This window comes from Pavona decussata, unplaced genomic scaffold (assembly GCF_977016875.1).
Source record: "Pavona decussata unplaced genomic scaffold, jaPavDecu1.1 SCAFFOLD_115, whole genome shotgun sequence".
Classification (NCBI taxonomy): Eukaryota; Metazoa; Cnidaria; class Anthozoa; order Scleractinia; family Agariciidae; genus Pavona; species Pavona decussata.
In genome coordinates, this window is record NW_028145529.1 from 532,041 (window position 1) to 676,219 (window position 144,179).

At 37.4% G+C, this 144,179-nt stretch overlaps 8 protein-coding genes and 2 pseudogenes across 8 annotated transcripts; 1 reads left to right on the forward strand and 9 right to left on the reverse strand.

Moving 5' to 3' along the window:
• Positions 1–25,161: 25,161 nt before the first annotated feature.
• Positions 25,162–26,249, reverse strand: LOC146469884 (uncharacterized; annotated as a pseudogene).
• Positions 26,250–28,150: 1,901 nt separating this feature from the next.
• Positions 28,151–62,809, forward strand: LOC146469885 (uncharacterized). The gene is made up of 21 exons (XM_085122729.1): positions 28,151–28,234; positions 30,699–30,800; positions 31,132–31,460; positions 32,303–32,441; positions 33,012–33,146; positions 34,451–34,599; positions 44,913–45,102; positions 45,502–45,614; positions 46,497–46,674; positions 47,871–47,990; positions 48,796–48,933; positions 49,775–50,005; positions 50,196–50,389; positions 51,541–51,648; positions 53,243–53,617; positions 54,917–55,163; positions 57,398–57,732; positions 58,008–58,097; positions 58,598–58,820; positions 59,628–59,833; positions 61,105–62,809. Exons 2-21 carry the CDS (start codon positions 30,701–30,703, stop codon positions 61,246–61,248), a joined length of 3,744 nt encoding a protein of 1,247 aa, XP_084978855.1. The 5' UTR covers positions 28,151–28,234; positions 30,699–30,700; the 3' UTR covers positions 61,249–62,809.
• LOC146469886 (uncharacterized) lies at positions 36,662–40,856 on the reverse strand. The gene is made up of 2 exons (XM_085122735.1): positions 39,881–40,856; positions 36,662–37,136 (listed from the first exon to the last, which is right to left on the reverse strand). Exons 1-2 carry the CDS (start codon positions 40,791–40,793, stop codon positions 36,811–36,813), a joined length of 1,239 nt encoding a protein of 412 aa, XP_084978861.1. The 5' UTR covers positions 40,794–40,856; the 3' UTR covers positions 36,662–36,810.
• A 2,152-nt stretch (positions 62,810–64,961) lies between the features above and the next one.
• On the reverse strand, positions 64,962–82,931 carry LOC146469887 (uncharacterized; annotated as a pseudogene).
• A 34,884-nt stretch (positions 82,932–117,815) lies between these two features.
• LOC146469888 (uncharacterized) lies at positions 117,816–123,590 on the reverse strand. Its single transcript, XM_085122657.1, has 2 exons — positions 123,076–123,590; positions 117,816–118,569 (listed from the first exon to the last, which is right to left on the reverse strand). Exon 2 carries the CDS (start codon positions 118,464–118,466, stop codon positions 117,816–117,818), a length of 651 nt encoding a protein of 216 aa, XP_084978783.1. The 5' UTR covers positions 118,467–118,569; positions 123,076–123,590.
• LOC146469889 (uncharacterized) lies at positions 122,330–123,084 on the reverse strand. Its single transcript, XM_085122658.1, has one exon. It carries the CDS (start codon positions 122,978–122,980, stop codon positions 122,330–122,332), a length of 651 nt encoding a protein of 216 aa, XP_084978784.1. The 5' UTR covers positions 122,981–123,084.
• Positions 123,591–126,864: 3,274 nt separating the features above from the next.
• Positions 126,865–127,975, reverse strand: LOC146469890 (uncharacterized). Its single transcript, XM_085122659.1, has one exon. It carries the CDS (start codon positions 127,513–127,515, stop codon positions 126,865–126,867), a length of 651 nt encoding a protein of 216 aa, XP_084978785.1. The 5' UTR covers positions 127,516–127,975.
• Positions 127,976–131,378: 3,403 nt separating this feature from the next.
• On the reverse strand, positions 131,379–132,639 carry LOC146469891 (uncharacterized). Its single transcript, XM_085122660.1, has one exon. The coding sequence runs from the start codon at positions 132,027–132,029 to the stop codon at positions 131,379–131,381; it is 651 nt and encodes a 216-aa protein (XP_084978786.1). The 5' UTR covers positions 132,030–132,639.
• A 3,274-nt stretch (positions 132,640–135,913) lies between these two features.
• On the reverse strand, positions 135,914–137,174 carry LOC146469892 (uncharacterized). Its single transcript, XM_085122661.1, has one exon. It carries the CDS (start codon positions 136,562–136,564, stop codon positions 135,914–135,916), a length of 651 nt encoding a protein of 216 aa, XP_084978787.1. The 5' UTR covers positions 136,565–137,174.
• A 3,256-nt stretch (positions 137,175–140,430) lies between these two features.
• LOC146469893 (uncharacterized) lies at positions 140,431–141,691 on the reverse strand. The gene has a single exon (XM_085122662.1). It carries the CDS (start codon positions 141,079–141,081, stop codon positions 140,431–140,433), a length of 651 nt encoding a protein of 216 aa, XP_084978788.1. The 5' UTR covers positions 141,082–141,691.
• Positions 141,692–144,179: the final 2,488 nt, after the last annotated feature.

The window sequence follows — 144,179 nt, forward strand, 5'->3', positions numbered from 1 at the left end:
CTCCGCCTAATACAGAATATATTTTCTTCCAACTAGCCGTCAATATAAAGTCGTAATGCCGTCTCAAAATCGAATTTAGTTTATATTATTATTTTTTTTTATGTATTCCCCTCGCAGGTACCTTTCCTGTAGACGCTCTTTTGGTTCGTCACGTGATGTTTCCTCAATAACGAAGGAAAAAAAGGGTTTCAGTTCAATATCAAGCATACGAATAAATACGGTCGTATAATTTTCGACAACTCCTGTTCGTGTAGGCAGACCAAAATATCGAGTAGTTCCACCACAGATCTTCCTCTGCAGAAAACCTACACGAAATGTGTTCCTTTTGACCTTTTCTTATTTTTTTGTTTACAAGTTGAAAACAGATTTCTTTTCGCGATAGATTTTTTCAGTCAGTGACACAGGAACACTCGGAGAAAGGAAATTCGAGTTCTCCGAACAGGCGTCGAACCTATGCATGACTTTCCGACTCGACTTGATCGTAAACGTAACGTTCCGTTTTATAAGCGTTGTGAATAAATGACAGATGTACTTTTTCAGTGAGTGGCACATACAAACTCGAAACGTTACATTTATTTCACATATACCACTCATCGACATTCAAATCTTTTGGTATGCAAAATGATTGTCTAATGGCCGTAGCACTCACGAGTCTCCTTAATGGCTCAGTGGTAGAGTATCTAAACTAGTTATCAGAATGACGTTGGTTCGACTCCAGCTGGGTAACTAGGATTTACTTTTCTTGTGTTACTAACTGAAAAAAAAACCAATGATTTATTTACAAGGCTTAAAACACGTCACGTTTATTTCCCAGACGTATTTCTCAACCTATTTCCTTTCGTACGCACGATTCTTTATATCGGAATGACATTCTATGTTGGAATAAGCTGGGAGTTACCTCTCTTGAAATCTTACACATCGGCCGGCACTCGATTAGCCTATCACTCTGCACTAAAAATCATACACCGCGGCTCGACAGACATACACCGGACATCATAAGTACTGACGGAGCAAAATATATATTTTGGCAATGCCTTTTATTTCCCATAATGAACATACTTTCATTTTAACACTTTTCCACTTATGGTGCGTTCGATTGACCCTATTCTGGAATACGAATACATACAGTGATAACAAGAAATGTCTCATACAGGCCCTTTGAGTTACTGGAGTACAAAATGGCTCTAAAATTATCGTGCGTCAGCGAAAGTTTTTGAAGAAGTGTCGTTCCAAAGTTACAGTAACTTAAAAGGAGAAATCTAACAGCTATTTTTCTTATTCTTATTCCTGAATACGGTCAATAGAAAGCGCACTTTATTAATGTACCCAATCCCACTGTAATATCTGATTATATAAACTGCAACCCTTTCATAGTTAAACTGTAATCCAGCCTTTCCACAGCCACCAACCTCATCTGTTCCAGTAGTCATTTAACATAATTTTTTCTAGAGTTTTTGGAGATATTACGCGGATATTACGAAACATAATAAGTTACAGTTAAACTAAAACTGGATTCAAATAAAACAGGATGTAAAAAGCCACCGAAAACACATCTTCCTGGTTTGGCCAAAACAACCAGTCCTCGTACTTGCAGACATAACTAGGTTGAGGATGAAACTCTTTTTTTTCTACTGTATCGATGACTCGATCTGCTTGCGCAGGCTATCCCTGCAGCAGTTAAGGAGTCGTTACAATTATGACCTTAAGAACCATCTCTTTCTTAACTTCAACTACATAGGGTGCAAACAGTTCAGCAATTAAAGCTGTCCTTAGCACGAGATCTAAAGGAATTCTATTCGATTGTACAAGTCGCATCTCTCCTGTTAATCCAAACATTTTACTTTGCACAAAAAAGGTTGCCAAAATGAAATCCTTCTGAATTGTAACGTTTTTCTGCTTCCATACCCTCTTATACCCCTCGGTCTTGTCTCACTGGTACGGCTTTGGCTACAGTTTTTTTACATGTTTGAATTAAACTCAACGAATTTTCATATCGTACCATAGTGTGTAATTAAACATGGCGGAAACCATACCCGTTGCTGTACGAAAGAGACAAGAGGTACCGAGGGATATAGAAGGATCATGAAGCAGAAAATGGTCCCAATTCACTGACGGAAGGATTTTATTTTGGAAACCTTTATTGTACAAAGTAAAGATGTTTTAGAATTAACAAGGCGAGTTGTGTCTTGTTCAATTGAATATAGAATTCCAATGGATCCTGTGTCTTTAGTTGCCACGTCACTCTACCGGTAATTTGGCGAAACGTCTTGACCAAACCAGTTCATAGTTTATTAACGAATTATCGCAGTATCAGATAATCTAAAATCAAACATTAGGCCCAGATATTGGAGGATTGGTTTTCAAAGGCTGGATAACAGTTTAGTTCATACAAGCTTCGTGGTCTTCTGTTAGTTATATTGATCCATCGTCTTTAACCTTTGAAAAAGAGAGAGAAAAAGGAAGACATGGTGATCTATTGAATGAAATTAATGAAATTAATTTACCATATTTTGAATTAAAAGGAGTCTGTCTTTTGGTCGAGAATCCACGGGAATAAACGCAAAAAACTAAGGGAGCACGATACTCGGGGAGAAGAGTCGAGCGCGTCAGCGGAGCGCGGGGCCACTTGCGCGCACATCTTACTCTTAAGAACGAAACTGCGATGATCACTCCTTTATCTATTGTTATTTATTCTGTACAGTTTAAAAGAAGAATAGAATTGTTTTGCCTTTAAAAAATCAATACAAAGGCCTCACTCTCAAGCAAGATATGTGTTTTTGTTGGTCATGAAAGACAGATCCTCGGAGAGAAATGATCTGTTAGGTATGAAAAGTGAGACAATTTAAAACTATTGGCTTCTAAATTGCTAATTAAGTCAGGAGAAAGTGAAACTCTCTCTCTTCCACTCTTTCTTCTTCTCTTCCTCTCCGTCCGTCCCTCCTTAACTCACTAACCAACTCGCTTAGTCATATACTTATTCACTCATTCAACCACAAACATGCTTAGTTTGTATATGAAACATGCTTAGAGGGAAGAAAAAATTTCTTGCCGGGTTATCAGCGACACGCTTATTTAAGGACGGTGCCTACTTTTGTTACTGAGCATACGTTCTGCGCATCTCGAGATACCCGGTTTCCTATGGGTGGTGCCTACTAATACAGGGATATTTTTGCGCGGTTTAAAACTACGCGGAAAAGCAGAACTTAGCAAGTGCTCTTGATATCCAAAGAGAAAATTTTGGGTAACCATGCATTTTTCAGAGACAATAAAGCTTCAATTTGGAAAAAACGCCATACATTCCTTTATACTTTACAGCTTTTTAGATTTATTGTTGCTTAATTATCTCTAAACAAATGCGTGGCTCCCCAATTTTCTTTTTGGATGTCAGTAACCCTTGCTGAGATCTGCTTTCCCCACATAATCATAAACCGCGCAAAACTACTTCGGTATAAGTAGGCACCGTCCTTAAGAGAAGAACTGTTTGCGCCCATTGTACACCCTAATGATTGCGTCATGATTCTAAATGGTCAGAAATCTTAATAAGTTTTAGATTATGAGGAGTTCTGTGCACTTCAGATGTTGGAAAAAGGAAACATATTCTTAGCTACAAGATTGTGTAGTTGAAAGTAGACAAAAATTAGTACCTCCCTTTGAACTTTAAGGACAGTGGAGATACATGTATACGGTTATTCATTAACTTACTCACCATAGACTGGATTAATACAATGTTGCAATCCTTGCACTTCTTCTTTAAAGGCCTCAGTATTTTTTTTTTGTCACGGAAATCATTGCAACTGAAAGAAGCTAACAACAAAATAATAAGCAATTAAAATGAAAAAATTTTCTTAGTCATTGACACAGACATACTCGGAGAAAGGAAATCCAAGTTCTCTTAACAGGAATCAAACCTAAGACCTTCCGATTACTAGTTCGGATGCACTACCACTGAGCTACAGGAGACCCGTGGGAGCTAAAGCCATTAAACTAGGTTCATGGGACAAAAAGCTTGCATACTGCAAAGAGTAAATGGCATGGGCGCATCAAAAGAAATGCAAGTGATGTTATGTTTGAAGCCTGGGTCGTGGTATTTTTTATTCGGTTTTCCCTTTTTTCGAGTATGCGGCCCATGCCTCCGACTCAAAGTTTCTTATTTTCGATTGTTGTGGGTAATTTCCTAATCGTCATATCTTGGAAATCATATCTTCCACAGGGAAGTTGTTTGGAGAATCTAGGTTTCGAGCTTTTTGAGTCACAACCAAATTTGGAAAGTCACGTCAAACAGCGTAAACATGCGAAAATTGAGAGCAGTGCCGATAATTAAAGATTGCTAAGGTGCCAAACGTGATGTTTCATTTTTTTAATTTTAATTTTTCTAGAAGTTTTATGACATCATAAACAAGTATATTTACTCATTTTCTTCAGTAACAGTTTTATTATTTACAAATGAAAACAAACGTACGTCAAGTTAAGAGGACAAGTAATGTTTCGAATATCTTCGACTCATAAAAATAAAAATAGTCTTTCTCCAAGATTTAAGAGATTTTTCTCTCTTAAACGTAGTTGGTACTGGAACTAGTTACATGCGTGTAATGACGATTTTTAAAATCCGCCTGTTCACCAATCAAGCGCCACAAAACACTGCAAAACACTATATGACATAACAGCATCCTAATCTTAATCTGGAGAGAAGTGAGAGAAGTACTCAACCTACGCAATTTGTACACAAACTTAGAAATACAATTTACAAAATCGAATGTTGGTGATGGAATCAAGAATCAGGTTTGCTTATTCTCGCACGTAACGTGAATATCTGAAGAGAAATAAATCGTAGCACGTTATCCTTTTTGTCTGATTCTACCTTACAAGTGGATGACCATATAAAATGTGGAGAAAGCAATGACTCTGTTTTCCCTGGAAGTGCTTCCTGTTGTTCTGCTGAAACAGAATCTGTGTCTCGACTGCAGACCCTACTCCTGCCCCGCCACTCAGTAGATCCAGTAGAAAAGTTAGAGCTCCAGGGAGACTGAACTTATGAGCATGCAATGTGTATCATATTCTAGGCATTTGACAGCCTTGAACTGTTGAGCATCTATTTGTTACAGTTTGTCTTTTCTTTATTTTTCCTCGGAAAGGGGGATGTCGTGATATCGCTTAGTTTCCAGTTCCGGCCTGCGGTGATCATATAAGTAGTGCCCATGCCACTGAATTGCAAGTAGGTATAAAAGTTTATTGCTCACATGTACATTTTACTTCACTTCACTTCACTTCACTTCACTTTACCTTCCTTCGCTTCGCCTTTTGCTGCTATATTAAACGTGTATGTTACAATCTACGTCTCCGGTTCTTGATCGAGAACTACATTACATACCTTTGTTACCCAGGGACACCCTATCGGATGTACAGTCTTCCAATGCTGAAAAAAGAAAAAAACAGTTTTAAATTTCTGATTACAGACGAGTGTTTGAAACGATTTACATGCAAAGATTCATGCATGAACTAAACATTTTGATTGCTATCGTGTCGCGGCATTGGCTGATGGGTCGGTCTGGTTCAGAGTAACGCCCCATCAGGCCTTAGGCTCGTCTTGTTGTAGTCTGCTACTTGTGCATGCAGTCAATGTAACGAAGCTGTGTTTTATTCTGACTGTTGAGAGTCACCCGATACAGTCGGAAGAGTTCTTGCAACGATGCAACGAGAACGATCAGATGAATGAAGCCGGAGTTATACAAAGAAAATAGAAGAATTTTCCGTGAAAAGACATGGAAGAAAAAATATAGCCTTCATCCGGACCACCACTTCTTGTTAAAAATTTACTCTTGCCTCAACTTTTAGCCAAAACTTTGCCCATCACAAGGAACGGTAAAAAGCGAAAAAAAAAAGTGAATTCGAAAGCAAAGGGACTGAGTAAGAAACATCGAAAAGTTCTTCCGAATGCTGTTTTTTTCGTTGGAAACCTAAAAAGTTTTAGACGATTTGGTTTCTGTGTACTTTTATAAGTGATCAGCAGAAAGATATTTCCAGAACTGCTGGGAGTGAATTGTTAATCGATTGGTTGACAAAAGAGTAAGCTATTCTTTTGCCCAACGGACCTTTTTCCAGGTAGAATGCATCTCCTTGAACATATAACACACTGCTCTATTTTTTCAGGGCTAGGGTGCTTTGTTTTTATTGCTTGTTCATTGCTCCACTATTGTTTTGTTTTTTCAGCCAATCATGTGAGTGATCCTTAGAGCTACTCGGTGGCCTCTTTTTCAACAACGAAATCAAAACTACATGCATTTGCATACATGTTGCCTTATGAAACAGTTCATACATACTGGTCGTATCTGAAACAACCACCCTTTACTCACGGAGAAATAAAATGTGTTAAAAACATTTTCAGGAAAACTGACTTGCTTGTGTGGAACTAGCGTCAGGATAGTAGATTATTAAGTAATTTAAAAATTGTCTTCAATTCACTTCTCGTGGTTCTTTATCTTATGGACAGAATAGTTGAGTAGGTAGAAATTAGGGGTTAAGGAACGGGAGGATGACGTCACAATAGCCTAGAGGATGACGTCATCAAAACGATGACATCATAAGCTAAAAAAAGAAACAAGGGTGCATGCGTCGGGGTGCAAGGGGCGTAATTTCCTCCCCTCCCGTAAGATTAAGTAATGAGCTAAAAATAGAATCTGGGTGTTAATGACGCAATTCCTCTCCTTAACTTATGGCAGTCATGGGCGGTATCATTGGTTTGACAGGTTTTTGAATTTTATTTTTGGATACATGATGTCATAGTCTATAGCCATTGTCCTTAAGTGTATAAGTGCGCAATAGCTGCCAAGATAATTTTTGATAGATTTTTCATTATAAAAGAGGAGCAAATGTAAGTGTTAGTCTTTCTTGAAAAGTAGCAGAAGGAGACGTTTGTTTCCTGTCTACAGAGTTGAAAATCATGTGTAACGGATATCAAAGTGAAAATTTGCTAGCTGATGAAATTGATTTACAATTAAGCACAACTAATGAAGAACAAAATAGCAGACATTATATAGGGTGTATTTGCGAGAGAAATGAATCGCCTTGTCTATAATGAAGCAAGGAAAAATTGTGAAGGATGTGAGATGAATGACCTTAGTCAATTACACCACGAATGCTTGATGACGAATGAAGGAGAACTGTGGATTTTATATTATGACGCGGCGAAAAACAATTAAATCTCAATAAACTGTGGACTACAATTGAAGAACAAATACTATATACACAAGAAACTGGTTTGTTCTGTAGTAGTTGTGCTTAAGGTCTTTCCTCTAAAATAGAACCTACACTCAGATTTTTTCCAAACTTTGCCCATGTGTGGTTCACTATATGTAAACTGCATAAATGAAATAAAAAGAGGGGGTCACCATGCTTGTTCTTCAGCAACGAAGCATTGAAATATGGTAATTTCTGCATGTTTGGACAAAAAGGACTCGGGCATTTGCCAAAAACAGGAATTATTTTATGAAGGGAACAGTAAACGGCTCATTTCATAGATTTTTTTCCCTGTTCATAAATCATTTTCAATGTGAAATCTGTTTGAAAACTATCCCTAACCAGTACTACTGAGATATTCAACAAAATAATCTAATTCGTTACCTCTGAAGGTAGGCCAAAATGTCCCTTGGCTAGATATTAGGCGCAAAATTTGATATTTCTAACTCTAGGATTTTCCTTAAATTTTCACGGTAGTTGGCAAACGATATTGTGGTTAGAAATCTGAAAAGAGAAAATAGGTTCACCGGGTTGGTTTTGCAGATATTTCACAAAGCAGTGGTAAATCGAGCTTCAAAACTGGTTTCTCTGCGAAGGGCCTGGGGCGAGTCTTATGAAAACACCGTTATTTCTGCGCAAAATGCAAGTTAAGAATTTTGTTGTTAGATGCAAGTAAGATTGAGTGATACTCAGTAGTTAGCTAGAAATGAGCGCAAGTTTTTTATTTTGCCATTGTGCGCAGTAGAGTTGCGCACTGCAAAACAGGGGAATGACCTTAATTGTAAATCAATTTCATTGTGACGTCATCCTCCGTTCCTCAACCTCTAATTTCTACCTACTTATTTGTTTTACTGAAGGGGTTATTGGATATGAGGGAATACTGATGTGGTTCAGTGAATTATTATATATAGCGAAACGTGCCAAATGCTAACAGTAAAAGCCAAGATCAGTCTAGGAGCTTAAGACCGGGTGGGGATGGTGGGGTGTTTGTGATTCTGAGGACCACATTTTCAGCGAAATGCATATATTTTTCTCTTCGATGATGGGAGCTGGGTGTGAGTATAATGTACCCAATTTACGTTTACCTTATCATAGGAAATTAACGATGCATGTTATTAACGCAAATTTTTCAAATTCGCTTTAATTTTACAAAACTTAATTTACGTCATTGTTTATTAGAATCACACTATTTTACGGCACCGTTATTTTAAGACACCTTTATTTGCAACAATGTTACATGTAATCTACCTCTCCATCTGAGTCAGTCGACACGTCATTCAATACTGATTCTAAAATGTCTTTAGATTCGCCAATGTAACGATCGTTATCTCCAAGGGGTTAGCTCGCTTCTTCTAATTGCTTGTGCAGGATGTCCATCGCCCTTCTGTCTTCCCATTTTACAGTCACCTCAATAGGAATTTGCAGACCGCCTTGAATAAACAGAGGTGGCTTGTATCTTATTAAGAGAGGACTTCATCCTCTCTTGATCTAATGGATTTTACCTCATAACCTCTTATCTCAGCAGCATCTCTCTTTCCTCTCTGCAGTGCATACCAGATTTATCGGCTCAGTTCTACTGGAATATGTCCGACAGTAGAATGGAATAAGGTTCCTGGCAATATTCTTTGCCCAGCGACTGCGAACCTTCCTTTTTATTGACTTTCTCTTGCTTAAACGCAAGCTGTTGCTTTCATAATGGTTTTCCAGCTTATGCAATACACGTGATAATCTTTTTAACCAGTGATGAATTTCATAGTGGGGAGAGATTCATCCGTACTTGTACCACTCATCATTTCATTGGTCCACATTAATCTACCTTTACACCTCTTGAAATGAAGAACCAAGCTCTTCGATATGGTTTGCCGGTAGTAAACCTCGAGTTCCGTTGTTGGACGTTGTTGTTTTGTCTTGTTGAAAGCGCGGGTTGCTATAGAAATTAATTTTGTAACGCGTAGATTTTGTTTGCGTTGTTAAAATGCTTCGTTATATTCCTATAATAAGGTAGTTAAATATATTGTTACATTAATCCATCGGCAATCTATTCATTGCAATTCTTACTTGTGACGCAGCATTCGCGTTCCTTGTACGTGGTTGTGAACTGTTTGATCACCTTCCATGATGAAGTAATTTTGATAAAATCTAGTAAGAAAATTTAACATCGGTTATACAGACCTTATGATCACAAGCACGTTAAGATACCCTATTGTAACCCAAGGTGGAGGTTGGAAGAATATAAAACTTTTTGCGCGTGACTCCCAGACTTCATTTGCCGATCACCGTTTTCAGTCTCTCTCATTTAGCGTGTATATCAGTCGAAGCCCAGCGTTGACACTTGAAATCAATAAGCATTCTCCCGTTTAACTCACTACTGATTGACTGTTCAAAATCCTAGGCAAACAATCCATTGGGCCACAGATTTCTGGTTGCTGCTCTTGACTATCCCGGCAACTTATTTATATAACCTTATAATAATATAGCAATAGTAAACTTATTTAACCATGGAGCGCATCTTCTTCGTTTGCTGAATAAAAATTAGTTGGTTCCTCATTTTAACTGCTATATCACTAAAATACTCGATTTCTAATAGAGGATGAAAGTAAATTACTATTTAAACCTTGTAGTGGGTACAACTCTGTCAGTTAAGAATGTTAATTGGATGAAATCTCGATTACCTTGCTTAAAGGGGAAGTATCATGAGGTTTTTGACCTCTTGTGTTAAAAATGGTGAAATAAAACCTTCACTTTGCTACAAAATAATTCTAGAACAACGAGAGGAGAGAAATCATCCCAATTCTTGACTGGAACAACTCGTACTTTGTTTTAGCGCATTTTTGAAACAAAAATGCGAAAACTTGAAAAACATTAGCCTAATATTTTTCAAGTTTTAATCCATTCCCACTTACTATTTCTCTGGCCAGGGGCACTAATCGACAGTGTTATTACACTGGGGTGATAATTTATAACAAAACTAGACAATTATTTTTTATTCATGTTGTCAGACAAACATTTTTGGGCTTTGAAACGACATAAAATTTTCGTGATACTTCCCCTTTAAATTAGCACTCTCATTCACAGACAATAATTTAAAGCTAGTATTTAAACCATTTAGTAATGGGTTTCCCTACCCTCTGCATCTGAATGGTGTACCATCACTAATGCAAGCCACAGACTGAGCCGAGGACCAAAATTGACTTCATCGTCATCATCAAAGTTGAACTCTTCAGTCAGCTCTGCGTAAAACAAACATTTACTACACCTACACTTAGACATTTGTCGTTCTTCGTTGGGATTGCTGCTCTTAGTTGTGATACGTTTCATATCTAGAAAACATTGGGCTATCAACACCCAGTTTAGTCGTGTCATCGTTTCAGTTAATTGCGTTCGAGGAAGGAGAATAGAGGTCCTGTGATTTCATGGGTACCCTGTGAAACCAAGTGGGGTCTTAAAAGGAATTTTTCAATATTATTTCGGCGTCATTTTCAATTGATCATTTGGTCATGCATGCATTTGTAGCGATTTTGAAAGACACAAAAAACTCAATGGGGAAGGGTTTGACTGGAGCTTAAATATTCTTAACACTAATAGCATTCTTTATTTCCTTGTAGGCAGTCGAGATTGACGAGGACCACTAAAGAAATGACAGAAGCTTATTAATTTAGGCTTCCTCATCATTCAGCACATGTTTTCTAGTTAAAGTATGGATTTAGTGGTCGACTTCAGTTTAATATTCAGCTGGTTGAACGATAAGATGTTGAAGACTATCAGGAGGATGTTGATAATGGTAGTTTCATTCTCGCTCGTGAAAAACAGATCGCTGACAATTTGTGACAACTTAGAGTATTACAAATCACGCCAACTTGCTATGACAATTTGCGATGGCTACGTTATTACAAAGTACCACAAACTTTATTTTAATTTAATATATTTGGGACAAGGTGTAGTTAATTTCCCGCAACTACCATTGGTTAAAAAGCGTTTTAAAGGCCATTCATTTAAGGCTTCACCCCAGCAAAATTAAGGATAATGAAATTTAAATCCCGGTTTGGTGAATATGCCCCTCATCAAACAACACAACAGCTGACCGGTACAACAACGGACCGTTAAAGGAATTAACGTCGCCTAAACCAGGATCGAAATCCTCCAATCATTTACAACTTCGTCAAAGATCGAAGTGCACCAATCACCAAGAGCCACTGAAACACGAGCCAGGTAATGAAGAACAATGAAGATCAGCAGTAAGCAGACGAAAAGTCGCGTTTCTTATCAAAATGGCTCAATCGTGAGAGGAACGATTAGCAAAGCTTTAATTTTAAACCATGATGAAAAACATTTTTATTTCAAACTAGATTATCAGTGAACACACTAGATTTTTGTTTTAGAGTCTTCCATATAATTAGAAGAAAAACAGTCGAGGCAGTTGATTTGCAAAGTGAATAATCGTAAAATAAGCTTCCAATATAGCGTGAATCAAAAGACTATTGCAACTTGTAATGAAAGCGGACGGGCTTGGTGGTCCACGTTAGCCACTAGCCTATTTTTTTGGTGCTTATCATTATTAGTTCGGCATTTTCTGCTTATCCTTTTTCAAAGTCAAAAACGATAATGGTTTGGGATTTGCGCTTTAAGAGAACAGGATGTAAATCCGTAGGACTATTTTTACATGGCAATGTTTTTAAAAAATTTATTTTTGATGAGCCTTTTTGTTATTTCAGGAAATATATTAATATTTTTAGTCAATCAACTCCAAAATCCACGATCGATCCAGATCGTACAAAATTTGCCTCAAGCCTTCGGTTTGCCAACTCAGTCTATTTAAGGTCGTCTATACTATTATCAGGGGTATCTAACGAGAGCACTTGAATAAAATACATAAAATGCGATCTCCTCTGTTCCCAGATCGTTTGTGCCCTTTTTAAGGCTTATTTGTGTAATCTAATACAAATTTACCTATTCGGATGCTTCAGCTGCAAATTTGAGTTCCAGAAGGTTTTAGAAAATGAAATCTTATTTTCCGAATTTAGGAGCTGTTACTGGCTCTTAGAAAATACTAGCTGACCTTATTTCGCGTTTTCATCGAGATGTTTGCCCCTCCGAAAACATTTTTGCAAAAGAAACTTTAAAAAAAGTTTTTCAGTCACTTGCTCAAAAAACTATCACGACGCTTTAAGAAAAAAAAAATCGCCCTCTTGATGCAGCACTTATCTAAGAGCATTGCTTTCTTTAAGTAAATTTTGAAGTCAACACGGATCCTTTTTTTCCTAACAACGAACCGGAAGGTTTATCCATGATTTTACTTTCGCCTGCGTCGTTATAAAGGAGTGTAGCGCTCATTCCACGTGCGGCATCTAATTCCTGGAAGCGACTTCTAGAGAAAATACGGAACCACAGGGAAATGTAAAAATCCAAAAAGCTTTTTAGGGCTGTCCGTTGTTAGAACATCTAACCGTAAAATTTAAAAATATAATTGTCATTAAAACGTTTTCAAAGAAAATAAGGAAACTTTAAGTGGGAAAGTTGATTTGAGTATGGAAAGAAATAGTAAAAATAAAATGCAAATGAATAAGATATAATAAAGCTTACCGATTCGAATGAGTTGCTGGCGTATTTTAAAATTAATTAGGGAGCTCAATCATTGACGATGGCGACGAAAACGGCAACGCCGCAAAACAATAGGCTTAACGAGAAACAAAAATTGCTCTTCACGTAGGTTTTAAATGTGATACAATTTTTGCCGTCATTCAAAAAATACTGTGAAATAACCTAATCCAAGGTTTTGTGGAGAACGTGAGCACACGACGGTGAATTTTTTATTCTCTTTCTTTACTTGAACTCCACTCCTACCAATTTGGTTCCTAGGTAGTTCGCCGTTTGTGTAAAAGTTAAAATTATCGTGAACAAGCACAAACGAAACGAAGTTATATTTTCGTTACGCTTTTGTTGGCGTTGCCGTTGCTTAAGCTCTCTAGCTCGTCAGGGGAACCCAGTAGTTCGGTTCGGTCAATATCCCTTTGGAAGGACATTACCTGCCACAGAAATTTAAATTAAATTGTGAGAAAAACTGTGGTAAAACTTTCCAGCGCAGAAAACTAACAAAAATTGTGAAAAACGCTAACCAGCACTTTCGAAAAGCCAACAATTGCTCATAAATTCAGGGAATAAAATTTCCGGTAACTTTAATCTTCAGCTAAAAAAAACCGATCGGAACCGATTAAACTGTGTTAGCTTACGAAAATTTGCCCATAAAAAAGGACATAAAATGTTGTCAAAATGCAGGAAACAACATGTTAACTATTTTTCTCTAATTTTTTGTTGGGTGTCCTTGACTCGTACAAAGTTCTACGACGTTTAAGGCCAGGAAGTCCATCACTAACATTACTGAGTCCAAATCGATTTAATTCCGCTTTCTCGTTTAATATTTCCCTGCGCTTAATTCAACTGACTTTGGCACGGCATTATCATTCCAGGCCATAGTTTCAACTAACTTTAAGAAGTCTTCTCTTGAAAATCTTGTTTGAACATTTTTGTTACTGGTTACCGCTTTGAAATGACGTTTATTCGATGTACTTTCAACAAAGAAGAGAATGAGCCGAAGAAGAAAAATGCTTCCCTTTGAACTGACGAGGACCATTTGTAGCAGTTGCAACGATATGCGAACGAAGTTACAATAAATCGCAAAGAAAATATATTGATATATCCTAATATTAAACTAGAAAAAGGAATTTTAATGCTTAACTGTTTTTTTTTTAAAAAAATAGGTTTAAATACTCACATCTGTTGTTACTCCTTTGGGGTACACTGCTAGGCTTCACACAAGACGGCGAAGTACTAGAATACGTCAAGGAAGCAAATATTATCTAATTTAGTTGATGGCGGTAGCGTATTTGAACTTTAGCTCTGGTGTCAATATCAACCATGTCCCTCAGATTGAATTAGATTGTTTAGGGTATGAAAAAAGAAAAAGAACTGGTATTCTTACTTTCATCTGACGCTTATTATGAAAATTGAAAAAAATAAATACGAGTCTTTAGACCTCTTGTGTAACACAAACAAAGACAGAAAAATCATTCATTTGACGTTTTGCATTGCTGTTTATCGATATACATTTCTTTGTGTTTAACGTTTTTGTCATATTAGTTTAGTTAAGTTTCAATGTGTTCCATTTGCTGTGTATTGTACCAGATTCTTTGCTTCTTTTCACATATACCAGAAAGATGCAGCTGTATTTAAAAGGGGCCAATATTCTTATTGTCGCCCCAAATACTAATTATCAAAAATAACCCTTAGCCTTAACGAACCTGGTTTAATGCGAAAACATAGCCTGAAATGTGTTATTTGCTATTTTGTACCAGCAGTTTCTTTACTTACTTTCTTTGCGTTTTACTGTTTTCTTTTAGATTGGTTTAGGGTTATGTTTCTGTGTGAATTCGTATCATTTGCTGCGTACTGTACCATTAGTTTGGTTGTCACACCTTAGCAGAAACGTACAGTCATATCTGTCCAGGGATTAAAAGCCATATTCTAACGCCATCTAGTTTATTCAATGGTGTGGAAAACCAGAGGAAATTTCTTCAAGTAGTACAAAATAACTTAAAATGGTACAAAATTGATAATCATGTGTCCAAAACGATAAGTTGGAAGAAATTTTTGTTTTTGAAACAATTGAGATATTGTTATGGTTTCCTTATTGGCGCCAACCGGTTCATTTCGGCGGATGTCTGTTCAAAAGGCCTTTTCAATCACCTAAGAAATTCTGGTTTAGTCGGCAAAATGTCAACCCAAAATTTCGTAGCAGCAGCAGGTACTGTATTATTCTGTTTGTTTCAATTGACTTTGGCACAGAAACATCAATACGGGCCATAGTTTCAACGAACTCCAAGAGTTTTCACTTGGAACTGCTAGTTTGAACATTTTTATTAGTGGTTACCGCTTGGAAATAACGTTTCTTCGATGTACTTTGAGAAAACTGAAAGGAAAAGGGCCGCTGAAGAAAAATGGTTCCCTTTGAAGTGATTGGGACCACTTGTAGCAGTTGCAACGATATGCGACCAAAGTTGCAATAAATCGTAAAGAAAATATATTTATATATCCTAATACGAAATTGGAATATTACATACAAAACTGTTTTTTTTTTTTTTTTTTTTAAAAAAAAAGGTTTAAATACTCACATCGGTTTTTCTTTCTTTAAGACGCACCGCTCGGCTTCACACAAGAAGGCAAACTGAATGCATAAAGGAAGCAAATATTATCTAATTGAGTTGACGAGGTTTTAAAACATTTTTTAATTCATCTCTGGTAACCATACCAGCAATGTGCCTCAGATTGAATTTGATTGTATAGGGTGTCAAAAAAAGAATTAATATTCTTACTTTCAGCTTACGCTGATTATCAAAATTACATTGAATACGGGTCTTACTTCCTCTTGTTTAACGCAACCGTTTTGTATTGCCATTTCTCGATTTCCGTTTCTTTCCGTTTAGCGTTTTAGCCATATTGGTGTAGTTTATTTTCAACGTGTTTCATTTACTGTGTATTGTACCAGATTCTTTGCTTCTTTTCACATCTACCAGAAAGGTGCAGCTGTATTTAAAAGGGGGCAATATTTTTATTATCGCCTTAAACACTGAGCATCAGAAGTAACACTCAGCTGGTCTTAACGAACCTCGTGTAACTTAAAAGCAAAAACCTGAAATGTACTATTTGCCATTTTGTACCAGCAATTTCTCTACTTACTTTCTTTGTGTTTTAGTGTTTTCTGTTAGGTTGGTTTAGTTTCTATTTTTGTATGAATTCGTTTCATTCGCCGCGTACTGTACTATTCTTTTGTTTGGTGTTCACACCTTAGTAGAAACGTATAGTCTTATCTGTCCAGTGAATAAAAGCCATATTCTAACGCCGTCTAGTTTGTTCAATCGTGCAAAAATCCAGAGGAAATCTCTTTAAGTACTAAAAAGCACTTAACACGATGATACAAAATTTATATTCATGTGTATGTCTTCCAAACGGTATAAATAGCAAGGAATTTCGTTTTTGAAACAATTGATATCTTGGTTCTGTTCATGATGATTGTCAGCCACCGGTTCATATCAGTAGATCTATTGGTAGATGATAAAAATTGTCAGTGATGAAAAATATTTACATCGCAATTATTTTGGGTTAAAATAGTTAAAGGAATTTTATTTGGTGTTGGAACTTATTACAAATTATATTTCGATTTGGTAAATATCACAGACTCATTTCCTTCGTTACGCAGCTCTCTAGAGATAATATTAAATCAATTTCTAGTCTCATCTTGTAGTCCGACTTAGCTGCTGGTAATATGTGATTAACGTATAAATTCTCTAGTCATGCATTCGGTATGAGCGGCCGTTCGTTTCCGCAGAAACATTTTCAACCACAAAGATATATTGAATTTAGTTTTTCCTTCAAATGACAACACGTTTATCCAGTCACTTTCATGAGTTTTTACCCAACTTGACCTTTCACCAACCTCTCCAGGAAATAAGTATTGCTCTTAGTTTTAATCATTTTTAGTTGATTTTCTTGGGTTCTTTTACCGCATTCATGGCAGTTGATGTTCATTTTAAAGATGAAGAAATACAAATAACAATATCTGTACTTTTACGGTGTTTTAAAAGTAAATATTATGATCTTAGTGTGATTATGAAGGTAAATAACCATTGTTATAATTCTGCTATAGGCCTCATATTGAATATATAATTTGAACTCTAGATTTTTTGATGACCAAGTACTCGCTTAATTTATGGAAAAGTTTAGCCAATCGTGTTTGATGAAGAAGGCTAACACCTTCAACCAATCGACTACTTGTACAATTTTTAAACAACAACTTTTAGTGTTTTTCAGGTTATTTTTTGAAACTTTACTGTAAAAGTCTGAACTTTGTAACTTTTATATTGGTCTCCCTGTGTTGTAATAACTGAACAACCCAAGTATCATGGTGAAATTTCACTAGAAAAATGTTTTCACCTCAGCTAACAAATCAAAGGCATGGATGCAAATAAGCTCCCTGTAGCCAATCACAGAAGGCTTACGTGAGTTTTAGTTTGTGTTGAGCAGGTGGTTGTCTAGCCAGTGTAACGTTTTCGAGATTTTATGATTTTGTCTCCATTTATAAGCCGCTTTAAATGCAGACGTTACTTAGATTCAAGGGTACAATATAAACTTGGTACCAATTATTCGACATGCAGCACCTGTTTCCGGGAAGCTACCTCTCAAAGAAAATATACTAAACTACAGCAATGCGAAAAATTCCAAAATATTTTAGGCCTGGACATCTAACAGTGAAATTTAAAACACAATCGTTATTAAAACGTTTTCAAAGAAAAAAAGAAAACTTTAAGTGGAAGGATTGATTTGAGTTTGTAAAGAAATAGAACGAAAAAATAAAATACTATTGAATAAGATGTATTATTAAAAAATGGATCATTGTATAATGCAATTCCAGGGATTTAATTGGCTTAGCGGCCATGGTATATGAGCTATTATACCATGCCCAAGGATAGGGATCATTAAAATGATCTTCTGGTTGTTTTTGCTAAGCGAAGCCAGCCACAACTTACAATATTTCTTGATTGTTTTTAATAAAACAATTATTCCACTCGCGCTTGTTGGATATGAGATGATTATAGCCAACTCAGCGCTTCGCGCCTCGTTGGCTATCTATCATCTCATATCCAACGCGCGCTCGTGGAATAATTGTCAAATAATGATTGCCGATTCGACTGAGCTGCTGGCGTATCAATTAATTGAAGCAACGACGAAGGCGACGGCAACGGCAGCCGCAAAACAATAAGTTTAACGAGGAAAAACAATCGCTCTGAACGTAAGTTTAAAATTTGGTACAATTTTTTGCCGTCCTGTGAAGTATAACAACGTGAAATGACCAAATTCAAGGTTTTGCGACGAACATGAACACACAACAGTGAATTAGATTGTCTTTCTTAACTTGAACGTCACTCCTACCAGTTTGGTTTCTGAGTAGTTCGCTGTTTGTGTGAAAAGTTCAAGGAGCTGAAATAATCGTAAAGTAGCACAAATTAGATAAAGTTTTATTTTCTTGTCGCTTGCGTCGGCGCTGCTGAAGCTCCCTGTCTGTCTTGAAGTACCGTAAAGTTCCGATAGTAGCGACCCTCGTTACTTTCGGAATTAGCAGCGTTTGGGGCTCGTTACTTTCGGGGGTTCGTTATTTTCGGGGAACAAAAACCATGAAACGAGCTAGCGCTACTGGCTCTTTTCTTTGAAATGAAAATTTGTATTATTCTTGCAGAGCTAAAAAAAACCAGACAGAATCAGATTAGAGGAATAAAGATAAACTCAGTGCTTTTAGTCCATGACACACCAATGCGTTTTATACTGCAGTATATATAGAGTTTTCAATTTTAATGTGAAGAAACGTTCCTGTTGTTAATTAAAACGAAATTGTACCAGTTTAGTTTTCACATTACGCCATCAGTGAACTGATGTCAAGGACGAATGATGGCTTAAGGCTTTCCGTTGTTGTAAAGTGCCTCATCGTGATCAATTTGTCCGTGCACGAAGATATTAGTATTGTACATTAAAAGTTTGACTATGGATTGGAAAATAATAAAGACATTCGGTATTTGTATAAAGTAATAAAAAAAACCTGCATGGTCTCGCTACTTTTTGGGGGACTCGCTACTTTCGGGGGCTCGCTATTTTCGGGATTTATTAGAAGCCACAAAGTTTTGACGTTACTTTCGGGGGGTCGTTACTTTCGAAGGGTCGTTACTATCCGAACTTTATTGTAATATATCAAACACGTGGAAGAGTGTTTCCTCCGATTTCCAAACACCGAGAAGTAGGTTGGAAAAACGAGGCGCAGCCAAGTTTTTTTCAACCAACTTCGAGGTGTTTGGAAATAGGAGGAAACACTCTTTCGAGTTTTTGATATAGCTTCTCAAACTATTGATAATTCTTGGAGAAGTTCGAAGCAAAAGTTCACCAAATTTTATGATAATTGAGATCACATTTCCAAACCTCCGATAGTGATTTCCTTTCTTTTTTTTTATGAATTATTAAATAAATGAGTTTGAGAAACCAAGATCTCAATTGTTTCAAAGAACAAAATTTTCTTGCTATTTTACATTGTTTTAGACAGATGAATATAAATTTTGTACTATCGCATTAAGCGCTTTTAGTACTTAAAGAAATTTTCCTCTGAATTTTTACACGATTGAACAAACTAGACGGCATTAGAATATGATTTTTAATCCGTAAACAGGCGGATATGATTGTACACTTCTAGGTGTAATAGCGAAACAAAAGAATGGTACAGTACGCAGCCGAATGAAACAAATTCACACAAAAACAGAAACTAGAGCAATCTAACAGAAAACAGTGAAATTTAAAACAGTAAAATGCAAATAAAGTAAGTAGAGAAATTGCTGGTAAAAAAATGGCAAACAGCCTATTTCAGATTACGTTTTCGCGTTACGACTGAGGGTTACTTTCGATGATCAGTGTTTAAGGCGACAATAAGAATATTGGCCCCTTTTATGTGCAACCGCACGCCTCTGCTTTCTTTGAAAAGAGGCAAACAAGACTAATATGATTAAAACGTTAAACTCAAAGAAATGTATATCGACAAATCATGAGCAATACAAAGCAAGAAATGAATGTTTTTTTTTTGCCTTTGTGTTACACAAGAGGAGTTAAGACTCATATCAGCGACGGCGACGGCAACGATAGGTTCTTAAAATGACCAAAAACAATTTGCTCTGCACTTGTATTTTAAATTTGATTCAATTCTTTGCCTTCCTGTGAAAAATAACAGGGCGAAATGTAAGGTTTTGTGAAGAACGTGAACACACGACGGTGAGTTCTTTTTCTTAACTTGAACTCTACTCCTACCGGTAGACCCTTATCACTCGGCCGCCATGTTGACTCTCGGGGGAATAAAAAGCTTTGTTTTCGCACGGCCAGCCTCGGCCAGACTCGAATTCAGTGCGAGGCTTGCCGTGCAAAGAAATTTAACATGGCCACCGTGTGATAAAGGTCTATTTGGTTCTTTAGGTAGTTTGCCGTTTGCGTAGGAACAATAGAACAAATGAAATAAATGAGAATGATGTATTGTTTAGTAAGTTACACAGGCATATTCAGAAAAAAATCCGAGTGCTCCTATCAGGAGTCAAACCTGAGACCTTCCGATTACTAGTTCAGATGCTCTACCACCGTCTGACTACAAGAGACTAGTGGAAGCTAAGGCCATTAAACTAGGTTCATTGGACAAACATCCTGCATACTGCTAAGATTGGAATGTCATGTGTGGCATATGCGCGATAGAATAAAAATATTCCACCACATTTATTCCAAATGAAATAAAGTTATATTTTCGTGATGCTTTTATCCGTTTGGAAGGACAGTACCAGCCACCGAAATTCAATTTATATTGTGAGGAAAAACTAGCGTAAAACTTTCGCAACGCCAGGAAGAGATGAGTTAAGATTTAAACCAGAAGTTTCACGGTGCTAAGAATTCCATTACACTCTTGAATGAACATTTAGCGAAAAAATGCCACGTTTTATGCTCACGTTCTCCACAAAACCATAAATTTAGTAATTTCGAGTTGTGCTTTTGCCGAGAACGGTAAAGAAACGTACCAAAATTTAAAGTGCACGTGCAGGGTATTGTTTTGCACAATAATCCTATTGTTTCATGACGTTCTCGTTGCCTTTAAAATTTACACTGGTAAATCAGAAAAGTTAAAATGTTAGCGAACCAAAAGTTAGCGAACCTGTTAGTACAAAAATAAAACAATGAAAGTAAAATTTGAGTGGTGCTTAGACCGCATTTCAATCGGCATGTGTCTCTTGACATGAAGCAGAAGATTTCTGAGTTTTCTTTTCATAAAGTATAAGGCCCGTTTCAACATTTGCCCAACTTTCGTTCAACAAAAGTTGAACCGATGTTGCGCAAATGTTGGATGAAAGAAGTGTTCAAACGGTTTCAACACCATTCAACATTTTCAAGAAAAAGGAACATAACTTAACATGGAACGAGCATGTCAATCATATTGTAAAGAAAGGGAGTAAGCGGCTATATGCAATACGCGCCCTTAGGAAATGCGGTCTAACTGATAGGCAACTTGTTCTTGTCTATTGTAGTATCATCAGGTCTGTTTTAGAGTATGCGAGTCCCGCTTGGGCTGGCCTCACGCAATACTTAAGTGATCAAATTGAGTCAATACAAAAGAGGGCGCTAAAAATTATCTTTCCTTCTCTGTGCTATGAGGACGTGCTTAAGAAGCCAGGCTTAATCTTGCTGTGCCAGAGGAGGGAGGATGCGTGAATAACATTTCTCAAGCGAAGTTACTCCTCCTCCGACCTGTTACGAAGCTTAGTGCCGAGAGTTGCGAACACAAGACCGTATGCCCTTAGAACAGGAGAATCTGTTTTTGTGGCTGCCTCCGCAAGAACTAACAGATTTGGAAACTTTTGCACCATAAAATACCAGAATCTTGGTTAAAATAGCGAAATGTGATATGTATTGACATTAACAGTTATATTTATGTGTCCGATATATTTGTACGTAATTAATGACCCGCCTTGTAATTCAGTTTATACTGCAAAAAGGTTGAATAAACGATCATTATTATTATTATTATTATTATTATTATTATTATTATTATCATTATTATTATTATTATTATTATTATTATTATTATTATTATCAATATCGAATGAAAGTTTAAATTTGATTCAACACGCTCTTTCGTCATTTTTTACGCTATCAACAAAGTTGAACGACCTGTTCAAACGCACCCGACATTTGGTTGAACAACTGTGTTGAACGTATGGCTAATAACGATCAGTGGAGCGTTTATAGTAAATAATGAGGATAAGCAAACAGGAGAATCAGTTCAGTGTTGTTAAAATGATGGAAGGTATACTTTTGTGACAAACTTAAAATGATGTTTTCTATTTCAAGTGCTTGATAACTCCTCAGACAAAAAAGCCAAACTGTTAAAAGACCGTTACAACATACGCTGCCCTAGCAGCAAATGTCAATAACTGTCGAGGCTGCAACCTATGCCGAGAATGACTAGGGTTTACATGATTTTTTTGCGATGGATGTATGAAATTTTATTAATATGGTTTACGATGTAAATTTTAATTCATGTTTTAAAATTTTCTAGAATTTAGTTAGGTGTCCACTATAAGTAGAGGGGACTTCTCCCCTCAGCTACATTTCTTGACACGTTTATAAAGTTATTATTATTATTATTATTATACAACCGTCAGTTTTAAAACCGGTTACACCCCCTATCGCACCACTGTCGCGTCGTTTTATCCTGTGTCTTACTAGTAGATGAAGAGACTCTAGAAACAAGGCTGGAGTAAGCAGGTACTGAACCTTGCACCAAAGGTTTCTACACTGCTCGGCTGGCGAAATTAAATGAGCCAAAAAAACCGAACCTAGCTGTACACTAATAAACATGGCAAGGACAGGCTTACAGAACATCGTGCTTAAAAGTTTGGTCAATGAATACTTGTTTGACATGAAAGAAGGCTCATGATCTTATAAGAGAATGCAAATCGCCCTTTGTAATTGGGTGGCCTGCCAACGCAGACGTATTTCCAGTAGTCTGCGTTCGCAGGCTATTTGTTGGGTAATCCGGGTTCCGGAATCCAGGAAAGTTTTGTGTCTGAAATCTGGAATTCAAAACTAAGAATCCGGAATGCAACCAATGGAATTCATCCAATCCAGTTTGCAGAATTAAAACTGATCGCCATTTCAAAGATATGAGGTGACATCGAAGCCCAATAGCCGGTTAAAAAAAGTGTGAGGCATGGTTCCTCATAAACTTGATCAGAACACCTTTTTAGGCTGGGTTTCACTAGGACATAAGTATTAGCATAAGCAGAAGTTCAAACGCCGCTTAAACAAGTGAGAACACTTGCGGCACAAGGATAGGATAGGATAGGATAGGATAGGATAGGATAGGATAGGATAGGATAGGATAGGATAGGATAGGATAAGATAGGATAACTTTATTTATACACGGTTTTTCCATCAGCTACTTAGATTGTCATTATCAACTAACTATCTAGGCATAAGCATAAGCACAATAAGAACGAACGTGTTTGTTTTCTTTTTATGCTTTTGCTTAAGCTTATATCATGTTATGTCGCCGTTTTCACCAGAAAGAACAGTGACGACATAAGCACAAGCACAAGGCAGTCAACCGTTTCGTCAGCCATCTTGCTTAACATTGAGGGGAGCTGGTATCGAGAATTCCGTCAAGAAATGGTTTTCTGCGCGTGCGTCTGTCCTTATGTGTATGTAGCTATTGTTCTCACTTGCTTATCTTTATGCTTATGCTTATGTCCTAGTGAAAATCAATCTTTAAGGGCTAAAAGTCTTAAAAGCGTTACTCTAAAGACTAACTGCCACTTAAGGTGGCTCTATACCATTTCTGAAATTTTCGCAGGTAGTGATATCTATTTTGCTTGATGTACTTGTTCTTTCAGCCCTGTCAATATATCTGGGTTTAAAACATAGTTTCGAGTACCTAAGTCCTTATGCTTTGCTTAAAACACCGTTACCACTGGTATTTTCCATGGCAACCAGTGGATAACACATCTGTTAATTCTTACACTCCAAGCTAATTTCAAAACGGGTTTGTCCGAATGTCGTGCGGTAAAATTTCGCTTTTTCTCTTAGTAAAGTCAAAACAAATTCTGTACATACATTTGGCCAATTTCTGCAATTTTCGTTTTTGCCATTTATTGCAGTTGTCCATATATAATTTCCCCTAAGTATTTTTTGGAGTAAAAATATCAGGTAAATCCTAACATTGAGCCAATTTTCAGAAAAATTTACCGCGGAAAACTCGTTAAAATAGCCTTACTTTTCAGCCTAAATTTGGCCTTGTTTCGCGCGACAGCATGATGAATATTCCCGTATCAGTTAGAAAACTGCGCGCGCTCGCGCCATTTTAGTACCCAGTCGCCAAGCGCCAAATAACTGTATGGAGTCATCTTAAATGATAACATTATTTATAAGTTGAAGGAACAAAGCATATTCTCGCTAATTGCAGTACATCTCTCATTTTAAGGAGAGATTTTTGTCCAAGCCTGATTTCGGGCGTTGCGTGCTAAACTCTTGATAATACATGGCTAATTGTCGACACAGCTTGCCAGTAAAGTTAGCAAACAAGAGTTTGGAAATCGAGCATTCAACCACGTTCTATTGCCAAGAACTTATTTCTGAATTCGATCTGTTTTGAACTCAACCTAACTCGATCCATGGAACATGGCGTATTTAGAGGTTTCTCGCGTCTATGCGATGTAGCGCGTCCGGTTTAAACTGTAGATACCTAAACCTATAAATCAAATTAAAGCTTAACGAGCTGGCTACAAACTAAACCAAGAATTTTGAAATAAAATGAATTATCAAATTTTTACAACCTCCAAATGGGAGCGTCCGAATCACCTTTTGAAAGCTACAAGTCAAAGCGAATTTTGTTTTTCGCTAATTTAATTTGCTCCTCAGATTCCGGACCCAAAGCGCTAAAAAATGTGTCTGCGTTTTGCCATATTCAATTGCAGTGAAAAGTCACAGAACATTTTTGAAAAAGGATTTAAAAAATGCGAAGTGATCGTACAAAAATCGCTCTCGGAGAAAAAAATATCTCGAAAGAAAAAATTCGCAGACACGTTTTTGTTGTTAATATGTTTTTGTTGTTACTAACTACTGTCCAAATTTGAGGGCAGACGAAGAAATTTCCTTTGAGTTTTAGCTTTTTTTTAAGTGTCCCTTTCAAGTGAAAAAATGATTCGAGAAAACAGCGCTAAAAATCCGACAATTCATTGGGGGTTTAGGTATCTACAGTTTAAACCGATCACTTTCTTTTAAATTTTATTTTATTTATTAACTTCGCCAGAGGAGAAAAAAACAACAAGAAGAAACCTCTGACAGGAGAGAACTCACAGAACGATAAGTTCCAATAACGAGACTCCTTGCATAGATGAAATTACATCATAATAATTAAGTATTCACAACTATTTAACAACACATTTTAACTAACAATACAGGTAATGATCTGCTTTGATGACATTTTATGCAGACACTTTTGAAAGTTTGAGGTACTGCGGGATCGTACACATTTAAAGTCAAATCTAGGTAGTATGCCCTCAAATTAGTTTTAAATACATCTATAGATTTTGTATTGTCCCTCAAGAAGTCTGGAAGTGTGTTAAATGCTCTTGAGGCTCTTGAGTAAAAACTGTTCTGGAACGTGACAGCCTTAGCTTTAGGTATATCTAGTAATATACTCTTAGTTGGAGCAGAACGTCTTGTAACTCTAATAGGTTGAGATATCTTAAAATTGGTGTCAGTGTAGACTAGATCCAAGTATTCATGCCAATAGCACAAAGGGATAAGGCCTGTGAGTGTTAGTCTGTTTTTATACGAGATACCAGTCCTGTAGGGTAGTGAGAGTATATATTTAGTTGCACGTCGTTGTATTCTCTCGATAATTTCGATCAGTTTGACTGACTGCGGGGCCCACACTTGTGAACTCTATGAGAGGTTGCTCATCACTAAGGCTGTATACAGTGTTTTGCGAGCAGATTGATTTTTGACCTCAAGTGTCGACCTACGAATAAAACCCAGCATCCTATTAGCGTTAGAGGCAGCCGCTAGTACTTGACCGTTCCATTTCAAGTCCTTACATACTAACATCCCGAGATCGTTTTGAGCATCAGTACGTTTGACTGGTGTATTTTGAAGTAAGTAAGGTGTTACCACTAGATTGACATTTCTCGTTGTAGACATCAGTGTACATTTAGACAGGTTGAGATCCATACTCCAATCATGACACCATAAAGTGATTCGATCGAGGTCTTCCTGGAGTAGTCGTCCATCATCAGTGTTCGTGATGGGATGGTAGCACTTGGTGTCATCCGCGAATAGTGCTACGGAACTATTGACAGTGACTATGGCCAGATCGTTGACATATATTAGAAACATGAATGGCCCTAAGATGGACACTTAAGGCACTCCAGAGGGAAGAGGGAGAATGTTTGATGTTTACCGAGAACAGTTACTTTCTGAAATCTAAAATGTAAATAATCGGAGAACCAGCAGAGGAGACTGCCATTGATGCCAAATAGATGTAGCTTTTTTCAGGAGAAGCTGGTGGTCAACTCTGTCAAAAGCTTTCGCAAAGTCTAAATAGATGGTATCAACTTGCACTCGTTTATCAAGCAGCTCACCACTTTCATTTAAGACTTGAAGAAGCTGCGAGGTGGTTGATTTAGATTGTGAAGCTGGCTAGAAATATGCTCAATAAGATGATTGTATACGCAACGTTCCAAGACCTTTGAAACAAGAGGTAATAAAGAGATGGGTCTGTAGTTGGATACTTCACCAGGAGAGCCATTTTTGTGGATCGGAATAATATTTGCCACTTTCCATGCAGCCGGAAGTTTACCAAGCTGTAAGCATTTGTTGAAGATTGTACACAATGAGTTAGAAATGTATGGTGCACAGTTTTTCAAAAGTTTTGCCGGGATCTTATCGGGACCAGTTGCTTTGTTCACATCTAAAACACTAGGGGCGTTGAGAACCTCGGCAGGAGACAAGGAAAGCTGAGAAATTTGTAACGAGCTATGTGGTTCGAGTAAGTTGGATGCTTGAAAGTCCTCATGCTCACTGGTTGAGCAGGGTGGATTGAAAACTGAGTAGAAATAGCTGTTAAATAAGGGGATTTAATTGAGAGTGTTTGACACCATTATAACGTACAGTATATATATTTATTAAAAACTGGATCATTGTATAATGCAATTCGAGCGATTTGATTGGCTTAGCGGCCATGGTATATGAGCCATTATACCATGCCCGAGAAATTGAGACCATTAAATTGTCTTCTAATTGTTCTTGCAAAGCGAAATCAGCAAAATCTTGCAATACTTCTTCCACTCACGCTTGTTGGATATGAGATGATTATAGCCAACGATGCGCGCTATCTGTCATCTCTTATCCAACGCACGCTCGTGGAATAATTGTTAAGTATCTTTAACGGGTATATCACGAACTCACAATATGACCAGCTCCCAGTTGGGTTGATAACTCGGTTGGTAGAGCACTGCACCGGCGTCGCAGCGGTCTTGGGTTCGAATCCCATTCAAGCCTGAATTTTGTTTTTAGATTTTCCTTTCGCAACTGCTTAAGTTGCGTACTAACTGCGAGGATCTTTCCTCTATCTGAACAAAAAGGTATGGATGGTCAATCTTAGCGATAACCGTCTCTTATCATTCTAACATTCACAGCCTATAGTGCCCGCGTACGTCAGATGATTTTCGGAATCATCGCCTTACCGGCGTCATAAAAAAAGAAGGAACAATTTAGTTCTGTGGATAAAACATATCTCGTTTTAATGGGAGAAGAAAATATCTGCTTAATTTGGCCTCGCTGGAAGACATTCATCCAAAATTGACAAAGAGATGGAAGCCTCCCTTTTAACAAAGGATAATACAAGTAATATTTTCTGTTAAAGAGAATTGGTTGAACGTTTTCACATTTGACAAATGATGATCATCTCGATGTACCAAAACAAGAAATGTTCGACAGCGAACGCCAAAGCCAAGGCAGGCTGGACGTTTGATTTCACTACATACTGAAACGTGCCTCTCATTTTATCTGATAAATGTTCACCAACGAAAGATTTAATACAGATAACATGAAAAAATTTTCGTTTTTGCAAATATATTATCTTTGTTCATGTTAGTGCCTGGTAAAAAAATGCGAAACTTTGGACCGTGAAGAGACCCCGTGTTTTTGTAACTGGTGGCGTAATGTCTCTTATGTGTACCCACCCTGATCGCTTGTCAGGCTGTCGAGTGGATTTGTGGTACTGTCTTTGCTATATTACATCATAAGAATTAACAATTGTTCAGTTTGTCTTCAAGCCTCTCCATCAACGTCGACTTCAAGAGCTTCACAGCCTTTTTACTTCAAGGTATTTGGCTCATTTTACTTTTTATAACTTTCGATTCTTTAATTATTAGTGTTATATGCTTGGACATTTATTGATCGATTAGACAGTGATTTATGACAAGTTACAGTGATAAGATGACGACAATTTTTTGTTACAAGATACACCTGGTACTTAAATTTCTCTTCGTATGTGACGGTTTTGGCTCTTTCTCTTTTTCCTTTTAAATAAAAGCATTTCGGCGAGCTGCGCTCATCCAGTTTAAGTCTCTAGAGCTAAGTGTATTTGGGCAATGAGTTGAAAACAATTAACATGTATATAAAGCTGTTAAATTAAAATCAAAACTGGGCAAACATCAAGATCCCGAACCTTTTACTTGTTACTTTTTGACGGATGCTTATAGCCAATAATTTAGAAATTGTAAAATTGTCATTGCAGCAGTTCTTTTTGCGTCAATTGTCTTTTTGTCGTCATTGTTAAACCAGGTTTGCCAATGGCCACAGGCACATAAAACTACGTTTCTATAGAATATGCGATGAACATAAAACATACACTAAAATACTGAAACGTATTTTTTTTTAAATTTCTACCTGGATTTTATAAAAGTCCTGACCCTCTACTGACGGGAGATTGAGTTCGTGCGACTCTGCGGGATACCTTCGCCTCCCTCTCGCCTTTCTTTTTCAAATTGAAGCAAAGATTTTCAAAGCTACATCTTATTTAATTCCTTGTTTTTTGTAGTTTGGTCTCCAAACTTTGTTAGTCACAATAAAGTTCATTTCTTTGTTGCAGTAAGTCAAGTAGTTATTAATAGCACATTTGCAAGTGTATATTTAGAAAATGGTGAATTGGTGCTATGAAATCACTTAAAATAATAGGAACACCAGAAGCACAATTTAACAAACGCCAAGCGCTTCCGACTTAATTACTAGATATTTATTTTTGCAAAATAAAAACGTCAACATCATGTTTTTCTTTCTGTCGTTGTCTTTTCGGCTCTTATTACAGTACGATATATATCTTTTAAACGTGATATTTTCCCTTTTTTCTGAGTAAGAAAAAATAATACAATTTTAAATACATCATTGTTTATCCACGAACTTTACGCACCAGTGAGCTCAGCTTGCAGCTGGTGTTGGAAATTTGGGCTCATCATTTAATGTCTAAACTGTCAACTTTCTTGACAGTTTGTGGAGTACCGTCAAACTACTTCCACAAATATTTTATACCTTATGGTAGAGGTTTCAGTTTTTGTTGTTATTCATCCAAAGTTCAAAAAAATTATTACTTGAAGGCGTAATTTGTCATGCCCTAGGTTTTCAGGAACCTCGCTCCGGAGGTCTTCATCTTCCTCTCTCGAGAGAAAAAAAACCTGTTTTCGCTGGTCAAATGACTACCCGATTTTTTATTAGTTCATTGTTTTTCAGTGTCATTTCAGTATCCGATGTTATTACTTTAATTTAAATTGAAATAAGATAATTTTTTTTAATTTGAGGAGGCTCAATTATACAAAGACTTCATAGTTTCCTCCTCGTCTCCTACTATCATGATTTTTTCTTTTGCTTCGTTTTTGTATATTTAATGTGTATGTCATGAAATAAAAATACCCGAAAATTGAACAGAAATTTTCGAACAAATTTAACCGGGCACTAAACTAAGAGAAATGCCTTTAATCTGACGCATTTTTTAGAATATATAGGTAGCTCTTCGACAAATAGGTTCTAGCCACCTGAACTACAAAGAATTAAACACAGACTGACCACCTGATTACTCTGTTTACTCTAGGCTGGTACTCCATTCAATGAGACATTGTTTTCGCTAAATTTTTAACCGTTTGTGCTTGTTAGTTGCAGTTTAAAGAAATGGTTTTTTTTGTTCCATTTTAGTTAAAGTAGAAACATCTTTCGAATCGTTTTTTAGTTGACATAGAAATGTTAAACCATTTTTGCCCTCAAAGGGGTTTTGGCGCAGAGCCCAAAATCCGAGGAGGCGACCTTGGAGTCTCAGCGAAATAGTTATTACAGTTAACTGTAGGATGCTTACAGTTAAAATATTTGGTTCGTATACCAGAAACAATCTCGATATTGCCTCAACAGGGCGGACACGGAATAAATGGGTAATGATGACATAGCACTCTTGGGGAAGGGCCGCGGGGAGGGATAGACAAATACACATAGTGGGGTCCTAGATATATTAAAGACTGCACATTATTACCCGGTCGTGAAGCGGGCATCAATTATCCTTGTCATTTTAAATCCCAAACAAATTCGAGAGAAATGGCCGAACGTTAAGGCAGACTATGTGAAAATATAGTTTGCCGGCAAGGACATGATTCATAGATCGCTTCCTGTCTATTTTGTTCACTACTTTTACGAGAAATTTTACGTCCCATTGTTCACTGCGAGCTAATCCTCTATCACAAACAATGTAATACATCATCCTCATCCCCCTTATCATCTTTATTATTTCGTTTGTTTTTTTCCCCAAGGCATGGTGCTCTTTAATCAAATCTGTGCTGTGTGGATATTTTCTGTGGTACTTCAGTCGGTCCAAGGCAAGAACACGAAAAGCGACGCAAGCAACGATGAAGGTCAGGACTTTGAATTCACGACAATGTTTCTGATTCTTTATACAAAAATAACTACAAATTAACATTACAAAAAGTCGATTAAAGTGAGCATGATTTTGACCTTATTTGCTTTTCCATTCTATTATTTTTTCCAAACAGGTCATTAATTAAGGATTCTACTTCCCTTGATTGCATCGCACAAATTCACAGTTACATAACTACTTTAAAGAAAGAATTATGTACAATCCACATTGATTACGGATACTACAAGTCATTTTTGCTAGTTCAAGTCGATTTTCTCTGTGAATGAACCTTAGTTGAAAGTTTTAATAATAATTTATAAAACTTTTAGGATGTCAAGGCGCTCTTGGTATGGAAAGCGGTGCCATTACAGACGGACAAATAGCTGCATCTTCAGAATGGAGTGTCGATCATGGCCCGAACCGTGCCAGACTAAACATGATAAAAACAGGCAATAAAAAAGGATCTTGGTCTGCTCGTACAAATGATGCAAACCAATGGATCCGTATTGAGCTAGGTAGTGAGTATACTAAAGTTACGCGAGTAGCAACTCAAGGAAGAAGTGATTACGGTCAGTGGATAAAAACATACAAACTGCAGTTCAGTGAAGACGGTGTAAACTTCCAATACTACAGGGAGCAGGGAGAGTCAACAGACAAGGTACGATGCGGCAAAATCAAAAACACTCTCCTTAGAATTCACATTCACACATTGCATCCAAGATAAAGTCAATAAAAAGTGAGAAAAAGACAAAAAAAATATATTAAATAAATAAGAGTACTTGCCCAAGGACAAGTTCGAATTTACGATGTTTCGTACGCGCGTGACGGGAACACGGCACGCGAGGACGTAAAATATCTGGTCACCCACCCCCGTTCAATTAGCAGTTATTAGTATATTTTGTAAGATTTGACCCAAGACTCTTTGGTCTTGATTGTAGGTAATTAGTAAGCACAAGAGAATTAACCGAGTTGGACAAAATGTTTCTTGCTTTGTTTTCGGGAGGAACACGTAGAACAGCTGATGTTAATTTTAACTGATTAGCATTTTGAAAAGTCATAAACAAAGGCCTATACCTGTAAGATGATGACATGTTAAAATGTTAAATGGAGAAATCGTGAGACTAGCGTTCCTATATTGACGTCACAACCCTATTATCCCCAGTCTACCGTCTTGCGCTTTATTGCACCCAACCGGAAGTGAAATTTGACACCCTACGTCCCCTACGCCTCATACACGGGTAGGAAAATTTATAAGGAATTTTCTTTCGATTTCATACGAGAAAAACATGAAGATTTGATTAAAAAAATAAAAAAACTGTCATATACACTTAAATCATGAAATTTTTAACATTAGTGTTGTCAGTATTTTAACACTCTTATTGATTTTAACGACCTTTTTGGTCGTATTTATCGGCATTGTGTAAACTATCCAATAAGGGTAGTGGGGTTGAGATTGGGTTGCCGAAATGTCAAATAACAGCTATTTTTTTATTGTTTTAGGTTTTCTCTGGCAACACAGATCAAAACACTGTTGTTGCTCATGAACTTAATCCACCAATCATGGCGCCTTACATTCGCTTTCAACCTGTTACTTGGCATAACCATATATCAATGAGGGTGGAACTCTACGGTTGTACAGGTACTGAGGGAAGTTCATTAACTCTTAACGATATCTAGTAATAATATTCACTAATTCGGCACAAGCAGGACACTTAATTATCAAGTCATGAAACTAGAAACATGTTGAATATTGGATGTATTTGGGATTTTAACATGCGGGAAAACATCTCTGTCGCCCAACTTTAAAAGTAAATCTAAACATTTGTAACATATACAAATACATTTTAGAAATGTATTTTGTCAGGCATTTTGTGGTAATAATATGTTAAGTCATCATGCAGAATTAACCGTATTGTTTTCATGAAAATTGTGAGGAAATTTAAAATTCGTTTTGAGAATAAAGTATGTATTTCTATTTGAACATGCGCTTCATTAGTTGGAAATTTTGGATAAATATATAATGTGTCGATTTATTTCTGAATTATATCCACCTTGCAGACCCTAATAATAAGTATAAACGTCATACGAGAGTTTGAATCAATTTTGAAATTGTTGGAATAAATAAACGGTAACGTTACCCGTTGAATGTATTGAATCCCCTTTCTTTTCATCGGATACGTTCTGAAACAAAAATTCGTAATTTTTTTAGTCGCGCCAGACAGCAACCCGTACAGATGGAAACAGTGTGCAAGTGGTCGATGGACAAGTCAAACGACTTCGCCCAGTCCAAGTATCCCGACATTAACATGGCTCCAAACGCCAGCAATAGTGGAAATCAGCACAGGTAACTTCCACGTTTCTTCAGGCCAATCGGCGTAGTATTTTCCCTAAGGATTCAAAAATACCGTTTGGTTACCTAGTCACTGTAAGGGACTATTTTTATTTCGGGCTAAAAAGATTTGGAATAGTTTGCCATATGTTTTAAGGAAATGTGAATAAAGTATTGTATTGTATATGAGTTGAACAATCATCAAGTATTCACTTAAATCTTTCAAGCGTGCCGTTTGGGAAAATTTTTTTGAGGAACAATCATCGCTAGATCATTTTTATCCATAATTTTAAGAAATGTGGAACACTTTCTGAAGTTTAAAATATTTGAAACTTTTAACGTTTATAAGTATTTCTGATAAATGTAATGTTTAAGTCAGTGACACAGACATACTAGGAAAAAGAAAATATATGAACCGAAAACCTATGACCTTGCGATTTATAGTTCAGGGCCCAGTTGTTTCCAAGCTGATTAAGGTAATCCTGGATTATTATGAACTTTGACTCGAGTTTAATTATTAATCAATACTGATCCTTCCAAAAGATTTTTGTCCCTCAGTTCGGACTTAGACTTTTCTTTACCTTTAGGCCTGAAACTTCAGGAGTTTTCTGAAAATTTGTCTGGGAACAATTTGATGTCGTTGGTTACTGTTTTTTGCCATGGCAACCAATTTTGACTGGTCGTTTTATCAGAAAATGGAAAATCCCTTTTTAAAATGAACAACAAAATTACTGTTCTTTCTATAACTTTTAAGTTTTTAGCTCATATTAGTGTTCCTTTATTGGTTCTGATTACTATTCGTTCAATTTCGGCGCTTTCCTGAAGTTTTAGGGAAATCCAGATTTCTAACATGGCGGATACAAGATGGACTCCATTTGACAATCATAATGTCATAACAACGTCATATGACCCCATCACTTCTCGTTTCAGACCTCAAAGGAAACATCTTGTGACGTTTTATGTCTCCTCCAAGTCTCATTGCCATAGCTCTTATACTTGCGAAGTTATGGAGGGGGTCGAATCCGCTCCCCCTCCCGGCCCCAGAAGACACCCCCCCCCCCCCCAAAAAAAAAAAAAAAAAAAAATCCCGGTCTAGATAAGGTTTAACTTAGTCAGGTATAGGTCCACGAGGTTATTCATGTCTTACTGCATTTAGTGCTTCTCTCTTACTTACTTACTTACTTGTTTACTTACTTACTTACTTACTTACTTACTTACTTACTTACTTACTTACTTACTTACTTACTTACTTACTTACTTACTTGCTTACTTACTTACTTACTTACTTACTTACTAAGAATTCTTTTTTCGCTCTTCAGGTCACTACCAAGCTCTTGGTCGATTGATTAACGCTAGATACCTAAAAGAGCGGCTGACAATTAAAGACACAAATTTCAATGCGGCTACGAGAGAAGATATGAACTTCGTTCAGCAACTGGATATTCTAGCAGACACTCTCTACGTTGAGGTATGTGGCATAAAGAGGTTACAAAACCTTTGGGAATTGGCGTTTAAAATCTCGATATTTCCAATTATATATTTCGGAAGGTGCCACATCTGTTAGAGCGAAATGTTAGGGATTTGTCAGTCTCTGTTAGCTTGTAGAATTTCTTTTAGTCATGTAGAATTTGAGGATAGGTCGATGGGGAGAAACAGTTCCCCATAAATTATCTTAAGGGAAATCTGAAAAGCGCTCTCACCGCTTGCAAAGCAATGATCGTGACTTTGGCAGTGGAATCCTTTTTATTGCGCGTACGGAATCGTACAATACCCCCAACGAATAGCAACGATTTTTGAACGCAGCCACGTGGCTTACTTTGAAAGAGAGTCGAAAATGGCCGCGCGTTCAATCGTAGAATCTGGGTGGGACACGTTATTAGAGCGTGCTCGATGACTTAGTGAAGCAAGTGAACTTTAAAGGCTTTCTCGACCTCGGAAATTTAGTTTAACCCCATTTCTTGTAGCCTCCCTCGTAGATGCTAGTCACGCAATCTTTCCTCCTCAGACGTCTCGTTGGGGAGAAAAGATTGCGTGACGAGCCAAAAGAGTGTCTGTGAGGGAGGCTACATTTCTTGTGGTGAACCGGTTTCTTGTACCTAGGCACTAAAAATATGTTATCCAAATAGTCAAAAGGTATGCAAAGCATACTCTTATCGCGATCCTGGGGGATCTTCCCATTGCGTGGAGACGTCAATATAAAGTCGTATTGCCGTCTCAAAATGACGGTTTCTGATTGGCTCAAAAACTGTCATGAAAGCATGACAGCACGGCACTTAAATGGGTTTGGCGCGCACAGATCAAAATTTTACTTCTGTGAATGAACATGCGACGTTGGATGGTGTTGTTTATTTCTTTTCATTTGAGTTAACAAAGCTTCTGACACTGTTTAACGACCACTTATAATATATTTTTTATGTGGTGAACATGTACCATGATACAGCGGATACAACTTTTTTCTTGAAGGTAAGCGAAAAAGAGTGATTATAAATTTGATGAAGAGAAATTTACTTAAAAGACTTTCTCGAGTATGAAAGCGGCCACGGTAAATAACAATGAGCTTAAATTCCAATAAATTATGGCATTTTCAAAACAAAAGGATCTGTTTCTTTTCTGATGTCTCTTATCTCTAGAAAAATTTGCTCCAAGATCTCTGCTGCGTTCTCTTTCATGGCTCAGGTCTGTCAATTTTATCTTCTTGTCGTAGCGCCGAACGGCAGACTCGGTAATTTTTAAGCCTGGTTCTCATATGCAGCCGACCTACCTGCGATGACCTGCGTTGTAGTCGCCGGTTGACGTGATTTTTCGAACCAGGTGCATCGCAGTGGTTGCGCAGATGTACCTGGGACGTGCCCCCGGTGAATTTAAAAAAGCGCGCTTAAACGGTATCATTTGGCGCTCTTTTCAACATTCCTTCAATAAACATGGATAGAACCCTGGTAATTCGTTGCCAGTCTAGTTTTCGCTAGTTTTGTTGCTTGTAAGGAGATACCTATGAAGAGAGCGTGAAGAAAAACGAGAAAAACGGAAGCGGAAGTTTTAGGTTCGCCCTATGCTTCGAGAAAGGAGCCAGCACGGACAGTATCATACTTTGTTTGCTGCGTTGAGGCTACACGACATATTTCTTCAGGTGAACAGAATGGTTAATTTGTCTTCTCGAGTTTATCTTCTTGTTTGGTAGATGATTTTTTTCTTGGACGTAATGAATTGTGGGCTATATTTACCTCTGGTACATCGCCGACGATCGCCGGTTCCGTTCACATAAAACGTTTTTTTCGCCGACGTTCCGGAAGAACCGCCGACCTGCCTGCGAAGTTGAACTCAAGTCAACTTCGCAGGCTTGCCGGCGGCAAAGGCCTGCGATGGTTGTTGCTGCCGACGGCGTATGTTCTCATATGTCGGAACAGTACGATCAGTGTACCTTTACGGCCAGATAGAATTTCGCAAAGGCTAGTGATTTTGCAAAGGCTAAATCAAAATCCAGTGGACCTTAAATCTGATTCTAAGACATTTATTACAGCCAAATAACAGAACTTGAATTTGACTGAAGCTATTCACCTTGTTGAAGACAACGGAATTTTCACACGATTATCTGGCAAACGTAACATCATTATTGTCTCACAAAGCGATCTCGCTTTTTCGTATTATGTCAAAAACTTCAGCAGATGCATGAAGTGTTCTTCTAATTCTCTAGAAATCTGGTCAGATACATTGTTAAATCAATCAGAAAGCGAAGTGCATGTTCAAACAGTTCTGAGTCTCCGTACACAATGCCAGAAAACATTATCGATCCTGTCGGCTGATTTGCGCGAAACAACTTCTCTCGTGACTCTACTAGATCTGGCCGTAATGCTAGAGGGTCGATTCCAAAATGTGCATTGTGAGTGAGACTACCACCCATTTCTTCATACATTCTTAGAACCTCTTCAGTGGAGGGTACCAGCTCCTCAGGTATTTTGACCGCCTGGTTGGACTGTAGCATGTTCTCCAGTGGGACACACCCATTAGTTAGTTAGTTCTCTCCGCGCCATGAGGCGCATAAGGCTGCAACTTTCGTTTTCCAACCAGTCCTGTCTTTTGCTGCAGTCCTGGCTTCAGCCCAGCTGGTCCACCTTTCTTGTCTGCACTCTCTTTCCACTGTCCTCCTCCACGTGATTTTAGGTCGCCCCACTTTCCTCTTTCCCTCCGGTTGCCACCCCATTGCTACCATACAATCATCGTTCCTGTCCTTTCTAAGCACATGGCCAATCCAGTTCCATCTTCTCCTTCGTATTTCGTCACTTATCTTTCTCACGCCTGTTATTTCTGAAACTGTGTCGTTTCTCATGCGTTGCGGCCACCATACTCTCAATATCCGTCTTAGACATGTGAACTGAAATCTATCCGATTTCTTCTCTTCGGCAGCTGTTAATTTCCATGCTTCACATCCATACAATAGCACTGGTCGTACCAGAGTCTTAAACAGTTTGATTTTTGTATTCCGACCAATGCTCCTTGTATTCCAGATCTTCTTTAGGTTGTAGAAAGCTCCCTGTCCCTTGCTTAGACGTTTCTTGATGTCTTCCGTGCCACCACCCTCTTTTGTCACAGTCGCGCCCAAATATACAAACTCTTCGACGTCTTCAACTTCCTTTCTTTCAATCATTACTTTGTCTTCTCTTCGTGCATTCATTCTCATCACTTTGCATTTTTGCGCATTCAATTTCAGCCCCACTCTCCCTGCATTATCTACTAGTCGGTTGGTCTTGTCCTGCATTTGTTGGTGTTTTGATGAGAGAAGGACTATATCGTCTGCAAAATCGAGATCTTCAAGTGTAGTTGTAAAGTTCCATCTGATGCCATTTCTTTGTCCTTCTGTTGTTCTTCGCATTACCCAGTCTACAGCAAGCAGGAATAAGAAACCTGACATGACACATCCTTGCTTAACGCCAGTTGTGATCTTGAACCATCTTGTTTGTTCTCCCTCATCCAGTACTGAACATTCAAAGTCTTCATACATGATCTTCACCATCCTTATCAGCTTGTCTGGGATCCCATAGGCCTTCATGATTTTCCACAGTCCTTCGCGGTGTACTGAGTCAAAAGCTTTTTCAAAGTCGACAAAGTGTGCATAAAGTGTCGCCTGCCATTCATTCACCCGTTCTATGATGTTACGGAGGATGAATATTTGGTCTACTGTGCTCCTGTTCTAGCCAAGCTCGTTTATCCTCCCTTGCTCTGCGTTTAACCTCTCTGTCTTTCAATTTGTACTCTACTCGTAGCTTGCTTTTTATTCTCTCTGATTTCGTGCAGTGTATTTTGTCGTGGATCATCTGTCGTTGATCTATTGCTTTCCAGGTTTCCTCTCTCAACCACTGCTTGTTTTTCTTTTTCACCCGGCCTAGTACTTTCTCAGCAGTTTCTATGTAAATTTTTTCCATTTGCATGCAATCTTCATTGATGTTTTCCTCGACCTCTAATGCTGCAAATCTGTTTCGCAGTTCGACGCTGAACTTGGACTTGAACATTGCGTTTTCCAGTTTGTCTGTGTCAAGTCTTGCATTAGTCTTTGCTCTATCTGGGTTTCTATGTAGTTTCAGTTTTATTTTCATGATTAGCAGAAGGTGATCGCTTGCTGCATCTGCACCCCGGTACACTCGTGTGTCTTCCACAGACCTCCTCCATTCTTTACGGATCATCATGTGATCAATCTGATTTTGAGTCCTTCCATCAGGTGACACCCAAGTCGCTTTATGAGTTGTTCGGTGTGGAAAGCATGTTCCTGTGATGACAAGACCGTTCATTGAGCAGAAGTCACATAGCCTTTCACCATTATCGTTTATGTTACCCAGTCCATGTTTTCCCATTATTCCTTCCACATCCTTGTTGTCGTCACCAACCTTTGCATTCAGATCTCCCATAACAATAACTATGTCATGACGGTTGCATGTATCAAAAGTTCTTTGAAGTTGCTCGTAGAATTCGTCCTTTACATTATCTGTTGCTTCGTTTGCCGGAGCGTACACTTGGATTATAGTTGTATTTTTGAAGCGGGAGTAAAATCGGGCAGTTATTATGCGACTGCTTATTGCTGTCCATTCCATTAGGCATTTCTGTGTGTTCTGACTCATCATTATTGCTACTCCTCTCTGATGCTCACTTTCTTCTCCAGCATAAATCATTGTATAGCCATTCCCCATCTTAATACGTCCTGCTCCTGTCCATCGTATCTCACTTAGTCCCAACAGATCAAGTCTGTACCTTTCCATCTCTCGTGCTATTTGCGCTGCTTTTCCAACTGTGTACATTGTTCGTACCTTCCAGCATCCCACACGCATTCTTGATTTTGGCGTTGCCAATGACCTTGTCGGTCTGTGGGCTTCCCGTAGGCTTTCACCCATTGACGTCATGGTGTGTCCGGTTGTGCCTCCGTCCACGGGCACAGCTTCGCCATTGCTAATTAGTACTTGAGAAATTGCAGTTTTGGTAATCTTCTGTTTTTTTCCGGGGGCAAGTGATTGGCCTACCGCCCAACCCCCATGACCTGGAGGGCCGGTGGTTTTCTGTCAGGGTTTTCCTTCCCTTAGGGGTATTATGGCTCCCCAGTTGGTGCTGCTTCAGTCTGGACCCTCACCGCGCAGACCAATCCGGCATGGTTAGACCTGCCGGGAGCACAAGGCTCCCGCCGGCATAGCTCGGGGGGTCGTAAGGTCACACAAGCGTCCCCGCCACGACAAGGCACACCACCAGGGGGAAGGGGACACACCCATTATGCCCAGGAATTCGATGAAAATTCCAAGAGTCAACAAGCTGCTGTAAAGGGTCATGGCAGGTGTACATAGTCAGCCAAGAAACGCAGAACTTCGTAACAGCGCCATCAAAGTCGAATGCCTCCCTCGCCTGAAGAACGACGAGGACAAGTTTTATGGGATAGTTGATTCTTTGGTTTATTTCTGGCCACATGCGTTCTGCTACATAATTCTGTGTAGACTGTGTCTGACGCCATGGCATTCTCCTTTTGTCAAATCTGTATTCTTTAAGAAGTTCCTGAACAAACAAGCACAAGCAAAACTCTTGTCCGTGATCCATTCTGATCTGATCGAATAATCCATATCGGAGCAATATTGGTCTGAATAAATGATGGTAAATAAGGATGGGGTTCTTTACGGGCAGGATTATTGCTCCACATATAAATCTAGAGCAACCGTCAACAAACATCACGTGTGTACACCCAAAGGTTTGTGCAATTTTTTCATTCTGATCAAAATGGCCTTTGTATCCAAAATAAGGAGAAAAATACGGCACAGGGTTTGTTCGAATCAAAGTGTCCCTTGTTCTGGCATTAAGTGCATCTGGTGCCACTCGCCTGCAAGCCGCTGAAATCCTCCTCCGGCTAATGGCTCTTGAAGTAATTCCTAGCATGGCGCGAACACTACCTTGCATCATTCGACGCCCATAGCTATTGCCGTAGCACATTATATGATCACTGACAATTTCGTCAAGATCTCCGTCAGAAAGGCGCCTCAAATTACGTTCCGTACAGTATCTTCTAACGCTGCGACGTCCTAGTCCTCTTAAGTCTGGAAAGCGCTGTTGGTAAAAGCAGCTAATCTCCTCATGAGTATATCCTTGCCAAATCAAACGTCTCACAAGAGTCTCGTCAGCAATTTCTGAAAAAAGCGCCATGTTTTAAAAGGAAAAAATCTTTGGAACACTGAAACGAGAAGATTCTTGTGTTTTCGCGTGCGTTCGGAGGAATATTGTTAAACACAATTTTTTTTCTTGTGAGAAAATCTGCTTAGCATCGCACGTGCCTAGAAGAGCGACGTGACGGCTATTACGATTGGTGGACGTAAAAATGTTTGTCATAGTTGTTTTATTGTTTTGGAACGTACACTCCAGTGGATCTCCTTATGTACCGAGTGATTTCAAATATGGAAAAGGAGCTTTGATATTCTTTGATTGTTTGACATTCGCTTTAAAAGAAAGTGATGTATTGTCTTGTTCCTCAAAACAGCGTGGAACTGCATCAAATTTTTTGACGACAGTGATGGAATAATTCCATTGGTTTAATAAAAGGTTAACATTTACTGATGAATATGGTTTCCCTTCTTCTAGGCAGTTTGTTTGTTTGTCAGTTTTTTTTTAACTCACTTGTAACCTGCTATTCTGTTGCCACCAATGGACACTGCTAATTTTCACGACCAGGAGCTTTCTAACGGATGTTTGCGCGCGTCGCAATGAGAGGTTGAACGAGCGTTGCGCACGTTAAACGGTCAACACTCCATATAAAATAAAACGTCGCCAATAGACAAAAACGAATCGTGGAATGAAATGAGCCCTTCGCTTGATGTACTTCGGCGCCAGTTTTCATGGAGCACGTGCTATTACTTCAGGGATTAGCTAAGGACTAACCTCCCGTGGGTTCATTTCTATACAGTCGTTTTTCGTTTTTAAGGAAGGGAAAAAGTACGATACCCATACAAACGACTGTGTGAGAGGCAAATTAAGGGAGGGACCCTTATAAAAGTAATAGAGAGACTTCGCATAGCGTATACGTGAAACGCGAACGGAAAAAAATGACCACGTGACCACCGTGATTTTCCCGCCATTTTTCGCGTTTGTCGGTTGCCGTTTCTATGTGAAAACAGGTTATTTTGCGTTTGCCGTCTACGTGAGAACTACGCAAGTATTACTTCTTCTTCTTTTTTTTTTCTTATGCATATAAGTAGTTACATGTTGAAAACAACTACCCCAAAAATTTTCCGGGAAGTGATACCAGGGCAAATTAAGTTTCACGTTTAGAAATCCTTCATAACTCACTTCTTACCGCACTTTTCTTCATGAACTCACCACAGGGAGTTGCAAAACAGCTTCATCGAAACTCGTAAAATTCCAGCTTAAGACAAAAGGTTCACGCTTTTTTACGTGAAACGGCAAGGTGACGTTTGCCGTTTCGCGTAAACGCGATGCTAAAACTCTTTAATAGGGGACAACGATGCAGGCGATTCTACCTCCAAAAGATTATTGCTAAGAGACAGTGGACGCACAGAGATCATGCGTAAAAAGATCTCATCTCCAATCTACAAACTACAGGCCACATTAAACCATGCCAAATAACAATAAATGGCCCCGTGCAAGCATACAAAGGTGGCTGATCATGTTGACGCAAAGTCAAAAGCAAGCTACGATGGAAATAAGGAGAAGGCACATGAGTTCAACTTTTCTCCAATCGAAACTCCAAAGAAAAACAGAACGAGAGGGCGCGGGAGAAAAAAGTATCAGTAGAAAAATGAGAGAAAACTTGGGGACCTATCGTCTATTATCTCCCGGAGGTGGGTGGGTGGGGTGGGGGAGAGAAGAGGGAGGGTGGTAGTGCAAAAACAAACAAACAAACAAACAAACAAACAAAAATCTAGGGTAACGAAATTGAATTTCCCGGAATGGTCTTTTTATGAAAATTGTACAACCCTCTGCAAAAACAATTAAAAAATTGTATCCTCTCCCCTTTAAATGGCTTACCCACAGGTACTTACTCTGACTTCACCCACCCCAGATTTATAGGGCCTCTGTTAGCATTTTGTCACATGTTTAGTACCTTATCAATAATCTGATAACATGGAAGAGAAAAGGCTTCAGCTTCGATTTACAGTTCCAGCTATTCAAAAATAGAAGAAACTGAGGCTGAGCTGAAGTGATGCTCTGTGCTCTATTTGTCCACTGTCCTCAATTTTCAGTCCAGCACACAATCCAAATTTTACAAAGCGTCAGGTTTCAACGTGGAGAACGAGAGCACTGTGAGCCAAATACTGATCAAATTTATGTCGAAGACCAAATGAAAAGGAAAAGATCTTCGCTGAACGAAGGAAGAGCTTCAAGTTAAGTGCCATGTAAAAGCTGAGGGTCTGAAAGTCAAAGACTGATAACTGAAACCAACAACCCTTTGCATTCCAAAACGTCTGAATGCTTTAGCCGAAAGATTAAAAAAACTATTTTTAGCTGTCAACAATGGAAATTAATTGAAAGGTAAAAATCGAAAAACGAAATTCGCAATTTACATTCCCAAAAGAAAATAATCACGCATAAGAAATTTGCTAAGACGGAAGACTCAATTTAGTTTGCAGAAAGGAAAATTGAAAAGCCAACTCAATGCGCTGAAAGAATGAAACGTGAAAGCCGCATTCTGAACTCAGAGATCGAAAAGCTGAATTTACAATTTGAAATTCCGAAATACAAAACACCACACAGAAATAGGAAATCAAAGGCGAAAATTGGGTAATAGAACCTGAGTTATGAAAAAGAAAGTCTGAAAGCAAAAATCGGCTCTTTGAAAGGTAAAAATTAGACCTAACAAAAGGAAATAAATACCAAAAATCCATTTGGCCGCAAAAGTGCACTTATTGTACCGGTGGCTGTGTCGCAGGTAGTTCGGCGGCATATGAGAACCAGGCTTAAGTATTCTTCGCCGCTTGGTCTCTTTCAAATTTCTAAATCTCCACGGCATCTAAGCTAGGATAACCGTGCTCTGTTTTCGTTTTTGGGTACTAGTATGGTTATTCTTGCTTCTGGTTGTGAGGTTTATTCATCACTGTTTTCATGTTGTTTATATCTCGACGGTAACAAATTTTCAATAAAATTTACTGGTAAAATGTTCAAACCTACTAGCTCGCCTATTTCATCAATGGTAGGTGCTTTATGTGCGGTAAATTTTTGCATTTTCTTTGTTTTGTAGTAAAAATTAAAGCCAAAAATTCAAATAACCCGCCCCGAGAAAAAATTTCGCGTACGAATATTACCATGGCTACAGTTTAACTGAAGTAAGAATTTCCCTTTCAATCAGCGCACGATTTGTACTTTATCCGTTTACTTTCTCCAATAAAATGTCAGTATCGCGATAAAAAACTAAATTCGATTTGAGACGGCAATACGACTTTATATTGACGGCGTTGGGAGAAAATATATTCCGTATTGGGCGGAGTCGCGAAGCGACGGAGCCCAATACGTCGGAATATATTTTCTCCTAACGCCGTCAATATAAAGTCGTATTGCCGTCTCAAAATCGAATTTAGTTTATAGTATTTTTGCATATATATTCTCATTTTGCGTTGTCAACATCCATTGTAACTTTCGGGTATCCTGTCAGGAAAGTACAATGGCTCAATCACCCTTCCTGGAGATGGTAATACTAAAAATAATCGACAACGCTTCACCCAAAATTTCTCCTGTCAATTACATGATATCTTTTAGCTATATTAAAATCAAGCATGAATAAGCACCAATTTTAGTGTTAAGTTCAGGAGGTACAACAGCTAGGTTGTCTTCTGACAGCATTTTTCTTTTCAATTTATTTATTTATTTTTTTTTTTGATTTATACGTAGTAATTCCACCATTATCAAATTTAACTATAATCGGTAGAAAGTAGTACTTTTTATCCTAATTAAATAAATTATGTCTTTTCAAATATTTTCTTAACCTTTTTAATAGTTTTGGGCCATCCACTCGATTAGCCTTACAGCTATTTAGGTTGTCCAAACTTCTTGCCAAATTTTTACGTTCAGCTTTTCTTTAATTCACAATTACCCTTCAGTAGAGATTGTTGTTTAGTTTAATACATTATCTTGTTGTAAATAGGCACAAGAAGTTAAATAAGTTTAAAGTTAAGTTTTTTAAAACTGTCATCGGTGTATATATATATCCAACTCTTCGTCATCTTGCTGTATCCTTTTTTTTTACATTTCAGCTAAATCTCATCCGCAAAATCCACAATTTAACACTTTTTTTATGTATCTCTAAATTTTTTATAGGGCGAAGTTGTCTTCTATGGCGTCCAAAATGTTAAAATATATGCGAGAGAGATTATCGCTTCTCAGGGGAGTAAAATCACCTTTTCGACGCCAGACTGGATACAAAACTTTGCTAATCCGGTGGCTGTTAAAAGTAATGGAGAGGGAACTGACGGAGAAAATGGAAAAAATGGCGTGGAAGGTCCTCGGGGTGAGCGAATAATAAATAATAATAAAAAAAAGACATAGCATCGCAGTTCTTTTCCATATACGGTAACCACTCATGGAAATTCAAATCGTAGCAGTATGCACAATGTTTTTCGTATGAAGCTATGTCAATGGCCTAGCTTCCATGGGGTCTCCTGTAGCTTAGTTTTTCAAAGTTTTTCAAAACGGAGAGGCTTACACGACGCCAAGGTTTTAGATTGCGGTATTTTTCCAACACAACACACACAAATTGAAAAAAAAAAAAACATTTGAAGGCTAACCTCTGTCATACACTAGCGCTGTAAACATTGAATTGATCGATGCAGAGACAAACAACGTGATATTTTTGTCAATTCTTTACTCGTAGGCACATTACTGTGTATTTTGCCGTTTCTTTTTTCAGTTGAAATTTTCTGTGACACGGTACATGGCGAATTTGCTGTCAGTTCCACAGCAGGAAATGGCCACTTAGGACAAAATGGCGGTGATGGTCGCCGAGGCTCTGATGCCAGCGATGTAAATATTCACAAAACTATATAGCATTCAATTGCAGTGCAATGATATTACATTTCTTCTACTACACACTTGCTAATTATAAGCCATTAAAGTAAGATCGGACGTCAACTTATGAAGGCGCCTTTGGTATAATCATTAATAATAATCATTTCTTAAGCGCAAATTCAACAGATGTTTTCAAATGCGGTATACGCTACTGCAATAGCTGATCCCATCTCACCCACCCTGCCAATGAATAAAAATTACTTTGAGGGAGGTCAAAGGCAGGGTTTTTACTCACTAAGTTTTGCCTCGCCCAGATTGGAGAAGAAGGGAGGGGTAGGGGAAGAGGGAGAGGGGAATTTCCCCGTGGTCTTCAGTGACACCTGAAGATCTTGCCTTTGTAGAATCCTCGTCCTAAGTTATTTTTAAGGGGCTAATCGTGGATGCTTTGTGTAGCCGGCAAAAAAAAAAAAAGCTAAAACAATGTATGACACAATAACTAAGAGAGTATAAAAAAGTAGATGGAAGATGCAGTGACAGACAGATTGTGAGGGTATATACGTTTTTTTTTTTAAGCAAGAAATACAACTAGCCGTACAAAAGGTGACCTTGTCTGTGAAAAATTGAGCTGTTTAAATTTTGAGGCATGAAGAGTATAGCGGGTACACTAATTTGTCTAAAAGATAAGAAGAAATGGCCGATAATGGGTATCGTCATATAGGCTTACCTTCACCGATTTGGGAACGTTTCTAAACAAGGGTATACTGAAAGATTAATAAACCCACAACTTTGTAATGCATTCAATAAAATAAGAGACCTATTTAAAAGGACTCTCAGGTGATAAAATAAGTAACTTTTAAACAACAACAACGACAAAATAATTTCGTTTTTGATTCTTAGAAAGATGATAAGTATAGTCATTGGCATTGGTGCGGTGCTGGTGGCTATGTTAGTTATCACGAGAAGTACAGTGTAGCATATAAAAAAGCATCAAAGAAATGTAATGCTAGGACAAGGAGTCCAGAAGGAGGTCACCGAGGTGGGAACGGAAAGAGAGGAGGAAATTCTGGAACACCTGGTAAGGTCTCTTTTCCTTCCTCCCTCTCCCCTTTCCCCCACCCTCCCCCTCTGTTTATTGCCTCCACTCACTTTATTAAAACGCAAGCCGTTGTCAGCAACAAACAGTTCTCTTTGCGACTACACATATTTTGCTTGTTTTATTTGATATTTGTTTGTCCCCAAGCTGTTTTCTTAAAATATGGGAAGTACGTCCGCCAAGGAGTATTACAAAAGGCTAAACATACAAACTCTCTAAAAAGAAAATATTAAACATATAAAAAAAAAACGAAGAACGAGCAAGCATAACTCAGAAAATACGGGAAGGGGAAAAGACAAGACAAAACAATACAAAAGTGTAAAACTATCATTCGCATTCGTTATATTGTAGCAACAGTTGCAACGGTGGTAGTAGCCTCTGCAGTCATTTTTATGACTGCATCCCATCCCGCATAGTCCTATTCTCAGAAAGTTTTATCGATAAATATTCATTATGGACTTTAGGCAAACAGAACGGTGGAGGTGAAAACTGATTCTGTTGATTTCGCAAACAATTTGCTACCCAACCATCCCTTTTGGGGTGTTTTCTGAACGACTTGTTTTTCACGACACTGAAATCTTTATCGTCCTTGGCTTCGTCAGTTAGTCAATGGCAAAAGCCATTCGCTGAAAGAATCCACGAATGTCTCTTCATACTACCAATTCAGTTCTACGACAACAGAAACGTATTGCCACTTGTTAAAGCCTGTCATTTGGCTACACCGAATTTTGTTTTTCAATGTTCTCGTTATAAGCACCGTCTCTGTTCAATTCACCAACGCCACCCCCACTAAACTCGCTCATTTAAAACAACAATGTGATATAAGTGTTGTAATTACGAACTGCAAGGATACATTACAGTCCACTTATCTGCTATCTATTTTGTACTTGATGTCGTCTTCTTTTGCAAGGCCATTGACGACCTGGTTTATATAGATAACGACTCATTACCGGAATCTGGAATGCTCTCCCAGATCAATTACGTGCAATAGGAACGTTTTCTTGTCTACCTACAGCAACAGGCGGACTACAGAGTATTAATATATTGACCTTGACAATGCATACTATCAGGAAGACGTGCGGACTTGGAAGACAGAGCGTTTCATCATGTCTGATTCCCCAATTTTATGAACGTTTTTTTTTTCTGCTTATGTTCTTATGTTTGGTATTTCCCTGCAGGGAATGGTGGAAATTCTGGGAGTGTTACTCTCCACTACAGAAAATTAAACGGACGAATACAATCTCAGGTCTGTGGGGGAACTGGAGCCGAACCAGCAAATAATGGACAAGGCGGAAATGGTAACTACAACTTTTTTTGTTATGGTAAACTAACAGTCATACAATCTTTAATTAACCAAGGTAAGATCTTGAGGTGTCACTGAAGACCACGGGGAAATTCCCCTCCCCCTCTTCCGCTAGAAACGAATCTCTAAGACAAACAAAGCTTCAATACCTAGAGAAAACGAATTAAGCGATTATATGATACGAAAGATAAGAAAACGATGTTACCTTAAGGAAAAGCTAATATTTTTACAAAATTAAGATAGAGGGTTTTTTTTTAAAATTAAGTTAGGATAAGTTCTAACACTTCAAGGTTTATTGGCGCGACTTTTAACAAAATCGGCTTGATAGACATTTCTGGAACATTGATTGATTGTTATTTTTGCGTGTTCTTCTCAAGCACTGGAAGAGGACTATAGTAATACTGAGATCGCAGCTATTATTTTTGAGTTTAATGTCATCTAAAACTTTGCCGAAAAATTGATGAAAGATCGGATAAAGATCGGACACTTGTAAGTAAACGACCTGTTCAAACAGAAGACGTTGCACATATTGTTTTCTGTTTATCCAATCAGAAAACGGAAATTATTGATAACTGAAACAAATGCAATGAGGTTGAATAACATCGGCACTTTGGAAAATTTTCGCTTCTTATTATTCCGTCCTTTCGAAATTTCTTTCGAAGCCTCTGGAAAATTCAGCGACGAAATGTTGAAGAAAATGCTCGCGACCAATGCTTGCGGCAATTCGTCATTGCCTGCTTGTAACAAAATCTGGGAGATCTAGTTTTTTTTACAACTGGATTATTTGGGTTTAATTTCAGGTGGAAATGGTGGTGCAGGAATACCTGGAATATGGTGCTACGTATATGAACATACAAATTTGATTTATGAGTGCAGAAAATCAGGAAGACCCGGAGCAGCTCGAGGAGCAGCTGGGAGCAAAGGAGCTTCCGGATCAAGTAAGAACAAAAAAAAAAGATAAAAAAAGCTTTTTCAGACATTATATTGTGATGAAGAATGATAGGAAATGAAAGAGAGCTAGAAAGTTTACAAACATGAAATATTTTGCGAGTGGTTGCTTCAATTAAGTAATGAAAAGAGAGTTTATACGCTTTCTTTTCGCAACTGCTTAAGTTGCGTACTAACTGTTACGATCTTTCTTCTATTTAACCTTTCATCGAACTCAAAATATGACCAGATGGCTTGATAGCTCAGTCGGTAGAGCACTGCACCGGCATTGCAGAGGCATGGGTTCTAATTCCGTTCAAGCCTGAATTTATGTTCACGCTTTCTTTTCGCAACAGGTTAAGTTGCGTACTAATTGCAAAGATCTTTCTTCAATTTAACCTTCGCCCGCAGTTCAAAATATATGTTTCATATATTTATTTATGCAGTATTTATCGTAATCCCCTTAACACTGCTTATTGACAATTGAGCTCTTTTAAACTGTGCAAACGTAATTGTAAAAACGTTTTCACGTTTCTTCGCTAAACCCACTTTTTGTACAAAAATCAGGGCCGCTTACCATTTACACATAACATCCGATTGGAAATTTTCTGTACAAACCAGAAATGAGGGGCAGTAAAAGTAATTTAAGAAATATTCCAAATGGAAAAGGCGCATACCATTTGATTTTCCAACAGAAGTTTCCCGGTTATTAGTGTAAATGGTAAGCGCCCCAGAAGTTCTTTCTCGTTGAGGATTTCTTTTTTTTACGTTTAGCCTTTTTGTATAACTGGTTGCCTTTAATAACCTTTCTGGAATTTTTAATTTAAGTAATCGAGTTTTTCCCTTATAAAGCTCCCAAAATCAGAGGACAGGATGGCACCGTTAGTGCTTCTTCTATCAGTAAATCAGAAACATTAGACGCACAGAATAAAAATGGATTTTCAAAGGACCTTCTACTCATCATAAGGAGACAGGCTGTGGACTTGTTGCTTGGGAACAGAAATAACCAGAAGGGCAAAAACGCATTACAGTTCATTGTCAACATGGCGACTGGAAGAAAGGACCTTGAGTATATTATGAAAGGTGAGCTTCTTGAAAAAGTTTATTGTTGGCTGGTTAAAACTTTGTAAAGCGCCAATGAACATAGACATGGAAATCAATTATGTACGTTTTGTCCATCATTATTATTGTTCTTGTTCTTAACGAACGAAGGCGGGGGGGATGTAAAGTAGTAGTATAAGAACTAACGAAATATAAATGACATTTGTTTTAGACGCTCAAAGAAAGCTTGGTTTCTTGGGCCAGGAAGGCTTTGATATCTTCGGAAAAAATGCTTTGTTCACCCCTCTTGTGAAATGGGAGACACTTCAAGAAGACGTAAATGAAATAAAAGCTGCAGCTGAAACTTACGAACAGGCCTTCAACGATATGATGGAAGAAGAGACAAACAATAACAACTTCCAAGAGGTCAGTCATCAATATGCTTTCTTTTATCTCAGATGCTATTTAGCAATAGGAAATTTTAAAAGAGCAACTAAATTGAGTGTGGAAAGCGATCTAATAAGAAGATTAATAAAAAGACTAATTGTGACTTGCTCGCACAGGTTTTCCCGTTCTTGACGCTGACCACGTATCTATGCATCGAGTTCGCCTATTACTTTGATTGTATGCGTCTGTTGATGGATTGACCAGAGGAAGTACTTTTTCGAGCCCCAAAATTGGCTCCATTCAAAGTCAATTGGGCTGTTATTTTGCGATATACAGTGCAGATACAATTGTTAGCAACAAAATTGCTTTCGTCGGACTATTCATTCATCCTCAAGGAGATAGCACGTCGCTAAACGTATACTGTGTTATTCCACGTGGAAATAGTTTTGCCCTGAAATAGTGAACCTGACAGAATGTTGAATAAAAGCTTTTTTTGGTTAAATAATTAATAGTCCCCGAGGATCTTGTAAGTATGACTTTGCCGATAGGATCTTATTCCAAGTACAGGTGTCTCCATGGGTTTGTTTTTTAAAATGCATCACTGTTTCAGAATTACTAAATAGACTCAACATTCTCATGTTCCAACACGCGAACGCTTATGCTTCGTTTTGTTTCACCAAAGTAAACATCACCAGAAGAGCATTTAATTTGCCGTCGTAGATGACGTTAGGACCGTTAGATAGGTGTTTGCTATGATCCTTTAGTTTGAAAATTAGCCTTAAAAATTGCCACCATCTTAGGATCCTTTAGCTTTTTTAATCAAATTTAAATTGGACAGACTATATGTATATAGCCGTTCGGTTCAAGTTTTTAAACGTATCTTGAAGAATAAGCTTTTAGACAATTTTGTAAATACTTCCTTAACTTAATTTATTTTTAGTATTTTTCTCGATTATAAAGTTTACATAATGTTTTAAACGTTTTTTAAATTTGATTAATTTTAATCGTGTAGTTATTAGTAACTTTAGTACTTAAATAATTCTTCCTGAAAAGCCCCATTGGGGAGGTTACAATAAAGTATGTATGTATGTATGTATGTATGTATGTATGTATGTATGTATGTATGTATGTATGTATGTATGTATGTATGTATGTATGTAACTATATAACTTTACAATGCTTCATTTCAGATAGCGACTATAATGTCGAAAGTGGGACGTGCACAAGTAAACGCACAGAAACGACGACTGATCGCAGCTAGATCCGTAGACGAAAGTGAGAAAAGGATGTATGTTCAGGTAGAGTATTCGTATGTATTTGATGAATTTCAATTAATAGAGCTAACAAATTTCAACTAAAGGATAAAAAGGTCCGCAAAAACTCACAAATTTTTTCTTAGTTAACTTAAATGTTCTACACAAATTGAAATAATTTACAAGACACGAAATTGTCCGAGAAAACAGGCCAATTTGTGCGCTAACTTTAGGAAGGAATCTCCAATGAAATTTTATCGTTGCATGTTGTCTCTGAATCTGTGTAGTCAATTTTAAGGCTTCCTACTATAGCTTAAAATATACTTGACTAGAAGCCTAAACTTAACTACTGAAGGTGGAAGTTTTGTAAATAAATAAATAAATAAATAAATAAATAAATAAATAAATAAATAAATAAATAAATAAATAAATAAATAAGTGAATGAATGAATGAATGAATGAATGAATGAATGAATGAATGAATGAATGAATGAATGAATGAATGAATGAATGAACGAACGTGGTGTCTTGTTATATGTCATAGGCTTATCCACATGTCATTATAATATTAATAACCCAAATCAATAGCTTAAAATATTTCAGGCCTGTTCCATTCAAGCTGTAATTTAAGGTCTATAAGCAATGGCTTGTATTTAAAAATTACTCTACCAACTAAGCAAAAATGAGACTAAATTTACTTACAAAGCTACATTGTAAACTTAATCGTTACAGTCAACCTTTGGAAGAATTGCAGTGCTGAAATTCTGATTAAGCCAAATGGAAGAGTCTGAAGCAGATTATGATTATTTTGGACTTGTATATGGTTCGATGCAGAGCACACAACTCGCAGCAAAATCTAAGACATCTAAGGACTCTTCCCGTCTCTTAGGATTAATTGAGTCCCAGTCCTAATCCGACATAGGGTGCAACTGATGTATGGTACATATCGTACTTGCCTAATTTTGCTGTTGATGGCGGTCTAGGTAGTTACTCACCACACATGCGTATTAACTGTAAGAAAAAATGAGTGGAATACACAGGCAGTGAAATATGAAATGATTGGCGAAGATCTATAAGATAAATTAAAACGCTCCACTTATTCGAGAAAAAATATAAACAACGTTTCGCTACTGCGATAGCAAAATTATATCACCATACATTATAATTAAAATATAAAACGTAGATGTTGCAAAAATCCTGATGTAATTTTCTATGTCATATCCATGTTCATGCAAAAACCTTTACGGTGCAAGTAAATTTGAGAAGGGGTTCTCTTAAGCCTTTAAGGGGTTTGCGGAAAATGGTTGAGGTAAATCTACTCTGAAATTCTTGTAACCGGAAAAATATGATTGATTTATTGACAATCTGCCTGGGGTTTCGCTGAACAGGACAGGGTATTGCAATTTACCTGGCACCACCATATCCAAGTAACAACAACAACAACAACAACAACTTTATTTTCACATATCCTTTTAACTTCGGATATCTTTTCCTTACTAGAGTACATAAAAAATTATACAAATAAATAAATAGATCATAACAAAAATAATAAAGAGGAAGAGCCATGCGAGTTAATATTATATTAAAAAGGTAACCTAGTTCCGTTTTAATATTTTTCCCATACTTTTTGTTCTCGCAGGCTATTATAGAGTCAGAAAGGCAGATGAACGATACACTTAGAAAGATTTACTCGTCATTGAAGGAGGCTCAAGAAGCAGCACAGAATAGATTAACCCGACAGCAGTTTATGGCAGTACTTCAGGGTATTACCGGCTTTGCCTCCGGTATATTTACCAGCATAGTATCCGAAGAACCACAAGGCCCATTTGCCTTCATTAACACAGCTCTCGCTATTGTCGAGTACGACGCAAATAAACCATGCCTTACCGCACTTGAGCCCCTCATGAAGAATGCCGAGAAATGGCTGACTTTTGGGAAATACAGGCCTCTTAGTGATTCCAGCGACCTGAACTTTGACAAAATGAAAGTCTCCTCAGTCCCTGACATTATGAAGGTACCACTGTTTGGTTTGATAATATATTTAGGAATTTTGCCACTTAGTGCAATTTACAATAGGAAGCAATAGTAAAATAACAAAAACGTGATAAACACAATTAAACGAAAAGTAACAAACAGCTAAGAAAATGACTTGTTGGGGGAAAATCTGGCCCAAGGGGTTTATAAGATTGAGATATTCCCCCAGTATTTTAAGCGCATAACACGGGCGGCGTTTGAATCATGAAGAAAGAAAAGGAACAAATAATAAAAATAATAAACATAAAATAAAAAAAAATGACGTTCTACAAAAAAGCTCTTGAGCAATGGTTGAGCTACGCCCAATGTTTACAAGCAAAAAGATGCTGATAAGATCCAAGTGACATAAGCCAGTACACCTCTCATTAAACAACAATTTGTTGTCTATGAGTTTAAATGTGATCTGTGTGATGCAGATTATGTAGGCTACACAGGCCACACCCTTTTTAACGCATTAATCAACATAAGCATTCTGCTATTGGGAAACATTTATGGGACATACACAATCAGACGATTAATGATCAGCGCAAACAATTACCCATTCTAAAGAAATTCCGTGAAATGCTGGATTGTATAATCTACAAAATACTCTTCATCAAAGCAAGAAACCCAAACTGAACGCTCAATCTGACTCTATTGAACAAAACTATTTACCTTATAATTAACACCCTTTGCATGCCACATTTTTATTTTTAATCACATGGAATTAAACTTTCGCCCACTTTTCCCTATATAACTACACGCAAAATCGGACTTGATACAATAGACCTTTTTTCATAAATGGCGGCCAATTTATTATTCTTTTCAAAAGATGTTAATTAGCCTTACAAACCTCATTTTAGAGTAAAATTTCCGTTCAATTTTGCACATACTAACGAGGCTAGTAAGACTAATTTTCATGAAAACACTGTTTATCGGCCGCCATCATGTTTAATTATCATGAAAAAATTGTTTATCGGCCGCCATCTATGAAAAAGGTCTATGGAGTCATCGAAACATCATTCAACACAGCTATCGCTTTTTTTATTTAAAATTGTTTATCGAAAACCCCCGTTGTTAGAGTTATATACAAAAGATACAAAAACCGAAAATCTGGGGTGCGGGGCATCCCCCTTGTCTTCAAATTAACAAAGTTATTTGGCATTTGCGATTTTTCAGTCGCAAACAATTCTGTTAAGGTTATTATTGTAATTATATATTAATTTTATAATTTTTATTATCATCATTCCATTCTTCAAATTGTTCACCCTATCTTCCTCTCTATTTTGTTTGTACAAAGGCCAACCTGGAGATGAAAAAGGCGCGTTTAACGGCTGATTTAGTGTGTCTGCTGGAGGAGGCTTCCAAACCTCGTGATACTGCAGACCTTGAAGCGGAAATCGAGTCCTATTTCGTTTTAGGAGCAGCTCGTATTGATATGATAGGGAAAGTTATAGACCTAGACAACAACATCGGGACACATAACTTTGATATCCCACTCCTAAATAAGACCGAGATCGCAATTACCAAACTTAGTAGCCCACCAGGTAAGAAAGCGAGTCAAGATTTTTTTTCTTTAAAACACTGGACACCTTATTTTCTTATATTTACACAGTACGTATTTCTTAATGCAACAATACCCTGTCAAATTAAGGAAGTAAGTTTTGATCATCTTGGTGAGTCAGTGTAGTCCTGGGAAGGACTGTTTGAGCTGACATTAACTAACGTTTCGACAACCTGAACGAAACTCAAGAGTCAAGTAAATTGTGGAACGTCAGTACAATTTACTTGACTCTGAAGATGTCTTCCACTCGGATTGTCAAAACGTCAGTCAATGTCACCTTAAACAGTCCTTCTCGGGACTACATTCACTCGGATGATCATAACTTACGTACCGTGATGACCAGACTCCTGGGCTCAAACCATTTACAGTTCCTGTCAGAATAAATTGTTCACTTAGCAAAATCTCGGCTGCATTGAATTACCGTGATATTTTAGACACTGAAAAAGGAACGCTGGCTTGCTTATATGCTTATTTCCAACGTTCACAAAAGCAACATTGTTATGAACTCTCTTGACACACGCTTTTCCAGGAACGTTTTTGAAGCGGTTAAAACTCGCAGCACGTGTTTTATCGGGTCTAAAACCACTCGGCTGCGCCTCGTGGTTTTAAATCCCGATAAAACACTACTGCTCATGTTTCAAACATTACATAAGAAAGCTTCTTAGCTTGCATACATGTAAAAGAACAAAAACAAAAACAAAAACAAACAAAAAAGAAAAAATAGAAATAGACGAATGTTCCAACTCAAATGATATAATAAATGTGAGATAGACAGGCCTCGAAACAATATTTTTATTGCCATAAAATTCCCTTTAAACGTTCAAATCAAAGCTTTCCTAATTAATTTATCCCTTTATTCAAATTATTCCACAAGGTGGACTCCCAAGGGGCAGATATGAAAAATCTTCCCGTGCATAATTCCAAAACAGCATGTGTGATATTGATTTGTTTTTTCAGCAAAACGGTTTTCAGAGCAGTTTGGTTGAGCAGCTCCGAGTGACCCGAATTTGCTGCCTTATAAAATGTATCGTCAGAATACGGCAAAACTTGGTCTGGAGCTTTGTTATCGACTGTTTTATGGGTGCTCACGACGGTTTTACGAAATAAGACTAAAAGAGCAAAAAATTGAACGAGTCCCGGAAAACAACGTAGTTGCCATAATTGTGACCGGCGAGAAGCACCTGTTCAGAGTAATATGAAGGAAAAACCTCTTCTCATTTTCCCAATAATACGCATTTTCTTTGAAAACCATCTTCGAGAAAATTGCTAAAAATTTTCGTAAATTCGTATCGATCTCAATAAAAGGATGCTTTTGATAAACTTCAAGCATTCCTTTTTCAGTGTCTAAAATACCTCGGTAATCGAATGCAGCTGAGCGGTCGAAAATTTGAATTGAAAATAGTCGCCCCCTTACGCAAATAAATAGTATCGGGCCACCTTAATCAGCTGCTATTTCTGCTTTGGCTTCCGCCGGCTTTGTTTTGACCTTACAAAGGTCATTTTCTAGATGGCGTCATTTTACTGCAACTACCAGAATCTTTCCGTTCTATGTGGTTTTCGTTCAAAGTAGAGCTGACTTCATTGGGAACAAAATTTAAATTGGGGGGTGGTGGCAGGGGGGGGGGGGGACCAAAAACAATATAAATTCTCGTAGTTGTAGCAATGTGGAAAGGCCATTTACTAGATGGCGTCATTTTACTGCAACTGCCAGAATCTTTCCGTTCTTTGTGGTTTTCGCTCAACCAAGTTAACCCTGCACTGCCAAGTAAACGCTGACAATCTATTTGCTTCCCTGTTTGTGCTTTGAATTATCCAATTATCGGAGCTCTAAAGGCACCAGAAAGTTGACACGGATATAAACAGGATAAGCGCAAGCCAAGATAAGCACATCCTGAGCTATTTTGCTACCAACATAGTTTGCAAAGAGGACAAAATATAGATAAAATCCTATGCACGTCGCTCGCAAGTAAAGCAAAGGACAAGCAAGGTCTGTACACTGTCGTCTAGTTTATTCTTCACCAACTCCTCCTCCAAGTAACTGAGTTTCTTATAAGTTGCGCGGGCGTTTAACCGCGGGAATGTTATATCTCTTTCCTCGACGCAGAAGTCACAGAAAGACTTGCGAAGAATGTTGTTGCAGTTCGTTCCTTTGAAAGAGCTATGCTTAGCGAAGTTTTCTAGTCTTTAAAAAGTTCTTGTACCTTTCTTGTATTATAGATGCTACTATAACCAATCAACTGCGGCAGACTTTCGTGGCAAACTTGCTCGGTACTTACAGAGAGTTAGAACAGTCCTTTATGGAAACCATCTATGAGCTCCACAAAGCCCTTGGTTTTCGCACGCTGTGGCAATTGGACGATGTCATGGGCTCATTCCAACGGATTGCCTCGGAAAGTGCACTGAGCACTGGGCGACTAAATGGTGCAGTGGAACTCACGAAAGTACTTCAACAGATATCCGAAATTGTAACAAAGGCTGAAAGGTGTTTCTCTAAACTGAGATACAGCCAAAGCGTTCATAAATGGAGTTTTGATAACGTCAACCACAAACAGGTAGCCTTTTGTTAAGACTGGTAACGATAAATTAAAGACAAGTCAACCAGTGAAACAAAGATTATGGCCATATTTTACCTTGATAATGATACCCGGGAAACTTTTAGCCAAGGATTTTATGTCAGTACATCGAAGGAAAGGGCAACTTCACTTTCAGAATTGGTGAACTTCACATGGAGAAACATCCCAGTGAAGTGTCATTTGCCTTAGCTATTAAAGGTGATAGGTTCAATTATTACTTTCTATTAATTCCGTATTTTTGTCGAATTTTACAGATGTTCGAAGAAATCAAGAAGGGTTCCACGAGATTCAGTATAGGGTCAGATCAAATTTGCAAGACATGTCACAACGCGCGACTGATCAAAGTAAGAAGGGTGTATCTTTTCCTTTATTAACATACTCGTTCCCAGGGCTTTTCCCTTGTAAACTGACGAAAAGTCCTGGAAACGAGGTTGATTTGTAAATTTTGCCATATAAAAAAATACACATTTTTAAAATTATTTAGAGAAATAGAGGCAAAGAATCCTCTTAGAAGCCATCAGGGCTTGTTAGATGATATGAGGATCACCTTTTTTTCCGTTGACGACTACAACTGTTAATTGGTGAAGAATTAGGCAAGTAAACATATGAAAATAGTTATAGATAAATGACCCGCATCGATGTGTGTAGGTTTCGACGAGAACTATGCGAGTATCTAGCTTGCAAAATTTAACATCTAGGCCTTCAATGCTGAGTTATTTACCTTTAAAAGAAAACGAACACTCATGTAGCAAATTAGAGCTGTATATTTCTTGTCACATTTACTTCATGTTTCATTGAATACAACAAGAATTCATTTAATCATAACAATAATCATTTTCAACAGATGTATATTGAGCTTTTTGGTCCTGAAAGACAACCCGAAAGTGTTTGGGATAAGGTTCGTATTAAAGTTCGTCATCTAGGCAGAGCTTTTTTTCGCGCGGGGGATGGCCAAATCAAGCAATACCATCAACCAATAACGACTTTCAGGGACCTCAAGTTTGATCGTTTTAAAATCAGCGATGAAGACGAGTGTCGTGAACGTAAAGAAGATCCAGACAGATCTGGTAAGTACGTCTTGATGCTGACAATAACACCTGATCACCGACGTCAATACTTTCCAACAGCTTATTAAACCATTCCTTGCAACAATACCTATAAACTTTTGTTGCAACTATATCAAAACTGTAGTTGATGGCTAGAGTGCTGTCCGTTTGGATAAAAGTGAAAGCATGATATCCTAATGCTAAATTTTCTTTATTGAATTTCAGTTGGTAATTTAAACTTTTACTTTGGCTTGAGAGTGTATATTTGAAAAACAGGCTTTTTTAAAGCAGTTCCAGTGAGGCTTAGTATGAATAGGCGATATTCTGCTATTCTACGTTGTCCTAGTGGATACATATAGTGCTGTATTTTGTTCGTCCTCATTTAGTTTAGATCCGGAGGTCCTGGATTCAACTCCTCCTATGCCCCCTTGGATTTGTTTTACGGTAGCCCCGTTTTCAAATTCAAGGGCACACTTTATAAATAGCCAACTGGATTTACTTCCCACCAGCTGGGAATTTGACAAACGCTATGTTCATTTTTATATTTATTTCACTGATTTATAGTGTCCCAAACCAGTTCTACAGTACTAGATACTCCGACACTTAAATAAAGTCACTTTTCAGATACGATTTTAATCAATATCACGTGATTTCATCAGCAGTGCTCTATCTAGCGATTTTCGTTTTCCGAGCTTCGAAGAAATGGTTTTTTTAGTTCGGAGTGGGAAGGGGGAAAGGGATACAAGGCTATGAACAGAAAAAAAATATTTGTATATTATTGTGCGGTATATTCCACAGACCTCACAAACATGAGTAATATCATTTCAGAGGCTCACTACTGCGTTGAAAAGGAGGATACTCGTCTGGAACCAATGTGCAGCCACCCACTGAATGGACCCTCAATTAGTGGTTTGATGTTGGGCAAGGACGAATGTACAAGCCCGTCTGGCTTTTACGAGCTTCAAATACCCGTCGACAAAACGCTGTCGTGTACCCATACTGGAATGCGAGACACCAACTGCAAAGATCTTGACGTAAGTTAAACCTGTTGTTCACTCAGAAGTTTAATGGTTTAAATTATCTTATTAGCTTGTCACAATTATCTTTATGTTATGTTTCTAATCAAGCAGCAGTTTCTGTTGCTGTTTTACAACGTTATTAAACTCAATAGCAATCGATTGTTTCAATTACACTGCAAGTATAGCCTTGAACGTACAAGGGAAACGGAGGAAGGGGGTAGGGGGGGCAGGAGGTGAAAGAAAAAGGAAAGGAGTTTTAGCATCTCACTTCCTTCTTAATTTTTGAGGATTTATCTTAAGCGCTTTTATTATGGGAGAACAAGTTTTTCAGCAGCTGCACAATTTTTCCTCGGCCAAGTTTTGACGAGGGAAATTTTTCCCATAAAATGGGTTTTTACCATGGCAATCAAGTTTTGACTAGCACATTAACCAAAATGTTGAAATGTTTCATGTAATTTTCGCTGTCTAATACGTTTTCTGTAATGTTTTTATTGTTTAAATGTAATTTCGGTCCAATAACCTTCTGGCGATAAAAAAAAATTCCACATGGCAAATCCTATGTGGCGCCTATTCAAATAAATGACGCCTATGACGTCATTATCAACACGTGACCGCCTTTTCTTGGACACAATGGGTATCTACTGAATGATGACAAAATGATGTTAAAATATGTAAAGAAAAAACAACCATTTTGGGGGTTTTTCAACCACCTTTCCTCTTGTATCATGGTGGGGTTTCGAGTAAAATTAGGGACAGACATTCCCTGCTAGGAAAACAGTTGCAGTAATAATAATAATAATAATAATAATAATAATAATAATAATAATAATAATAATAATAATAATAATAATAACAATGAAAATAATAGCTAAAGGCAATGGACATATTTCAATATGTTACGATTTCTACGGGATTTACTTCTTTTGTTTTATTTTCTTGTGCCTCCGTATCAAGTTAAGAATAAAAATGACAAGTAGGTTATTTCCGAAGAATACAGTTAATTCCCTAAATTACATTTGGAGAGATTGAAAACGATATTTCGCACAAACCAAGACAGGAAGCAATGAACTGGATCCGTTGCATATTGATATAATAGTTATTTGAGTTAATGACAGTTTTAAGAGCTTCCGAGTTGATGTATGTTTAATTTTCGGTACGTAAGTTTCTATTGTACCATAAAATTCATTCCTACGAATTTAGTTCATATATCAAAAGTGGCCTTATATGTTTGGGGTCTTTGTCTACAATTGAGTTCATTGCCATTTCCTTTGCTTCTTTCTTCACAGCTGACAAAGTTCACTAAAATGAACGTGTGGGCATACTACATTTACTGGTCACAGCATTACCCTACAAATCCAGACGACCCCATATGCAATATCCAAAAGGATTTTAACAGCGGTCGTCGGAGACATCGAAAAGTAACCCCGTGATGTTCAAGATAACTGAAATGTTAATTTCTTGTTTTGATCCACCTGTTTTAACTCACTGATGTATAAATGCCGTTTATTAGCATGGAGTATATGCGGCTTTTAATTTGTGTAATTTTGGTAGGTTAAATACGCCAAAAAGAACGACTTCTCGCAGAACTGTTAACTGGGAAAATAGAGAGTTTAACGAGGACGGCAACGGTAATGAGAACGTCATTTAAAAATATAACTTCTCGTTTTTGTAACTCTTTCGCAATAATTTAAATTTGTTTAACTTGGAAAATGCTGGCGAACTCTCCAGGAGCTAAATTAGTATGAAGGACGTCAAAGTAAGGAAAAATAAAGAAGATTTTGCGTCATACGCTCCCGTTCTCGAGAAAACCTAAAATTTGGTCATTTCACGTTGTTGTTTTTCAGAGGACGGTAAAGAAATGTACCAAAGTGTAAAACGCACGTGCAGAGCGATTGTTTTTGCTCAGTAAGCCCATTGTTTTGTGGCGTTCTCGTTACCGTTTCCGTCCTCGTTTCTTTAACTCCCTAATGCTGATTTAGCAACAGAACGGGAACGTCAGTTGACAACGGCGCGCGCATCAAGAACGCCCATATATAGTCGAAATAGACTCGCGTCCAGACTATTCCGCGAGCTCTCGCGTCCTCAAATGACGTTCCCGTTCTGTTGCTAAAATTTTAGGCTGATTTAGCAACAGACGACGACGGCAACGGCAACGAAAACGTCACCCGAAAATATATCTTTATTTCATTTGTGCTACGCGCGATTATTTCGACTCGCTCAACGTTTACAAAAATGGCGAACTATCCAGGAACCAAATTGGTGCGAGTGAGGTAGAAGTTAAGAAAGAAAATGAAAGATTCACCGTCGTGAGTACGTTCTCCACAAAACCTTAAATGTGGTCATTTCACGTTGTTATTTTGCAGAGGACGGCAAAGAAATGTACCAAAATGTAAAACGCACGTGCAGAGCAATTATTTTTGCTCCTTAAACCTATTGTTTTGCAGAGCTGTCGTTGCCGTCACCGTTGCTTAAGCCAGTGACACACCTATCGCCACCGATTGATACGGACACACTTGGCGATTTGTTTCGTCGATCGCGGAGATGTGGCAGTTTTGAAAAGTCATGTGATAAAATCGCCCAACCTAAAGGGTTGGCTTTACTGGCGATTCGCAGCAATAACCGTAGAAAATCACGTGGAACGGGCACACTTGGCGAATGCCGACGAATTTAATCGCCATGCCAGATATCGGCAATTTTATACGGCGATCGTGCGTGGCGATCAGCGAAAATCGCAATCGCTGCACCGGGTACACATGGCGATTTTCGCCGATCGCGGCGTTTGTCGTATAAAATCGCTAGGTGTGTCGCCGGCTTAAAGCTCCCTTAATTAAAACGACTACTAGTAAGAGATGCTCTCCTTACAGATTTATTTGTCAAAATTTTAAGACGTGCGCACTATGGAACTGAAAGCATTTTATTTTTCTAAATCGCAAAGCATTCCATACCAAACGGTTGTGTTATCATCAATTGTGAAAAAATAAAAGATAAATTACTTGCCCAAAAGTCATCCAGTGTCTGACTATAATTATCGTCATGAACGGACGCGATGTGACAGTAAGTCTCTTATCGAGTCCTCATGTGGACCTTCGCTAATAAAAATGAATTATGGAAATATTTTACATTAAATGAATAAATAAATTTGGGAGGGACACCATTAAATTTCAAGATGAAATTTTTATTTTTCCTTAAAAATTTGTGTTTATCAAGATGTGCGCGTGTACCTTAATGCTGTAACCCCCCCCCCCCCCCTTCCCCCGTTAATTTTTTACAAGAATACTCTCCCTTTTAAGCCGTTCCTGAATATCGACATAAAAACCACTGTAGTGGGCCATTAGGAAACTTTGCATCGGTCGAAGAGAACAAGGCAAAGTTATTACAGGAGGCAGAATCCTCTGCAACTTCAGCGTCAAACGAATACGTCCACCACGCCAAAACAAACACGTAATCAACCTTGGATTAATAGGCACGACCCCAGAAGTACTTACTTTTTACTTCTACACAAGACATACATCAGTATAATACTCGATCAGCATCTTCTGGTAACTACTATATTAATTATTCTAGGCTCTATCATCATAAAAACTCTTTTTCCATCGTTGGAGCTAAAATTTGGAACAGCATTCCCGAAAGCTATCGAAGACTTCCAAAGTACATATTCAAAAAGAAAATTCAAGCATTACTATTTGTAACTTTAGAAACTCTGGACAGTTATGCTGACATTAGCACTCTTATTTCTGAAATAAAAAAGTCATCTTAATTATGATTCAATCATAAATCATAATATTTTTCTTCACTTTTCATTGCTTTTGACTGTTTTGACAAATAATGTATTCAAAATTGACTTTTTTTAACGTCTTCAATTCGTAATTCGTATATGTATGTCCTTAACACCGCCTAGCTAGATTAGCTCGCTATTTGCAGGCGGTGTTCATTGTAAGTAACTGTTTGAAAAACTTAATAAACTTGAAATTGAACTTGAACTTGACGACGAACAAGGGAAATGGCTTCGACTACATTCCTGATAAGCCAATGAAACTCGGGGAAATAGGACTGAACTAAAAAACTCAGTCCAGGTTTTCGTGAAAGATGACCCATGAAACAGTCCAACCACAAGCCAATTGCAGTCTCTTCGAAACACGACAAAAGTTGTGAACAGTTCTGGCAGACTACCTACTAGAAGCTCAATAAAACAACAGAAAATAGCGGCCATTTTATTCTGGTGGGTTAACCTCCAAGCACTGATTTTGTCGTTTTTGCTTTCAAGAACACACCCCTGTCGCCTCCTCGCCGTATTAAATTGATGTTCACGTATACTAACCTGCATTAATGACCTGTCAGACGCTGAGCTTATTGGCTGAATCACCTTTGTTACTTCATTACTGTTTGTTACTGTTCAGAGTAATGCTTTACTCTATTTAAGGAAAACTATTTTTGGTCATCATTTTTTTAATGGACAATCTTAGCCTGCGTTTTCGCATGCGCAGTTGCTTGCTTTCCAAGCGAGCGGATGAAAGCTTCCAGGGGAGCAATCGTTTTATGATCCGTGACGTCATTTCATGCATGTGCATGTACATGAGCTAAGATTAAAACAATACGATACAATAGATGTTTATAGTCATATACTTAGCTATAGGTCCAGGAAGTCTGCGATGACACACCAGCTAGTTTCCAGGTTTCCATACAAATGAAAGTTTAAAAAATAAAAAAATTAAACACGATCCAAGTATATATAGCATCGCTTGTGAAATCTGAATATTTGATTAATATGTTAAAATTGTAAATAAGTTAAAACTTATTTAGCTGGTCTTTCCGCTGCCGGTTGAATATGAAAACAAAAAAAATTAAACACGATCCAGGTATATATAGCATCGCTTGTGAAATCTGAATATTTGATTAATATGCAAAAATTGTAAATAATAATAGCTGGTCTTTCCGCTGCCAGTTGCGATTCTCAAACATGCTATTTTCATATTAAAGTATTTGTTTCAAATTGGTTTTTAAGGCTTTTTTGGCTTCTTTTTTTAATTGGCACTTAAAAGTGCCTGCCCCCACTAACACAGTGCGCTACACTTACTCGGTATTAAAAAGTCATTTACATTAATATGTTTAGGCACTTTTTTTCATATGAAAAAACTGTCTTTCAAGGTTTCTTCACAGAAAATCAGCCAACAAAGGCAGCCCGCATTCGCTTAGCACATCGTACAGATCGTCCAGATTAATGTGACACCGCTAACTAATGAAAGCCAATGCAGCGTCACATGGGTTGAGAGTTCGCTTCTCAAGGTGACGTATCTCTGCTCGCGTGAGGCCCAGTTTCTCAGCAACCTCTTTCCACTCTTCACCACCTGCAATACAAAATCATACGTTTATTGTTTGGGTACTCGATGTGAGTAATGTTAAGACTACCGTACATGCACTTGGGACCCTTTATGCACGCGTAAAGTCTATTACCGTATATATCCTCGGGCAGCCATGGAAAACATTTTCGCCCTTGTAAGGGTTCACCAGCATTGCATAGCCACGTCATTGCAAAGGCCCGCTCAGTACAAGCCTCCCGTCTTCGCACAAAAAAATTATGAGAACAGTGGCTGGACATGACGTAAGTTAGCACATAGAACAAAATAAAAAAAAAAGAACAGTTTCATCGTTTTAATACTTAATAAGAACTGAACATGGGCCCAACTGGAAAGCGTAACGATAGGCGACGAAAACGTTTCAGATTTCAAATGCATCCTTAAATCGACGCCAAAATATGTTTAAATTTTCCATTTGGGCACAAGTTACATAAACGTTTAGTTCAACATTTTATCTTTCCCTTTACTGATCGATACCAATGTATGGACCTTTCCATAAATAGGAAGCCTTCTTGAGGTCCAATAATGGATCTTGTTTATGTTGAGAAGTTTCTCGGAAAAATTCTTCATGTATAACATTTTTCTATCATAAATGAAAAAGATTCCAAGTTTTCTTAGCTCCTAGGGCCATTTTATTCCCAGAGGCTTCATTTGACATTGTCATTCAAATCCATAATCCTTCAGTTTTTCGAGTAATTTAAGTTTTGAACCAGACAGCTTCGTTTGAATTTACCACATGCTTGGACCTTTTACCTCTCCAATTTGACTTTAAGCTAAGCTTATTGCTGCATGTTCAGCACTATTTCAGTAATATTTCAGCAGAGTTCCCAAAATCCCATAGACTATTCGAAATTAGCCGACATAGCACCGATCAATACTTGACCCTCCACTGTTGGGTATTTTTGACTCCAGGTGTAACTCTTCGTTTGAGGATTTTTAGTTCTCCAACTATAGATTAAATCTAGTTCAAGCTGTCAATTGCCGCCCTCCTTGAAAGCACGTTACCATCTCGCTTACCGAGAGAAGACTTTAAAGGACAACAGAAATCTCGACCTAAAATAAGTTGAAGCTTTCAGTTTGGAGAATTCAAAGACCTGCAACTTTCTTAAGAGTAAAATGAGGCCTTTATCTTTGTTTGGTGCATAAATATTGATCGTAACACGGCCTAAGGGATCTGGAATTGTAGAGGAAAGTGTGCAATTGGTGTTATTTGTGATCAGTATTGTTGTACAACAGGAATTAGGGCTTCCATGAAAACAAAAATGCATTTACCACCCCATATATTTTTCCATTGTACTTTTCTCTCTCTTTTTTCAATGCGTTTGTCGTAAGAAATTATATCTGCTTTCTGTTTACGGCGCCATTTGAAGATAGTTCGTCTTTTATTAAAATTGCTTATGCCTCTTACATTTAGAGATTAATTTCAGCTTAACTGCTAGCACAGGAGTTTCAATTTTAAACACGCATTTCAAGAGCGCAGAAGGAAATACAAGCAATCGAAATGCGTTTATTCCTAACCCCTTGTTATTAAAAAAGACGTACATTTTCATGCATAAGACTTGATGGTGCGATCACTGTAAATATGTGTTGAAAGCGGAGATACAAACAAACGTAAACATAAGTACCAAACAAAAACATACATATGCACCCATAATAAGAGTTAAAAAAAAAAGAAAAGGTGGACTATGTCATTAATTTGTTCCTTTAAAAACACTGTATTTGTTTATTAGATAAAATTATTATGGTGATGCATAGTATTTGAATACGCAGTTGTGTTTGTAAGTATGGTTGGTTATGTAAAGGGTTGTTTCTACGCAATATTAATGTAACTGTCATTGTATTTAGATGCACAAATAAAATAAAATAGTTTTACAGTTATCAACAATAGACGGGATAATAATAATGATAATAATAATAATAATAATAATAATAATAATAATAATAATAATAATAATAATAATAATAATAATAATACAAAGAGTTAGATCTTGAATTGAAAAAGCAAGCGTCAACTAATAAAAATTATGTTAACCTCTGAATAAATGGATACAGACTCTAAAAATTGTTGTTACTTCTTTGTTCTGTCCTTTACCTTTCACCTTACTATAAGCACAGTTCATATATCTTTTAGTGAAGTGTGCACTTTCTTCTTTTTCTTTCCTTAACAAGGTGCTACAGTATGTATATTTTTACTGTATATGTCGTATTCCACTATTCATAGTCAATATAATTTGTATTGACGAATTGAATATTACCTTCAACGTAGCTTAAAATTTGTTACAGTACTTTCGTAAAATTACGTAAACGTTTCATAATAACGTGTCTTTATAGTAGGGTGGATAAGTAGAGGTTCGGCCCAGTCTTATATCACTCCAAATTTGGAAATAAAGGATGCTTTATGGTACCAGGCTTTCCTAAATTTTGGGTAACACGTACCGCTCAAGTCAATCGTAAGAGCTCTCATCGTACGAAAAGGAATGTTCCGAATGTCAAGGTTCTGTGGCAGCAAAAGACCTACAAGAAACGAGTGTGGTCAGGGAAAGACAAAATTCTGGGATATGGCATTTTCAGAAGGAGTTGTTAAAACACAGTACAAAAAGCTCAGTGTACTGGTAAATGTTAGGTAATAAGCGTTCACCACATGTACTGTTCCCAGGCAAACGAGTTACTAATCAAGAATAAGGGCAACATGGCTGGATATTTAGGCAAGTCCTTAAGGATTTTTTATGGACCGACTTCAAGTCGTGTCCGAGGCACGATGTGCAATGAAAATTAGGAGAAAAGCTGGGTGGAAAAAATTATCACGTGAATCGTTCAATGTGGACCACGGTAGCTGGTGTCAGAAGTGAAGAGTAAATGGGAGATGAAGATCAACAAACATCGCGAGCGGTAAATAAAGGCCAGACCTCAAATAATTTATGTTCAAATGATGACGGCTGACGGACTTGACACCCAAGGGAGCAATAAAAAGTAACACATTCTACATAAAAATTTCCGCACTTGCCACTTGGTGCTGTTTGCCGAGTGACCATGATAGAACAGTTTAAGATTTTTTCACAACAGTGTTTATACGTAATGAACTCATACTTTCAGATTCTTCTTGTTTTGGTAGTGCAGTGACGATTTTTCGCAGCGGGTTGTTTTTACACTCACGAATTCATCGCTATCTTTTTAACAGAGTGACATGAAAGCCGGTCTCCAGTCCCATTGTCCGTTTGCAAGAAAAGAAACTGCATGTAGTCCTGCATCTGTAAACAGATTTATCGGGTGAGACTTGCCAAAGACTCGAATTTGTGTTGCAAGGAAAGATTGTCAGTATCGAGGGCTCGTTTGCATTTGAAGGGGCACACTATGACTATTTTATAGTTTTTAAAATATTTTGATGCTCACTCTTCATACTTTTCATTTAACATTTATTTTAATATCCATTCACCCGTCCATCTACTCGTCCATCCATCCACCCATCTTGTTTTTTTTTCAATCAGTGTGCAAATAAAAAGCCTTTACATGAAACTCACACAAAAATGCGACTCGAATTATGTACTTCAACGTAAAGGAAAACAGAAATAGTTTCAAATACAGTGCAAATTTACGCAGACAGGTTTATCGGACACTTTTTCTGTAAATTTCGTATAGTTACTTATGGCCATTTGAGCACCTCGCATAGTTTCTTTAATGCTATTTACGTACGAGTACCAACATAAAGTTGCAGTCTAATGTATTTTGATATTATGTCTGTATTTTCTTTACGTTCGAGATCATTTTTCGAGTTATATTCTTGCGAGCGGCATGAAAAGGTTGAGACTCCTAATTTGCATAATTGAGAAATATCAATAGTTCGAAGCGAGGCCAGGGTCTTGAAACCATCTGGCCGCACTATGATAAATAATGCCAAGCCTTTGCCTTCTCATAGCTAAAAGGACGTTTCTTAAAAGTACATTGATGCAGGAAAGTCTTCGCTTTCATTTATTTTCGTAACCCCCTTTGCCCTTTTGTTTAACAAGCTGTGAAGGTGGGTTGGGTTGTTCCCTTTTTAAGCAGAGCTCAGTGGGTCAAAGTCGCGCGCGCAGAGCCCATTGATAAGAGAAACTGGTAAACCATGAATACGAAAAATTTTGATTAGGTTATGACGTCACCTCCATCCGTCCGTACGTATGTATGTACGTCCGTTCATCCGTGTAAGTCATTGTGAAATGCCATACTCAAGTTAACCCTGTACGACAACCCGTGCCGTTTTCGGCGGACCAAATGCTTTTTTTTGAAAAACAAACGGAAATTTTGAGGAAAGCTATAAATTTAACTCTTTAAATATGTCGACAAACGTGAAAAGAAGAAAAAAGGAGAGAGAAAGAAACCGAAAACGCAGGCGATGAATAAGCAAAGTACAACGTAACTAAAAGACAGCGACTGTAGAATACCAGCCTCAACGACAGAGTATTTTGCCGTTTCAGTCGGATAGGTGCACCTTTGTGGAAGCGGAGATAGTAAGTGCTCTCTCTCTCTCTCTCTCTCTCTCTCTCTCTCTCTCTCTCTCTCTCTCTCTCTCTCTCTCTCTCTCTCTCTCTCTCTCTCTCTCTCTCTCTCTCTCTCTCTCTCTCTCTCTCTCTCTCTCTCTCTCTCTCTCTCTTTCTCTCTCTCTCTCTCTCTTTCTCTCTCTCTCTCGATCGACAACGGTAACCTGACAACGGTAACCTGAAAGTGAAATTATTAAACTCCGATACGGCTCGACGAAACGTTGAATTTTGTTTCTCTTGAAGTGAAACGTTTCGCTCACTTAACGTTTTAAAACGAACGAAAAATTCAGCAATAGAATAAAAATATTGGTTGTTCTCCAAAGATGGGACTGTTCATTTGCTTTTGTTAACAAACTTTGCTTGTTTTGCAGTTTTTCTTGCAGTGTTGACACGTCATTTAACTTAAGCTTAATAATATTGCTAACTGCGGATGGATATTTTGAGCTCAGTTTTAGGTTCTATGTTCATTATTTTTTTTACCTTGAATTTTTATTTCCTAGTCTATTCAAAGTAGTTGTTTAGTTTATTTCTCTACTGCTTGCTATGAAATATCACAATTTTTTCCATTTCTTACTCCAGGTTATGTTTGAAGTATGGCTTGTCGTTAGTTTAGCCTTGAGTTTCCTCTGAGGTTTACGCACGACTTTCTTGATAAGCAAAATTTAACTAGAGAGTGACAGTGCGAATAGCGCGCGTAAACTGTTCGCAAACCGATTCGCCTCGATCATATTAAAATCTAAAAAAGTAGAAAAGTAAAAAAGCATGTTATTCACCGGCCTAGGCCGGTCGTTATTGATAAAAACTGTGCCCTTGTCCGGTGAATAAGCCATATTTATGTTTGCCGTGACGCCACAAATTCACGCTTTGTTTACAATTCTAGTGGCATCACCTAAGCACTTGTATCCTTCTTTAGCGATCTTTATTGCCAGTGCAACGAATTTCTTCGTGCCTCTGCTCAATGTATTGATTAAGCAGTGGTCGATCATCAGTTGGAATCCAGTGAACCAAACTCCATGCAAATATCATTTTGAGCGTGAAGAAAATTATCGTATCTTGATATATAGCCGATCCCGTCCTGAATGTTTACCTATAGTGTACACATTGTTTTGGTATTTTTTAGACACCCCGCTCCACATTATCGTGAGGCTTAGAATTTCAGATCTATTGAAACAGGTTGTTCACGATTTAAGAGGATACTTTGCTCTCCTGTATAAACGTTGCAATTGTTATTGATGGTAGATATTTTGCTCCATATGTACTAAAAATAAATATAAGTCCAGAAAAGAATGAGGAATTTGTAAGGTTCTTACGTCCATACGGAAACCATAAGCTATTAAAAATCTCCGCTTTTAGGCTTAGATAAATATACATATTACTTGAAGCAATTATGTGGTAACATTAATAATATCAGTTTTAACATCAGGAAGACTTGTGCCTGGCAACCAATCGTAGTGTTTGGCCTTCCATCTAACTTTAAGTGTTTTTAAAAGCTGCCAAAGTTGTTATAATTTATCATTTGTTTACTACAAAAAAATCAGTTTTGGAGCAGTTAGGGACCCCTTCCCCCCCTAATCCTCCATGGAAGCTGAGGAAGAAAGCGTTTACAGCCCAGAAGAAAAGTGTTTTTAAGGTAACTGGACAAAGTATTATTCACATGCAAGATTATTGTGTGCCCAATTTGGGTTGTGAAGAACTCGGGGAAACAGCCACCCGAGCTCACAGATCAACTCACCGATTCAGTGGCACATTCGGTAAAGAAAAACAAACTTTACAACTTAGTACTTTTATTTTTTTATGGAAATATCAAGAGTTTTTCGAACGTTTAATTTTAGCACTGTTTTTTCAAAAAATAACATGGAAAAACTTGCGTTGTTCGTGGATTAAACTTTTATGGCCGAGTGAACAGTAGCGTATCACAGCCCAGGAAATGAATGGTTCATCTTGCCCGCTCACGGAGCCAGCCATAAATGAGGCAAATTACAAGCTCACCAGTAGTCCCAGCGGGTGTAATTTCCCTCAAGTAATTGACAACATCAAGCCTCTCTGAATTCTCTGCTTTTCTAGACATGAAACGGATCAATTTCTTGGTGTCAGGCCCTGGATCCTTAAGAGAGGCTCGGTCCCGTTGCAGGCTTTGTTTCAGCTGAAGGACAATCTCTATTGGATGACTTGACTCTGACAACGGCGATTCCACAACCGTTTCAGGAAGAACCAATGGTTTGTCTTCATTTGCTACAAAAATGAATTTTTGATTACGTTCTGCTTGAAGGAATAAAAAATCAGTCGTCATTTATGAAAAAAGGGTCTATGGGTAACAGGCCCTCGGATGAGATGTTTTGCGGTTACCGGTTCTAACATAGACTTTGTTTTTAACTTCTAATATAACAATAGAGTTGATGTTCTGTTAATGTTTTCGGCCTGATTCAGAGTCATTTCAAATGAGTTCTGAGAAGCGACAAAAAAATATTTACGCCCAAAAACATCAACTCTTACTATTATAATAATTTGAGAAGGCATTCACCAAAGGAATAAAATACAGTAGTTTAAGCGATATCTTGAACGCTGCCATCCTCGAATTAGCGTTTATTTTATCGTACAAATTGTCGAATAAGCTTAAAACTTTGGCAGAATACTGCAAAATGTGTCTAAACAAACTTTGGTTTTAAGAGCGCGTGCACACAAAAATCGAACATTGTGCGGCAAACTTTCAAACTTTGAAAATAGCTGAAACTTTGGCTATTAGTAGTCCACATTAAGTTATTCATTGCTGTGTGGTTCATTTGTGAAATAACTTTTTTGATTCGGCAGAAAATGACGAAGATTGATTTCATAGCCAGACACGAGAAAATTCGGGTTGAAAAATCAGTCATTTTGAAGCAACCCACTTGCCCTACTGATAAAGCTAGAAGACATCTATTTGTTATCAGCTTGTTCTACAACCTTTTCAGGTTTTAACTTTTACTTCCCATCAAGATCGATGGAGCTTGTAACACTGAGACCGACCAGAAAAAAAGGGACCCGTTACTCTATAGAAATCGCTTGCTAAATTGAGAACATAATTTGTCCTACTACCTTTATCACAAATCAAATGAAAATGTAAGAGTGAATTAAGGAGGAAATGGGCTTTCAACTAAAATAAAAAATTTTCCGGGGAAACTTAATCGTGCTCTGTGGAAGACCCTTCAAAATCTAACAAAATCGCAAAATCAAACCGAGATTGTGTGACGCACCGTGACAGATATTACAAACGTACTTCGGGAAACATTCAGACCTAACCGGATGAAAATACATTAATGACCTTGTTATTGTTGCTGATTTTTATTATTCATCATTTTGTTTGATCATTGAAGCTTTCCCTCGCTCCCTCGCCAATTTTCACGTAGCCAGTAGTGCACATACTTGTCTCTTTACTTGGATGATTACGAGTTTCTTTACTAGTTAAAAAAAAAACCGAATGCGGATGATCACAAATTATAGAAAGCTGGCAAAACAGAGACTTCAAAATTTAAAGTCCCTAGTTTCTGTTTAATATTAGACTTGCAAGGGCCCGGACGCACTGGGCAAATTTTTGTTAATTTTGCGAAAAAATCTGTCACCAATTCTCTGAGACAAGTGCGCCCGGTGATTTTTAGATCTACCAAATTTTGTCAAGGCTTACCAGAATTCAAAGACGCCGTCGTCCTGCCTCGGAGCAGGACAAATTTTTTTCAGGCGTGAAATCTGACAGATTTGTTAATTTACACGCCATGATTTGAAAGAAAATGTCAATCAAGAAAATTTGATCTCTATTTTTAGTGGGAGTATTTCAGAAAATATAAAAAATTGCAAAAATATAAGGCAGCGTTCATAAAAATGTACACAACATAACGCAGTGAGTCTTGCAGGCCTGTCATTTCTATTATTATCACTAAAAGAATTCTTCGGGGATATTACGTCTATGAAAATGAATTTCAAACCAAGAATTACAAAGGCCTAGGTAGGTTCCAATAATGAGGATGAGGCTTTCGCCGGCTTCTAAGGACAAATCACTGAACCAGTTGCAGTCGAACAACGTGAAGCCTCCACTGCCATAGTACAAGTAGCAAATGCCTCTGCTGGAGTTGAACGAATTCAAGGAAGAAAAAAAACTAGAATACAAGCGATAATATGCTGAGGCAACATATTCGATCGAAGCGGTTAAAGATCACCATAAGCCCATGACTCCTGAGATCTCATGTAACCTTTCCCGCGCCGCGCAAAGCGCGCAAGCGATGGTGTTTATTTCCGTGTGATTGACACCTCTGGTTTACAAATATTTTGCTGAGTCTCAGTGCGCCCACGCTTGACAAATTGAAAATTTGGCAGAGACAAATTTTGTCGAGATTTTTGGAAGGGCCAAACAAATTTTGTCAGTCCAGTGCGTCCGGACCCTTGGAAAGAATTATTTTGTTGACTCTTGAAATTAACTATTTGAGCGTGTTGCTATACTGATAGCCAATTATAAACGAGTTCCACGCAAAAGGTTTGGAATTTTCCCACGGAACTTTCTTACTCAGAGTGACGCGCTTTGTAAAGCTAGCTAGTTTTCTTGTATTGTGCAGCACTGCAATGGCGTTTTCGCAGTTTTCGTGCTCTTTTCAGAGTATAACTGAAACAGCCTGCTCGTATGATAGGTTAGATAAAAGAAGGAGTCTTGAAATAATAAGTTTACGCAATTGCTTCAAGAATATTACGGACCATTGCTCTTACTGGTCATTTTCTGGAGTAAACACGGAGAGGGAACCGCCACTTGCTAGAGTGGGTGTTTTCAAGGAGAAAGAGACTTTAGCACGGAAATTGGACACCGTTTGCCCATATCATAGGCGTTAAGTGCTGTGTACCTCAAATCCTATCCAAACATGGAATAAATAGAAAAGCAGATCGGGGTATTTCCTAGTAGTATCCGAACGAATTGTTAATACAACGGGAAAGTTTGTCCCAGTTGGACGCTCAAATAATTGCCCTCTTTTGGTGTGGAAGAAAATCGCCCCGGCTATTGTTCGAGGAAATACGGCATTTATACACAACTACAGTCGGACCTCTATTAAGCGGCCACCCTCCATTAAGCGGCCACTTTCCAAAGTCCCGAATTATTATTTTGTCAGTAAAGTGCTGTATTCGATACCTCTATTCAACGGCCAATCTCTATTAAGCGGCCAGTTTTCAAAGTCCCCAGGGTGGCTGCTTAATAGAGGTCCGACTGTAGCTGAAATTTTGTTGCCAATCAATGATGTCAGAAGTCGGCAATAAAAGCATTTATTGTCATGATCAGATCTCATGCTAAATGAAACGAGTGAGTTAGTAGTTCTCACAACCGAATAGAATAAAGACAAATTATCTCATACGCAACAAAGAAATAAGATAACTTCGAAAGGAAACTACAGTTAAAGGATTGAGGGGTCGGAGACAAGAACACCTCCCGATGTCTCGCGATGTCATAACTTTTTTTTCTTGAGAGTTATGAATTTGTTTACACAAGGTACGAACGAAGTTTCATATAATACGAGAAAACCATTACATTCTCAAAAGAGAATGCTGTTGTTTTTGAACAGCATTAATATCGAGTTCGGGCTTAAATATCCGTAAAACACAACTGTAACCTCTGTCACGATCTGTCACGCAATCTCTTATTTGACTGTATTTCAGTGATTTTTAGCGCTCTGTTATAGACAACAATTTAATTTCCCCAGAACAAACGTTACATCAATTAAGAGCCCATTTCTTCCTTACTTTACTCTTGAAATTTCACCTCATTCGTGATAAAGGTAGTATAGTAAATAATCTTTTAAATTTAGCTCGTCACTTCCATAGAGTAACAGTGGGATTTCGCTCAGGTCCCTCTCGATGTCATGTTTTTTTTCAAACTTCATAGAAATAATGAAATCAAATCGGGAAGAGATGTAGAATAAGCTGATAATAAGAGGATGTCTTCTTGCTCCACAGTTAAGGCGAGCGACTTGCTTAAAAACCGTTAATTTTCAAGTCGAAATTTCTCGTGGCTAGCACCGACATTTATTATAGTCATTTTCCGCCAAAACAAAAAGTTATTTGACAAGTTAATTACATTGCGATAAATAATTCAAAGTAGGCTACTGATAGCCAAAGTTTGAGCGATTTTACACTTTTGCCACTATTTTCCGATTTTGTTTGATTCTTGTGGGCAATCGCTCTTAAGTTTTTAAAAGGAAAATAACCGAAATTTGTAAAGAGCGAAGAAATAGTTACAGTTGAAGAAATAGTTAAATGGTTTCCAGTTCTGATTGGCTGGCCACGTTATTTTCTTGTGCAAAATGAGCTGCAATGTCCCACAAAATTATTATAACTATTCTACACTGAACTAGGGTATAGGCCGGGGCGGTTAGACATAAGAACCTAAGGCTCCTTGACTATCAGATTCCGACTCCACTTCTGACTCAATCCAAAGCGTGAACTTTTTCTTAGAGACCTGGGTTTCACTATATACTTAATAGCATAAATAGGGAAAACGTAGCTTGAAAACAGAAGGCAGAAACTTGCCTCTCACAGCAGGTAGTAGTCTGTCATCAAGCTCCCCTCGTTCTTCGTGCTGTTGAAAATTGAAAAGAGAGTGTAACGTTTTACATTTTGTCATCTTTCCGACGATCTCATTTTAGTCCTAAATTCCTACAAGAGAGTGGGAGGATAAGAAAGAGAAGATGTAAAATCGGATGACGGGTATCACATCATACACGCAATTTTTTGTCCCTTACGCGATAAAAAACCTTGCAATTTTCGAGGTGCACCAATCATGCCAAGATCAGATAATCGATGGGTTTTTTAACGCTTAACATGACAAACGTCATTGCAGAAATTAATCTAAAGATATAGATGACAAACAACATTGTTTTACCCCTTTTCTGAGCTGCCTACTTATCGAATGAAAATAGGCCTAGCCAACAAATTTCTCAGGATTAACCTGTTGTTCACTTCTAGGAAAACAGGCTGTTTATCATGAGCATTATCATTCGATAAAGCACGTAACTGAAAGATTTTATTCACTGCGAGACCCAAGGTTGGGCGGAGATGGTAATTGATATACTTTTTTTGGTATCAAGGCCAATTACATTTTGCTGGCTCAAACTACCTTTCTTGTCTTTTTACTTCCTTATCGCTTTCTTTCTTTTTTCTTTTCGTTCCAATCTATATTAAAAGTGAAACTTCTGTCATCTGACCGCGAAAGAAATCCTAAATCTCGACGAAATTAGTACCTAAATCTAATTTTGTTTTGTTGAATTCTCACCTTTTCGTACTCAACCGGAAACCAAGGAGAGAACTGCTTGATTTTGACCTCGCTTTCCTTCGCAGTGGCAGACTGAGTGCAAATAGCGATTTGTTTACAATTTAACAGCTCATACTCTAAGAAAAAGTGAAGGCATTCTTCTTGCTTACAATCTTGCGAATGATGATTTCGACAGAAATCATCTGCACCTCCTTGTGAACAGACTGGGCAAAAGAAAGTAACTTCACACCTCATGTTTCTCAGAAAGCAGAACTCGTGTCGCATGGACTCAACTATAAGTGCGAGCTGGCGCACAACTCAGGCAGAGGTCACCTCAAAGGTGCCGTGGTAAAACTCTTCAGAGAGGTTTATCCCTGAGTTTAAGAGCGGCGGTCAGGAAAAATCGAGCAAAATCTGAATTTTCTGGCGAAACTTAGCAGAGTCGATTTCTTTCATCTTTTGTCCATAATAACGTTTTACTAAAGTAAGAATCATGGTGTGGCTTAAATTGGCCAGAAACATTTGCGTTTTGAGAAAATCAGGAAAATCGATCGAAACCTTGTGAACTGAAAAATAATTGAATTTTAAACCGGAAAATCACCACTTTTAATTGTCTCAGCGTTTGTTTTAAAAGAAGCGTACGGAAATCGGGATTCCTTATATCGAAAGACAATCTCTTTCTGATATGATAACCGATGAATTTGTGTTTGTAATGATATCTGGCAAATTTAAACAATTTAAAAACGGCGGCATATTTTTACAGCTGGCGAACTCTGCAATGTAGTGCCAAAGGTCAAGCACACATTTCAGTATGTGGTATAACTCGAAATATTCTCACACTTTGGCTTTCAGTAACAATTGCCTTGATGTACTTCATACCTTAATGTCAGGCTGGGTTCTCCATTGAGAGTTTCACAAAAGGTCGTTAAAGTTGGCTAATTTCGACCACGACATCGTTTGGCGGAATCAAATAACTGCCCGTGCAAACAAACCGATGCGACGAGCAAACTGCCAATCACAGCTTCAAGGCCTTCAATAATGCTCCTATCTTGCTTTATCAAAAAGATTTCTGTTTTACTCTCGCTTCCTTTTATCCATTATCGACGGGAAGAGAAGAAATCGAAAAGATTCAGTCATGTCTAACAATGTTGCGTGACAGCAAATATGCAAATTAGTTAGATCGTCACTGAGATGTGGCAGTAGGCAGTAGGGAAGGGGTGGGGGACGGGAAGTATTGCTTTAACAGGCCCGTAGTCAGGCTAAAACAACTGGGATGGGGAGGGGGGGGGGGGAGCAAATTGAGGCCATCAAAAAAGGAGCAGATATAGTAAGCAAAACAATAACTTTGCACTTGCATCACACTTTTTGGTACATTTCGTTTCGACCCTTTGCCGTCACTTTACGGACTACCACGTGAAATTGCCTAACTTGTTCACGTTTGAAGGAGGAAGTAAAAAGACGACGACAAATTTCCCTTTCTCTTTTTCCGGTGAACTTGGAATCAGGCAGTAAGAATCCGTCCGCAGGAAGATTCGCCCAAAATAAAAAAAATAAATAAATAAATAAAAAGGTGGGAGCTGGAATTATCGTGATGAAGTTTAAAAGAACGCGAATTCTCTTTATGATGTTTTCGAATTTGCTACCATCACCGTCGTCTTATCTTTAACTCCCTACTAACAAACACAAATCGGTCATGAGGATTTTGGTTCTTATTTCCGATTCACAAGGAAGGACTGCCCTTGCTGCTGTTGTATAAAAGCCAAATGTTAGCGGAGGAAACTGTCAGGTAATAAACAATTTATTAAAGGTTGTGAAAAGGCACTTGCAGCGTGAGAATTCAAGATTGATTGTTGTACATTATTACTGTTTTTTAATTATTTATTTTTTGACACATTGTTTTTTCACACTTCTTAAAATTCTGGGGGGGGGGGGGGGGTCGGGGCTCGAACCCCCCCTGCCACTCCGCTTGTCACGGACGCGTTTACTAGCTGCTTATCTAGAATAACGAATTCTTTGAGACAACTTTTGCGCAAATGACTAATACCCGTAGTTCTTTATTGAATTTTCTTTTTCGTAGCGACCAGCAACAAGAACCGTCAATGCCAAAGATACCACGGAGGTACAGACTTAAAAACCTACTCATACTGATTAAAGTGTAGAGCGAAAATTTACTTCTTCCTAAGATAGAGGGGAAAGGGGGGTGGGGGTGGCTTAATTAGATACATAACCTTATTTCTTTTTAATTTCAGCCTCTTCATTTCACTTAGACCATCATAAGCTGCTATGACGTCTTACTTTCCTCAAGAGAAGGACCTTTTTACGGGGAAGTGAACAAAAAGTTGTCCACCACAGTCAGTAGCCTGACTAGAACTAGGTTTCCAAGCACAGAAAAATAAAAATAATACATAAATGAATAACACTGAAAACTTCACGTGTAATCTAATAAACGGCTTTCTCCGCATCTGATGAACTGAAAATACATCTGAATACTAATATTTTGTGCTGGAAAAGACCGAATGTGCAAAAAAGTAAAGTGTTACATCAGACGTTTTTACAGTTTATTGTACATAAAAAAAGGTAATGAAAATTATGTAAACCCATACCTGAACCAACTGGAATAAATAGTCCTAGTTTCTTCCATGGCAAATGGCACGTTTTTTTCCAAGTCCTCGTTCTAGTTTTGCGACTTTTTGCGCCTGGCTGTCATGGCTCGATACCGGAGGAGAAATTTGACACTTATTTGAACTGACCTCGACGCCAGCCAATGCCCAGAGACGAACGGTGTCGAAGACAAATCGTCAATTCCGAAAGGTGAAGGAGATAGACGAGATAAGCATTCGTGGTGAAGGAGATACACATTCTTGTCAGAATAAGTTCAATTTCGGTTTCTACATCGGCTATTGACAAGGAAGACTTGTGACCGGCGATGTTCCTTTTGCACTAGTTTACTTCAGTTGATCTGCTCCTATCTCTGGGGTCGTAAGAGCAAGGACCTCAGACCAAGGAGCTAAAAGAAAACCTCCATGCTTCCATGACAGCACAAGGATATCAAACCAAATTTAAAGTGACAAATGTTCCAGTTTCCGTAATTGAATTTATCTTACTTTACTTTACTAATTCAATTTACTTTAGAAAACATCAATGCGTGATATTATTAATATTCACTGATTATTGGTGATTTCGGGATTTGTAAAACGCAAACCTAACTATTTAGCGAATTAAAAACAGAAGAGGAAAGTTTGACCGGTCTCCAATTTTTATTTTGGCGAGCATTTTACCATAGCCATAGGGAAGAACTTCAACCCCACAGATTTCCTTTTGATGCGGTCTGACACCTGAGCGAACTCAAGAAATGGACATCGAGTCCGTTACTAGATATGGTTTTATAAGCAAAAATCTCACCGCGCAAACGAGAAAAATCGGTTCCTAGACCAGACTTTTCCTCATTGTGGTTAAAAAGGATGTAAAGATTAAAAGAAATTCGTTTTCATTAGGCTTTTTTGGTGTATGTAAAATTAGTCTGTTTATTGTCACGGTAACGCAACAACCGGTTGTTTATTTAGCCGTTGTCGGAATTTTAAACGAATTATGGTGACTTCAAAACGGTCGTGTGAAGTGCTTAATTCAAAACCCAGACTGATTTTAATACATTATCAAGAACAACGTTCCATCACTCAAAAGGCAAAGTTTAAGAAAAATCGGCCTTATACCACATAGCGAAAACCATCTTTAAAATTTATCCGTTTTTGCGGGATTTTTCCTGTTTAGGAAAGGGACATTTTCCTAAGCTCTGTTTGCTTTTATGAATAATGGTTAAGTCTAGTTCAAACTCTGCTATAAACGTGCGGTGCTTCCTCCGTCAATACCGAGTATAAAAATACCATGGATCTTCTTTCCTTGCAGACGGAAGAGTCAGTTCAGAATATTAATTTCACACTGCCGTGCGGGTACCTTCGGGATCCTCGCGGGTCAAATTTGTTTATCTCAGTTTTCTAGAACGTTAAGCGCTCCTAGAGAAAACTAAAGGCGTCAAATCTGTTCTCTACTTAAGGGCTTTTTGTAGCCAGAAAATGAGCGAAATTGATTTCACGAGTTCTGCCACCAAATGCTTGATATTTTCTGACCGCCACTCTTAAACCTTCTCCCACACCAGCATTAGGAATTCGCACCGAGAAAAATCACCTCAACATAAGACATATGACAGAGAAGGACTACAGAGCAACAAGATTCTGACGAAATAAAAAATCTGGCAAAATTTTGGAACAGTTGTGGGGTAACTTTGGTTGTAAACTCTTTACTGCACCACTTACAGAACTGTAACACTAGTCGGGGAAAGAAACTTGAGAAAAAGAGAATGAATTGTTGCAGAGGCAACCGATGACATCTTGCTGTGGATGCGACATCAACATGGACGGCACCAGGTACTGGTTGCTGCATGAGGCAGCTGATGATGGCCAAAGACACAGCAAGCTGAATTTCTCCATGATTGCAACGAGGCTTTCAGCGGTTTCTTGCTGGTCTAAAAAGGACCCCAAACATGCTGCAACAGCATTCCTCCAAGATGCCTTATGTCTCAAGCTTGTGCAACAATTCTTTGAATTCTCTTTCCTGGAGGTCATACGGCTTAATAGTTATTACCATCTTAAAAACGTTGATCAACCATTGATGGTCTAAGACTACAAAGTTGTTCAAAATTGGAGTGTCATCAAAATGAAACAAAATTCTCCAGTCATGTAAAAAGCTCAACAATGGCACAAACTCTACGGACGCAATCTCTTCACTTCTTTGGAGACAAATCGATTTATGGCCCGCTTCTCTTATGAAGCGCTTTCTCATACTTTAGCCACTTTACTGGAATAACTTCTTTCATCTGAGGTAGCTCCTTAGCTACGGAAAGGATGTGCTTCCGCAAACGGATAATTTCTGAACACTCAGAGTTGCTTCCGGACTTCGTATTAACAACGACAAAAACTTGATCAACTAATTGAGTACTGTATGGCTTTCTTTGCAGAAAATCAAACACCTCATGGGCCATTTCATAAGGATTGTCCTAATCATGAGGTTCATCAGCATGAGTGCAAACTAGGAATACAGGGGAAAGTTTCTCTGGCAACACGTCAGATTTAGGACCTGCGAGGACCTGACCAGCTAGGGAAGCAATGGAGGTCATCCAAAAGTCTAGATAGTCCAGGTTAGTTTTCAGACAAAAGAGATCTTTAAATTTTTTAATCATTCCCTGTTTTACAGGTGGGCTGGTTATTTCATGTGGATCTCGGCTGAGGTCGTGAACCAGAAGATACATTGCTCTTGGTGTAAGAAATAGTGGATGTGTGACATAGTAAACAGATTGTCCACCCAAATCCCACAAAGCAAAATCTATATCTTCTTCTTCACCTTTTTTTATCCTCAAGAAGCAACTTCTCAACTAAAGATGCTATCTCGTCTGGTAGGGTTGTTTCATCGCTCGCACTTGATAAACCATCTCCTTGTGAATCCAAAGTACTGACAGTAGAGAAATCAGGAAAATCTGTATTTAGTACCTCCGAATTTGCAGCGGGAGTGTCGTGGCTTTGAGGTGAATCAACATTTCGGATGGGGAGAAAGTTTGATTGGACTTCTTCGAGTGTGCTTTCCTCGAAGTCTAGAACTTCGTATATCGTATCATTGTCCTCAACTGACGCACTCACGGGCAAAGAGGTCTTTACAGGCACCAAAGGATCCTGAAGGTCTTTCGCAGGAGTTCTTTCAATGGTCTTCAAACTGTTGACAATTATTTGTGCTGCATGGTGTTCATATGAAACTGATTTTTTAGATGTTTTCGCCTCATTCTTCTTTCCAGCCTTCCAAATCTCTCTGGTTACTTTGAAATGTGAAGGATCCTTCTCAATCCCCACTGTACTTTCTTCCGGTGGATTAAAAATTTGCCCTCTTAGTGACTTTTTTAGGCTCGTCGTGCCTGATCGATCTTGTCCAATCAACATGACTGGCATCCTCTTGACACTCGTCTTTCCTTCCTTCAGCCTTTAGTGTAGGCGTCAAATGCCAAGGGCCCTCTTGCAAGAATTTCCTGTGGAACGGCAATGAAAAAAAAAAAAAACATTGAGGCTCGAAAAAATCACATAATCATATCTGAAACACCTTGCTAAGTAAACTTTCTTATTGTAACAGGCGAAAAATGACATCGAAAGAATTTAGATCAATATTGACTAACTATACAGAGCATGGGTACAAAGGTACTTAAAAAAAAATACTACGTATAAACGACATGGATAAATTGAGATACCTTCTTTCCTCTTTCACTTTCACCTCGTCATTAGTTAGTTTATACATTAATTGAGACTTAAGGTACAAAGGGGTACGGATCTTTCTTCCAACAAAACAAGGTTGCCTAATCCATGTAGTGTTGGAGAGTCAATCGATTAATTCGTAGATGCGAACACTGTTTTAAGGAACCTATAAAGTTCAAAATTGTTCCAACAACGATTCCACCCTATGTACCTCAAGTCTTACATACTTTATAGAAGCCAAATTTTCCGGCTTGTAATGCTGAATATGTGAGTATGTAGAAACAACCTATAGCTGGTTTATGAGTAAGACTGGACGAACATGGCACCGACCAGTATCATGCCATGTTCCGACACCTACATAACTGTAGGGGACTCAAGTATTTCTTTTCTTTACACAATTTTAATAAAGAAGCTGGTATTACTAATAATAAATTTAACAATTTCAACTAGTTGTTCATTCAATCAATCAGTTATTCAACTAGTTGTGTCCCTGGAATTTTGTTGTTTAAGAAACTCAAACCCTCACTCCAACGCTGGTATCAAGACTATTGTTTTATTTTAGCGGTAACAATTAGCGTTGAAATGGTAACTTATTAATCTCAAATTCATTAATAATTCTTCAAGAGAAAACAAAGAAAATCACTTCTGTGACCGTGGTTTATATATTTATTATGACAGTAAGTGTATGAGCAGTGCGTGTGCCGTCTGTAAGTGTGTGTGTGTTGAATATGCATATAGATGTTTACGTTTAGAATGTTTCTTTACAAGACTAGTGTTTAACTTAAAAAAACTATATGGTTTACGTGGGCGCTAGGCGTTTCCACATTAGATATTTATATTTAGTTTTATGTATGAATGTTTTTAAAACATTAAATTAACTAAATATTGATATATCTATCAATACAATCTTAAAAGCCGGGAAATGTGCTGTTGTTGTTATTACCATAAAATTTTGCAAACTTTAACCTTGAATTTCTCCGAGAATGATTGATTATTTGAAAAGCCATATCAAACACTCGAAAGTGTGTTTCATCAGATATCCAAAAAGTCGTTTTAAAAATCTCGGCTGTGCCTCGCTTTAAACTCGTGAATGCGCGCGGGCGCAATGAACAAGTTATCGTGATGTGGGCTGAATTTCACTCAATCAGATGTAAAGCCTCTATATCAATTTAATCGGAATTTAATCTTAATCGTAAATATTTTCATGAGTCTGCGTATAGTACATGTATTCACCATAAACCGCCAAAACGGGACAAAAAGCAAGGTCGTAAAATCAACTCAATGAATAATTAATTCTAAAAAGAAAACAGCTAGTATGTGCGTTGTCTGCTAACTCCTTCCATTGACCGAAACTTTGGGGCAACTTTCCTTCCAGGACGGATATCTTCCAAAAGTTCGATTTCGATTAACCTCCTTTGCAGACGCTCTTTTGGCTCTTCTCGTTTGGGAGGAAAGATTGCATGACGAACCAAAAGAGCATCTACAAGAGAGGCTACATTTCGATAGGCGCAGCTGCTCGTTTCAGCAAACATCAAACGCAAACATCAAAACCTTTAAAGGAGCTTACCGTCAAGATCCGAGGAAACGACGTAACTGAAAGAATACGAAATTTGACAGTATGATAAATCCTCTTTCTTGTCAAACGTAATCGATACACACAGCCGAAAAAAGACATTTCTTTTCTCTGGCTGCAATATGTAAAAAAAAAAAACATTCAATTAACTTTAAAGATTCAAGACAAGTCCGTGGATGGAAGGCTAAAGGTAGATTAGGAAACTTAAACTTAAGCTTCGTAACAAATTTCATTCGGGGTCCAGTGTGAACGATAAGATCTATTCAGCAGAACAAACAATCTTGTACCCAGAGTCCTCACGCTTTTCGTTCAGCGGGTGGGAGCCAAGAGAGACTTTTTGGAGAACAGCGAGATTATAAGTAAAATGTCACTGTTAAACTACAAGTGGAACAAAATTAACCATTTTCAAATCGCCTCCACTTCGCGTGAAATGTTTATGAATTACTTCTTCCAAACACAGAGAGAACAGAAATAGTGATGTGCAAGGAGTTAAATGTGGTGAGGAAACATGAAGCCTCTTTGATTTTGACCGCGCACAAACGTAAATCCACGGGAAGCAGAAGGAGAATGTTGTAAACATTTAAATTAAATTTATGGGTTATTTGCACTAGTGGATTTATTTTCCAGGAGTCGGGTGACTGCTTTTATATTTTCGAAGAAGCCATTGGAAATGATAGAAACATTGCAAACTGTAATTAACGGACGGAGTTTTTTGCTTGCGACTGCAGGGTTGTTTGTACAATCCTTTCGATCTGTCACGGTCGGAGTGTCACGTTCTATAGATGCCTGATGGTTTACCTGATAAGTTTGGCACACAAGTTTTATATTCTTGCTAACGACGAAGATATTAAGTTTTACAACCAGGGTTTTTTATAAGCTTCACTGAAATTTCCCGACGTAGGCCTATTCCACGGCGTGAAATCAACCATGACTTTTTTAAGGCGTGAAAAAACCGTTAAAAGCCTCACAGTGAATTGGCGAAAAGGGCCACATATACGTGTACATAGGCTGGCCTAACTGCCTTGCTCTTAAATATTGTGTTTTTTGTGACTAAATTAGCGGGAGATACTGATGTTTATGGTTACCGTGTGCGAGAATTTGAAGAAATTTAGGTAGTGATGTTGCACTATAAAGCGCTGCGCTAGGTTTGTACTGGAAACTGGTAAATTTACTTTGAAGTTCTGTTAGCGTTGCTTTACAAAGCCATTCCCGAATAAAAAGTCTCAAGTAGACAACGCAAGTTTATCGCATTTTTCACAAAAGGTCTTAATAACTGCAGCATTGTATCATTTCAATAAACACAACAAAGTAAATCTGCATAAGACATCGAATGTACTTTTCCGTAGACTTCCAGGAATTGCTTCAAATATCCTGAGAAACTATCGCTGCAATTCATTGGAATTTATCTTCACTTGATTTCAAACTCTTTGCCTTCTCAAAAACCTTGCTTTCTACAAGAAACAGGATTTCTCTGCTATATATTTTAAGTGTTCTTAAGTGTATTTTGAGGCCTCAATTTAAGGGTTGCGAAATCGAGGCAAATTGGGTGCTTCCGCTCTGAGATATCTCAAAAGCTTCTGGCACGCCTAACGCAGACTGTTTACGTACGCAGCCTAAAATGGTCTGCTGCGAAGCCACCAATGGCGACCACGAATCCTTGTAGAGTAGTTTGATGCGAGTACCGCTTTTAATACGGCTACCACTATTCACTTCTGCATTCACGAGTTGGCTCACAAGAGCCTTTGATTTCAACCTACTTCTCAGTGTTTGGTTATCTGATGAAACACACCTCCTCGTGTTTGATATATTACATATTCTCCATCACCTCCATAGTAGCCCTCTACATAGGTTTAGCAAAATGTTTGTTCTGTTTTATCTGCAAACCGTGAATGCAGAAGTTAATAGTGGTAATCACAAAGCAACACTTGCATCAAACTACGCTACAAGGATGCGCGGACGCTATGCTGCATTGCGGCATGAATGTACAAAGTCATTTGCTTAACGCGAAAAACAGTTAAATTAATACACGCGCCCTCTCATTCCTGTTGATACGCGAGGCAACGCCAAGGCGCGAGTGTACGTTCTTTTGGTGGATTTACGTGTTTGCCAATCGACGAAAAAATCGTCCGTCCAGTTTTTCTTCTTTTCTACGTTCAAACGACGGATTCTGTCAGCCTTTTATAACATCCAAAGAAGCTTTCAATCTTGCTCTCCGGCCCGGTAAATTTGAAAGTTTGGTGCAACATTTGATTGCTAACATGTCTATGATAGTTACTTGAAACAGTTGCGAACAAACAGAGAAAAACAACAGAAACCCGAAGAAAGTATGCCAAACTTTCAAATCGACTTCCTGCAGCTTTTAGAGGAAGGGCAGAGAAAAATGGTGAAGGACGAGCAAGCCGAGCAAGACGAACCGGGCTCGAGTCAAGAATTGGACGATTTTATTTCCTCTGAAAAATCTGAAAACACGCTGAAGAAGACAAATTACGAACGGAAAAAATTTGAAACATTTTTTAAGTAGCAGAGCAACGTGAAAATGTGAAAAACGTACCTGCTGATGCTCTTAACAAACTGCTTGGAAAAAATATTCACAAAACAAAACAAAGAAAATGGTGGCGAATACGAACCAGACAGCCTTTCAAGTTTTCAAAGAAGCATTCAGCGTCGCCTGAAAGATTTAAAGGTGTCTTTCAATATCTTTAAAGACGAAGAGTTTTGTCGTTCCAGAAAAGTATTGGCCGCCAAAAGAAAAAATCTTGTGAAACAAGGGCGAGGAAACAAGCCAAACGCTTGCCGTGAATTGACAAGTGAAGAAGAAGAAAAATTGTTGCCATGATCCCGAAGCGCTCCAGCGCACATTATGTTGGTTCTTTTCACTCCACTCTCGATTCAGAGCCAGGGAAGAAATCTGGAAACTTTGCTGGGGCGATTTGGAGCTGCAAATTGATCCTGAAACAGGCAGAGCGGAAATCTTGGTTTGGCTGTCAGAAAGAGAGAGCCAGACTTCCCAAGGATTGGAAGGTTCACACCAGCGACATTTTAATCCGAAAATATTAGCCACGGGAAGAGAGCAGTGCCCAGTCCGATATTTTAAGATTTTCGAAAGCCACCGTCCTGCAAAAGCGAAAACGCCAACTTCCCCTTTCTTTCTGGCCATAAACCACAACGCTTGGCGTACTAAATCCACCTGGTACAAGGTGTCGCCTCTCAGCAAAAACCAAATCGGCCAATTCTTGCGAAAGCAGCCAAAAAAGCTGACCTGCAAGCCTGTGGAAGGAAACTTTCCAACCATTCGGTACGAAAATCGAGCATCTCTCGTTTACTTGACGCTGGTATTCCAGAGAATGTCGTCACACAGTTGAGCGGTCACAAGAATTTACAAAGTTTAACCTCGTACAATTCGGCCTCCTTCGCTCATCAACGACAAATGTCGGATACGCTTCGACAGCAAGTTCCTCTTCCAAGTTTAAGCGTCCACAAGCCAGTTTTTCCTTTCAACCATAGCAGCAGTTCGTTGCAGTGTTTAGTTTCCAATCAGAGCAGTTTCAGCGTTCAAGCGATGCCGCACCGGCCATTCATTCTTCGCGTCGGCAACCATCGGAACAATTTCAAACTGCGTATTTACTGTTCACCCACGAGATCCAGTCGGCAGCACTGAAGAAAATGTAGCGGAGCGACCAAGGCCGAATGGCAGCAGCTAGAAAAACATTTTCCTTGTATTTCCTTTACATTTGTTATTATTCCATTCACATTTTGACATGTGCTGTTGAAAGCACCGCCTTTTGGTTTTCAAGTAAACAAATATTTTGAATGCTGTAAGTTCCTCACTTTTCTCCAGCAGTTTTCGTCGGATAATTCCTTCTCCAAGTGCTTACATTAGACTATTTCGAAGACCATTTTCTTGTAAGTCTTCGTGTTGTTCATGTTAATTGAACTTGTGAAACTGTTGTTTTTTGTACACTTGATTTTTGCAATGGTATCGTGTGCAAGCAGCCAGTAAGATTAATTATTGTTGTGGGATTTGACGCATGCTAATCGCGCGCCGGATTAGCCTCAGAGATATAATAAATATCTTACAAACCTCGTTTTCTCGGTCCGTACTGTTATGGCGCGCGCTTGGGCCATAAATCAAAGGGGGAAAAACTCGGTCCGTAACTTTTACTACGGACCTCGAACTCGGTTAGTAAGAGGTATAAATTTGATTCAACACGCTTTTAACGAGCTTTCGACATTTTTTCGCTTTCAACAATGTTGAACGACCTGTTCAAACGCACCCAAAATTGGGTTCAACAACTGTGTTAAAAGCATGTTGAAGTAAATGTTGAAACCATTTAAACGGGCCTGTATCGACATTTTCACTTAATCGGGCCCGGGGCCCGTTTCTCGAAAGTCCCGGTAACTTACCGGGCCCGAGAAGTGTTTTTGGTGATAAATGTTTCTTAACAGAAGTCAATTTTTGTTAGCTTTGAAAACTAAATTTTAAAATCTTATAATTCTATGAAAACATTGACCAAGTACCATGTCTGTAATCACTGTGTAAGCGGCGAAAAAACATTTCAAAATATACTTATCGGGCCCGGTGAGTTACCAGGACTTTCGAGAAACGGGCCCCCGGCTATAACAAATTTATGGCCAATATCGATCAATGAAGCGTTTATAGTAAATAATGAGGGTAAGCAAACAGAAGAATCAGTCCAGTGTCGCGTCCAAGCGATGTAGCGCGTCCAGTTTAAACTGTAGATACATAAACCCGGCATATATCAAATTAAAGGTTGTAGAGCTGGCTATCAAACTAAACCAAGAATTTTGAAAGAAAATGAATTGCCGAATTTTTAGCGCTGTTTTTCTCAAATCAATTTTTTTACTTGGAGGAAACACTTTAAAGAGCTAAAACTCAAAGGAAATTTGTTCGTTTGCCTTCAAATTTGGACAGTAGCTAGTTTAACATATAGACAACAAAAACGTGTCTGCGAATTTTTTTTTCGAAATATTTTTTTCTCCGAGAGCGATTTTTTTACGATAACTTTTCACTGCGATTGAACATGGCAAAACGCAGACACCTTTTTTTAGCGCTTTGGGTCCCGAAACTGAGGAACAAATTAAATTAGCAAAGAATAAAATTCGCTTTGACCTGTAGCTTTCAAAAGGTGATTCGGACGCTCACATTTAGAGGTCGTGAAAAACTCGACAATTCACTTTATTTCAAAACTCTTGGTTTAGTTTGATAGTCAGCTCTATAAGCTTTAATTTGATATAGGGGTTCAGGTATCTACAGTTTAAACCGGACGCGCTACATCGCTTGGACGCGAGGTACCTCTGAAGGTATAGGGTGACCTTAAAATGATGATTTCTATTTCAAGTGTTTGATAACTCCTCAGATAAAAAAGCCAAACTGTTAAAAGACCGTTACAACGTACGCTGGATTACCGTATACGACCTTCAATTTTAAAACTGGTTACATCCCCGATCGCACCACTGTCGCGTCGTTTTAACCTGTGTCCTACTAGCTGATGAAGAGACTCTAGAAACAAGGCTGGTGTAACCAGGTGATTATCTAATCCACGCTTGTTGGATTTCAAAATTAAAGTGGTACTCGTGCTGAATCGTGCACCAAAGGTTTCTATACTGCTCGGCTGGGGAAATTAAATGAGCCCGCAAAACCGAACCTAGCTGTACACTAATAAACATGCCAAGGACAGGCTTAGAGAACATCGCCCTTAGAATTTTGGCCAAAGAATACTTATTTGATATGCAAAAAGGCTTATGATCTTACAAGAGAATGCAAATCGCCCTTCGTTGGGTGGCCTGCCACCGTAGACGCATTTCCGGTAGTCTGCTTTCGCAGGCTATTTGTTGGGTAACTCGGATGGAAAATCTTCAGACTCTGTAAAAGTTTTAAGCAAAAAAAAAAAATGTTGAACTACTTTTCTCTGTTCAATCTAGTAAATCCAATCCATGGTATCTTACTGATTTTTTTTGTCCATATTTATTACCTTAGTTGTTTGGTAATTTTTATTTTTTTAAATTATTAAAATAAGTTATTTTAGTTGATAGTTATGCAGTCTTGAAACTCTAAAACCCTTTTCAGGGAGTTGCAATAAAGTATGTATGTATGTATGTATGTATGTATGTATGTATGTATGTATGTATGTATGTATGTATGTATGTATGTATGTACGTACGTCCTAGTGACAACCAGCCTTTAAGGGCCAAAAGTCTTTTAAGAGCCACTGTCTGAAAATATCGAGAATCCGGCGTCAGTCGTAAAATTTTCAATTTCTTCATATTTTGCCCAAATAACCTCTATAGTGAGTTATTTTCAAAAATACTATTCAAAGGACCTGAAGCGCTTTAGTTTTTTCGAAATCTAAGAAAGTTCGAAAAACGCCATTTTGGCCTTCCGGCGGCGTCAAAACTACAATAAAATTATGCATTTTCTTTTCGCTCGTCCAGATCAACGCAATAACATCTATCGATGAACTTCGGTTAACTCATAACAGATCTCTTGATCTCCCTGAAACACTAAATTATTTTGAGAAAGCTGTTAAATTTCTGCTTGTTTTTGGCTGTTACAATTACCCTAGTTCCAGCGCTTTAGCAGATAAGGTAATTTTAGCTTACTTTAACAGCAACGAAAGCCCACTGGTACATGTAATTTGAAGTTGAAACTAGTATGATCTTAAAGCCCATTCTTTATAGTTTGTTGTAATAAAATTTCTAAGGCGGCCCGAAAAAAGTACCCCGTCGAGAGACGGGAACGTGAAGTGTACTTTCTGGGATTTCGACCTTTCACGAAGCGAGCATGAAGCGTCCCTATTCCGAACTGAACCGCACATTGTAAAATCTACCAATGGAAACCTGTTTCGAAATCCTGGATGCATCAAAACAGTCTTGTACTCAAAGCTACAATCCCTTTTGATTGAAAATATTATTATGTTAACACTTGTGGAAAATAGGAGACGTGTAGTTCAAGCCGTTAATTATGTAATTCAACGCCGCGCCGGGCAGATATCTACAGAAGCACGCAGTTGTATACGACGCAAGATTGCTATTCCGTTCCGCTATTATTTTACCGTTAAAACTAAAAAGAAGATCCTCAATATGCATGTTGTCGTCTTCCTTCGTTCATTCTTATCTCGAGATTTTTAAGCTCTGAAGAGAACACGCCACACGCCAACAAAACAAAACAAAACAAACAGGAATGTAGTAGGGCGATCAAATTCCAAGACAAATGAAAATAGCTACAAATGCAGGCCCGATTTAGCATTCAGTTGATTAAGACAACCGCACATTTATTTTACATTCAAGTGATAAGGCATAATGTACATGAAATCATTATGTAGACAAAGTAAAAACAACTTTTCAGTAATGTCAAAGTACCATGGAAAAGCAACTGTTAACAAGCTAAAAAATTTGTAGTTGTAAACAAAACAATGTCAACCTCACCGGTCTTGTTGCGATCCTTGAGAAAATATAATGAATCCCTTGCTTCTATAGTTATGTATGACAAACTTGCTTCTATATGTTAAGTTAGCATTGGAACTAGAAGGTGGAAAAACTCGCGCACATTGAGTCAAAGGAAAACTTCCAACAAATCTCCTGCTAAGGCCTTGTTTTCTATCGTTTCTGTGTTAACATGCAAATGGTTCTTTCCGGACCTACAAAATAAAACTTATTCCCAAACCTAAAGTTGAAATAAAAAAATTCAGCTTCCGACTCTAACCCTCCGCGAACCACAAAACGATCAAACAAACAACCAAAAAATGGTAAGAAGAGAAAACGGTTGGTCCCTTGGAAGATCTCCCTCTTGCTCTGAGTGTGTGGTCCTGTGTAGACAACTGTTTCGGGCTCATCAGCATGGCATAGCCGTGGCTTGGCTGGACATAAAAAAAAAAGATGAAAAAGGAGCACACCTCGTCGTCATTATCATGTAGGTAGCTATTCCGGAAATTTGGGTTCGATTCTAGTTCTCCGTATCATAACAGTGTTTAGTTAATGGTTGGTTATCGTCCTTGTTCGGAGAGATTTCGCTCCGAGTACTCCGATTTTCCCCTCTCCTCAAAAACCAGTCTCCTCAATCTATTAATAATTGTCCAAACAAGTTCCCAGGGTCTCTCTTCTTTAAAACCTGTAAAAGCCGTGAACGAAGATCCTGCTTTCGACTGCTTGCCTGTACGTTGGATCTCACAGGAGATCTAATCAGCCAAACTTGAAAAATAGACGTTTACAAAACGTCATTTCCGCCGCTCCTATGTATTGCAACATCCTCCATAATATAATATTGTAATTTAATTTATATAATTTAGTAACATCTAAACCTGAAGAAGGCTGGTTTGGCCAGCCGACATATTGTCTTAAAATATATTACGTTGTGTCAGCTTTGCAGTAGTCTTTGGACTTCTCATCGTCTCTCTTCTTCCCGCCCCCAAAAGAGAGACCCTTAAAGAGGTCCTTAAAGAACCATTTGCATTTAAACACAGGGGCCAAACAAAAAATGGGCTTAGCAGCAGCCTTGTTGAAAAATTTCCTGTGATTTTTGTCCACCTTCTAGTTCCAATGTCTACCCCCCTCCCAACGCGCAACGCGCGCGGCTCCACTGATTTGAGCCCTAAAAACCATGACAATATGTACTGTGAAGTGTACAATTATTCGACAACTTAACTGCTCGGGAGAGCAGGAATTGTTATTCACTGTCCACTCCACAATCGTTGCTTACTGTCTTTTCTTAGCAAAACGCGAGATACCCTTGGACATCCTTTATACACCGCGCGATAGACTGTCACGCATTCCACAGTTGCTTGATTCTCTGAACTAGGGAACCGCACATATTACCAACCAAAGTCGCATACATGTATTTACACACCGCTCCCGAAAAGGCCACAATAGTGCGCGTTAGCAAGCTTCTCAGAGAACAAAAGTAATTGGGACAGGCCAACAAAACTACTTCAACCCGACCATAAACGACGGGACGCTCTGGAACGTTTTGTAGAGGGAGAAATCTGGACCATATGGCGTGATTGCAGACCAACTATAAAAGCTGATAAGAGTAACTTTTGTACCTGACGGAAGATTATTGCAATGCTCCAGTGTAAATTTAGTCTCAGCCTTTGAAAGAAACAAGTCTACCGGTTGCCAAATATACATATAGAAGCAAGTTTGCCATACATAAGTATAGAAGCCAGGGATTCACTACATTTTCTCACGGATTGCAAAAAGACCGGTGAGGTTGAAATTGTTTTGTTTACCTTATTAACAGCTGCTTTCCATGGTACTACGACATTGCTGATAGTTTGTTTTTACTTCGTCTACATAATAATTTGATGTACATTATGCCTTATCACTTGAATATAAAATAAATGTGCGGTTATCTTAATCAACTGAATACTAAATCGGGCCTGCATTTGTAGCTACATGTATTTTCATTTGTCTTGGAATTTGATCGCCCCTCTAAAATCCTGTTTGTTTTGTTTTGTTTTGTTGGCGTGTGGCGTGTTCTCTTCAGAGCTTAAAAATCTCGAGATAAGAATGAACGAAGGAAGACAACAACATGCATATTGAGGATCTTCTTTTTAGTAAAATAATAGCGGAACGAAATAGCAATCTTGCGTAGCGTACAAGTGCGTGCTTCTGTAGATATCTGCCCGGCGCGGCGTTGAATTACATAGTTAACGGCTTGAACTAAACGTCTCCTGTTTTCCACAAGTGTTAACATAATAATATTTTCAATCAAATGGGATTGTAGCTTTGAGTACAAGACTGTTTTGATGCATCCAGGATTTCGAAACAGGTTTCCGTTGGTAGATTTTACAATGTGCGGTTTTGTTCGGAATAGGGACGCTTCATATTCGCTTCGTGAAAGGTCGAAATCCCAGAAAGTACACTTCACGTTTCCGTCTCTCGACGGGGCACTTTTTTCGGGCCGCCTTAGAAATTTTATTACAACAAACTATAAAGAATGGGCTTTAAGATCATACTAGTTTCAACTTCAAATTACATGTACCAGTGGGCTTTCGTTGCTGTTAAAGTTAGCTAAAATTACCTTATCCGGTACAGCGCTGGAACTAGGGTAATTGTAACAGCCAAAAACAAGCAGTTTTCAACAGCTTTCTCAAAATAATTTAGTGTTTCAGGGAGATCAAGAGATCTGTTATGAGTTAACCGAAGTTCATCGATAGATGTTATTGTGTTGATCTGGACGAGCGAAAAGAAAATGCATAATTTTATTGTAGTTTTGACGCCGCCGGAAGGCCAAAATGGCGTTTTTCGAACTTTCTTAGATTTCGAAAAAACTAAAGCGCTTCAGGTCCTTTGAATAGTATTTTTGAAAATAACTCACTATAGAGGTTATTTGGGCAAAATATGAAGAAATTGAAAATTTCACGACTGACGCCGGATTCTCGATATTAACCGACAGTGGCTCTTTAAAGCGTTACTCTTAAGACTAAGGGACCGTTCATTTTTTATGAGCATGGGGGGCTGGTGGGATTTGGTTAATTGCCACTACGAAACTGTATGACCCCCCCCCCCCCCTAGCATGCAATTTTTTTCCACATGGCCCCCCCAAGCAGAAACTATTTTTTTCTGATGACCCCCCCCCCCTTCCCTCCTAACCAGAAACAAATCATACTCCTAACTTTAACAAAACGCTTATGTACTGCTTATAATTAAACGTAAAATTATTGTTACTGTGATTTCTTTACACTAGTACTATTAAAAAGTTACCGTTCTCTGCTTAGGTAAAGATTTATAGGTAACAACACGTTTACGGCAACGGCAAACCCTAAATTTCCATTTAGATTCTCAAAGGAACTATAAAAATTAATCAAGCAAATGGCTAACGTGAAATTACTCCCCTTCGAGTAGAAACAATTAATACACGTACAGATCTGACTAACAAAATACGGATCGAAGCATACCAATCAACGATTACGAGTCATATTAAATAGAAAAAAACAGCGGACACACAGATATCAGGCGCGTAGGCAAGGGTTAGATAGGGGTGTTCGTTGAGCCCCAAATCATGCTGAGCGCCGGAGGCGCTCTTACTAGGGGGTTCCGGGGGCATGCTCCCCTGGAAATTTTTGAAAATCTAGGTTCCCAGAAACCTCGTTTCCTGCATTTTGAGACCCATTTTAGGCAAATCACAAATTTGTTTTACAGCAGCTTTGTGAGCTATATTCATCATTTCTACGGCATAATTGTTTCAACTTAAACAAGAAAGTTCAATGTACATTCCGCGCCCTGTCGAGTTCTGATAGCTATTCGATCTGCTGATAGTCATACACCAAGCTGGTAAACTGCATCATTCTCGGGTGTAGGCCTTCGAACAAATTGACTATCTCGTCAAGATTGACAGGCATATCATATTTGATATGCATTAGAACCAGGGCGGACATTCTACTCTCTCGCATGGTACTGGTATATTGGAAGACATTAGAAAAATACAAAAATTATCCTTATGATAGTGTGGTAAAGATTGGAAAAAAATATCACAATACACCAAGTTGTTCAAGCTATGATTCAATTGGTTGGCATCCACCAAATTGGGATGAGTATGAAAAGGGAATCAAAGGACGACCCAAAAGCGGTGGTTCAATTGATATACACAAAATGATTGGTAAATTACCGCGCCCAAAAGCTGGTTGGGTATTACCTGGTCATAAATACACTGGTCCATACAATGATTTGGAGAATCAAGTAAAATATAACCCCAAAACAGGGCAAATATTGGAACAATATACCAGTATCTGTGCTAAATGCACTTTTGGCAATGTCTCCAGATTTGTATCTATCAAAGACTTCCTTTGTTGATGGAATTAATGTTCCAACAACATCCATCGACTTCGATGCAACCTTACCTGGTGTACCGAGTTGTTCCAAAATTGTATTCAAATTACCACCATCAAGTTCTTTTCGGTCAGTTTTGTACCTTCTTTTTGGTCTTACTTTGGTTGATAATTTATCAAACATCTCTGATCCAGTCTTTTGAACAAAAGGAGTTGCTTTAGAGATAGCATAATCAATAGCTTTTTTCTGCAATTTTGGGTTTCTAAGTGCTTCAGACCCATAATATCGACCCATTTCAACTGCTTTCTTTCCCATCCATGGTAATGCATGTTGAATTAACATATCAGCACCAGTTGATGCTAAAGTATCCATTATGTCCGCCCCTTCGAACGGGCTATTTAGTTTCCCTGTTTTTTAACAAATTTGGTTTTAGTTATACCACATTCAGCACATGTACAGAAGAGCATGAGCCGACCATTTTTGGCTTGCTTGTAACCTGCAGGCTCAATACATTCAGTTTCTTTCTTTTGTTTAACACAATATGATTTGACCATTTTATATCACTATATAAGATTAATTATCATCAGAGTCAGACTCATAATCCGTCTCATAATCCTCTGACTCAGAATCTGTTACCAATGTACACCATAAACATAATTTTCCTGAAAATTCTGTGTATTCATCACATTCTTCACAATATCTAATATCAACCATTATACAAATTAATTAGATAATTTTTTTAAAATATTGGATTATAAAATTATGATTGACGCTTTGATTGTTCATGTCAAAATGTGCATTGTGGATTGTTTTCAATATACTTGTACCCTTTTGTCTCTCAAATAAATAATACAAACACCAATAGCCACATAATACTGAATCTCTTTCCTGGATTTCATCACCTGAATACATTAATCGTTTGCCACTTGTTGACATGAATTGCATAATTTCTTTTGGCATAATTAACCCAAAACTTTCAAAATATTCTACATATTTGTCTCCGTTTCGATACGCAACCCAATGTGTACCTGGTCCAATCTGTGAATCCAGGTTAATGATACCAACTTCATCTTTTTTCATCTTTTGTGGTAGATTATCTCTGCTGTAAATGCCTCTGAAGTGTTTTATTTTTAGTTTTTTGACCCAATCAATGAGTTCAAAGTTACTGAGTGGTTTATTTATGAATTTCACAGAATGTCTCCGATTAATGGAATCCCCTTGAATGGACTGTTTTTGCCTAACAACAGACCTTTTCCTTTTTTGTTTTTTTTTTTTACCTTTACCATATTGATCCCATGTACCGAAAAATGGAGGCGGCCTATAATTAACTGGTAGGACCAGACCACCATCTTTTTTGGTTGTGTTTGGAACAAAAACTGGGACCGATCTTCTGGATCTACTTCTATCCACCTGTAACCCTTTACCCATTAATGCATTCAAAACCATTGGAATGCCAATTGAAGCCAGTAAAGTACCCAAAAAACCTCCTGATTGTGTCTTAGTTGGTTTAATTACAATCTGTCCACCAGTATGTATTGCATTGACAATTTGCTTCTTTTGTGCTTCAGTGAGCCAATCTTTGTATTTTATTAATTGATCAATTTTATTTTGAGGAATGAGGAAACCACCAGCTTGTCCTCTACCAAATATTTTATTGACTCCCACATTTGCAAGCCCAGAAAGTGCTCCAGTAGCTAATGGCCCAACTGCTTTTGCTGCCATTGGTAGTAATTTTGTGCCAATTTAGAATAATGATGACCAAAGACTGCCTCCTTGTTGTACAGCTTTTCGTATCTGTGTTTTGCTTATTTTAATATCTGCTCCAGTTTTGTTTTGCATTGCCTTTTTCAACCTATTTATTTGTGTATTGGTTAACATCAGCTGATCCGGACCAGTTAATTCAGAATTTGATAATCTTATTGTTATTGCTGAATTGTTTTTTAATGCTTTTGCTAGTTTATCTTTTTGCCCAATTGATAGTGTTACTCCATGTGAATGATAAGTTGTCATATCTTTTATATAACTAACGTTACATTAAAAATTTATTCCATTTATCGAAACAATAGTTTGCCATCTGTTTGGATGAGTTCAGCGTCTTGCTCATATAATGTCAATGCATAAACTGAATATGCAGTTGCAGTTGTACCAGATAATTCATAATGAAATGTCAGCTTTGTGGTACCATCTTTGATATCCATTTTTTGTTTTGTTAAATCGAAATACAAGAATGGGAATAGTGTTTTGAAGTTATTGATATTCAACAAAGTCCCCTGACTGTATTCATTATTTGCATGCACATATTTGAGGACATCTCTGTAAACTCGAGTCAAATCAGCCTCTGGAGTGTAATGTACATCAGGATATTCATTGCCATTAGCCACAGATAAATGACAATTTAGCAATGTTCTGGGATCTGTTGATACACTAAATGTATTGTACAAAAACGGATTTACTGTTTGTGCAGCAAGATTTGCATCATTGATAATGAAAACAAACACATGTCTTGGCTTTGAAATACCACTTGTTATCTGAAAATTACCACTTCTTTGTGTTGATGAATTGCTTCTTTCCACATTTTCACGCAAATAAACCCATTTATGAGGCTTCAAAAATTGATTCATGTACAGTGATTGTCCTTCTGAATTGAAAGTGATTCGTGGTACAATAAGCTCCATTCTAGTAATCATTACACGACAATCAGCCCCAGCTTGCCAAATAAGGTTGGCATCAGATTCAATCTGCAAATTTATTTCCAATCTTGTTGATGGCAATAACTCATCCATCAATGCTTCAAAGAATGAGTATCGATTCAATGGTATTTCTGTATTGACAACCACTGATAGACCCAAAAGTGCTTTTCTTGCAGCAAATCCTTTGTTGAACAAAGCTTGTGCAGGTCTCTCTTCAGCACTTCGGTTTGTATCCAGATAGAAAAACTCATTGGTTGCAGTGGATTGAGCATATCCTGGACTATATTCCAATAGATTCTCAATATTTACACAATGATTTGCATCATTACAATCATATACCATTTTACCATTCAATCTTACATCGAAATCATGTATAAGACTGTGTGAACCATTTACAATACCATTATGGTCTTCAGCTGCTATATTTCCATTTTGCATTGTTTGGACTTTAAAACCAACTGATATTCTTGCATTATACCAATCAAATGGAGTAACTTCTCCTGTGTTATCGACTACGAAACGATAACCATCTTTCTTTTGTGACCTATTATTCCCTGGATTACCAGTATTCAATGGTGTCTCCAATTGGAAGAAGACATCTTCATATCTCTCAATGTATTTTGGATTTCTGAATGATTTCATTTATACAGATATGTTACATTATTTTCATTTCCTCCTTCTTTTGAGTTTTCCACCGGATATCATCTGATTGACTCTCTCAGCTATTTGAAAATCAGTCAGTGGCTGCTCCATTTTTGGTTGGCTCATTGTCACTGATTTTGTTTTGGAAGGTTGTTTTTTGCTCAATAATTGAATTATTTTATCACCTGCTTTATTACCAGCAAACTCACCAGTTTTGGTGGCTGCTTTTTCAGCTGCAGTTTTGGCTCCTTTTTTAGCTAATTCTTTTGCTGTTTTCCCGAAAAGTTTTGAACCAACTGATCTGAAAACATCCATAATTCCTTCACCATGGATATGTTTGCTTACATAACGACCCAATTCTGGGTCAAAACGTGGTTTAAATTCACTTTGTCGTACCATATATTGATATATTATATTAAACTAGACCTGAGAATCAAGCTCATGAACCAGTCAATGCCATTCAAGTCAATTGGCCGACCCAAAGCGTCAGTCACTGTTATCCCCATTTCTGAAATAATTGACTTGGAAACTGGGCTGAATAATGCTCTTTTTGGCTCAAAAGTAAATGGATAACTCCTTGTTAAATTGTCAGTGGGTATCATTATCAGTGTATTTGTGAATCGTCCATCACTGAGGCTATCAGTTATTATATCACAATTAATGTTCAAAACGTCAATATCATTGGTAATATTTGGCAATTTTGTCCCATGTTCAGTTTGGTTAATTAACTTTGGTTCAAATCCAATAAGCGCTCCAAAATTAGAGTTTCTAATATCAAGCTTCCATTGGTTGTCTAGCTCAATGACAACTCTATATGATGAAAGCACAAAATATAGATTGATGCCCTTGCTGGAAGATGGTTTATCTCCATTTTGAATTATTGATTGAGTGATATAATCATCAAGATCATCATATGAATACATTCCATCAACAAATGTGATTGTCTTCCATTTTGTACCATTATCTGGGCTGTATTTGATTGTATTATTGTTGTATCCTGCATTGAAATTATGCCATGAATATGTCATTGACACTCGATCTACAGCTAGCTCATGTCTCATTGTTGTGTCAAGCTTCAATGGTGGATCAAATTTGATAATAAAGTCTTCAGGCCGACTTCGACCTATTTTTTGTCGGTTAACAGATGAAATATGTATCGCTCTTTCTTGCATATATTATTTGATTATATATTGTTGCAATAAATCAATGAGTTGTTTGTTGTTTATTAAGCCAAGTTGATTCAATTTATGGGCTATTTGTGAAAATTCCTCTTTGACTCCATTATTGCCAGCCAAAATGGATCCACCAAGCAATTCCATTCTGTCAATCAAATCATTAGCATCATTGAAATAAACAACACCAGAGCCCAATTTCTTGAATTTTTTGCTGGATTTATGGATTGGAATCTCACTGAGTTGGTTCAATTCATCAAATACCTTTTGGCAATATCACTTTATTTCTTCTTTGAATTAAATCTCTTGGTCAATAAATCGATTGTATCGAAATCAACCTTTTTATCCATTACTTTGCGTTTATCTTTTGTTGCCACAAGTCTGAGTTGTCCCATTAATTTTGGAATATCAATCATTAGTCCACCATATTTCCCAGAAGATGATATTTTGTATGCATTTCTCTTTGGTTGCGTATAACCATAACCTTTTTTGATGGTTTTCATTCCTTCTGGGATTATTTTAATGCACCCTCCGTATTTTTGTAATAATTTTATATCTTGATCTATTTTATCAATTTTGTCTTTATTCTTGGTCTTTCCTTGGCCCTTGGATAAAGGACCCTTCTTTGTTCCAAGTTTTTTCAACATTTTGCCAATATTAGCATCGTAATCCTTGATGTCAATATCTCCTTGCATAGAAGCTTGGAGAACAGAACTCGGAGGTGCAAGATCGTATTGAATCAATTTTTGGAACTCATCATCATCAAAACCAGCATCCAAATTTGACATTGCTGGTTGATAATCTATTGGTAGCTTTGCTTCTGGTGATTGTGGTTTTGTTTCAGGCTGATAAGGTAACATAGCAATGTCTTCCAAACCTGAAGTCAACGCTTTTTGGTTTTTCTCCAATTGTTCAATCAGTTTGTCTTGTTTTTCATCAATTGTTTGTTTTGTTTCCTCTTGAGCTTTAATAATTGGTTTGAAAGTTTCTGATAAACCTTGTTGTCAATCTTGTTTATCATGCTTGTACTCCTTCAATGTATCTCTAACTTGTTTGGTTATTGTTCCAGCCTTAATCTTGGCTTCAGATAATTGTTTTAATCTCTGTAAATCCATTATATTATTAACTTATATTAACTTTTTTCAACTTATATAATGTATTGATATACATGGAAATCCCAAATTATGACAGACATGATGAAAACACTAATTTCAAAAGATTGTATGGTTACATGCCAAGTGACACGTTTCGGATGTTAATATGTGGTAATTCAGGATCTGGAAAGACAAATTTATTGTACCATATGCTGATGAAACCCCTTTTGTATTATGATAGAATACATTTATATGCCAAAAATTTGGAGCAACAAAAATACAAGGATATGCTACAAACATTGACTGATATATCAAATAGTGTCGGGTATAATGTCCTTGTTTGTAGCAATGATGATATAATTCCAGTAGAGGAATTGAAGGATGATGATGCCCAGAAGATAGTAATATTTGATGACTTTATTTGTGAAAAAAACCAGAAACCATTGATTGATTATTTCATTCGTGGCAGACACAAGAACTGCTCTGTTATTTATCTGAGCCAATCGTTCTACAAAACACCAAAAGATATTCGACTCAATTGCTCTCATTTCTGTGTCTATGACTTTCCTAGCAGCAATGAAAGAAGTCTGATATCTCGTGAGTTGGGAGTCGACAAGGATAAATACATTAAAGCAACAAACGAGCCATTTTCATTTCTATATGTTGATAAGCCCATGAAAAGAATTAACAGGAATTTTTATGGAACAATATAACCAAATGATATAAATGGGAATATTCAACGAACATAGTTCATCGTCTTCTTTCAGAACGGTTCCTCTTCAAGGAGCCGCTGGGCCTCAAGGAATAGGGTTTAAATTAACCCAAAATGGCAATTATGATATACAAAACAAAAAACTTGTTAATGTTAAACAAGGAGCTGATCCCAATGATGTTGTCACAAAGAGCCAAATACAATTGCTGGATAATGCTCTTGGTAATGTACAAGCTGATAAAGCTGTAATTTACAGCAATACTGGTAGTGTTCATACCAATAGTATCTATTTGCAAGACACGCCAGACGGTGCTGGCAGCTCCAATGATGTTCGATTATTGACTGAGCATCAGTCTTATGAAAACATTCATCTTAATATACCAGATTTGAAAAACTTTGATGGCCATGGTGGACGAGCTAAAAGTGAAATAATGGTTACATCAACAGAACAACATATTACTGGACGGAAAACATTTTTTGATATTAGTGTTTTAAAACCCGGTAATAACGATCAAGCGGCGAATAAAAAATATGTCGATGATGAGATTAAAAAAATACCATCACCTGATTTATCTACATATTTGAAAAAAGATGGCACTGTTGAAATGACTGGAAATCTGGATATGGGTAATCAACAAATTACTAATCTTGGAGCCAATATACAAAATACATATGATGTCGTTAATTTAGGTTTCTGTGATACTAAATATTTACAAAAAGTCTCCAATAGTGACCTCGATATGGACAATCATAAAATCAAAGATATGGCTCAACCAACTGATGATAACGATGCTGTTAATAAACACTACGTTGATCATAACTTTCTCAACAGGTTAACACCCAATGCTCTTGGTGGTGAGTTAGATATGAGAGGTCATAAAATAATCGTTCTTGGAAATCCTTCCAATCCCAATGATGCTTCCACTAAAGCATATGTTGATACAGAAATAGCTAAAATACCATCTGTTGGAAGTGATTTGAGTGTATATTTGAAAAAAGATGGAAGTGTTGCAATGACTGGAAACCTTGATATGAATAATAAACAAATCAAAGATATGGCTCAACCAACTGATGATAATGATGCTACTACCAAAAAATATTTTGATGACAAATTGGAGCAAAGTCATCTTGTCAGCAGCCATAAAACAAATGAATTCAAATATCTTACAGATACCGATGAAAGCAGTTCAGAATATAATATCCCAGTGTATGGAATAGCTGCTTTCAATCAATCCCCACATCAGAATAAAAAAGCTTATGATATCACATTGATTAAAGACAGTGGAAGTAATGATTACAGATCAAGGATAGGTTTCAATATTTATACTCTTGCTATTGGAACATACACAATTGTGTTTGAATTCTACCCACCAGAAATGACTAATATTCAATTATCATGTGATGCTTCTGAAGCATACATCCACAAAGCTGTACAGCGTGATTTCACTGCTTATAGCAAGCTATTGGTTCAATTCAATAACAACAGCAAACAAACTCCAAATTACATCTATTTGACGATGCATGGAACAGCTACAGCGACTCCAGTACAATGTCATCTGGTTGTTTACGGTGTCAAAGATTGGTCAGATAGCGTTTATCCAGGAGTTTATGACGGCTTGGACAATGTAATGTTTGAATATAAAAATGGAGATATGCAGATGCAAGTCAATTTGGATATGAATAATAAGATTATTTCTGGTTTAATAAATCCGTTATATGATTCTGAAGCAATTAATTTGGGTTATTTTACCAACTTATTCAAAACGAAATACACTGGAACTATTGCCAGTGGTGTTTTTCACAATTTCAGTATTCCTGTCTCAGGAAATATTTATTTCAATTTGTATTCAGTTGTTTTGGTAAGCAATATTCAAGTTTCAAATGCACAAATATTGATTAGGGGGAAACTGCAAGGACAAACATCAAACACTGACACATATGACAGAATAGGAAACATAATCAATGGAAGTAATACGTTTAATATGCCCAAATCAAGGAAATTTGTCAGTATTGATTCTATGTCAATATTGGATAGCATTGGAGCAGGAACTGCTGTCACTGGAACTTTTGAATTGAAAGTATTATACTCTGGTTTTTTTGAAAGATATCATGCTGACCATAAAAGTTGGTTGTCAAATATTGAAACTTCAAGTGTTGTTAACGGCGACATAAAAAATGGAGTTTTTGAAAATGTACATGGTTACAAATTTGGAACATTAGGCCCGGTTAAAATAAAAAATATTGTAATTAATACAAAAAATCAATACCAAGTTTCTTTTGTCGCCATTGCTAACAGTAAAACTTTATTTTCCCATTTAATACAATTTAATATGAAAACTGGGAGAAATTTTGTAACTACAAATACAACAATCAAACCCATGATAATTCAAATGGGGATTTTTAAAAGACTTCCAGGGTTTAATTCTCCAATTATAAACAAAGAAGTCACAGGAACTTTTGAAATTTATTTATGAACACTATTAATATAATGCCATACATTGAAGATAAAAATGGAAACCATATTCTTGATGAAAATGGAAATAAAATTGAATTTACAGTCACTTATGAAAATTTACCAGATGGATTCAAATATAGAGAACCAATACATCTGAATGATGATGGTCATTTGGATACAGAAAACAGACATTTGGTGATAAAAGATGGAGTTAATTCAAATCATGCAATTTCACTCCAACAATTAATTAACAACAATGAGGACATCATCAAACCATATGTTGAAACACAAATACAACAAGCTCTGGCTCAGTTTAAAGCTCAACAAGCTCAGGAAGCTGTAACGTTTCTCAACAATCAAGTTGCAATGAGAATAGGAAGAAAAAGTGGTACAATACCAAAAACAAATTACACATGGATAAAATTATTGAGTAAAGATGACATTAAAGGAATCAATACATTGCAAGAGATTATTGTGACAAACACATATATCAGGAGAAATGACAGATATCATCATTCCAAATCCGATTTGGTGTCATCATCATTTGATCAATTGGAATTCTTCTTTGATGTGTCATTTGAAAACTATTATTGCTACTTCAACAATCATCCATCTGATTGGACAATGAAGTATTTTGTTGAATATATTAGGATACAATTACCTGACAATAATGACCACTAGGTCGTGGACTCCGTTACTTTATTTTATAAAATAACTAAATAAAAATATTGTAATCAAATTGTATAATGAAAGAATTGTCAGAATTGCAAGAACACATTCGAACATCGATGATAGATTTTCACCGTAAATTGAGTCTTCCAATATTACCCAGACAGGAATGCAAGATAAAAAGTATCGTAATATTCACATATTTGCATGAAAAACATTACAACACAGGTTTACCTGATGAAGTTTACAAAGAGTTAATTCATGATGGAATCGGATTAATTGGACCTGGAGATGGATGGTTAACAGCTATTCTCCATCGATTATTTGGTTGGCAACCATATATCAGATCACATGGAATATTACATGATGCCTATGGTCAATTTTACAACAAATATCATCGTGTCAAAGGATACATGTACACCATTAATGAGAAAAAAACATTCAATTGGATGAAAAAATGCATGTTTTTGGGTCAAATAACTGGTCTCTATTATTGCATCAAAAATAAGATAACCATATAATATATGCAAAACAATTCAAAACAAAAGAAGAGATTAATAATTGATTTCAATCATATTTCAAATCGATTATCGCAAGAAGAAATAGATGAACTCAAATCATATTACATGAGTTATCATAAAAAAATGTGGATGTACAAAAGTGCATACAAAAGATTAAAAAATGGGAGTTTGCTGGTAATATTTCATCCATTGTGTTTGCAACTGGTGGTATTGCATCATCAATTGCAACCAGTGGAGCTTCATTATTGGCAATATCATCAGTTTCTGTCGTAATTCAAGCTTATATGAAACATAAAAATATTGAAATAAGGTTGTATCAATGCCAATATGCTTTTCAAACTTACGGACATTTATTAAATGAAATAAAAGAAATAATGAGAAATGGACATTTTGATAGAGATGATTTGACAAACAAGCTTACTCAAAATGATGATTTCATTTTGGATAATTCGCCGATTGTCGATAAATGGGGTGACAAATATGATAAAAAATATCAGATATTCACTTATGTATGATTAATAATGTGTATGATTTGGGGGCCAATAATGTCCATTATTTAGCCCAATAAACATTGTATAATTTCATTGTTTTTTTGGATTTTGTCAACTCAATTTGGGAAGAATCAATTTTCATAAATTGCAATATTCTATGCAAAAGATATTTCAAACTGATTATTCTCTTTCGTTTGCCATTGATTTGTGGCAGTATTTTGTTTATTTCAACGAATATTTTATGAATTTTGAAATTGGTTGAACAACTGATTTCAACTTTGTTTTTCAAAATAATTTGATCTAATGTATGCGACAAATGGTATTTTCTATTATACACTGTTTTCTTGTATATTTTGAACAAATTGGCATGAAAATTGATGTATTCTGTTTTGAAATCTTCACCAACAACTTGTCCACAATAAACGCAAGTCAATTGACCAGAGATATCTCGAATGTTTTGATTTTCACAACAATATGGCATATTTGATGTTTTATTGGATGATTCTTTGTGAAAGTTGCAAAAGAAGCAATAATCATAGCAATGCAGGGATTGACAGACAGATGAATCCACCTGCATGGAATCATCTTTGATGGGGATTGGCATGTGTCTGGCACCCATCGTACCATTCTTGTTATTTGTTTTATGGGGCATACACCCAACAAAACATTCAAAAATTGATGAAAAATGAAAATTGAAAACCAAGTTTTAAACACAAATTTTGTTTACAAAAATGTCCATAAGCATATGAATCAAGACCATTCGGATGTAGATATCGTTTATCATCAAAACATGACAATGATGTTTTGTTGATGGTGTAACTACCAAGTTCATGATGGTTACTCCTGATTGTTTTCATTGGGTGGTACAATTGTTTTTCATTAAACAACACATCTTTGTAATCAGCATGATTGATTTCTTGTTTTATTACATTCTTTTTGATTCCTTTGGCTGTTTTGCCACCATTGTTGTTATCTTTGATGTATGAATACATCTTGGATCTCAATCCCACAAATTCAGTGATGGGGATTCCAGCAGCTTCATCTTTGAATTTTCCAATAACTTTTTTATTTGTTGCATCATAAAATTGATGATTTGATGGATAATCCGAGTTATCAAACATTTCTTTTTTATTCCAAAAATCTTGATACACATCTTCGGCTTCAATTTCGTATGTCAAACTATCAGTATCAGTGAATAGTAATTTGGCTTTGTTACCATATTTTCTTTTGATAAAGTTGTAATGAAAGTCATACATGAGAGTCTTACTCAAATCAAGGATACACATACCAACGTATGCTGGTCGATTGAGAGTCAATGATTCCTTGATTTTGTGAACTGCAACCAAGTTTTCATTAAATATTTTGCTATTGATGAATGTTGGTTTGGAAGTCAGTTTCGATAATTGTTTCGGCGTTGTTACTAATCTGATATCTTCTCTTTTCCTGATATTCTCCATAGTCTTACCAAACACTGAGTTATTCATCAGTTTGAAGAAATCTTTCTCAAAAGCATTCTTTGCATTAGTTCTTTGACGAGTATTGAAATCAATATATGTCTTCAACCAGGGTGATTGGTCAAATGACAGAACACGGTGAATTTTAGTTAATTTGAGTCCCAATTCACGGTATAATTGTAAGTTTCTATAATGTAATACATATTTTGTTTTGTTTCCCAATGTTGGAATCAGCTTGCTGACTTGTCCACTTTTGATTCCAAATTTTTCTGCAATTCTTTGACAATAATCTGACAGCATATCTTGTGTCACTTTGATTTGTTCAGCGCCACATGGATAATCATTATGCAGGTCATGTAATTCATGAGGATATTCCAAATCAACTTCCAATAAATATCCAGTTTTATTATTTACATCAACAGTTTGCCAATTGATTTTGTCAATTTGTTTTTCAGTCAACCATTTAAAATTCCCGGTTGGTAAACATTGTGACATAGCCCAACCATAGAGATTGTTTGCATCCAAATACATGAGATATTTACTTGTTTCATTGGGATTCCAATTTTGCATGTATTTGTTGTTGGCTTTACCGTATCTATTGGCTATGTAACTGATTCCTCCACGAAGGCCCTTTTCAACAAATTGATACATATCAATATCCGTAATGAGTTCCAAATTGACTTCAGTCATTTTCAACATTGCATCCCAAGATAATCCCGGAGATGTAAAATAATGACATGGATCCAATCTATAATATTCCAAACATGTTTTCCTGAAATTTTCAAATACATCAGCCAGCAATAAAACATCAGATTTGAGATATAAATCATGGTATTCGCCCATATTTTTCAAATTAAAAGTATTCCAGACATTTTGTGCATGACTGTATTCTTCATCAGTAATATGTGTATTATTCATTTGACTGTAAAATTCATCTTTGGTTGGTAATTGAGTATCATTGAATTTATAAAAATTACTCATTTAATCATACGGATAAACTCCTTTTTGTTTCATTAATCTAAATTTCTCACCTTTGAAGACTTCATTGGTATATTTGTATGCATCTTCTGGTAGATTCTTTACAAGATTTGCCAATGATTGATTCATAAACTGTAAACTATCGATAAATACCAAATTATAACCCAACATGAAGGCCATGTATTTCTCCATATTATTTGGGATTACATTAATTTTGTGTTGTCTGGTTTCACCTTTTCTATCACATAAGTATTGGTCTCAATAATTTTACCAATTTCTTGCATTATAAAATGACTATCATATCCTTTCAAATTATGAAATATTACAGGGATTTTGTCAGTTATTGTAAAATCCCTGTTACATTGATTATGGGCTGAGCCACGGAATTCACCATTAATATGACAATGATCTCTGACACGTTTATCTGTTTTCTTGTATTTTTTACCACAAATATGACAAGATGTTGCTTTTTGGAATTTGTCTTCATCTTCTGGAGACATAACTAATGGTTTATTGAATTTGTATTTAATAGTTTGTCTGCAGTATTTGACTTCAGCAAGCATTGCCTCCATGAATTTGTAAACAGCTTTTTCTCCACGATAATATTTTATTGGTTTGGAATATTTGTCATCATAGCAGGAAACAACTTTGTGTCCATAACCACAATCAGTGTGTTTTTGATAAGCTTTAGTAAAAGATTGTTGGTTAGATTGATTACAACCATGAATTGGTTCAGTAATTGCTTCAAAATCAGCATAAATCACGAATGGTGCTTTCATTTGTTTATTATAATTTGTAAATTTTATTTTTGAGCCAACTTCAGGCATTTTGATTGATTGTTCACCATTGATTTCAATACATACTTCCTTGTGTTTCAACAATATTTCTTCCTTGGAGAAACATTGAAGGCAATGCATACAAAAATGTTTCTTATTTTTATTTCTTGTTTTTCGATACATAAATCTATTAAAATTTTTAATATAAACATAATGATTTTTCTCATCATCTGAAATAAGTAATAGATTCATCACATTTTCAAACTTTTCTTTGGACACATAAATTGGATAAGTTTGTTTGTTTTCATAACCGAAAATATTGATGTTGATACTGTTTTGGATTTCAATTTTGTTATATTGTTTGATGGAAACTGGAAATTCAATGTTATCATAATTCAATTGTTTGACAAATGATTTGTCAATTTTTTTGATTCTTTGTGGATCTTTAATTTGTGGATTTAAATGTCTAACGTGACACCATCGAAAGCATTCATTGTCTTTATTCTTGAGATTAATCAATCCACTTTTGTGATGTTGTAATTCACTTGGGAGTTGAATATAAGAACGTCCAGTAAGAGGCTCATATTTGATAATATTGATGTAATGTCCATTGATTGATTTAATTATCCAAGCTGAACCTTCACTAATCCATTTGTGAATATCATTCATAATTTGTTCAACATTAACATCCAAAGATTCTTTAAAATCATTGGCATTAGTTATTGTTTTTGGTTTACTATTAAAATATCCAATTCTGGAGACAGTTTGGTTTCCTTTTTGTTGTTCAAAATAAATTGTCAAAGTTTCAATAAATTTAATTCCTTTCATTTGAGTTAATAATTGTTTCATAAAATGAGCAATAGCTAATCTGGTTGAACTCATTTGAATCAAAGGATCTGTTTCATTTTTAATTCCAACTTCATAAGATTTTGTATATCCCTTGAATGCTCTTGCAACTTCTGTGATTTGGGTTCTTTGTGTTGGAACTGGAGCCATTTTCTTCATCCTTGGTGCTGCTTTGGGTATTAATTGATTATCAAATGATACTTTTTTCACTCTGGGTGCAGCTTTGGGTTTATCAGCAAATTGAATCGGAGGTGGAATTATGTTGTTTCTCGGCAAAGGTTGAGGTCCATCTCTAAATTGAACAGGTGGTTTGATGATTGTATTCTCATAATCTTTTACCATTTGTTTGACAGATTGTCTAGGCTTTGGAATTGGAACCATTTTCTTAGTTCGAGGCTTTGGAACAGGATGTTGTTTTTCCAATAATAATTCAATTAACTGTTCTTTCGTTAATTTGGATAGATTAGATTTGTTCATAATATTATACGACAGATCATTTTTATTGGTGCGTCTGTTTTGCGATTCCAGGTTTGGCATAGATGAATGAAGACTGGAGGCAACATTCATGTCAGATATCCGTTGTACATCTGACGGGTACATTTTTCGTGTTTTGTTAATGTGGGACATGCCCTGAATACACTCATTTAAGCATACTCAGGAAATGTTTACACAATAATTACCAAACTTCAATGTTTGGTAAATGTTCTTGCAAATGTTTTTTGTATGGGAAGTTACCATTATTGATTTTTTTTCATCATTGCATTGAATTTTTTATCAATTAATGCCTTCTCATCTTCTGTAAATTCATCATCTGATTCTTTAATTTTAATATCCAATTTGATGGATTCAATGGGCTTATCAGTTGTAATTTCAATCATTGTTTTATATTTCTTGGCTTCATGAGCATGTTTCATATTTTCTGAATGAGTCATTAATTCAATATTTTTAATGCAATTGTTTTGTTTATTTGAATCTTTGTGATTAATTTGCATTCCTGATGGAATATCACCTTTAATACATTCATAAACAAAACGATGAACATAAAAGTGTTTTTTAGGTAATCCAATTTGTGATAATCTAATCAGTCTATAACCACTTGATTGTAAATTTCCAATTGAACATCTATTAGTTTTTTTATTATATATTTGACCATATTTGTTGACACCAAAGTTGGTATAAATAGTATGATAATAAAATTTTTCACATTTTATTGAAAGATTTTGTGGTGATTGATTTTTTTTTACCACATCTTTCATTGTTAGCATATATCATATTTTGTTGTCTAGTAACAAGCTCAAGATTATCAATTGAATTGTCTTGTTTATCATTATTGATGTGATGTATTTGATATCCATCTGGGATTAATTGTTGATTTATTGATTCCCAGATAAACCTTTGAGCTGTAAAAGTCTTTTGTTTTCCATCACAACTAACAGTTGTAAACAAATATCCAGTTGAATTTAATCTCCCTTTTCTTGGAACCAATCTCTTGCGATTAATAATGTATCCATCAGTTGAACATCCATATTTTGTATAAATTGGATGACAATAATATGTTTTTCCATCATGAATAAAAGTCTTTGTTGCCGGAATTTGCTCTGATGAATTTTCACCGACAGGAAAATTCACATATGCGTTGTCTAATTTTTTTGTTCCACTCATCCTCTATAATTCTATATATACGCGCGTTATCTTTAAGTCACTTTGGTTTTCAAATTCATGTCAAAACTGTCTTCCAAAACCACATCATTCATAGTCAAATCAAAATGTTGATTAAATTAGCCTTGTATTCAACATCATTAATCCCTGTAAAGTGGAAAATCAGTGTCGTCCATATCGTGACACATTCTGTAATACATCTCATTGATTAACCTGTTTTCTGTGCGTGAAAACTCACAATCATTGTCTTCCATTGGTGGAAATTCCATTAATCTATTGACTGTTTGCAATTCTTCTTCAGAGTATGAGCTGTTAAAAAAGTCTTTTCTTGCTTGATGCATGTGTTTCATATTTTCTGAGGGTGTGACTAAGGACAGATTTTCAATGAAATTGTCTTGACGGTTGGAATTGATGTGATTAACTTGCAATCCAGGTGGAATTATTGTTTGATTTACGGCCTCATAGACGAATCGATGAGCGGGGCATGTATTGTTACGTCCCGGAGAAATTATATAATAGCCGTTCTCAGACAAATATCCTTTTCTTGGTTCCAATCTTTTCGGTTGATTATGTAACCATCATCTGAGGCTCCGTAATTTTCAAATGTTGGATGAATAAAATATGTTTTATCATTGTGATCAAAGGTGTTACTCATTTTTCGAATATAAATAAGGTTACATAAAATTGAATAACCGGTTTAAACCGGTTTTGAAAAACCTAAATTTAGGTTTTTTTTGAAAACCGAGGATTTAGGTTTTTAGGTTTTTGAGTTTAGGGTTGAATGCAAAGTCTATAATAGTATTTTATGTAGTTATTGGGGTGAGATAATGTGTGGTTTATGGCGTCTCCGTTGCAGGAGTTAGGAAAATATTGGATTTATAAGGATTTGTATGGGATTTTTTATCATTTTTTGAAAAGTGAGCTGATACCCTCAAACATCTAACTACTACAAACATAGGTGTCTACTTCAGTTTATATTCATAATTGCTTTTCAAACAGATATGCTTCATTTCCTCAGTTGTTGTTAACATAAAATGCAGATCTCGACCTCAGTATGTAAAAAAAATTAAAAGTGGTTAGGAAAATTGCATTAAATAAAATTGAAATAATATTCAATTTCTTCATCTGTTTCTGTGTTGACTGTGTTGAGCCACTTTCAATTTCCCCTACTAGCCAATTATTGCTGGTGACCCCCCCTCTTTCACTCAATTTTTTTTTGGTAGCCCCCCCCTTTAGTGCCATTTTTTTTCTCGTGGCCCCCCCCCCCTAAATCCCACCAGCCCCCCCATGCTCATAAAAAATGAACGGTTCCTAACTGCCACTTAAGGTGGCTCTATACCTCTACACCTCTTTCAGCCCTGTTAATATATCTGGGTTAAAAACATAGTTTCGAGTACCTAAGCCGTTTCCATGGCAACCAGTGAATAATGCATCTGTTGATTCTTACACTCCAAGCTAGTTTCAAAACGGGTTTGTCCGTATGGGAGCTATGATTTAATTACACAACTAGATTGATTAAACTTTGTGGTCTGTTGAGATATTACAAATCTCCGTTATACATAATTTACATTATATAATTTATCTCACAGAAGGAAACAAAGTGGGGCTGGTGCCTTCAAACTGTGGCGTTCGTCACTGTCGAGTTCCTAATCAGTAGTACCAAATCTGAGGTCAATTTTGTAAAATATCGCAGCGATCTACAGAATTTAGTAGTAATTCATCTGATGAGCGGTGTAGGTGAATCCAGAGATATTTTAAGCTTATTATGTCAAAAAGACATCAAAATTTGCGATCACTTATAGGAGATTTAATTAAGAGTGTTTGACGCTATTGTAACGTACAGTATGTATATACAATTATTGTAAACTGGATCATTGTATAATGCAATTCGAGCGATTTGATTGGCTAAGCGGCCATGGTATATGAACCATTATACCATGCCCGAGAAATTGAAACCATTAAATTGTCTTCTAATTGTTCTGGCAAAGCAAAATTAGCAAAATCTAGCAATATTCCTTAATCGTTTTAAATAAAACAATTATTCTACTCACGCTTGTTGGATAGATGGGAGGATATTTCTTCTATCTGAAGAAAAAGACATAGTTAATCTTAGCGATAACCGTCTCTTATCATTCTAACATTCACAGACTATAGTGCCCGTGTACGTCAGATGATTTTCGGAATCATCGCATCACCGTCGTCATAGGAAAAGAAGGAACAATTTAGCCCTGTGGATAAAACATATCTCGTTTTAATGGGAGAAGAAAATTTCTGCATAATTTGACCTCGCTGGAATACATTTATCAAAAATTGACAAAGAGATGGAAGCCTGCCTTTTAACAAAGGATAATACAAATAATATTTTCTGTTAAAGAGAATTAGTCGAACATTTTCACATTTGACAAATGATAATTATCTCGATGTACGAAAACAAGAAATGTTCGACAGCGAACGACAAACCCTGAAGGCAGGCTGGACGTTTGATTTCACTGCATACTGAAACGTGCAGATTTAATACAGATAACATGAAAAATTATCATTTTTACAAATATATTATCTTTGTTCATGTTAGTGCCTGATAAATAAAAACTACGAAACTTTGGACCGTGAAGTTTTGTAACTGGTGGCGGAGTGGCTTTAAAAATGTGTCTCTAAAATCGCCTGTCAAACTGACGAGTGGATTTGTGGTGCCGTCTTTGCTATATTACATCATAAGAATTGACAATTGTTCAGTTTGTCTTCAAGCCTCCCCATCGACGTCGACTTCAAGAGCTACACAGCCTTTTTACTTCAAGGTATTCGGCTCATGTTACTTTTTATAGCTTTCGATTCTTTGATTATTATTGTTTATTTCCTGGTTAGGAGTACCGTCAAACTATTTCCACAAATATTTTATATCTTGTGGTACAGGTTTCGGTTTTTGTTGTTATTCAGCCATGTTTATATTCCAAAGCTCATAAAACTATTACTTAAAGGCGTAATTTGTCCTGTCCTAGGTTTTCAGGAAGCTCACTCCGGGGGTCTTCTTCTTCTTCCTTCGAGAAAAAAGAAATACTGTGTTTTCGCTGGTTAAATGACTACCCGATTTTTTTATTAGTTCTCTGTTTTTCAGTGTGGTTTTAGTATCCGATGTTGTTACTTTATTTGAATTAAGTTAAGATCATTTATTTATTTATTTTTTATCTTAAAGAGGCCAAATTATACAAAAGCTTCATAGTTTCCTCCTCACCTCCTACTATTATGATTTTTTCTTTTGCTTCGTTTTTTTATACTTAACGTGTATCTCATAAAATAAAAAATACCCGATAATCGAACAAAAATTGTCGAACAATTTTAACCGGGCACTAAACTAGAATAAATGCCTTTAATCTGACGCATTTTCTAGAATATATAGGTAGCTCTCCGACAAACAGGTTCAAGCCACCTGAACTACAAAGAATTAAACACGGAGTGACCACCTGATTACTCTGTTTACTCTGGGTTGGTATTCCATTTAATAGGACATTGTTTTAGCTAAATTTTTAACCTTTGTGCTTGTCAGTTGCAGTTTAAAGAATTTTTATTTGTTGCATTTTAGTTAAAGTAGAAACATCTTTAAATCGTTTTCTAGTTGACATAGATCGCTCTCGGAGAAAAAATATTTCAGACACGTGTTTGTTGTTAATATGTTTTTGTTGTTACTAACTACTGTCCAAATTTGAGGGCAAACGAACAAATTTCCTTGGAGTTTTAACTCGTTAAAGTGTCCCTTTCAAGTTAAAAAAAATGATTCGAGAAAACAGCGCTAAAAATCCGACAATTCATTGTATTCATTGATATGGGGGTTTAGGTATCTACAGTTTAAACCGGACGCGCTACATCGCTTGGACGCGTGACACCTCTAAAGGTATATAGTAACCTTAAATCGATGAAGTTTGGGTTCTTAAGGCTGCTTAAAATTAAGGAAGCTACGTCCGCCTTCTTTCTACCAAGCGACATAAGCTTACGGGAGGTATTATGAAATTACACAACTAGATTGATTAAACTTTGCGGTCTGTTGAAAAATTACAAATATCCGTTATACATAATTTACATCATAGAATTTATCTCACAGAAGGAAACAAAGTAGGGCTGGTGCCTTCAAACTGTGGCGTTCGTCAATGTCGAGTTCCTACCCAGTAGTACAAAATCTGAGGTCAATTTTCTGAAATATTGCAGCGATCTCCAGAATTTAGTAGCAATTCTTCTGATGAGCGGTGTAGAAGAATAAAGAGGTATTTCTAGCTTATTATGTCAAAAAGACATCAAAGTTTTTGATCACTGATAGGGGATTTAATTGAGAGTGTTTGACGCTATTGTAACTTACAGTATGTATATACAATTATTAAAAACTAGATCATTGTATAATGCAATTCGAGCAATTTGATTGGCTTAGCAGCCATGGTATATGAGCCATTATACCATGCCCGAGAAATTGAGACCATTAAATTGTCTTCTAATTGTTCGTCATAGCGAAATCAGCAAAATCTAGCAATATTCCTCGATTGTTTTAAATAAAACAATTATTCCACTCACGCTTGTTGGATATGTATAGGAAATCGTATGAACGCGAGTGCATTTCGTGATTTATAGGCACGAGTGATGTTTTGAAAGTTCTCAAAATTGCAATTTGAGAACTTCAAAACATCACGAGTGACCATAAATCGCGAAATGCACGAGCAGGTTCATACGATTTTTTATTTATTATATTCTCAACAAAATTACTCCATCGCGCTACTCTGCACGCCTTACGTACTACAAAAAACACTTCAATGGGTTCCAAAATGCTCACATGTTTTTTTTGAACCAATCAAAAATGTAATGTTGTGACAGGTAAAGCAAGCGTGAAGTTTCTGAAAGTTTCTCTGAAAATATTACAAGCCGAACTCAAAAGCTAAATTTCAGTTTATATTAAAAGTGGCAAGAGTACTTAAGCCCACTAATCTGTTTTCAAATGTTTGATATCAATCAGCCTCAGGGAATAACATTCTGACTTGTAGACTTTGGTGAACTGCATTGCCCCTGAATCACGTTAAATGTGACTTGACAGTTATGAAAGTTGTTTACAGTGAAAGCATGGCCGCTTCAATGTTTTGACCTGTTCACACTTTGAAGAGGTTGCAGGAGAAGACGACATTGGTAGACCAGGAAAACTGCTGGAGGCTGCAGACTGTGGAGTCATGTTAGCGCTGATAATGTTTGAAAGCTGTCGCTGTTCCTTCTCGCTACCTTCATCGTAGTCGTTAAGAGACTTTTCACTTGCGTGGCCGGTCACCTGGATTATCGACTGCCTCTCGACGCTTGCTGCTCTGAGGTTCTTCACAAATGTCTTCTTTGCGGTGTGGTTAGTCAATTTCTTCTTGCTTGTTTCCAGAGCTGTGTTCTTGACGACACTCTTCATCATATTGTCGATGCTGTTTACGCCAAGCCGCTGCTTCTTGTTCCAAACATTTGTTTTGGGATTTTCGATTATGGCAAGGTAAAAAGGACCTTTCTCTGGCAGCTCTCGAGGACGTCTACTAAGGTATTGCTTCAGTAACTCAACAGGACATCTCTGACCGCCAGTAGCGAACATTTTTGGCAGAACACTACGATGTTTTGTGTTCAGTCCTCCCTGCCTCGTCTTTGTAGGATTTTCTTTAAATGTGACGTACTCTGTGCCGCTGTCGTCCACACAAAAACTGAAATCCTCGACTTCCATTTAATGGTGTTCCTGTCTTCTCCTCAGGCCAAAATGTTGAGTCAAGATCCACCACATCGCCTGGGAAAGAACTCTTGGACTGCAGTCGCCGAGACTTTGTTTACTCCATAGCATTTTTTCTTCTTCGGCTGTCAGTGCGTTCGCGGCGTTGCGTCTCTTGCCTTTCCCTTGTTGACGGAGACACTTCACTTTTCCTTCAAGTACCAACTTCGACTGGTGAAACTCTCGGTCACGTATAATAGAGTACTTGTAGTCATGCTCTTTTAAATAGCGGTCGAGGGCTGCGAGCATGGATTTTAAACTCTCAGGTTCGTACTCAAACCTGTCTTTTGTGCGTATTTCTGTGTAGAAGATTTGCAACATTTTATCGAGTTGTTGGTGTTCGTATTCTTCCATTTTTGGGTTTACTTTTCGTTGAGTCGCCCATGTTTGCCAGACATTTAACCACGTCTGTGTAGTTTTCAACGTGTTTTTGTTTTTCGCATTTTCTTTAAGTTCCTCAACGATGTTTTGGTTTGACGAAGCAAACCGACTGTCAGCCATTGTTTTTTTACAATTTGGTGTTCAAATTTGGCGCTTTCCCGGTGTTTCCATGGCAACTTCTCCGTATTGCACTCTATAACCTCTATTGCACTCTATAACCTATTTATGCATTCATCATCGACCAATCATACCGCGATATTTTGTTGAGTATATAATAAGGGATGATTAAAGCCACACGAGGCGCGCTATCTATCATCTCATATCCAACGCGCGCTCGTTGAATAATTGTTAAGTATCTTTTACGGGTATTTAGGTTTTCCTTTCCCAATTGCTTAAGTTGCGTACTAACTGCGAGCATCTTTCTTCTATCTGAAGAAAAAGATAGAGTTAACCGTCTCTTATCATTCTAACATTCACAGTCTATAGTGCTCGCGTACGTCAGATGATTTTCGGAATCATCGCCTCACCGTCGCCATAAAAAAAGAAGGAACAATTTAGTTCTGTTTTAATGGGAGGAGAAAATTTCTGCATAATTTGACCTCGCTGGAATACATTTATCCGAAATTGACAAAGAAATAGAAGCCTGCCTTTTGACAAAGGATAATACAAACAATATTTTCTGTTAAAGAGAATTAGTTAAACATTTTCACATTTGAGAAAAATGATGATCATCTCGATGTACGAAAACAAGAAATGTTCGACAGCGAACGACGAAGCCAAGGCAGGCTGGACGTTTGATTTCACTACATACTGAAACGTGCAGATTTTAGTACAGATAACATGAAAAATTATCATTTTTGCAAATATATTATCTTTGTTCATGTTAGTGCCTGGTAGAAAAAAAAACTGCGAAACTGTGGGCAGTGAAGAGACCCCATGTTTTTGTAACTGGTGGCGTAGTGTCTTTAAAATGTGTCTCCAAAATCGCCTGTCAAACTTACGAGTGGATTTGTGGTACTGTCTTTGCTATATTACATCATACGAATTGACAATTGTTCAGTTTGTCTTCAAGCCTCCCCATCGACGTCGACTTCAAGAGCTTCACAACCTTTTTACTTCAAGGTATTCGGCTCATTTAACTTTTTATAACTTTCGATTCTTTGATTATTAGTGTTTATTTCCCGGTTAGGAGTACCATCAATCTATTTCCACAAATATTTTACATCTTGTGGTACAGGTTTCGGTTTTTGTTGTTATTCAGCCATGCTTATATCTCAAAGCTCATAAAACTATTACTTAAAGGCGTAATTTGTCCTGTCCTAGGTTTTCAGGAAGCTCACTCCGGGGGTCTTCCTCTTCTTCTTCTTCTTCTTCTTCTTCTTCTTCTTCTTCTTCTTCTTCTTCTTCATTCGAGAAAAAAGAAATAGTCTGTTTTTGCTGGTCAAATGACTACCCGATTTTTTTATTAGTTCTCTGTTTTTCAGTGTGGTTTTAGCATCCGATGTTATTACTTTAATTTGAATTGAGTTCAGATCATTTTTTTTTATTTTTTATTTTGAGGAGGCCCAATTATACAAAAGCTTCATAGATTCCTCCTCGCCTCCTACTAATATGATTTTTTCTTTTGCTTCATTTTTTTTATATTTAACGTGTATCTCATGAAATAAAAAATACCCGATAATCGAACAAAAATTGTCGAACAATTTTAACCGGGCACTAAACTAGAATAAATGCTTTTAATCTGACGCATTTTCTAGAATATATAGGTAGCTCTCCGACAAACAGGTTCAAGCCACCTGAACTACAAAGAATTAAACACGGAGTGACCACCTGATTACTCTGTTTACTCTGGGTTGGTATTCCATTTAATGGGACATTGTTTTAGCAAAATTTTTAACCTTTGTGCTTGTCAGTTGCAGTTTAAAGAATTTTTATTTGTTGCCTTTTAGTTAAAGTAGAAACATCTTTCAATCGTTTTCTAGTTGACATAGATCGCTCTCGGAGAAAAAATATTTCAGACACGTGTTTGTTGTTAATATGTTTTTGTTGTTACTAACTACTGTCCAAATTTGAGGGCAAACGAACAAATTTCCTTGGAGTTTTAACTCGTTAAAGTGTCTCTTTCAAGTTAAAAAAAATGATTCGAGAAAACAGCGCTAAAAATCCGACAATTCATTGTATTCATTGATATGGGGGTTTAGGTATCTACAGTTTAAACCGGACGCGCTACATCGCTTGGACGCGTGACACCTCTAAAGGTATATAGTAACCTTAAATCGATGAAGTTTGGGTTCTTAAGGCTGCTTAAAATTAAGGAAGCTACGTCCGCCTTCTTTCTACCAAGCGACATAAGCTTACGGGAGGTATTATGAAATTACACAACTAGATTGATTAAACTTTGCGGTCTGTTGAAAAATAACAAATATCCGTTATACATAATTTACATCATAGAATTTATCTCACAGAAGGAAACAAAGTAGGGCTGGTGCCTTCAAACTGTGGCGTTCGTCAATGTCGAGTTCCTACCCAGTAGTACAAAATCTGAGGTCAATTTTCTGAAATATTGCAGCGATCTCCAGAATTTAGTAGCAATTCTTCTGATGAGCGGTGTAGAAGAATAAAGAGGTATTTCTAGCTTATTAGGTCAAAAAGACATCAAAGTTTTTGATCACTGATAGGGGATTTAATTGAGAGTGTTTGACGCTATTGTAACTTACAGTATGTATATACAATTATTAAAAACTAGATCATTGTATAATGCAATTCGAGCAATTTGATTGGCTTAGCAGCCATGGTATATGAGCCATTATACCATGCCCGAGAAATTGAGACCATTAAATTGTCTTCTAATTGTTCGTCATAGCGAAATCAGCAAAATCTAGCAATATTCCTTGATTGTTTTAAATAAAACAATTATTCCACTCACGCTTGTTGGATATGTATAGGAAATCGTATGAACGCGAGTGCATTTCGTGATTTATAGGCACGAGTGATGTTTTGAAAGTTCTCAAAATTGCAATTTGAGAACTTCAAAACATCACGAGTGACCATAAATCGCGAAATGCACGAGCAGGTTCATACGATTTTTTATTTATTATATTCTCAACAAAATTACTCCATCGCGCTACTCTGCACGCCTTACGTACTACAAAAAACACTTCAATGGGTTCCAAAATGCTCACATGTTTTTTTTGAACCAATCAAAAATGTAATGTTGTGACAGGTAAAGCAAGCGTGAAGTTTCTGAAAGTTTCTCTGAAAATATTACAAGCCGAACTCAAAAGCTAAATTTCAGTTTATATTAAAAGTGGCAAGAGTACTTAAGCCCACTAATCTGTTTTCAAATGTTTGATATCAATCAGCCTCAGGGAATAACATTCTGACTTGTAGCTTTTGGTGAACTGCATTGCCCCTGAATCACGTTAAATGTGACTTGACAGTTATGAAAGTTGTTTACAGTGAAAGCATGGCCGCTTCAATGTTTTGACCTGTTCACACTTTGAAGAGGTTGCAGGAGAAGACGACATTTGTAGACCAGGAAAACTGCTGGAGGCTGCAGACTGTGGAGTCATGCTAGCGCTGATAATGTTTGAAAGCTGTCGCTGTTCCTTCTCGCTACCTTCATCGTAGTCGTTAAGAGACTTTTCACTTGCGTGGCCGGTCACCTGGATTATCGACTGCCTCTCGACGCTTGCTGCTCTGAGGTTCTTCACAAATGTCTTCTTTGCGGTGTGGTTAGTCAATTTCTTCTTGCTTGTTTCCAGAGCTGTGTTCTTGACGACACTCTTCATCATATTGTCGATGCTGTTTACGCCAAGCCGCTGCTTCTTGTTCCAAACATTTGTTTTGGGATTTTCGATTATGGCAAGGTAAAAAGGACCTTTCTCTGGCAGCTCTCGAGGACGTCTACTAAGGTATTGCTTCAGTAACTCAACAGGACATCTCTGACCGCCAGTAGCGAACATTTTTGGCAGAACACTACGATGTTTTGTGTTCAGTCCTCCCTGCCTCGTCTTTGTAGGATTTTCTTTAAATGTGACGTACTCTGTGCCGCTGTCGTCCACACAAAAACTGAAATCCTCGACTTCCATTTAATGGTGTTCCTGTCTTCTCCTCAGGCCAAAATGTTGAGTCAAGATCCACCACATCGCCTGGGAAAGAACTCTTGGACTGCAGTCGCCGAGACTTTGTTTACTCCATAGCATTTTTTCTTCTTCGGCTGTCAGTGCGTTCGCGGCGTTGCGTCTCTTGCCTTTCCCTTGTTGACGGAGACACTTCACTTTTCCTTCAAGTACCAACTTCGACTGGTGAAACTCTCGGTCACGTATAATAGAGTACTTGTAGTCATGCTCTTTTAAATAGCGGTCGAGGGCTGCGAGCATGGATTTTAAACTCTCAGGTTCGTACTCAAACCTGTCTTTTGTGCGTATTTCTGTGTAGAAGATTTGCAACATTTTATCGAGTTGTTGGTGTTCGTATTCTTCCATTTTTGGGTTTACTTTTCGTTGAGTCGCCCATGTTTGCCAGACATTTAACCACGTCTGTGTAGTTTTCAACGTGTTTTTGTTTTTCGCATTTTCTTTAAGTTCCTCAACGATGTTTTGGTTTGACGAAGCAAACCGACTGTCAGCCATTGTTTTTTTACAATTTGGTGTTCAAATTTGGCGCTTTCCCGGTGTTTCCATGGCAACTTCTCCGTATTGCACTCTATAACCTCTATTGCACTCTATAACCTATTTATGCATTCATCATCGACCAATCATACCGCGATATTTTGTTGAGTATATAATAAGGGATGATTAAAGCCACACGAGGCGCGCTATCTATCATCTCATATCCAACGCGCGCTCGTTGAATAATTGTTAAGTATCTTTTACGGGTATTTAGGTTTTCCTTTCCCAATTGCTTAAGTTGCGTACTAACTGCGAGCATCTTTCTTCTATCTGAAGAAAAAGATAGAGTTAACCGTCTCTTATCATTCTAACATTCACAGTCTATAGTGCTCGCGTACGTCAGATGATTTTCGGAATCATCGCCTCACCGTCGCCATAAAAAAAGAAGGAACAATTTAGTTCTGTTTTAATGGGAGGAGAAAATTTCTGCATAATTTGACCTCGCTGGAATACATTTATCCGAAATTGACAAAGAAATAGAAGCCTGCCTTTTGACAAAGGATAATACAAACAATATTTTCTGTTAAAGAGAATTAGTTAAACATTTTCACATTTGAGAAAAATGATGATCATCTCGATGTACGAAAACAAGAAATGTTCGACAGCGAACGACGAAGCCAAGGCAGGCTGGACGTTTGATTTCACTACATACTGAAACGTGCAGATTTTAGTACAGATAACATGAAAAATTATCATTTTTGCAAATATATTATCTTTGTTCATGTTAGTGCCTGGTAGAAAAAAAAACTGCGAAACTGTGGGCAGTGAAGAGACCCCATGTTTTTGTAACTGGTGGCGTAGTGTCTTTAAAATGTGTCTCCAAAATCGCCTGTCAAACTTACGAGTGGATTTGTGGTACTGTCTTTGCTATATTACATCATACGAATTGACAATTGTTCAGTTTGTCTTCAAGCCTCCCCATCGACGTCGACTTCAAGAGCTTCACAACCTTTTTACTTCAAGGTATTCGGCTCATTTAACTTTTTATAACTTTCGATTCTTTGATTATTAGTGTTTATTTCCCGGTTAGGAGTACCATCAATCTATTTCCACAAATATTTTACATCTTGTGGTACAGGTTTCGGTTTTTGTTGTTATTCAGCCATGCTTATATCTCAAAGCTCATAAAACTATTACTTAAAGGCGTAATTTGTCCTGTCCTAGGTTTTCAGGAAGCTCACTCCGGGGGTCTTCCTCTTCTTCTTCTTCTTCTTCTTCTTCTTCTTCTTCTTCTTCTTCTTCTTCTTCTTCTTCTTCTTCTTCTTCTTCATTCGAGAAAAAAGAAATAGTCTGTTTTTGCTGGTCAAATGACTACCCGATTTTTTTATTAGTTCTCTGTTTTTCAGTGTGGTTTTAGCATCCGATGTTATTACTTTAATTTGAATTGAGTTCAGATCATTTTTTTTTATTTTTTATTTTGAGGAGGCCCAATTATACAAAAGCTTCATAGATTCCTCCTCGCCTCCTACTAATATGATTTTTTCTTTTGCTTCATTTTTTTTATATTTAACGTGTATCTCATGAAATAAAAAATACCCGATAATCGAACAAAAATTGTCGAACAATTTTAACCGGGCACTAAACTAGAATAAATGCTTTTAATCTGACGCATTTTCTAGAATATATAGGTAGCTCTCCGACAAACAGGTTCAAGCCACCTGAACTACAAAGAATTAAACACGGAGTGACCACCTGATTACTCTGTTTACTCTGGGTTGGTATTCCATTTAATGGGACATTGTTTTAGCAAAATTTTTAACCTTTGTGCTTGTCAGTTGCAGTTTAAAGAATTTTTATTTGTTGCCTTTTAGTTAAAGTAGAAACATCTTTCAATCGTTTTCTAGTTGACATAGATCGCTCTCGGAGAAAAAAAAATTCAGACACGTGTTTGTTGTTAATATGTTTTTGTTGTTACTAACTACTGTCCAAATTTGAGGGCAAACGAACAAATTTCCTTGGAGTTTTAACTCGTTAAAGTGTCTCTTTCAAGTTAAAAAAAATGATTCGAGAAAACAGCGCTAAAAATCCGACAATTCATTGTATTCATTGATATGGGGGTTTAGGTATCTACAGTTTAAACCGGACGCGCTACATCGCTTGGACGCGTGACACCTCTAAAGGTATATAGTAACCTTAAATCGATGAAGTTTGGGTTCTTAAGGCTGCTTAAAATTAAGGAAGCTACGTCCGCCTTCTTTCTACCAAGCGACATAAGCTTACGGGAGGTATTATGAAATTACACAACTAGATTGATTAAACTTTGCGGTCTGTTGAAAAATAACAAATATCCGTTATACATAATTTACATCATAGAATTTATCTCACAGAAGGAAACAAAGTAGGGCTGGTGCCTTCAAACTGTGGCGTTCGTCAATGTCGAGTTCCTACCCAGTAGTACAAAATCTGAGGTCAATTTTCTGAAATATTGCAGCGATCTCCAGAATTTAGTAGCAATTCTTCTGATGAGCGGTGTAGAAGAATAAAGAGGTATTTCTAGCTTATTAGGTCAAAAAGACATCAAAGTTTTTGATCACTGATAGGGGATTTAATTGAGAGTGTTTGACGCTATTGTAACTTACAGTATGTATATACAATTATTAAAAACTAGATCATTGTATAATGCAATTCGAGCAATTTGATTGGCTTAGCAGCCATGGTATATGAGCCATTATACCATGCCCGAGAAATTGAGACCATTAAATTGTCTTCTAATTGTTCGTCATAGCGAAATCAGCAAAATCTAGCAATATTCCTTGATTGTTTTAAATAAAACAATTATTCCACTCACGCTTGTTGGATATGTATAGGAAATCGTATGAACGCGAGTGCATTTCGTGATTTATAGGCACGAGTGATGTTTTGAAAGTTCTCAAAATTGCAATTTGAGAACTTCAAAACATCACGAGTGACCATAAATCGCGAAATGCACGAGCAGGTTCATACGATTTTTTATTTATTATATTCTCAACAAAATTACTCCATCGCGCTACTCTGCACGCCTTACGTACTACAAAAAACACTTCAATGGGTTCCAAAATGCTCACATGTTTTTTTTGAACCAATCAAAAATGTAATGTTGTGACAGGTAAAGCAAGCGTGAAGTTTCTGAAAGTTTCTCTGAAAATATTACAAGCCGAACTCAAAAGCTAAATTTCAGTTTATATTAAAAGTGGCAAGAGTACTTAAGCCCACTAATCTGTTTTCAAATGTTTGATATCAATCAGCCTCAGGGAATAACATTCTGACTTGTAGCTTTTGGTGAACTGCATTGCCCCTGAATCACGTTAAATGTGACTTGACAGTTATGAAAGTTGTTTACAGTGAAAGCATGGCCGCTTCAATGTTTTGACCTGTTCACACTTTGAAGAGGTTGCAGGAGAAGACGACATTTGTAGACCAGGAAAACTGCTGGAGGCTGCAGACTGTGGAGTCATGCTAGCGCTGATAATGTTTGAAAGCTGTCGCTGTTCCTTCTCGCTACCTTCATCGTAGTCGTTAAGAGACTTTCCACTTGCGTGGCCGGTCACCTGGATTATCGACTGCCTCTCGACGCTTGCTGCTCTGAGGTTCTTCACAAATGTCTTCTTTGCGGTGTGGTTAGTCAATTTCTTCTTGCTTGTTTCCAGAGCTGTGTTCTTGACGACACTCTTCATCATATTGTCGATGCTGTTTACGCCAAGCCGCTGCTTCTTGTTCCAAACATTTGTTTTGGGATTTTCGATTATGGCAAGGTAAAAAGGACCTTTCTCTGGCAGCTCTCGAGGACGTCTACTAAGGTATTGCTTCAGTAACTCAACAGGACATCTCTGACCGCCAGTAGCGAACATTTTTGGCAGAACACTACGATGTTTTGTGTTCAGTCCTCCCTGCCTCGTCTTTGTAGGATTTTCTTTAAATGTGACGTACTCTGTGCCGCTGTCGTCCACACAAAAACTGAAATCCTCGACTTCCATTTAATGGTGTTCCTGTCTTCTCCTCAGGCCAAAATGTTGAGTCAAGATCCACCACATCGCCTGGGAAAGAACTCTTGGACTGCAGTCGCCGAGACTTTGTTTACTCCATAGCATTTTTTCTTCTTCGGCTGTCAGTGCGTTCGCGGCGTTGCGTCTCTTGCCTTTCCCTTGTTGACGGAGACACTTCACTTTTCCTTCAAGTACCAACTTCGACTGGTGAAACTCTCGGTCACGTATAATAGAGTACTTGTAGTCATGCTCTTTTAAATAGCGGTCGAGGGCTGCGAGCATGGATTTTAAACTCTCAGGTTCGTACTCAAACCTGTCTTTTGTGCGTATTTCTGTGTAGAAGATTTGCAACATTTTATCGAGTTGTTGGTGTTCGTATTCTTCCATTTTTGGGTTTACTTTTCGTTGAGTCGCCCATGTTTGCCAGACATTTAACCACGTCTGTGTAGTTTTCAACGTGTTTTTGTTTTTCGCATTTTCTTTAAGTTCCTCAACGATGTTTTGGTTTGACGAGGCAAACCGACTGTCAGCCATTGTTTTTTTACAATTTGGTGTTCAAATTTGGCGCTTTCCCGGTGTTTCCATGGCAACTTCTCCGTATTGCACTCTATAACCTCTATTGCACTCTATAACCTATTTATGCATTCATCATCGACCAATCATACCGCGATATTTTGTTGAGTATATAATAAGGGATGATTAAAGCCACACGAGGCGCGCTATCTATCATCTCATATCCAACGCGCGCTCGTTGAATAATTGTTAAGTATCTTTTACGGGTATTTAGGTTTTCCTTTCCCAATTGCTTAAGTTGCGTACTAACTGCGAGCATCTTTCTTCTATCTGAAGAAAAAGATAGAGTTAACCGTCTCTTATCATTCTAACATTCACAGTCTATAGTGCTCGCGTACGTCAGATGATTTTCGGAATCATCGCCTCACCGTCGCCATAAAAAAAGAAGGAACAATTTAGTTCTGTTTTAATGGGAGGAGAAAATTTCTGCATAATTTGACCTCGCTGGAATACATTTATCCGAAATTGACAAAGAAATAGAAGCCTGCCTTTTGACAAAGGATAATACAAACAATATTTTCTGTTAAAGAGAATTAGTTAAACATTTTCACATTTGAGAAAAATGATGATCATCTCGATGTACGAAAACAAGAAATGTTCGACAGCGAACGACGAAGCCAAGGCAGGCTGGACGTTTGATTTCACTACATACTGAAACGTGCAGATTTTAGTACAGATAACATGAAAAATTATCATTTTTGCAAATATATTATCTTTGTTCATGTTAGTGCCTGGTAGAAAAAAAAACTGCGAAACTGTGGGCAGTGAAGAGACCCCATGTTTTTGTAACTGGTGGCGTAGTGTCTTTAAAATGTGTCTCCAAAATCGCCTGTCAAACTTACGAGTGGATTTGTGGTACTGTCTTTGCTATATTACATCATACGAATTGACAATTGTTCAGTTTGTCTTCAAGCCTCCCCATCGACGTCGACTTCAAGAGCTTCACAACCTTTTTACTTCAAGGTATTCGGCTCATTTAACTTTTTATAACTTTCGATTCTTTGATTATTAGTGTTTATTTCCCGGTTAGGAGTACCATCAATCTATTTCCACAAATATTTTACATCTTGTGGTACAGGTTTCGGTTTTTGTTGTTATTCAGCCATGCTTATATCTCAAAGCTCATAAAACTATTACTTAAAGGCGTAATTTGTCCTGTCCTAGGTTTTCAGGAAGCTCACTCCGGGGGTCTTCCTCTTCTTCTTCTTCTTCTTCTTCTTCTTCTTCTTCTTCTTCTTCTTCTTCTTCATTCGAGAAAAAAGAAATAGTCTGTTTTTGCTGGTCAAATGACTACCCGATTTTTTTATTAGTTCTCTGTTTTTCAGTGTGGTTTTAGCATCCGATGTTATTACTTTAATTTGAATTGAGTTCAGATCATTTTTTTTTATTTTTTATTTTGAGGAGGCCCAATTATACAAAAGCTTCATAGATTCCTCCTCGCCTCCTACTAATATGATTTTTTCTTTTGCTTCATTTTTTTTATATTTAACGTGTATCTCATGAAATAAAAAATACCCGATAATCGAACAAAAATTGTCGAACAATTTTAACCGGGCACTAAACTAGAATAAATGCTTTTAATCTGACGCATTTTCTAGAATATATAGGTAGCTCTCCGACAAACAGGTTCAAGCCACCTGAACTACAAAGAATTAAACACGGAGTGACCACCTGATTACTCTGTTTACTCTGGGTTGGTATTCCATTTAATGGGACATTGTTTTAGCAAAATTTTTAACCTTTGTGCTTGTCAGTTGCAGTTTAAAGAATTTTTATTTGTTGCCTTTTAGTTAAAGTAGAAACATCTTTCAATCGTTTTCTAGTTGACATAGATCGCTCTCGGAGAAAAAATATTTCAGACACGTGTTTGTTGTTAATATGTTTTTGTTGTTACTAACTACTGTCCAAATTTGAGGGCAAACGAACAAATTTCCTTGGAGTTTTAACTCGTTAAAGTGTCTCTTTCAAGTTAAAAAAAATGATTCGAGAAAACAGCGCTAAAAATCCGACAATTCATTGTATTCATTGATATGGGGGTTTAGGTATCTACAGTTTAAACCGGACGCGCTACATCGCTTGGACGCGTGACACCTCTAAAGGTATATAGTAACCTTAAATCGATGAAGTTTGGGTTCTTAAGGCTGCTTAAAATTAAGGAAGCTACGTCCGCCTTCTTTCTACCAAGCGACATAAGCTTACGGGAGGTATTATGAAATTACACAACTAGATTGATTAAACTTTGCGGTCTGTTGAAAAATAACAAATATCCGTTATACATAATTTACATCATAGAATTTATCTCACAGAAGGAAACAAAGTAGGGCTGGTGCCTTCAAACTGTGGCGTTCGTCAATGTCGAGTTCCTACCCAGTAGTACAAAATCTGAGGTCAATTTTCTGAAATATTGCAGCGATCTCCAGAATTTAGTAGCAATTCTTCTGATGAGCGGTGTAGAAGAATAAAGAGGTATTTCTAGCTTATTAGGTCAAAAAGACATCAAAGTTTTTGATCACTGATAGGGGATTTAATTGAGAGTGTTTGACGCTATTGTAACTTACAGTATGTATATACAATTATTAAAAACTAGATCATTGTATAATGCAATTCGAGCAATTTGATTGGCTTAGCAGCCATGGTATATGAGCCATTATACCATGCCCGAGAAATTGAGACCATTAAATTGTCTTCTAATTGTTCGTCATAGCGAAATCAGCAAAATCTAGCAATATTCCTTGATTGTTTTAAATAAAACAATTATTCCACTCACGCTTGTTGGATATGTATAGGAAATCGTATGAACGCGAGTGCATTTCGTGATTTATAGGCACGAGTGATGTTTTGAAAGTTCTCAAAATTGCAATTTGAGAACTTCAAAACATCACGAGTGACCATAAATCGCGAAATGCACGAGCAGGTTCATACGATTTTTTATTTATTATATTCTCAACAAAATTACTCCATCGCGCTACTCTGCACGCCTTACGTACTACAAAAAACACTTCAATGGGTTCCAAAATGCTCACATGTTTTTTTTGAACCAATCAAAAATGTAATGTTGTGACAGGTAAAGCAAGCGTGAAGTTTCTGAAAGTTTCTCTGAAAATATTACAAGCCGAACTCAAAAGCTAAATTTCAGTTTATATTAAAAGTGGCAAGAGTACTTAAGCCCACTAATCTGTTTTCAAATGTTTGATATCAATCAGCCTCAGGGAATAACATTCTGACTTGTAGCTTTTGGTGAACTGCATTGCCCCTGAATCACGTTAAATGTGACTTGACAGTTATGAAAGTTGTTTACAGTGAAAGCATGGCCGCTTCAATGTTTTGACCTGTTCACACTTTGAAGAGGTTGCAGGAGAAGACGACATTTGTAGACCAGGAAAACTGCTGGAGGCTGCAGACTGTGGAGTCATGCTAGCGCTGATAATGTTTGAAAGCTGTCGCTGTTCCTTCTCGCTACCTTCATCGTAGTCGTTAAGAGACTTTTCACTTGCGTGGCCGGTCACCTGGATTATCGACTGCCTCTCGACGCTTGCTGCTCTGAGGTTCTTCACAAATGTCTTCTTTGCGGTGTGGTTAGTCAATTTCTTCTTGCTTGTTTCCAGAGCTGTGTTCTTGACGACACTCTTCATCATATTGTCGATGCTGTTTACGCCAAGCCGCTGCTTCTTGTTCCAAACATTTGTTTTGGGATTTTCGATTATGGCAAGGTAAAAAGGACCTTTCTCTGGCAGCTCTCGAGGACGTCTACTAAGGTATTGCTTCAGTAACTCAACAGGACATCTCTGACCGCCAGTAGCGAACATTTTTGGCAGAACACTACGATGTTTTGTGTTCAGTCCTCCCTGCCTCGTCTTTGTAGGATTTTCTTTAAATGTGACGTACTCTGTGCCGCTGTCGTCCACACAAAAACTGAAATCCTCGACTTCCATTTAATGGTGTTCCTGTCTTCTCCTCAGGCCAAAATGTTGAGTCAAGATCCACCACATCGCCTGGGAAAGAACTCTTGGACTGCAGTCGCCGAGACTTTGTTTACTCCATAGCATTTTTTCTTCTTCGGCTGTCAGTGCGTTCGCGGCGTTGCGTCTCTTGCCTTTCCCTTGTTGACGGAGACACTTCACTTTTCCTTCAAGTACCAACTTCGACTGGTGAAACTCTCGGTCACGTATAATAGAGTACTTGTAGTCATGCTCTTTTAAATAGCGGTCGAGGGCTGCGAGCATGGATTTTAAACTCTCAGGTTCGTACTCAAACCTGTCTTTTGTGCGTATTTCTGTGTAGAAGATTTGCAACATTTTATCGAGTTGTTGGTGTTCGTATTCTTCCATTTTTGGGTTTACTTTTCGTTGAGTCGCCCATGTTTGCCAGACATTTAACCACGTCTGTGTAGTTTTCAACGTGTTTTTGTTTTTCGCATTTTCTTTAAGTTCCTCAACGATGTTTTGGTTTGACGAAGCAAACCGACTGTCAGCCATTGTTTTTTTACAATTTGGTGTTCAAATTTGGCGCTTTCCCGGTGTTTCCATGGCAACTTCTCCGTATTGCACTCTATAACCTCTATTGCACTCTATAACCTATTTATGCATTCATCATCGACCAATCATACCGCGATATTTTGTTGAGTATATAATAAGGGATGATTAAAGCCACACGAGGCGCGCTATCTATCATCTCATATCCAACGCGCGCTCGTTGAATAATTGTTAAGTATCTTTTACGGGTATTTAGGTTTTCCTTTCCCAATTGCTTAAGTTGCGTACTAACTGCGAGCATCTTTCTTCTATCTGAAGAAAAAGATAGAGTTAACCGTCTCTTATCATTCTAACATTCACAGTCTATAGTGCTCGCGTACGTCAGATGATTTTCGGAATCATCGCCTCACCGTCGCCATAAAAAAAGAAGGAACAATTTAGTTCTGTTTTAATGGGAGGAGAAAATTTCTGCATAATTTGACCTCGCTGGAATACATTTATCCGAAATTGACAAAGAAATAGAAGCCTGCCTTTTGACAAAGGATAATACAAACAATATTTTCTGTTAAAGAGAATTAGTTAAACATTTTCACATTTGAGAAAAATGATGATCATCTCGATGTACGAAAACAAGAAATGTTCGACAGCGAACGACGAAGCCAAGGCAGGCTGGACGTTTGATTTCACTACATACTGAAACGTGCAGATTTTAGTACAGATAACATGAAAAATTATCATTTTTGCAAATATATTATCTTTGTTCATGTTAGTGCCTGGTAGAAAAAAAAACTGCGAAACTGTGGGCAGTGAAGAGACCCCATGTTTTTGTAACTGGTGGCGTAGTGTCTTTAAAATGTGTCTCCAAAATCGCCTGTCAAACTTACGAGTGGATTTGTGGTACTGTCTTTGCTATATTACATCATACGAATTGACAATTGTTCAGTTTGTCTTCAAGCCTCCCCATCGACGTCGACTTCAAGAGCTTCACAACCTTTTTACTTCAAGGTATTCGGCTCATTTAACTTTTTATAACTTTCGATTCTTTGATTATTAGTGTTTATTTCCCGGTTAGGAGTACCATCAATCTATTTCCACAAATATTTTACATCTTGTGGTACAGGTTTCGGTTTTTGTTGTTATTCAGCCATGCTTATATCTCAAAGCTCATAAAACTATTACTTAAAGGCGTAATTTGTCCTGTCCTAGGTTTTCAGGAAGCTCACTCCGGGGGTCTTCCTCTTCTTCTTCTTCTTCTTCTTCTTCTTCTTCTTCTTCTTCTTCTTCTTCTTCTTCTTCTTCTTCTTCTTCTTCATTCGAGAAAAAAGAAATAGTCTGTTTTTGCTGGTCAAATGACTACCCGATTTTTTTATTAGTTCTCTGTTTTTCAGTGTGGTTTTAGCATCCGATGTTATTACTTTAATTTGAATTGAGTTCAGATCATTTTTTTTTATTTTTTATTTTGAGGAGGCCCAATTATACAAAAGCTTCATAGATTCCTCCTCGCCTCCTACTAATATGATTTTTTCTTTTGCTTCATTTTTTTTATATTTAACGTGTATCTCATGAAATAAAAAATACCCGATAATCGAACAAAAATTGTCGAACAATTTTAACCGGGCACTAAACTAGAATAAATGCTTTTAATCTGACGCATTTTCTAGAATATATAGGTAGCTCTCCGACAAACAGGTTCAAGCCACCTGAACTACAAAGAATTAAACACGGAGTGACCACCTGATTACTCTGTTTACTCTGGGTTGGTATTCCATTTAATGGGACATTGTTTTAGCAAAATTTTTAACCTTTGTGCTTGTCAGTTGCAGTTTAAAGAATTTTTATTTGTTGCCTTTTAGTTAAAGTAGAAACATCTTTCAATCGTTTTCTAGTTGACATAGATCGCTCTCGGAGAAAAAATATTTCAGACACGTGTTTGTTGTTAATATGTTTTTGTTGTTACTAACTACTGTCCAAATTTGAGGGCAAACGAACAAATTTCCTTGGAGTTTTAACTCGTTAAAGTGTCTCTTTCAAGTTAAAAAAAATGATTCGAGAAAACAGCGCTAAAAATCCGACAATTCATTGTATTCATTGATATGGGGGTTTAGGTATCTACAGTTTAAACCGGACGCGCTACATCGCTTGGACGCGTGACACCTCTAAAGGTATATAGTAACCTTAAATCGATGAAGTTTGGGTTCTTAAGGCTGCTTAAAATTAAGGAAGCTACGTCCGCCTTCTTTCTACCAAGCGACATAAGCTTACGGGAGGTATTATGAAATTACACAACTAGATTGATTAAACTTTGCGGTCTGTTGAAAAATAACAAATATCCGTTATACATAATTTACATCATAGAATTTATCTCACAGAAGGAAACAAAGTAGGGCTGGTGCCTTCAAACTGTGGCGTTCGTCAATGTCGAGTTCCTACCCAGTAGTACAAAATCTGAGGTCAATTTTCTGAAATATTGCAGCGATCTCCAGAATTTAGTAGCAATTCTTCTGATGAGCGGTGTAGAAGAATAAAGAGGTATTTCTAGCTTATTAGGTCAAAAAGACATCAAAGTTTTTGATCACTGATAGGGGATTTAATTGAGAGTGTTTGACGCTATTGTAACTTACAGTATGTATATACAATTATTAAAAACTAGATCATTGTATAATGCAATTCGAGCAATTTGATTGGCTTAGCAGCCATGGTATATGAGCCATTATACCATGCCCGAGAAATTGAGACCATTAAATTGTCTTCTAATTGTTCGTCATAGCGAAATCAGCAAAATCTAGCAATATTCCTTGATTGTTTTAAATAAAACAATTATTCCACTCACGCTTGTTGGATATGTATAGGAAATCGTATGAACGCGAGTGCATTTCGTGATTTATAGGCACGAGTGATGTTTTGAAAGTTCTCAAAATTGCAATTTGAGAACTTCAAAACATCACGAGTGACCATAAATCGCGAAATGCACGAGCAGGTTCATACGATTTTTTATTTATTATATTCTCAACAAAATTACTCCATCGCGCTACTCTGCACGCCTTACGTACTACAAAAAACACTTCAATGGGTTCCAAAATGCTCACATGTTTTTTTTGAACCAATCAAAAATGTAATGTTGTGACAGGTAAAGCAAGCGTGAAGTTTCTGAAAGTTTCTCTGAAAATATTACAAGCCGAACTCAAAAGCTAAATTTCAGTTTATATTAAAAGTGGCAAGAGTACTTAAGCCCACTAATCTGTTTTCAAATGTTTGATATCAATCAGCCTCAGGGAATAACATTCTGACTTGTAGCTTTTGGTGAACTGCATTGCCCCTGAATCACGTTAAATGTGACTTGACAGTTATGAAAGTTGTTTACAGTGAAAGCATGGCCGCTTCAATGTTTTGACCTGTTCACACTTTGAAGAGGTTGCAGGAGAAGACGACATTTGTAGACCAGGAAAACTGCTGGAGGCTGCAGACTGTGGAGTCATGCTAGCGCTGATAATGTTTGAAAGCTGTCGCTGTTCCTTCTCGCTACCTTCATCGTAGTCGTTAAGAGACTTTCCACTTGCGTGGCCGGTCACCTGGATTATCGACTGCCTCTCGACGCTTGCTGCTCTGAGGTTCTTCACAAATGTCTTCTTTGCGGTGTGGTTAGTCAATTTCTTCTTGCTTGTTTCCAGAGCTGTGTTCTTGACGACACTCTTCATCATATTGTCGATGCTGTTTACGCCAAGCCGCTGCTTCTTGTTCCAAACATTTGTTTTGGGATTTTCGATTATGGCAAGGTAAAAAGGACCTTTCTCTGGCAGCTCTCGAGGACGTCTACTAAGGTATTGCTTCAGTAACTCAACAGGACATCTCTGACCGCCAGTAGCGAACATTTTTGGCAGAACACTACGATGTTTTGTGTTCAGTCCTCCCTGCCTCGTCTTTGTAGGATTTTCTTTAAATGTGACGTACTCTGTGCCGCTGTCGTCCACACAAAAACTGAAATCCTCGACTTCCATTTAATGGTGTTCCTGTCTTCTCCTCAGGCCAAAATGTTGAGTCAAGATCCACCACATCGCCTGGGAAAGAACTCTTGGACTGCAGTCGCCGAGACTTTGTTTACTCCATAGCATTTTTTCTTCTTCGGCTGTCAGTGCGTTCGCGGCGTTGCGTCTCTTGCCTTTCCCTTGTTGACGGAGACACTTCACTTTTCCTTCAAGTACCAACTTCGACTGGTGAAACTCTCGGTCACGTATAATAGAGTACTTGTAGTCATGCTCTTTTAAATAGCGGTCGAGGGCTGCGAGCATGGATTTTAAACTCTCAGGTTCGTACTCAAACCTGTCTTTTGTGCGTATTTCTGTGTAGAAGATTTGCAACATTTTATCGAGTTGTTGGTGTTCGTATTCTTCCATTTTTGGGTTTACTTTTCGTTGAGTCGCCCATGTTTGCCAGACATTTAACCACGTCTGTGTAGTTTTCAACGTGTTTTTGTTTTTCGCATTTTCTTTAAGTTCCTCAACGATGTTTTGGTTTGACGAAGCAAACCGACTGTCAGCCATTGTTTTTTTACAATTTGGTGTTCAAATTTGGCGCTTTCCCGGTGTTTCCATGGCAACTTCTCCGTATTGCACTCTATAACCTCTATTGCACTCTATAACCTATTTATGCATTCATCATCGACCAATCATACCGCGATATTTTGTTGAGTATATAATAAGGGATGATTAAAGCCACACGAGGCGCGCTATCTATCATCTCATATCCAACGCGCGCTCGTTGAATAATTGTTAAGTATCTTTTACGGGTATTTAGGTTTTCCTTTCCCAATTGCTTAAGTTGCGTACTAACTGCGAGCATCTTTCTTCTATCTGAAGAAAAAGATAGAGTTAACCGTCTCTTATCATTCTAACATTCACAGTCTATAGTGCTCGCGTACGTCAGATGATTTTCGGAATCATCGCCTCACCGTCGCCATAAAAAAAGAAGGAACAATTTAGTTCTGTTTTAATGGGAGGAGAAAATTTCTGCATAATTTGACCTCGCTGGAATACATTTATCCGAAATTGACAAAGAAATAGAAGCCTGCCTTTTGACAAAGGATAATACAAACAATATTTTCTGTTAAAGAGAATTAGTTAAACATTTTCACATTTGAGAAAAATGATGATCATCTCGATGTACGAAAACAAGAAATGTTCGACAGCGAACGACGAAGCCAAGGCAGGCTGGACGTTTGATTTCACTACATACTGAAACGTGCAGATTTTAGTACAGATAACATGAAAAATTATCATTTTTGCAAATATATTATCTTTGTTCATGTTAGTGCCTGGTAGAAAAAAAAACTGCGAAACTGTGGGCAGTGAAGAGACCCCATGTTTTTGTAACTGGTGGCGTAGTGTCTTTAAAATGTGTCTCCAAAATCGCCTGTCAAACTTACGAGTGGATTTGTGGTACTGTCTTTGCTATATTACATCATACGAATTGACAATTGTTCAGTTTGTCTTCAAGCCTCCCCATCGACGTCGACTTCAAGAGCTTCACAACCTTTTTACTTCAAGGTATTCGGCTCATTTAACTTTTTATAACTTTCGATTCTTTGATTATTAGTGTTTATTTCCCGGTTAGGAGTACCATCAATCTATTTCCACAAATATTTTACATCTTGTGGTACAGGTTTCGGTTTTTGTTGTTATTCAGCCATGCTTATATCTCAAAGCTCATAAAACTATTACTTAAAGGCGTAATTTGTCCTGTCCTAGGTTTTCAGGAAGCTCACTCCGGGGGTCTTCCTCTTCTTCTTCTTCTTCTTCTTCTTCTTCTTCTTCTTCTTCTTCTTCTTCTTCTTCATTCGAGAAAAAAGAAATACTCTGTTTTTGCTGGTCAAATGACTACCCGATTTTTTTATTAGTTCTCTGTTTTTCAGTGTGGTTTTAGCATCCGATGTTATTACTTTAATTTGAATTGAGTTCAGATCATTTTTTTTTATTTTTTATTTTGAGGAGGCCCAATTATACAAAAGCTTCATAGATTCCTCCTCGCCTCCTACTAATATGATTTTTTCTTTTGCTTCATTTTTTTTATATTTAACGTGTATCTCATGAAATAAAAAATACCCGATAATCGAACAAAAATTGTCGAACAATTTTAACCGGGCACTAAACTAGAATAAATGCTTTTAATCTGACGCATTTTCTAGAATATATAGGTAGCTCTCCGACAAACAGGTTCAAGCCACCTGAACTACAAAGAATTAAACACGGAGTGACCACCTGATTACTCTGTTTACTCTGGGTTGGTATTCCATTTAATGGGACATTGTTTTAGCAAAATTTTTAACCTTTGTGCTTGTCAGTTGCAGTTTAAAGAATTTTTATTTGTTGCCTTTTAGTTAAAGTAGAAACATCTTTCAATCGTTTTCTAGTTGACATAGATCGCTCTCGGAGAAAAAATATTTCAGACACGTGTTTGTTGTTAATATGTTTTTGTTGTTACTAACTACTGTCCAAATTTGAGGGCAAACGAACAAATTTCCTTGGAGTTTTAACTCGTTAAAGTGTCTCTTTCAAGTTAAAAAAAATGATTCGAGAAAACAGCGCTAAAAATCCGACAATTCATTGTATTCATTGATATGGGGGTTTAGGTATCTACAGTTTAAACCGGACGCGCTACATCGCTTGGACGCGTGACACCTCTAAAGGTATATAGTAACCTTAAATCGATGAAGTTTGGGTTCTTAAGGCTGCTTAAAATTAAGGAAGCTACGTCCGCCTTCTTTCTACCAAGCGACATAAGCTTACGGGAGGTATTATGAAATTACACAACTAGATTGATTAAACTTTGCGGTCTGTTGAAAAATAACAAATATCCGTTATACATAATTTACATCATAGAATTTATCTCACAGAAGGAAACAAAGTAGGGCTGGTGCCTTCAAACTGTGGCGTTCGTCAATGTCGAGTTCCTACCCAGTAGTACAAAATCTGAGGTCAATTTTCTGAAATATTGCAGCGATCTCCAGAATTTAGTAGCAATTCTTCTGATGAGCGGTGTAGAAGAATAAAGAGGTATTTCTAGCTTATTAGGTCAAAAAGACATCAAAGTTTTTGATCACTGATAGGGGATTTAATTGAGAGTGTTTGACGCTATTGTAACTTACAGTATGTATATACAATTATTAAAAACTAGATCATTGTATAATGCAATTCGAGCAATTTGATTGGCTTAGCAGCCATGGTATATGAGCCATTATACCATGCCCGAGAAATTGAGACCATTAAATTGTCTTCTAATTGTTCGTCATAGCGAAATCAGCAAAATCTAGCAATATTCCTTGATTGTTTTAAATAAAACAATTATTCCACTCACGCTTGTTGGATATGTATAGGAAATCGTATGAACGCGAGTGCATTTCGTGATTTATAGGCACGAGTGATGTTTTGAAAGTTCTCAAAATTGCAATTTGAGAACTTCAAAACATCACGAGTGACCATAAATCGCGAAATGCACGAGCAGGTTCATACGATTTTTTATTTATTATATTCTCAACAAAATTACTCCATCGCGCTACTCTGCACGCCTTACGTACTACAAAAAACACTTCAATGGGTTCCAAAATGCTCACATGTTTTTTTTGAACCAATCAAAAATGTAATGTTGTGACAGGTAAAGCAAGCGTGAAGTTTCTGAAAGTTTCTCTGAAAATATTACAAGCCGAACTCAAAAGCTAAATTTCAGTTTATATTAAAAGTGGCAAGAGTACTTAAGCCCACTAATCTGTTTTCAAATGTTTGATATCAATCAGCCTCAGGGAATAACATTCTGACTTGTAGCTTTTGGTGAACTGCATTGCCCCTGAATCACGTTAAATGTGACTTGACAGTTATGAAAGTTGTTTACAGTGAAAGCATGGCCGCTTCAATGTTTTGACCTGTTCACACTTTGAAGAGGTTGCAGGAGAAGACGACATTTGTAGACCAGGAAAACTGCTGGAGGCTGCAGACTGTGGAGTCATGCTAGCGCTGATAATGTTTGAAAGCTGTCGCTGTTCCTTCTCGCTACCTTCATCGTAGTCGTTAAGAGACTTTTCACTTGCGTGGCCGGTCACCTGGATTATCGACTGCCTCTCGACGCTTGCTGCTCTGAGGTTCTTCACAAATGTCTTCTTTGCGGTGTGGTTAGTCAATTTCTTCTTGCTTGTTTCCAGAGCTGTGTTCTTGACGACACTCTTCATCATATTGTCGATGCTGTTTACGCCAAGCCGCTGCTTCTTGTTCCAAACATTTGTTTTGGGATTTTCGATTATGGCAAGGTAAAAAGGACCTTTCTCTGGCAGCTCTCGAGGACGTCTACTAAGGTATTGCTTCAGTAACTCAACAGGACATCTCTGACCGCCAGTAGCGAACATTTTTGGCAGAACACTACGATGTTTTGTGTTCAGTCCTCCCTGCCTCGTCTTTGTAGGATTTTCTTTAAATGTGACGTACTCTGTGCCGCTGTCGTCCACACAAAAACTGAAATCCTCGACTTCCATTTAATGGTGTTCCTGTCTTCTCCTCAGGCCAAAATGTTGAGTCAAGATCCACCACATCGCCTGGGAAAGAACTCTTGGACTGCAGTCGCCGAGACTTTGTTTACTCCATAGCATTTTTTCTTCTTCGGCTGTCAGTGCGTTCGCGGCGTTGCGTCTCTTGCCTTTCCCTTGTTGACGGAGACACTTCACTTTTCCTTCAAGTACCAACTTCGACTGGTGAAACTCTCGGTCACGTATAATAGAGTACTTGTAGTCATGCTCTTTTAAATAGCGGTCGAGGGCTGCGAGCATGGATTTTAAACTCTCAGGTTCGTACTCAAACCTGTCTTTTGTGCGTATTTCTGTGTAGAAGATTTGCAACATTTTATCGAGTTGTTGGTGTTCGTATTCTTCCATTTTTGGGTTTACTTTTCGTTGAGTCGCCCATGTTTGCCAGACATTTAACCACGTCTGTGTAGTTTTCAACGTGTTTTTGTTTTTCGCATTTTCTTTAAGTTCCTCAACGATGTTTTGGTTTGACGAAGCAAACCGACTGTCAGCCATTGTTTTTTTACAATTTGGTGTTCAAATTTGGCGCTTTCCCGGTGTTTCCATGGCAACTTCTCCGTATTGCACTCTATAACCTCTATTGCACTCTATAACCTATTTATGCATTCATCATCGACCAATCATACCGCGATATTTTGTTGAGTATATAATAAGGGATGATTAAAGCCACACGAGGCGCGCTATCTATCATCTCATATCCAACGCGCGCTCGTTGAATAATTGTTAAGTATCTTTTACGGGTATTTAGGTTTTCCTTTCCCAATTGCTTAAGTTGCGTACTAACTGCGAGCATCTTTCTTCTATCTGAAGAAAAAGATAGAGTTAACCGTCTCTTATCATTCTAACATTCACAGTCTATAGTGCTCGCGTACGTCAGATGATTTTCGGAATCATCGCCTCACCGTCGCCATAAAAAAAGAAGGAACAATTTAGTTCTGTTTTAATGGGAGGAGAAAATTTCTGCATAATTTGACCTCGCTGGAATACATTTATCCGAAATTGACAAAGAAATAGAAGCCTGCCTTTTGACAAAGGATAATACAAACAATATTTTCTGTTAAAGAGAATTAGTTAAACATTTTCACATTTGAGAAAAATGATGATCATCTCGATGTACGAAAACAAGAAATGTTCGACAGCGAACGACGAAGCCAAGGCAGGCTGGACGTTTGATTTCACTACATACTGAAACGTGCAGATTTTAGTACAGATAACATGAAAAATTATCATTTTTGCAAATATATTATCTTTGTTCATGTTAGTGCCTGGTAGAAAAAAAAACTGCGAAACTGTGGGCAGTGAAGAGACCCCATGTTTTTGTAACTGGTGGCGTAGTGTCTTTAAAATGTGTCTCCAAAATCGCCTGTCAAACTTACGAGTGGATTTGTGGTACTGTCTTTGCTATATTACATCATACGAATTGACAATTGTTCAGTTTGTCTTCAAGCCTCCCCATCGACGTCGACTTCAAGAGCTTCACAACCTTTTTACTTCAAGGTATTCGGCTCATTTAACTTTTTATAACTTTCGATTCTTTGATTATTAGTGTTTATTTCCCGGTTAGGAGTACCATCAATCTATTTCCACAAATATTTTACATCTTGTGGTACAGGTTTCGGTTTTTGTTGTTATTCAGCCATGCTTATATCTCAAAGCTCATAAAACTATTACTTAAAGGCGTAATTTGTCCTGTCCTAGGTTTTCAGGAAGCTCACTCCGGGGGTCTTCCTCTTCTTCTTCTTCTTCTTCTTCTTCTTCTTCTTCTTCTTCTTCTTCTTCTTCTTCTTCTTCTTCTTCTTCTTCATTCGAGAAAAAAGAAATAGTCTGTTTTTGCTGGTCAAATGACTACCCGATTTTTTTATTAGTTCTCTGTTTTTCAGTGTGGTTTTAGCATCCGATGTTATTACTTTAATTTGAATTGAGTTCAGATCATTTTTTTTTATTTTTTATTTTGAGGAGGCCCAATTATACAAAAGCTTCATAGATTCCTCCTCGCCTCCTACTAATATGATTTTTTCTTTTGCTTCATTTTTTTTATATTTAACGTGTATCTCATGAAATAAAAAATACCCGATAATCGAACAAAAATTGTCGAACAATTTTAACCGGGCACTAAACTAGAATAAATGCTTTTAATCTGACGCATTTTCTAGAATATATAGGTAGCTCTCCGACAAACAGGTTCAAGCCACCTGAACTACAAAGAATTAAACACGGAGTGACCACCTGATTACTCTGTTTACTCTGGGTTGGTATTCCATTTAATGGGACATTGTTTTAGCAAAATTTTTAACCTTTGTGCTTGTCAGTTGCAGTTTAAAGAATTTTTATTTGTTGCCTTTTAGTTAAAGTAGAAACATCTTTCAATCGTTTTCTAGTTGACATAGATCGCTCTCGGAGAAAAAATATTTCAGACACGTGTTTGTTGTTAATATGTTTTTGTTGTTACTAACTACTGTCCAAATTTGAGGGCAAACGAACAAATTTCCTTGGAGTTTTAACTCGTTAAAGTGTCTCTTTCAAGTTAAAAAAAATGATTCGAGAAAACAGCGCTAAAAATCCGACAATTCATTGTATTCATTGATATGGGGGTTTAGGTATCTACAGTTTAAACCGGACGCGCTACATCGCTTGGACGCGTGACACCTCTAAAGGTATATAGTAACCTTAAATCGATGAAGTTTGGGTTCTTAAGGCTGCTTAAAATTAAGGAAGCTACGTCCGCCTTCTTTCTACCAAGCGACATAAGCTTACGGGAGGTATTATGAAATTACACAACTAGATTGATTAAACTTTGCGGTCTGTTGAAAAATAACAAATATCCGTTATACATAATTTACATCATAGAATTTATCTCACAGAAGGAAACAAAGTAGGGCTGGTGCCTTCAAACTGTGGCGTTCGTCAATGTCGAGTTCCTACCCAGTAGTACAAAATCTGAGGTCAATTTTCTGAAATATTGCAGCGATCTCCAGAATTTAGTAGCAATTCTTCTGATGAGCGGTGTAGAAGAATAAAGAGGTATTTCTAGCTTATTAGGTCAAAAAGAC

Bases quoted from the DNA above. Each gene is read 5' to 3' on its own strand.
- LOC146469885 (XM_085122729.1), top strand. From the start codon at position 30,701: ATGGTGCTCTTTAATCAAATCTGTGCTGTGTGGATATTTTCTGTGGTA. The intron at 32,442-33,011 runs GTACTGAGGGAA...TAATTTTTTTAG, and splicing joins GGAACTCTACGGTTGTACAG to TCGCGCCAGACAGCAACCCG. The intron at 58,821-59,627 runs GTAAGTACGTCT...ATATCATTTCAG, and splicing joins AGAAGATCCAGACAGATCTG to AGGCTCACTACTGCGTTGAA.
- LOC146469886 (XM_085122735.1), bottom strand. From the start codon at position 40,793: ATGGCGCTTTTTTCAGAAATTGCTGACGAGACTCTTGTGAGACGTTTG. The intron at 37,137-39,880 runs ATAATGGGTGTG...AGAACTAACTAA, and splicing joins TTTTCATCGAATTCCTGGGC to CTAATGGGTGTGTCCCACTG.
- LOC146469888 (XM_085122657.1), bottom strand. From the start codon at position 118,466: ATGGAAGTCGAGGATTTCAGTTTTTGTGTGGACGACAGCGGCACAGAG.
- LOC146469889 (XM_085122658.1), bottom strand. From the start codon at position 122,980: ATGGAAGTCGAGGATTTCAGTTTTTGTGTGGACGACAGCGGCACAGAG.
- LOC146469890 (XM_085122659.1), bottom strand. From the start codon at position 127,515: ATGGAAGTCGAGGATTTCAGTTTTTGTGTGGACGACAGCGGCACAGAG.
- LOC146469891 (XM_085122660.1), bottom strand. From the start codon at position 132,029: ATGGAAGTCGAGGATTTCAGTTTTTGTGTGGACGACAGCGGCACAGAG.
- LOC146469892 (XM_085122661.1), bottom strand. From the start codon at position 136,564: ATGGAAGTCGAGGATTTCAGTTTTTGTGTGGACGACAGCGGCACAGAG.
- LOC146469893 (XM_085122662.1), bottom strand. From the start codon at position 141,081: ATGGAAGTCGAGGATTTCAGTTTTTGTGTGGACGACAGCGGCACAGAG.